Source organism: Carettochelys insculpta, chromosome 7, assembly GCF_033958435.1.
Source record: "Carettochelys insculpta isolate YL-2023 chromosome 7, ASM3395843v1, whole genome shotgun sequence".
NCBI lineage: Eukaryota > Metazoa > Chordata > Testudines > Carettochelyidae > Carettochelys > Carettochelys insculpta.
Genome location: NC_134143.1, coordinates 26,591,582 through 26,698,538, shown reverse-complemented (window position 1 = coordinate 26,698,538; position 106,957 = coordinate 26,591,582). Strand labels below are relative to the sequence as shown.

General features: G+C 44.3%; 1 protein-coding gene across 4 annotated transcripts; it reads right to left on the bottom strand.

Moving 5' to 3' along the window:
* Positions 1-41,142: 41,142 nt before the first annotated feature.
* On the bottom strand, positions 41,143-104,721 carry ZNF365 (zinc finger protein 365). Of its 4 annotated transcripts, XM_074999466.1 has the most exons (7): positions 90,553-90,659; positions 83,423-83,481; positions 73,649-73,910; positions 71,842-72,367; positions 61,037-61,217; positions 48,995-49,032; positions 41,143-45,012 (listed from the first exon to the last, which is right to left on the bottom strand). In XM_074999466.1, the coding sequence occupies exons 3-7, from the start codon at positions 73,755-73,757 to the stop codon at positions 44,790-44,792; spliced, it is 1,077 nt and encodes a 358-aa protein (XP_074855567.1). In that variant the 5' UTR covers positions 73,758-73,910; positions 83,423-83,481; positions 90,553-90,659; the 3' UTR covers positions 41,143-44,789. The 4 variants fall into 4 exon arrangements, with proteins under 4 accessions (XP_074855567.1, XP_074855568.1, XP_074855566.1 ...); XM_074999467.1 differs by lacking the exons at positions 83,423-83,481; positions 90,553-90,659 and adding an exon at positions 104,704-104,721; XM_074999465.1 differs by lacking the exons at positions 83,423-83,481; positions 90,553-90,659 and having other exon boundaries at positions 71,842-72,588; positions 73,649-73,745.
* Positions 104,722-106,957: the final 2,236 nt, after the last annotated feature.

Here is a 106,957-nt window from a genome sequence, read left to right as displayed (position 1 = left end):
GAGAACTCTTGCCTAATCCATTCATTCATCTTCTAGAGCCAGATATTGGCCCCTGGATTCAACAAATGTCTACTTCATCTCTGAAAAAACTCAGTCTGATTACAGGGATAGCAATACTTGTCATCCACCTCATTCGTCTTTTCTACTGGGGCAGACTAAAGTCCTAGAACTACTGAATTTCCTGGACTGTTCAGGATTCCAGACCTTCCAACAATGCCAATGCCACTGTCCCAACAAGTCTTTCCGCCCGTTTTGGTTAGAAAATGACACTTGATTTTGAAAGTAATTGCTTTGTATTACTCTCAGGTCTTTCATAAAGTAGGAAGCTCCAGAAGAGCTTATTTTGGCACAAGGTTTGGATGGTTACACAGCTTCAGATGGATTCTAGTTTGTCATAGATTTACAAATCACAGATTTACAGATTACTCCTCCACTGCCCGTATGTGTACCTGCCTTGACAATACACCGGTCCATCTGGGAGATTCCAAACAATCATGCTCTTGTTGATGTCATTTGTAGATGTGCCACCCTCTAGAAGGAGGCAGGCAGTGAACATCTCTGGGTGCATCTGAGCTGCACGCTTTCTTTGGTGGAGGCAGATCTTGCAGTGTCAGTCTCTTCATCCCACCTCTAAACAGATAAATCTAATTTGACTTTAATCTGAGTGAACCCTCTACTGAAAGTCATAACAGACGAGAAAGTTGATTGTGTACTATTAAAAAAACTAAAAAAAAAAGTATGTATATATTAAAAAATCCCATCCAGGCTATATAACTATTGTAGTATTGGAGGTCACCATGCTTGAAATGAGACAATAATGATGCCTTCCCACTCTCAAATGGTCTCTTTGTTGTATTAAGATTAGCAGGTAGACACTTCAGTGTGCCTAATGAAGGTGCACTGTTTTACATTCTTGTATCCTTTCATCTAATGGTGCATCTTGTAGGAGGATGGTTATTGCCATCAGTAGGAGTCAGAAGCAGCAGGCAATGGCAAAGTTCATCATTATGCTTCTACTTCAACAGGGTGCTTTGAAGTGCTGCTTAGTAATCCAACAGCCCACACCATCACTGTTCTTTAATAGTCACAATTATTGTCATCTTTGACACTTAAGGACAGGATATTATTCAGGAGCTGTGTACCTGAAATCACCGGGATTAGAGAGAATACAGCGGAGACTTCTGTAACTTTTTTTTCCCCACCCAATGGAAGTGAGACTAACAGAGTCTGCGTTAATGAGAAACTATGAGAGTGAGTGAGCAAGTGAGAAACACACACACACACCAAACCAGATTTGTTATATGCATTAGCCTTAAAATCCTTCAGATGGTGGAACCCAAATGTATGCTCAGCCTTGAGGAAAAAGCAACTTGTGAAGTTTTGTCTTGCCAATGCTGAAGTCTGTAAACATTCTAGGCATGACCTTATTTTGAAATTGGACCGATGTCTGCTAAGCAATACTCACTGGCACAGAGTCAGAGAAATTCACACACTTATTCAGTCTGAAGTTCAGCAGTGAAATGAAAAAGAGGCAGGGGCCAACCAGCAGCATACTTTAGTTTGACAGGATCTCAGCCACAGGTTTCATACATTCACAAGCACCTCTTTTCCAACAGGCTCAGGCAGACTGTGTTCTCCTGGTGCACCCTCCAATCACACTGTTAACATATACAGGGAACAAAATAAGTAAACTGCACTCATAGCGTCTTGGAGTATGTGCCATCCACATTCCTCATCTCTAGAGGTCTGGGCAGTTCACAAAACACCACTAGGAGATATTTGCCTGTATTTGGCAGATTTATTGGATTTTATCCAGTTTTCTTCCAACATAATCAACCCCTTTCACCACTCTAATGTGGTCTCTTTATTTTGGTGAACACATGACCCGATCAAGTTGAAGAGACTGCAGCAGGTTGTGTTTCTACTTTTACTTTCATTTTTACTTACTTTATCATTCATTCTTCATGAATATTTTTTTTGCTTTTCTCATTCTTTTTCCTCGTACAGTTATGCTCGAATACAACGTGGCCTTTTCCAGGATTATTGTTCTGTTGCTCATCCAAAAGGGAGCCAGAAAATGGGATAATGGCCCTCTTGGCTCATTATGATCACCCTCAGCAATCTGCCCTGTATGAGGTGGAAGAAAATGTGGCAGGTAGAGGCTGCGCGGATGAGCCACAACTTCTGGGCAGAGTTCTGTTCTTAGTGCACTAGGACATATGCAGCCCAGGATTAAAACAATCTGGGGGCCTTAATACCTCATGATACAAGGTGCACTGGGGCAGCCCCCATGTAACCCTGCTCCTCCACTGTACGCCCACTCTGCTAACAAGCGAGGGTAGAATTAGGCTACTACTGCCCTTAGAGAAGCAGGTGCAGCAGGAGTGTCTGCAATAAGGGTTCCTGCTCCTCTCAAAAAGGCAGGTGTTGGCTGCAGGATACTGTCCCCCTTTCATGTTTCCCAGTGCTCACCTCGGCACCTGGGTGTATCTGTTTCCAAGCAGATGGATGTGAAATGGGAGGTGTTTCTTTTGTTCACAATGGGAAAAAATGATATAGCAACAGGACTAGCTAAAAGAGGAAACAAAATAAGAGCAACTACACTGTTGGCTGTAATGGGCAAAGGCTGCCAGGTGCACCAGCAAAATCTATACAAAAGCAAATGTCCAAATACCGAGCAAGGGAGAGAAACAAAATGCAGAGCAGACCTCTGAGTATGCTAGAGAAAAATGTGAGAATTGAACAGCCTCCTCATATAGGGTCATCTGTAATAACTGTAGCTAGCTTTCAGACCAAAAAAAAAGAAAAAATAGAAGCACCATAATGAGGAAGCATGCAGTGACTCAGAGGATGAAAAATTGCACATAAATGGTACCAGTGTAGAGCAAAACAGCAAAAATGTACAGCTTTCAGAGCTCAGAGTTGCACGAAATGCAAAAATATGGCAGCAGCACACATACAAACAGGAAACTGAATGCTAAACAGACAGTGGCAGAATGGTGAATGTGCTAAGCTAAAGACTTCCTTAGCGTTATGCAAGAGAAGAAAGTGAACTTGCAATCAAGCAAAGACTGATTACAATTATACAGTGACACAGACCCAGGCAGTTTACGCATAGTACTAAAAAGAGTTCGCTACCAAATATGTACAATTGAAGAAATGGTATCTGACTTGACAACAGCAAAACCAAAACCAAAAAACCCCTCAACCGCTCTATATGTTGGATGTCAGCAGGTTGAAAGAGATGATTGAGGTGAGTTGGCTTCAAATCTGCAGTGGAAGAATATTTATGCTACCAGTGAGATACATTAACGGGACTTAAAGGTCAACATAACAGCTGAATACAATCTGGTGTATGGGGGCAGAAACTATGGCAGCTCTTGCCCATAATCTCATCTGTCTGCCAGAAAGATTCAGGAAAGTAAATTTAAAAGGGAATAAAAACAAGATGACTTATACAAACCATAGAGACAGCACTGGAGAAATATAAAGCATGGAAATGATTATCTCAACACAAAATCATTTCAATAGAAGGGACTTGAGAGGTCACGTAATCCAGCCCTCTATGCTGAAGCAAGACCAGGACCATCCCTGATAGATGTTTGTCTATCCAGGTCTTAAAAATGTCTAGTGATGGGGACTCTACAGCCTCCCCTGGAAGCCTATTTCCTGCTTGGTAATCCTTGTAGGTGATAAGGTTTACCTGCTGTCTAACCTGTATCTCCCTTGCTGCATCTAAAACCAGCTGCTTTCCATACTGCCTTCAGTGGACCTGAAGAATAACTCATTGCTGTCTTCTTTATAAAAGTGTTCAACATATCTGAAGGCTGTTATCGGGTTCTTTTCTGAAGACTAAACACGCCCATTTAAAAAGAAAAACTTTCCTCAGAAGCCACATTTTCTAAATCAGGGGTCAGCAGCAATCCGTGGCACACAAGCTGCTGATTTTCATCAGCATGCGAGGTAGAAGCTCAGCCTTACCCCTCTGCCCCCAGGGAATAACAAAAGACCAGCTAATGCTACCAACCACCAACTAAATGGTAAAGCTTGGCATCTTAATATATTTATTAATGAAACTGTTGTAAGCAGGACTATTAGTGACTTTTAAAAATATCACCGCACTTGGACAGTACAAAGAGGTCAAAAGGTCAAATTTTGGCACTTCATCTCAGAAAGGTTGCTGACCCCTGTTCTAAATCTTTTATTATTGTTATTCTCCTCTGGACGCTCTCCTATTTGTCCACTTTTTTTTTTTTTTAAAGAGCAGTAGCAAAACCGGAGACAAGTAAATCACCACTCATATCTTACATACAACACTCCTGTTAAAATGCCTCAGAATTATATTCGCCTTTTCTTTGCAACTGTGCACTGTTGACTCTTTCTCTGAGCAATTCCCACAGTACTGACTTGGTCAATGCTGGCCCTACCACTGGACATGGGGCTCAGTAGCCATCCTGCCTCTTAGCCCAACCACCTGCCCCACAGTCCCTGCCTAGTCAATGCCAGCCCCTCTGCTGCTACTGGCTGTGTGGCTGTACTCTTGGCCCCTGGCTGTGGAACTCCACAGCCACCCTGTCTCTTCCCCAGAGTGTTCCCACTCCTTCCTGATCCTCCCTCCCTCTTCCTGAGCTTGAGTGCTATAAATGAGCTCTTTGTGGTACTCTAGAAGTTCTGAGAGGGTGGTAGAGGAGTTGCTGAGCATGGGACTCCTGGTTTTTCCTGTGAATGTTCTAGCTGGGAGCAGTCATGGGGAGCCTGGACCACAGACGTTGCCAGAGGATGGAAGTTGGGAGTGTAGCGGTGCAACCTGTAGTACCAGATCCAGTCACCATGGCTACGTCTACACGTGAAGCCAACATCGAAATAGGCTATTTCGATGAATAACGTCTACACGTCCTCCAGGGCTGGCAACGTCGATGTTCAACTTCGACGTTGCGCGGCACCACATTGAAATAGGCGCTGTGAGGGTACGTCTACACGCCAAAGTAGCACACATCGAAATAAGGGTGCCAGGCACAGCTGCAGACAGGGTCACAGGGCGGACTCAACAGCAAGCCGCTCCCTTAAAGGGCCCCTCCCAGACACAGTTGCACTAAACAACACAAGATACACAGAGCCGACAACTGGTTGCAGACCCTGTGCCTGCAGCATGGATCCCCAGCTGCAGCAGCAGCAGCCAGAAGCCCTGGGCTAAGGGCTGCTGCCCACGGTGACCATAGAGCCCCGCAGGGGCTGGAGAGAGAACATCTCTCAACCCCCCAGCTGATGGCCGCCATGGACGACCCGGCAATTTCGACGTTGCGGGATGTGGATCGTCTACACGGTCCCTACTTCGACGTTGAACGTCGAAGTAGGGCGCTATTCCGATCCCCTCATGAGGTTAGCGACTTCAACGTCTCGCCGCCTAACGTCGAAGTTAACTTCGAAATAGCGCCTGACGCGTGTAGCCGCGACGGGCGCTATTTCGAAGTTAGTGCCGCTACTTCGAAGTAGCGTGCACGTGTAGACACAGCTCATATGTCTCAAGGAGTTGGTGGCCAACTATCTCATCCTGAAGGAACGTGAGGTGAACAAAGAAGCAAAGAGCAATGTGGTACCAGTGAGACAGGGTCTAGGGAAAGGGACAGGTAGTAGCTTTCATGGTAAGGTCACTATTGAAGGTACACCCAAATTGAAAAGGAATGTCATTGAAAGGGAATGTCATGAAATAATATTCCTATGTGAAAAGGTCAATCTGTATGTGCAAGGAAGAGAAACCATTCAGGTAGAAAAGCAACACGAACCACTAAAGAGAAATTTAAAAAAAAAAAGTCACTAATGGTGATGCCCAAATGCCTTCTTGTGAAACTGCCGTGCTACATCTTAGATGTACATTATGAGAAAGAGACTGAGAGGTACACAGATAGCATCTTATCCAGAGTAACCTTTCAGCGTGAAAATATGGCAAGAATAAGAGGTCACAACCTGAGAGAAATACAGATAGCACTGAGAGACATAGAAAGCATCAACCAGTTCAGTTTATATGCCAGTTCTCAAGGCAGAGACTAGAGAACCTCTGAGAATAAATTAGACAAGACGAACTTTATAAATGCTTTCATTGATTGTTCTCTCAGGATGACCAGACCTACCTGCCTCCCAGGAATACTGGAACTATCAAGCGAGTTGAGTATACAAAATATCATTGTAGATAAGGGGCATGTGTTGTCATAGCCAAATCACTGAGAACAGAAATTCTCAGTAATGTATTGGAGCAATTCTGGAGCACAAGTTTGTATCCAGAAAGCCAGAGGCACTGTACAGTAGCCAAATATGACCAAGGCTATTGATGAGTGGATGTGATCATGTGGGCAAAACCTGACCAACCAGCCAAAAGAGACAATAAAAAGCATAGCATCCCTAACAGACCTTGGAACACAAAGCATCTGGGTCTTTTCATGGCAAACCAGCCAAATAACTTCATTATTGTGGACTACCATTAAGATAGCTGGGAGCTGGATGAACTGCCAGATATTACTGCAATGACCATCACAGGCAACTCAACTAAGTACTTCCACAGGCACAGTGTGCAGTTTCATATAATGGACACAGGCAGATTTAAGCAACTTACAGAGGTTAGTGCTGTTCAACTTCTTCGTTAATAATCTTGAAAAGGGAGTAAATAGGGAGATGGTAAAATTTACAGATGATAGAAGCTTACTCAAAAGAGTTAAGTCTGCAAAGAGTCTGCTGGCTGCAAAGAGTTACAAAGGGATCTCACAAAACTGGATGATTGGGTAACACAAGGGCAGATGGAATTCAGTGTTTATAAATGCAAAGTGATGCACATGGAAAAATATAATCCCATACAATCACATGAAATCTTAATTAGCTGTTTTTATTCAAGAAAGAGATCTTGGAATAATTGTGGATAGTTCCCTGAAAACATCTGGTCAGTGTGCAATGGCAATCTAAAAATCTAACAGAATATTGAGAATCATTAGGAAAGGAATGTATAATAATGAAGAAAATATGATTTGGCCTCTATATAAAGTCCCAGTCTCCCACCTCTTGACAACTGTATGAACATCTGGTCACCTCATCTAAAAGATATATTAGATTTGGAAAAGATACAGAGAAGGATAACAGAAATAGGGGCAAGGAGCAGCTTCTATATGAGGAGAGATTAACAATACTGGGACTTTTCATCTTAGAAAAGAAATAACTAAAGCATGGTGGAATATGTCAGAGGACTAGAAAATCAGGAATAATGTGGCAATATGATTTATTCCTTTACTGACATAAAACAAGAAGGGAGTCCCATTATATATATAGGTAACAAATTTAAACACAGCAATCAAAGAACTCTTTGCCAGGGGATGGTGGAGAGGCCCAATCCATAGCAGGGTTCCCAATAAGTATGAAATAAGTTCAGGAAGGGTTGGTCCACCAATGGCTGCTAGTCAGCATGGGCAGGGATGGTGTCCCTATCCTCTCTTTGCCAGAAGCTCAGGATGGGTGACAGGATAGATCACTTGATGTTTACCTGTTCTGTTCATTCCTTCTGAAGCCACTGTTGGAAGACAGGATATTGGGCTAGATGAACCATTGGGTTGACCCAATATAGCCAGTCTGACGTCCTTACATAGAAATGAGATGTATCTACCCCCTGCTGTGCCCCACCAGATGCTACTCCCCTCTCAGAGCTGTGACAGAGCCTCGGGTTCCTGACAGTGTCTGTCCTCAGAGTCAGAATTTAAATTAATATTTTAAGCCTAACTACTGTCCCCTAAGTGACTTGCCACAAGATTTCAGAATGTTAGTATTGGAGCTGAGTGGATCTAATATTTATTTAATTTTTCTTTATTTATATAGGCATTAGATACAATGCTCCTATTAGCCAAGTGCTAAGTTATCTGCCTGAACGGTAGAGTTTTCAAGTGGCTTCATAATCCAGGGAAAGTGATGTGTGTGCAGGGGAAGGTGGACAGGATTGGGCCCCCCATTTGCGGCTCTGCATATATTGAGTGTGCGTAGTAACACTGCTGAACTGCTGTCCTCAATGTGTACCCCCTGTGCTCTCGATCTTCCCCCACCACTATCACGGCTTGCATGGGTCATACCACACTCAAATCTGAAATGGTTCCCCTGACTGAGACATGAAAGAACAAATCTTCCAAATCTAAAAAATCTTAGCTAATAAACAGGATTAGTTAATATCAATTTTTTGTAAGCCATATGTACAGATTTTACAGGGGAATTTAATATGATGCTAAGCAAGTTATGATATTCATGTTTAGCTTTGTTATTTGAATGTTATGACAAATAGCTTCCTAATAGTGGGTGTTTGGTTCTGATTTGTGCTTAGGTAACATACCTAGGAACTTAGAGAATTTCTTTTCTAGAAGTACTTGAGGATAGTGGATGATGTGTGAAGGAACGAAAAAACCCTGAATATTTCACTCTCTTAGTTTTGTCTTTACAATCACATGAAGAACACTAATGGTGATTTGAATAGTATGCCACTGCCGTCTGCCAAATTGTCTACAGGCAGAGGAGCTTGGCCAAAGCTTGGCCAATCCAGGCAAGAGGCACAACTGAAGGGGAGGTATTGGGCTGGGCACAGCCTCTCCTATTCAGCCGTGTTTCTTGTTCAGTGTTCCTATTCAGCCCAACAGGGATCCCTGCCCAATTTAATCCTGATTGATGCATGATTCAACTCGAATTTAACCACCCTGTTGATTTGTGTCATGTCAGAAGTTTGCAGCACAACAATAAAAAGGCTATCTCTTACTGGACTTTCTTAAATGTATAACTGTTTGTAGCTAGTGAGGGACTGTGATAGTGTTAATGTGGGTATATGGATGTTTATAAGTCACATGCACAGGATGAACCTCTCTAGTCTGGCACTCTTGGGACCTGACCAGTGCTGAATGAGAGAATTTGCCAAATCACAGGAGGTCAATATTGTCTAGCAGCATTACCAGTGCTTCCACTGCTTACTAGGCTCTTGGAAAACATTTGGGGTAAATTAGAGCTAAATAACAGCACAGAACACTGACAGCCAGGACTGGTGGCTGTAAACAATCTTTATGGGACCATGTGAACCATGGTCACAGCTATGAGAAGTGGACATCCAGCTAACTAAAATCACGCTGGATGATGTATGTTGCAGGATGACTGTGTGCCGGACTGGGGAAGCAGTTCAGCCTGTACAATGATATGGACTTCATAGGGGATATAAACTGGGCTACAAAGTGACCCAGAATATCTGGATATTTTCTTATGAACTTAGAAGAAAAAAAAAAGAAAATAACCGTTTTCATCCATCATTGTGTTTAAATCATATAAATGAGTTGTGAAGCCAGTCTTTTCTGTATCACAGATGTTTGTAATAAGTATGCAGTTCAGAAACATACAGTAAAGATGAATGAATCGTTAGTATGTTTAAGCTCATTTGTCAGATCAAGCTGAATTGCATTGTGTCTTTTCCAATTGCAAATGGTTTTCAATAAAGAAACAGCATTTCAAGAAGGTTGGGAAAATATCTTTACTTGTTGTAAATGCTCTAGTTCAGAATCTTTGCCCACTTGCCATACGTCTGAGCTTTGTAAACAGAGGCTTAGGTAAAAGAACTATTATTTCCAGTCCAAGATTCTGTTGTGTGTGAGGTTGCCAAATCTTCTCCTATCAAGGAAATCCTAGGAGCCATCACATCTATGACAAGGATCTCAAGTGACTTATTCCTCTATTTATTTTTAAGTTGCCCTTACACATATTTTGTTTGGTGCAATGCTTCATTCAAAAAGACAGGATGGTGGGGATTTTTTTAAACAAGAGAACATTTTGAAAGGTGGTGCCATGCCTCAGTGTTTTTGGCACACAGAATACATCTTGATGTGAAGTACAAGACAAAATGTGCCATGCTTTCTAAAAAGATCTTAACTAGAATGACTGAGTTCCAGAAACACACTGTAAATTAACCATTGTCCTTTGTCAGCATCAACTGTGCCCCATCGTGTCAAATAACCACAGTTAGTATTCAGTGTATGAACATGGGTCCATTCATTTCATCCAGCAGTGAATAATTCATATATCAAGTTTTACCCTGGGCAAAATACATTGACATCGAGTCATTAAACTGTAGCCATTCACTGAACAAAATAGCTATTGAAGCTTTAATGTGAACCATTATTTCCAGTTAAATTTAAGAATGAATCAACTTAATTCATTTGATATCTAAACTCACAATAACATTGTTGCACACCCGGTTTTCAAACTGTACCTGAAAACTGAATTGCTGTACAAAGTGGTTTTTAATCTGTTTTTAAAAGGAAAATTGTACAAGGAAGGTAATCCTTTGTAATTAATAATATAGTGCACCCAGATTAATGAAAGTTTTTAAAATCAAATTTAGTCATCTGGTAACATTAAATGTTAAAGTAACTATTGTCCCTATTAAACACAGCTGGAAGGGCATCAGCACTTGAAAAGCTCTGTCCCAGTACGCATTGAGCCCAGTATATAACCTTGAGATTCATGATTCTCAAACTGAGGTCCAAGGAGCACTTGCTGGTTCTCCATGGAGCTGGCTTCATTTTCCTCCTGCTCCTGTTTCCCCTCCTTCTCTTATTTAACATAATTCCACAAGCCTTCAGGTGCACCATTAGGAAGTAGAAATTATACATCTGTTAATACATCTAGGCATGGGAAGGTGGATACAACCTAGGTGTCAGCTGCACAGGAGAAGGAAGAAAGCAGTAGTTGCACTCATGGTCTATGGCTGGTGAGCACTGCTGTAGAAGAAGCCAGGAGCTCTCTAGTAGCAAGTACTGTCCAGGGGAGAAATGAACCAAACAGCTTATTCAAGTAATACAGGGGAGCAGAGGGTTTAGGTTGGTGGATGGCAGAAATGGGGGACCACAGGAGATGGAAACCGCTTAGCGGGTCTTTATGTTTCTTAGGAGGGGGGACTCTGTCAATACCTGCAGTGAAAGAGGAAAGCCACCCACAGAAGGTGTATGTTAAATGTAAACAAACCGTGCCTCAATAAAAAAAAAAAATCCTGTCTCACCATAATCCAGGTGCTTCTTGGTATACGCTGTAGCCACACAAGTTTGCCATCCATCAGTGAGGCTGTCAGGGCTAGGTCAGGAGTTAACATTGGTTTAGATCAGGTCCAGCAAGCCCTGTGAAGCAGAGGTTTGTCTTGTCTGTGTTGCTGTGAAGCAGGTACAGTATTACAATGGTGGGTGCTATTCAGTTGTAAAGACTAATAATCCTGATCATGTGGCAGAGAAGCACGTGCAGAGGGGACAGAGGATAGAACACACTGGAGGAGATTTAATGAAGGGTAACATTACAGTCAGTCATTAACTTTCTTTGCAAGAACATAACAGTTTCTATTTGCTGATACTAATTTATTTTCTTTTGATGTGGTTACTAAAGAGCTGTAGCAGATTTTAAATATGAGTGTCTGAGTAGCATGAGACTGTCTCTCAGCTACGGTGTCATTTGAGAACCCCCATTACAGATGTGGTCTGCTTTTTGGTTGGCCAGAGTCTGGAGGGACTCTTCTGTGGAAGTGACATTTTTAATGTTATTTCTAATTAGCAGTTTTTAAAAGGATGGTAAATCTAAAGGGAGCTTGATTTAGGCTTCAGTGGTGCTGCTGCAGCGTAGTCCACTGTTGTTGGATGTATGTTGCATTTAAATTACTTGATATTTGGATATATGTGTCTTAAAATATTGGAACAAAACAGTGAAGTGTTGAATAGAGGACTATAAACTTTAGCTTGCAGCACTCGGTAGCCATTCCCCTTTTAGCTTGAAACATTAACCAGTTGCTTTCTGATATTGGCAATTTCATCGGTGACTTGCATTTTGAACTGACAAATAGAAAAACAGCCCTGAAGTCAGAGAAGCCTTCAAGATCCACCATGGAGTAAAATTCCACCTGCAATGAGAAATTGACTTGGAACATTTTCAAAGTGTTAGCCTCTTCCTGGGTCTGAAATCTTTTGTATGGTCCATTGCATAACCTGGGTAGGCTACTTTGAAATTAGTGTTAAACAGCGGCGACTATACTACTGTATTACAGGATGTCCACTGTTATGTAGTAATTTGCTTCTAGGATGTGTTGTAGTTGGTTTTTGTGCAAAACAATGACACTTTTTGCTTATAATTTTTTCATTGTGTGATTTGCCATGCTCCTGCTATATGTTAGGGTGTAGCCAGGTATTTTTGAGATTTGATGAATACCATGCTGCCAACACTCATCCTGGCATGCAGAAAGTTCTAGAACAAATACAATGTTTTTGCTTCTTGATTTGGCATATTAGGAGGACTGATGCACTCACACTGAGCTGAAAAATCGTTGTTATGAAGTTACTGGCTTAAAGAATAGCACATAGTCTGATTTGTATGAACTCTAGATTTTGTTAGCTACTTAAAAAGCATGTCTGGGTTCATGTTACTTGAAGTAACTGACCTTAAAAGTATATTTTACATGTCCCCTAGACAATGAAATTAGATCATCTTCCACAACAGGTGTCACAGGCTTTAAAATCATGGTTTCTAGTCTGTGTAACCTAACACCAACAAATCCAGGCTGCTGGTTTTGTTATAATTAAGGATGCACGTGCTCACTCATTTCATCATTGCTTACAGTTGCTTCTGCCTCCTTCGTATTTGTAAAAGGGTCATGGAGGAGAGTGCGAGAGATTAATGTGGACAGAACTTTAAGGTCAGAGGAGAATACCTCAGGAAGTACCACAGGATGGTAGATGCCAGCTGATCTCAATTGACATAGCACCATTGACTGCAATAGAATTTTGTAGATTTGCTCCATCTGAAAATCTGCCCAGTAGCTTCTGGATAATTAGGTGATTGCTTTGGAAGGTTGTCTATCATTAGCAGAACAGTACACTGAGTTCAACTTTAGCGGTATGCACTGCAGTGCCTCAATGACACATTTATAAGCAGCTCCTCTCAGGTAAGGAATGTGAATGTAGCTAAGTAAAATCAAACACTTCTAAATCGAGATTTTCTTTTTGGTTTTGATTGTGGGGGTTTTAGTTGTATATCTATGGAGAGCATGATTATCTAATGGATGTAGTTAGGTTACGCCACACCTGTTTATGACCTGTTTTTAGAACGACATGTACTGCTCTCACTATCAAAGCAATGGGATTGTGTATCTGAGGACAGAACTCTCCCTCTATGTATTATTTCTCCCAGAAGTGGGAGAACCATAGTGATGTGAGATACATACCATTAAATCACCACAGAAAACATTAAATATTGTTTTCCTTCTGGACAAGGACGTGCAGTAAGAAAGTAGCCCCAATAATTTTAAATTCACATAACTTCACACTTACCTGCTTTACCCCAAGCAGTGGCACTTGAATGTATCAAATAATTTTCATTTACAGTATTTAGCTATTATTGATTCTCTAAAATGATGTGCAAGCTAAAGATTAAAGCCACGATTCCAAAAGTGACTAGCGACTTTGGGGGTTAAATTTTTGGGTGCCCACACTAAGATTCCTTGAAGGGGCTTGCTTTTCAGCTTGTTGGTACTTAGCTCAAAGTGCTTTCAGTTGGGCATCTCAGAACTGAAAATCTTGGCCTAACGCTTTCACTCACATCACCAACTTCTCATTTACTATAGTATTGGTTAAACTCCTTCAAACATCCTCTGTAGAATGAGTTGCTTATGTCACATAATCATTTATCCATTGATTGGTAACGAAGGAGATAGTTTTCTTTTCAAGGTGAGGAAATGCAGCCAATAATTATTTATCTTACTGAGTCATCATACTATGTGAAGTTCAAGTATTATCCTCTATGAAAACAAAACAAATTATTTTGTCTCTTGCATGATAAAATGAAACATTAATTCTGTAACATGCTTGAATAAAAATACAACAAGCTGGTGACAAAAGTGAGGTGGGAGGGCTCTCAGAACTACATACAAACATAAAAATCAAGCATTTGGTCTGAGCAGCTAGCAATACAGCCAGATACGCTCCGTTCTTCCAAAAAAAGAGAAGAAAGAAAGCAATAAAAAAGAAAAGGGCATTATTAACCTGTGCTGTATGTTAAGGATCCAGTCCTCAGGTCTGACAGAATGTGCTTGCTGCAAGACCTAGGGATCTGTAATAGAAAAAGGCGGCTGTATGTATCTTCCAGGTATCCTGTTCTTCTGTAACTTATCCCAGCTGCAGTAGTCTCCCCACCAGGCTGGCATGACAAATGAGGATTGCTAGAACCTGGAGTCACTCTCGGTGTACACCCTTCTTTGTAACACGTCCTATGCACTGAACGCTGCAAGGATTGGCCATGCCGTGCTAGTTCTGGATCTGAACCACTCAAGCATAGCCATTGCATTGAATGCAGCTTACTAGCTGAATCGTCATCTGGTCACCTAGGCCTTCTTTTAGTCTGCTCTGCACTGCCAGGGTTCACTATATGGGGAGCCTGGAAAGCCTTCTTATATACACTCTTACCATTTTCACAACACACACAGATGGGACATGTTGCTTATTCCAGAGACCCTATAGTCTAAACCAAGACAGAGGACAACTGTTCATGAGACGGAGAGTCTGGCAGATGCTAATATTAAAAAGGAGGAGAGGAGGAATTTCTGGCAGAGGCCACTTTTAGAAAGAAATTGAAGAGAAAAAATCCACTGTGAGAGAGCATATTTTAATAAAATTGTGCTCTGGCTATTTTCCTGGATTTAATGTCATATCCCACAGAAAATCATTCCAAGAGATAGTGGAAGATTCCTTTACTTCATCCAAGAGTATTCAGTGCAGCAGGTGAAGTGATAGAGAAGCTGCGGGACTGTTCTGTGCAGAGAGAACCTCTTGGAACTGAGATAGGGCAATGACCTTCAAAGAAACAGTGTGGCTTTTTAACCCCTTCACAGTCAAATATGGCTACTTAACCCTCCACGTGCTTTTACTTTAATAAAAAGAAAGTTTCTGGATCAAGTTCTTAGTTTTTTAGTAAAGTCAGCTCTTTAATCTATAAGAAAGAGGCAGCAGATACACTGCTTGGAAGCTGAAGCTACACATTCAGACTAGGAATAAACAGCATATTTTTAACAATGAAGCTAATGATTTAGCTAGGGATGCACTGGATTCTGTACTACTTGAAATCTTTAAATCAAGCTTGGCCATCTTTGTAAAATACATACTATAGCTTGAACAGAAGTAATGTGCTTCAGGCAGAAAATTGCTGGGTGACTTTCTCTGGCCTGCGTTGTGCGGAAGATCAAACTACATGATCATAAATGGTACCTTCTCAGGTTAAAAGCTATGAAAGTATTTTGACATTTGAGTTCAGAGTTTTATAATTAACACATTGATACAAATGGGTGAACACTACTATTCGAAAATACACATCTTCAGTAGCATTGGTAAAGGATTTTTTTTTGTTTTAGTAACTGTTTTTGTACTCAGGAAACACTAGAAAATGAACAAACTATATACTCTGTACTCTGAGTGCTATGAAGTAATCTCTCTAGTTGGTTCACACGAGGGAAAAAGTGTATAAACCCCATGTCTCGCTCATTTCTTTTGGACATTTTACTCAACTATCAAAAATTACATCTCCCATTTATCCATTTATGTGTGTACCCTTTTACTTTTTTATCTTACCTCATAATGATTGAGAATTGTGAAACGATCTTCCTTTTACAACAGTAATATGAAGCATTTATATCCAAAGTTTCACTGTAGGGAAGGAGAAGACTCTCATTGACTTCAGTGGACTTTGAATCGGTTCCTAAATTGTTACATTCACATGCAAACATGAAGTAGTTAGTCCTCATCATAGCTCTGTGAGGTGAGCAGGTATTGCCCCCATTCTGTAAAGGAAGGTTAGCAGCAAATTTATATTCTCATGGCCAGAATTAGAACTCAAGAGTTCCTGGCTCACAGTTCTATGATGATTAGACAATACCAGACCTCCTTCAGAGCCGTTTGTTCAACAGCAGAGAATTTAATGAAGCACTACAATAATCTAAAGTATTCTTTGCATTTCATTAACATTGCCAACATTTATTTTAATACAGTTAAATCAGGGTAGCATTTAATTTAATTTTAATAAGATAGTTATTATCTTAACTAAATATCAAGTGATTGATAAAGAAAGCTACTCTGTGAAACAAATATCTAAGAAATAAATCTTGTTGCCATGTAATTATTGTAAAATTACATAAATAGTAATTAGATCCTGTACAACAAAGAGCTCTACATATTTATTATTTGTCTAGATGACTGTTGCCTACATTTGTTAGATATTACATTGAGATAGTCCTGAATCCAATACCCTGGGTCTGATTCACGTGACATATGCAATTAGGGGAGGCTAAGAGCTGTATTTTTACCAGGACCACAACTTAACCCTTTCATTCCCATGCCAGATATAGCATAAAGAACTTTACAATGTTGCTTTCTATGGCAAGGCATCGGGGAGCACCAGTAAATGTTTATTATTAATAATAATTAATAAGCCTCTGTCCTTGTAGTTGGCTATTGCACCAAGCACCTCCCTTCTCATCTGTAATCATTTAGAGCTTATCTATGGGTCTGGCTGGCCCATCGTCCTCCCAGCCCTGGGAATCTCTGGTCCTGGAAGATCAGGACCACGGATGTTGCCTAGAGTGATCATATCTCCCTGTCCCTAATACGAGACAGGGAGATATGGGGGGTGGGGGGCTTCTCTAAGTCCTGGGGAGCTGGGAAGGAGGTGGCAGCTCCCAGCACTCCCCTGAAGTCCTGGGAAAGTGGAAGCTGCCAGCCCTCTCTCAGAGCCCTGGGGAAGCTTCAGCTGCCCACACTCCCCCCGCTTCCCCGCGGCTCAGGGAAGTGAGGCGGGTGGGACAGCCCAAATACTAGATAATTAGTCCCCTTTAAAACATCAGTTGTGACACCTTTTTGGCATCCCAAATGCGGGACTGTCCCGCCCAATACAGGACGGATGTTCACCCTAATGTTGCTGGACTGGGGAATGCTGGTTCTTCCTCGAGTGTCCCCGTGGGTGCTCCACGATAGGTGTCGGGCTCACCCCGGCGCTGCAGATTGGATCTTTCCAACAGTTTCTGCCGGACCGCGCATGCGCCGGCGCGCGCTGCTCCCTTGCGCGCTCCCGGCCACGTGCACGATCTGGTCCCCGCCAGTTCCTTCTTAACCACCATCGGGGGCTCTCAGGCACGCGGCCTGCAGGCGCTGGGGGGAGACCACCGCGTGGCACCGCAGTTAAGCGTGCCAAGCGCGGCGCCGACAGCGGGGCCGAGATCCCCGGCGCGGAAAGGGGCAGAGTTAGCCCCACAGGTGGCACCGCAGCCCTTCTCCAGACAGGGCTGCAGGGCTGCTCTCTCTAAGCCCTTCCCTTATGCTGCAAACTCCAACAAGGAGGCAGGGGTCTCCCCCAGTCTACCCTGAGCCTCCCTCCCCGTTCCTCCAGCCAGCATCACCATGGCTCGGGCCATCCTCACCTTTTCTGGGATTTGACCCCCTGGAGTACTACCACAAATCAGTTTCACCACTGTCTCAATCACCCAGACGATCTCGCTCCCCCAGACACCGGGGATATGCGCCTCGAGAGTGGTCCAGGTCTCCATCCCAGGAACCGTGCCCGCGTTGCCATGGTCGCCCCTATCACGCTGGGCATAGACAGCACACCCCCAGGGACAGGTCCCCCCAGACGGTTCACTATCCCCGAGGGCAATCACGGACAGGGACGGAATTGCAGCTATCTCAGGGGGAGTTGGTTCTGGAACCCCGAGATTTTCCCTTGCAAGCCTCCAGCGAGAGGATGTATCATCGTCAACAGGACCCCTTGGGCTCAAGGGAGGCTTACCCCAGTGGTTCCTCTCTGTCCTCCCCCGACGAGGCTACAGCCCCAGGGGATGTCCACCCCCCCGGATGATCTCAAACAGTTCCAAGAGCTGTTTAAAAGGGTGGCCTTTACGCAAGGCATCCAAACAGCAGAGGTGCAGGAGAAGGACCATAACCTCCTAAAAAATCTGAGACCTCCGGCCTCTTCTAAAATAGCTATTCCGCTCGACGAAGCAATTATGGAGTCCGCTACCACGAAATGGCAGACCCCAGTGTCTGCTCCACCTATAAACAAGAGAGTGGATAAGAAATACTTCATCCCGGTGAAGGGCATGGAGTTCCTGTTTAGTCACCCACAACCAAATTCACTGGTGGTGGAATCGTCTCAACAGAGGTCGAAAACTTCCCAGTACAAGGCAGGGGGAACGGACAAAGATGCCAAGAAGCTAGAGCTATTCGGCAGAAAGGTCTACTCCTCCTCTACCCTACTGTTGAGAATGGCAAATTATGCAGCACACCTAGCGAACCATAATTTTGACAATTACTCCAGACTGACTTCTCTCATGGACTCGCTTCCAGAGGATAAGAAGCCGGTGCTGAAGGCCATCATGCAGGAAGGCTATGCAGCCTCGAGAACAGGAGTTCAGATCGCCCTGGATGTAGCAGATGCGGCGGCACGCTTAATGGCTACAGCAGTGGTCATGCGCAGGGAATCCTGGCTTCAGACATCGGGTATCCTGAGGGATCTGCAGGCAAAGATTGTTGATCTCCCCTTTGACACGCAGAAGTTGTTTGCTGAATCAATTGATTCGGTCCTTCATTCCAGTAAAGACTCAAGGGCCACTCTCAGAACCTTGGGGATTTATACTCCTCCATACAGGAAGAAAAAGTATTACCCTCAGCAAAGACGATACCCATATCAACCCCAGCGTGCTCAGTACCAAAGGGGCTACAAACAAGGGCAGCATCAACAGCACCAACAGTATAGAACTCCCAGGCGACGTTCCCAACAGAGCCGTGCATCCTCGGGGCAGGGCCAAAGGCAACAAGTTTGACGGACAGATTGAGGGCTGCACTATCACTACCATCGCGCAATGTCATCCAAAGCTAATGTTCCATCATCGCCTCTGACCGTTCTATGCCCAGTGGCAAAAGATCACCACAGACAAATGGGTACTGGAGATCATAGCCACGGGTTACGCGATCCCCATCCAGTCGCTTCCACCACCATGACCTCCACCCACGCCCCATCTCAAGGACACCTCCCACGAAGTGAGACTCAAGCAGGAGGTGGACCATCTTATGTTTATAGGGGCAGTGGAAAGAGTGCCGGAGCAACTCCAAGGGAAAGGGTTTTATTCAAGCTACTTCCTCACAGAGAAAAAAACAGGAGGCTGGAGGCCCATCTTAGATCTTCGAGGCCTCAACCGGTACTTGCGCAAACAACGCTTTCGGATGATCACAGTCGCCTGTATTCTCACGGCACTGGACGATGGAGATTAGTTCGCAGCCCTGACTTACAAGACGTGTATTTCCATATGACAATCCACCTGGCTCACAGACTCTTTCTCCGGTTTATGGTCGGCAAAGAACATTTCCAATACAAGGTTCTGCTGTTTGGCCTCTCCTCAGCCCCCAGAGTCTTTACCAAGACCCTGGCAGTGGTGTCAGCCTACCTGCACAGACAGGGGGTGTTTATATTCCCATATCTGGACGACTGCCTACTGAAAGGGGCTTCGAATGAGGGGGTACTTCACATGATACACGTCACAGCAGACACGTTCTCTTCGCTGGGCCTGGTCATCAACCTGGCGAAGTCAAAGATCGACCCCACACAGGACATAGAGTTCATAGGGGCACGCATAAACTCCATCACAGCAAGGGTTTATCTATCAGATGCTCGCTTTCGCGCTATTGGTTCCCTCATACAAGTCATCACCTTCAGCCCCATGGTGCCGGTTCTAACGTGCTTACAGCTGCTAGGCCACATGGCAGCAGCAACGTTCGTAGTACAGAACGCCAGATTGCATTTGCGCAGCATGCAGCATTGGCTGGCGAGTGTCTACAAACCGGCAGCACACACCGTCCACAGGGTGGTGTCGCCCACGACAGAGGTGCGCAGATCCCTGCAATGGTGGGTGAACCCCAAGAACATGCTAACGGGTGCCCTTTCATCAACCACAAATCTCTATCTTCCTCACCACCGATGCCTCCCACATAGGGTGGGGAGTGCACATGGGCGAAAAGGTGACGCAGGGACTGTGGTCCCCTATGGAACAGTCGCTGCATATAAATATACTGGCGCTCAGAGCAGTGTTCAACGCCTGCAAACACTTTTGAGACTATATACAAGGTAAAGTAGTCGGGATCAATACAGACAATACCTCCACCATGTTTTATATAAATCGGCAAGGAGGAGCTCGGTCCCGTGCCTTATGTGCGGAAGCAGTCCGGCTGTGGAACTGGTGCATCGCCAACAATATAACCTTGAAAGCCTCGTATTTACCAGGCGCTCACAATGTGAAGGCAGACCAGCTGAGCAGGCGCTTCGCACTCACACACGAGTGGCAGATCCGTTCCGATCTGCTACGACCACTTTTTCACGCATGGGGGTTTCCCCAGATAGACCTGTTTGCCACTCAACACAACAAGAAGTGCCCTCAATACTGCTCCAGGGCAGGACTGGGACGGGGGTCCCTGGGGGACGCATTCGCGATCTCGTGGAAGGGCCCCCTGCTCTACGCATTTCCTCCCACAGTGCTCATCCACAAGGTCTTGCAGAAAGCCAGGAGAGAGAAAGCCCGCATGATCCTAGTAGTCCCAACTTGGGATCGACAGCAATGGTTCCCCTTACTTCTGTGCATGTCGGACCGCCCACCAATGCCCCTTCCGGTGGCGCCGGACCTGCTCATGCAAGCCCTGGGGTCCATAGTGCATCCACACCCCTGAGGCCTGTGACTGCAAGCATGGTTAATCCATGGTTCAGCTCCCTAGAGAGCACATGTACGGAGGGAGTGCAAGAAGTCCTAGAAAGTAGCCGAAGGACTTCTACCAGGAAGACCTACAAGCAGAAATGGACTCGATTCACTGCATGGTGCTCTACCAAGCAATTAGCTCCCCTTGATGTGCCTATATCTGTAATATTAGAATATTTACTGGACCTCAAGAGAGGTGGACTTTCCCTATCCTCGTTAAAGGTCCACCTTGCCGCTATATCGGCTTTCCGGCATGAAGAGGAAGGGCCCACGGTGTTTGCCCATCCCATGGTTGCCAGGTTCCTCAAGGGGCTGGTAAACCTGTACCCCCGTCGGAAACCGCTTCCACCTTCGTGAAGCTTGGACCTGGTGCTTAACGCGGTAATGGGACCACCCTTTGAACCCTTAGCCACAGTTTCCCTCCATCTCCTTATGATAAAAACAACCTTCCTTCTTGCAATCACGTCAGCTCACAGGGTGAGCGAGCTTGCGGCAGTTATGGCAACGCCACCCTGCACAGTATTTTCAAAGGAGGCGGTAACCTTACGGCTGCATTCAGCCTTTGTTCCTAAAGTTTCTTCTGAGTTTCATATTAACGAACCTATAGTCTTACCCTCGTTTTATCCAAAGCCTCATAACTCCAACAAAGAGGCGCGCCTACACCTCCTGGACGTGAGGAGGGCGCTGGCTTTCTATATAGACAGGACTAAGTCCTTCCGGAAAACGGATAGAGTCCTAGTCTCTCTTGCTCCCAGATCAAAAGGAGAAGGTCTCTCTTCGCAGAGAATCTCGAAGTACATAGTATCCTGTATAAAAATGTGCTACAAACTTAGAAAGACTCTTTTACTGGCCCCGCCTAGGGCTCACTCCACCAGGGCGGTGGCGGCATCAACAGCCTTTTTCAAGGGCATTGCGTTAAAAGACATCTGCAGAGCGGCGACCTGGTTATCCTACGACACCTTCGCCAAGCATTATGCCCTACACATGGTATTCCAAGAGGATACCCGTCTTTCGACAGTGGTCCTTTCGGGGGCAAGCTGCACATAACCCGATTACCCACCTCCTTTCTTGGGTTACTGCTGGGTAGTCACCTATCGTGGAGCACTCACGGGGACACGCGAGGAAGAAAGAGAAGTTACTCACCGTAGTAACGATGGTTCTTTGAGATGTGTCCCCGTGGGTGATCCACCACCCGCCCATCCTCCCCACTTCAGATCTCTGTTTAGTATTTTTCAGGAGCATCCGAGGCGGTTGGTCAATGAACTGGCGGGGACCAGATCGCACACGTGGCTGGGAGTGCGCAAGGGAGCGGCGCGCGCCGGCGCATGCGCAGTCCGGCAGAAACTGCTGGAAAGATCCGATCTGCGGCGCCGGGGTGAGCCCGACACCTATCGTGGAGCACCCACGGGGACACATCTCGAAGAACCATCATTACTACGGTGAGTAACTTCTCTATTTGGAAGTTTCAACCTGTACTGTTGTGTTTAGCACTGAATCATAAATATATTAATATCGTTGATTAACACAAGACATGATGTATTTATTCATTGGTTATTTGTTACATAGATGACTAATTCAGCACTCTTACCAAACCAATGTGGCAGATTTTGGAGTTAGTAGAAGTTTTTTTCTATATTTATAGGGAAGGAGAACTGAGATCTTGGCACTGTTTCCTGTTATGGTTTTTGCCTAAGTAAATATATTAACTTTCCTGGTGAAACTGCCCTTTGCGTAATTATGTTCTGCTTTTCAAACTCCCTTATGGTTAGGATCTTGTATGTTTCAATGCTTGGGGACAGTTCTTGCCATAAATTTAGTATAGCCTCATTAAAAAAGGTAAGAAATGCTAAATAGAGACTGGTGTTTGGCTTTGAAATACCAGCAGTATTTGCAAGTTTTTGATCCAGAGACTTGTCTATAAAATACTTTTTAAAAGATTGGAAGCATTCTGCCACTTGTTTCCACACAATCTGTTTTCTTACATGATTCCGTTGTGTGGGATTTTAATATCAGAAATAAAATGACAAAGATGAGGTGTGGGAGGAATTGTTTTTTGTTTTTGTTTTTTGTGGTAAGTAATAATTTAATAGTGTGAAAAATAACTGACAGTAAATAGAAAACAAAGATAGAGGAAATGAACATTAACTGGCTTGAGCAGCTGTTGGCATCTCCCCTTGTGGGAACAATGAATAATTTATGTAGAGTTAGCCATTTCCGATTATCAAGTGTCTACATTGAAGCTGGGAAACACCCCATGTTCAACTCTAATACACTAAGTGGGATTTTAAAATTCTTTGGTCTAGTCCTTTTATTTTATTCATTGCTATTAATTTTGCCCATGCAGGAGGGACTTGTAATGGATAAAATAAGGTTTCATATACTGTTTAGTTATACTTATATTGAATGACTCGGTGGTTTCTGGATTCCCTGGTACATCTACTGAAGACTTAAACTGCAATCCATGAAACTCAGAATAGGATGCCTGCCACTAGTGCTTTAGCAGGCTGCCCTCCCACATCATCTGAAGGATGCTCTGGGGACTCATGCCAACGAATCCAGGGAAGAAGGTATGTAAGATGCAGCATACTCATAGCGAAGGGCAAGATATCATTACAGAGTCTCACCAGGCCATCAACTGGCCTGTCACTGAGACAATACAGTTCTTCAGATCCCTCTGGCACCCAGCTGATCCCATCTGCCTCCAAGGGTAGATCATGAAAAGTTCTCCATCCTGACAAGAAAGATGTATTCTGGCCTCAAGACAGAGGAATATATAATATAATATTCATACCTTTGCCTTCCTCTCCAGCACATAAACCAGATCCAGAGTGGCTTGTAGTATGTATTGAGCCATAAATAGCTTGGGCTAGTTATGTGATTGTCATGAAATTTTGAGCTCACCTACAAACTTTGCCATCTGTGTGCACACTGAAGTCCTCTGAAACAGTCTTGGAGACTCCAATGCTGAGGTGTACAGGGGCAGCACATGTAGTAGTTGCTGCCTATATGCTCTCAGCTTCCTGCAAGAGGGTTTCCTGGTCTGTGTGGCTTTAAGAGCCACTGTGCACACAGAGCATAGTGCCCCACATGGGGCTGGGCAGCACGTGTCCGCTTAACAGCTGATCACCGCCACAGCGGACCCCGCTCTTTCTAAAAAGCAGGACGCGGAGCCTCTACACACGTCCTTTTTCACAAAAAGACGTCAAAAGTGCGGCCTCTTCCTATTTGCTGTTTGGAAGAGCGGTTTCGATTCCTGTGGCGCCTAATGTCGATTTCGTGTTCAAAAGAGCACATGGTGTGTGTAGATGCAGCGCGCACTACTTTGAACTGGGGCCCGCTCTGCCGAAAGGACTGCCTAGTGTAGACACAGCTACTGTGGTAACTTCGATGACTTCAGTGTCATTACTTCTGAGTCATATTAGAGCCCTTGAGAAGAGAATTAGGTCCCATGTCTCCGTGATGAAAGCCTCTTTCAAAGACAACAATCTACTTGCTGCCAATGGTGAGTTACTGGAATTAACATGTTTTTAAAGAAAATATTCCCAAAGATCAGTGACTAAATCTCATAGATGTCCACAGAGTTAGTGACTGGCTTGCAAAGGCAGCTGTAAACATGGATCCCCACACTTCCATGATTGGACCAGGCAGTTAAGAATGAGTCCTATATTATCTTTCCCCTTCTAACACTGACTTATTATGTAATTTTAAATGAACTCTTCTATGCATCAATTCATCCATCTGTAATTGGACATAACACTTTTCTGCAGCACTTTGCAGGAATGCAGTGAGGTTTTACTAGCTAATGTTTGTAGAATGCTTTTACATTCTCAGATGATTTCTTACATAAAACCAAATGTCTAGCAATCATTATAGAATAACTTCCATGTAGCTAAGGCTGCAATCTGGCAAAAGGTTATGCCTGTGCATAATGCAGTTGCTCAAATGCCACCCTCTCTCTCTCACCATATAAATCTATTTTTCTCTCCTTTTAAGAAGAATGCTCTTTCTGTCCAACAAAATAAAACCTAGAACACCTGCAGGTTAGCTTAAGCTCCTCTAGCAAAACATCTACATTTTTTTCTGGGAACTGCCTAACAGCTGATGTAAAATGATTCATGCTCTGAGCGAACACCTTTCCAAAAATTTAAATGCCAGTCCAGCCTGTTTTCCTTATGAAAAACTATAGATAATTCTTTCTTTGCCATAAAGTTGTGGTCACTCACACTCTTTTTTATATATCATCTGCTGAGGCTCAGACTGATAATAGTATTTATTTAAACCTACAGACTTGGGCAAGCACCCTATAGCCATTGTTCATGCTGAGAAACTATTAGTTACAGAATTATGATTTTAATACTCATAATAATACTGTATAGTATAACTCCATTTTATACCATAGTTCTTCTGTTGTTACCTTGGAACTGTCCACCTGGATTCCTACCCATAACATCTTTACAAGTCAGAGCTTATACACGCACAAAACAACAACACACCATTTTGCTAATACAAACACCATTGGTTCTCCTTGTGTATATCATTACAAATACAAGTTCTACTTACAGCAGAAGATGATCAAAGCCTTTTATTAGCATTTGGATTAATTCTTCGTTGTGAGTGAGAAAAGGGCAGCTTTATACCAGTGTATAATCCACACCCCATAAATATGGCTGAAGCTGGAGTTTTTGCAAGGGACAGCATTAGAGTGGGTAATAGCTTGTTGACTCAGACAATTGTTTGTTGGTGTATTGCAAGTTTGTGAACCCAATTTAGAGCTGAGATCAGAGATTGATTTTTGGCTTGAGTTTGGGACCCATTAGTTGGTTCAGGGTAGAAGTAAGGTTGTTGCTGAATGTAAGGTTGGGACCAGTTTGTGAGCCCAAGCTGTGAACATAAGAATGATCTGATCCAGTATGACCAACGATCCATTCCGTCCAGTATTCTGTCTTCCAGTAGTGGCCAGAGCCAGGCCCTTCAGAAGAAATGAACAGAGCAGGTAATAATCAGGAGAGCCATCCTCTCTTGCCCATTCCCAGATTCTGACAAACAGAGGCTAGGGATCCTATGCCTGCCCATCCCGGCTAATAGCACTTGATGGATTTTTCCTCCATGAATTTATCTAGCTCTTTTTTGAAACCTGTTATAGTTTTGGCCTTCAGAACATTCTCTGACAGAGTTTCACAGGTTAAATGTGCTTTGTGGGAAAAAATACTTGGTTTGATTAGAACCTTGTTGAAATGTGATTAGTTTTGCAGCTGGCTTCTGATTTCAAGGGAGGTTTTGGTTTGGTGTCATTTTATGGGATACGGTACCAGAAGCATTGAGGCAAGTTTGAGGGTTTGGTCTTGGACAAATTTACTGGAATGGGCCTTAATTAAAGTTGAGGTTGGAGTCAGTTCTTTGAAAGCATAATTCCAAGGACTGATTTGAAAGTCTAAAGGTTTTTGTTAGGTCCAGTTCATAGATCCAAGCTAGAATTACTGATTCCCAATTTATAAGAGTTTGTTACAGATACGTTCTAGACTTGTGAACCTGACCTAGGTTTAGTATCTGTATCGGTGTGTAAGTTTGGGGTTGGCATTTGTTTTTAGGCATGCACTAGGCTTAATGCTGAAACTGACGTGATTTCAGTGCCAATTCAGAGGACAGGGCTGTGGTAAAAGTTTTGACCAAATCAAAGTCTTGATCTAGATATAGTTGAGGTGTGGTGGGGTTTGGATTCTGGGCAAAGACAAGGTTTAAGCTTGGGTTGTCTTTGCTGACTTGGATTTAGGGGTGATTTGGGGCTAGTTGTCATGCTTGTCCAAGTTTGTGCCCTGCTTATGATGGGCATCTGGATTCTTCTTCCACTGGATTTGCAAGGTCCTAATAACATAATTCATAACTTTTCCATGAACAGGTATGTCTTTTGAAACACTGGGACGACTTACGTGTGCTTAACAGATATTCATAATAATGGGATAATTAATCATTCTCAAAATTGTTTTCAAAAATGTGTCCCTGAGTTCCAGTAATTTAGTAAACATCTGGGCTAATCAAGATAGAATTCATATATGGGATTCTTTGTTCTTTAGCCTTTGAAATGCTCACATTTTTAGCATAAGCCATTTTTCCCTTTCATTCTGCACCATGCTGTCTATATGTAAAAAGGGCTGTTGTCATGGGGAACAAGGTCGTCAAGTAGCTCTTGGTCAAACAGTGAGTTGCTACTCTTTGCTATTTAAAGGTTTCCCAACAAAGTGAGAAGTACTCTCCACACTTGTAGTGTAGTGCTCAAAGGACAGGTTCGAGTTATGAATGTCAACATATGTTCTTTCCATGAGAAACCAAAGTACAAACAACGTACACAGGTCATCTGAGAAAGGAGAAAAAAAAAGACTAAAATCTATCCAATTAAGAATAAAAAGCAAGACATCTTGTAGTTGTTTGAAAGAAGCCTTCATTCTAAGGTTGGTTTTGACATGACTTCCTCTGTCCCATGCTTTACCAAACTGAAATCAATCTGCATGAAATGTCATAGGCAAGATTTCATATCAGGTTTATAACTGAGCCAGCTATTCATAGCAAGTAATTCATTTATTTTGATTCACACTAATTTAAAGTTAGTTAACAATGTTTCATGCAAAAGAATTTCCACTTATATATTGCACGCAATGCATCAAACACTGCAGATGTATTTGCAGTTCATTTTTATTCATTACCTTAAGGGATTGGTTGTCTGAGTCAGATAGTACTGTTCCCATGCTAGATGAATGTAACCTTAAAAATAAGAGCAAGAGTAGGTTTTTTGTTTCCTATGAGGAGGAGTGGAAGCCATTTGTGCAGCTCAAAGCCAGGCCAATGGGACCAAGAAATTTATAGTATATTTAAAATATTTTGTTTTTTAAGCTACTTTCTTGCTTTTTCTCCTTCTTTTCCCTGAAAACTGCAACATTCCAATAAGGGTACTAACCCATATATGTTTGCAGCCATGTGTTTTAGCAAAGCGGGAGTAAATAGCTCCTGTTCAGGCTTGGTAGGCATTAAATTGATACAGTACATGGACATTAGCCACAACAAATCTTGTAATTAATACACACAATAACTCCCCCCCAATCTCTGATATTTATCACTTACTCAGATGGGAGTCGTCATAACATTATTCTTCATTTGCTACACTGCACATTGGAGAGAAGCAAGCTGGAGGATTACAGCTGGAGGAAACATAGCTGGGGGAAGAGAATTGGGAGTAATGTTATGAAAGAGCACACAATAATATGAGGGGGGCAAATCAACAATATTTCCCCAGGGATAAATCCCCAGTCTCAGCAAAGCTCATTTACTTCACTCTTATCCGTGAGAAGTGTCTGCAGAAGCAGTCCTCCAAACTGGACAGAGATGATTAGAGCTAGAGAAATGTTTGGCTTCCAGTCCAGATAGTCAGCTCAGTTGTGGCCAAAATTCTGCTCTTCAGCTGCTGCCAGATAAGCAGGTGAAACTGAAGAATTAGGAGGCACTGATCCCTTCCCACACACCTTGCAGAGCTATCCTGGGATGATGACCAGCATAGATGGAGAGATAGGAAGAAGAGAAGATTCTATCCACTGCCTTCTGACCCTTCTTTGGGGCACTGAGAACTCCTTCTCCCCCTTCTCAAAATTACTGGTGCAAATCAGAGCCTACGACTGCTATTTCTCCTTCACCCCCTCATCCACTGTATCCCACCCGCCTCCCACCACTGCTCCCTCTCATTCCAATCTCCTTTCATACATCAGTCCTCTCTTGGTTGTCTGGAACACTTGTTGGACTGGAGACTTCAGAAATCCCTTTTGGGATGACGCTTTTCTCTTGCAATCCGTATTTTAAAACTATTTTTACAAGCTGTCCCGAGTCATTCTTTAAAAGAGGCAAATGAGTTAAGATGTCACTAGGTAAACACTAAAAGCAAAATGCCATTTTCAGTTAGGTCTTTAAGTCTTCCCCAGAGAATTGGACCTTTCATGTTTTTACAAATTAGTCATTTCAGAAGAGAAAATTGCCTTCCATTTTCATGCAGGTGTATGTGTTGTAATGCTAACACCCCCCCTTTCACTGTGGTTAGGGAGGACTCCAATCTCCAGCAGAAGAGAAGTAACTGTTGGAACCATGGTTAGAGTGTGTGGAGGGAGGACGGAAGAGCTGTCAGGGGACTGGCTAGGCTGATCTATGCTGGCCCTGGCCCTGGCCCTGGCCCTGGCCCTGGCCCTGGCGTGAGTTAGAGCAGCCTAGGTGGACCTCTAAGTTAGGCCAGCTGATTGTGGGGCTTGGGCACAAGCGAGATGTCTGAGTGGCGGGAAGGAGGAGCTGGTCTATTCCATCTGCTGTGCTTTTATCCTGGAGTGTTAGGATGATAATAGCAAGTTACTGACACTCTATAGGCCTCATCTTCCAATGTTGTTACGGAGCACTCTGCTGCTTACAGACTATGTCCTTTAGCAAGCTGGTTCTCAGAGTGGTCTGTGGCTGCCTTGCATGTGGGCTGCAAGACTTGGGTCTTCTCCTCCCCTCTGCCTGCAGCAGAGCTCCAGCCCCATTGCACCTCCTCCCCCCGTCGTTCCATGAGCACCAGTTCACTGTCGTGGGCAGGGGGACAGCACTGAGCCCTGTAGCCTGACCGGTTTGCACAGGGGAACAGACAGGGGTCCATGCACTGCTGCTGCCCCCTCTCTCCCTGGCTGGGGGAATGCAGCACCGGAAACCCCTGCACTCCCAGATCCCTCCTGGCCAGACCTCCACCCCCAGCACCTTCCTGGCCAGATCCCCATCCCAGACCCTTTTGTCACTCTCCCTCCCAGCCAGATCCCAGAGCCTCAGACCTCTCCTCACAAGACCCTCCACCCCAAGTTCCTTCGTGCCCCAGCCAGATCCTGCATCTCCAGCCATATCCCATTCCATAGCAGCCTCCTCCCCCACACTGAACTCTGCATTTGTGCCCACACCATAGAGCCTAGGGGGTCTACAAAGTCTACTAGCCACAGGACCCCAAAGAGTCTTTCTGGCTTGTGTGAAGCCCTGAACTTTGGTTCTCCCTACCCCCCACCATGAAGTCTCTCAGTCTGGGGCCACATCAGTGAGGGTTCCACGGGGGGTGGGGGGTGGGTGTTGTTTTTTGCAAGGTCCAGCTCTGTATCAAGAAAAGAAATGTTAAACATTCCCATTCCATCTGTGAGTCTGAGCTTACTTAAACTACTGCTATTGAATTTTATTACTAGCGTCCTGTTGCCATGAATGACCAACAGTAGTACTGCAGTTGTTGCTTTCTTTCGTCTATTTAGCTCCTAATTCTTCTTTTGGCTGAGTGCCATTTCTAGTTGTTCAAGTAATCATAGAAATCCTATAATTAATTTTGACAAACTCAGATGTTTCTCCGCTGAAGCGGAAGGTAGATTTTACTAGGGGGCCGAGGACAGTGCTGAGGACATGTTTAAAAGGAGTGCATAATAAAACTAAAATAAAAGATGTATAAGTAGAGCAAAAATTCATAAGTCTTCTTAAATGAAGATTGATAGATTGATTGTCTAAATTCTGTATCAGTTCATTGTCAGCTATCACCATCTAGTGGCAAAGGGAGTCAAGCTACATAAATGTGCCAATCTCTATTTTTATATAGATTTTTAATAACACAAATATTCAGAAAAGGTCAATGGTGGATTTAATCTTTACCTGTGGTTACCAGTTTAGGCCTGATTCTGAATTCTCACTGGCTTTTACAATAATGTAACTAGATTGGTTTCAGTGGAGCAATTTCTGTTTTACAGCGGTATAAATAAAATCAAAATCAGGCCTATTATCTATTAGAAGACATGTAGTATATGCACTGATGAAACTTCAGTTTACCAGGGTTGATTTTATGCTTGTGCATATGCAGCATGTGATAAACAGCTTGAGAAAGAAATGGTCTTGAACCAAAATCCAGCTTCAGATGCAATCTACTCCTCTAGTCCATTACATTAACATATTCATAGTCCAAACTAAGATCCAAATGCTATGGCTTGGACTTTTCTCTGATTACATCACAAGCAGGTCACAAGACTGGTCCTAAAACAAGTGGGGCTCTAATATTTTATTTTTATATGGATTTTATGGCCTATAGCTCAGACACACTTTGAGAAATAACTCCCCTCTCTACCTTGTCAGCAAAGAAAGCATCTGACAAATTGATTTCCATCATTTTAGTCAGCCTGAGAGGCAACTCTTACTTAACTTCCGGGAAAGTAAATTGTTGGATAACATACACACATGTACAGAAATCTTTGGACTTTTTTCTCTTTCTTTTTTCAGCACTAGTCCTGAAATTCTGACTCAGAAAGGCCTAAGTAAGGTCCTGAGGAATTGTTCCATACTCAGAAATACAATATTTCGGGAGTGGATTTCTGTTCGATTCCTTCCTGTGCAATTCATCTCTTTGCCCTGGAAGGGTAGGGTTGCCAGACATCCTGCAATGTGTGGGACAATCCCGAATTTTCCTGACAAATCCTGAAGGACATTTTTGCATGAATGGGGGATGTGGGATTTGTCAGGGAACTTTCCCACCTCCCTGTCAGGGCTCCCATGGCTGGGGCTGCTGACTGGGAGCTTGGGGCCCCAGCCAGATCCCCCCTGCTCCCGCCAGCCTGGAGCCTGTCCCACATAAGTTTTCCAAAATCTGGCAGCACTACTGAAGGGTCACTGAGGTCTTTAATAAAATCGATTCATCATTATGTTCATAGACTACAATAGGCAGAATGCTGTATTAATCACTTCTATATGAATATACACTCTGCTGCTCTGTATTTGCTGCTTCTGTCTTTTCATCGCATTTTTATTAGGTGCAATTCAGAGAACTGAAAGTTCCACCTGTCTTTTAGCAGATTCCTTACTTAGCAGGGAGAAGTCCGTTGCATATTTTTGAGGTCCTGTCATTTTTAAAATCTAACCCTAAAATCAACTAACTCCATTCCTGCAGGACACATGAAAACAAAAGTTTTGAATTGTACTGACAACATTATAGAGGTTAGACCTCTTCCACGGAAGAAGTTAAAAATGCCATCTAATTTGTTTTAGAACATGTGCCCTTGAGGACTGAAAATAGGACTAGTTCAGACATAATTGATATGGCCATAAGCATGGAGAAAATTACTATATGGATTCTGCTCTTTTTGTCATGTTCACCCACATCAACATTATCAGTTTCAAATGTTTTGAGGTCATTTTGTGTACATATGCAACATATGGAGGTCGAAAAGAGACAGGTATTTATTACCCTTGTTCATACTTCAATTAGAGATAAAGTACCCAGAACTAGGTTAGCATAATCCCAGTTTGGGAACATTTTCAGATGATTAGTTCACTTTTCAAAACAAGATGATTTTATGGACTCATGGATTATAAATTAGGGCATATGTGCTTGTGCTTGTCATGCGATAACATCAGGGATATTTTGAAAATGCCTGAAGAATCTAGACCATTTAAATGGTAGAAACAGTGTCAACATTGAGGCGAGAGGCTGCTTGGTTGTGTGTCTTACATTAGGGTTTTTTCCTCTAAAATTTCAACTGTGGGAGCACTAGCACAAACAGGGTACAGGTCAGCAACCTGATCACACACTCCATGCAGCTGCCAGAGATGCCAATCAGAGAAACATGGAGCTTCAATCAATAGAGGAGACAAAGCCTGCTATACCAGGGGGAGCACAGAGAAAGAAACAGAGGCAGAATGGCCTGGGGTAGCGAAGAGGTGACATCATCAAGACCGGAGGAAGGGGCCCAACTGGGGCAAACTAAAAAGAGCCAATCAGGAGCAGCAAAGACCCCTCAAAAATACACCAGGAGCTGGTGACACCAGGTAATAGTGAATGCCACAGTTTTATAAACATCCAGATGCCAATTGAATTTATTACATGAACGGACTGTGAAAATGAACTTGGATCTGAATTCAGAGTAGTGTGAACCTGAGGTTTGATTCTGAACGATCATAGGAATAAGTGCTAACCATGGAATTCACTTCCATATCCAAAACTCATCAAAGTGTGGCGATATTTGGAGCTAGATTTTTTTTTTCATTGTGACCATTTTTGTGTGCTGGCTTTATTTCAGTTGAAACCTGTCATTAATTTGTGGGTGCCCTCTCAAAACAAAATCTATTTGATTTTTTTTTAAACAAAATCTTCAGCTGTCGTTGTGCTCTATGCATCATAAATTCTTGTAGCTCCTTTTTTCACCTCTGATTATCGTTTTTTTTATGTGTTAATGGATACAGTTTTTAAAAGCAGCTAAGTGACTTTGGAGTCCCATTTTCAAAAGTGACTTAGGCAATATGATTTAGATGCATAAGAACCAGATTTTTAGAAGGTATTTAGGCACATAAAAATACAGACAAGCACCTTATGAAATGCTCAGGTGCTTTTGAAAAATCACAGTAGGTGCTTATCTGTATTTTTTTGACATCTAAAACCTTTTAAAATATGGCCCTAGTGCCTGAAGGCTTGTCTATGCGACAGGAAAGATTGACCCCGAGAGGAGTCAATTTTGTGTGTCACTATTGTGAGGAGTAAGGGAGGTCGACAGGATGAACTCTCCTGTCAACCTCCCTCTGTGTAGACAGTCAGGTAAGTCGATTACAGATAAGTCATGTTAACATGAAACTCTTCAGTCTGTCTTACAGATATGTGCAGAAGAGGGAGAAATCAATCTTTTGGCTGCTCAACAAGATTTTAACTATTTAGTTGGGTAAGTTACAGGTGTGGGTTATCTGCAGTCCCTAATGACTAGACGTATTTATTCATCCCTGCCCTGATCCAAGGCTCACTGAAGTCAAAGACAAGACTTTCAAAGGCATCACTGGGTTTTCAATAAAGTCTACAAATGGCATTTGATGTGATTTTGAAGCCTTAGCTTCACTTTTCTGTTTCTAAATTACTGTGCTCCCCTGTAATGTTAAAGAGTAGCTTGTACAATAGCCTTGCTTTCTGTACTGTTTTTCATATTACCAAGTTATTTATTAATGGTGACTCCTCAGAGAAAGCTTTCCATACAAGTTTCATATGAGGACTGTTATTCTGATAAGCTGTAGAGTATGACTCTTTGAAGCCCATGAAAGATAGTGAAATGCCAATAAGGTATATTTCCAATGTAATTTATAGAGTTCTGTTTACTTTGTGTGTCAAAGCAGAAAGTGATGGAGAATTTTTCAGAGTAGCTGCGTTTAGGCAAAGGGTCTTCATATTGTTGCAGATCAGTTAAGGATGTCTATCTGTAATTTCATCTGAATAATAGCGGGCAGATGGGAAAGAAGTTTGTTTGCAATGACGGGAAGGGTTTTGTACATATTAGGAAGAGAACTTTTGTGGAGGGGCATTATAAGGAAATGAATCCATTGGATTATTTAAATATGTTTTATAAAATACATAGTGTTGCATGCAGGTTTACGTAAATGCTTCATAAGAGAGCAAATCCAGAACATAAGATTTTGAAACCTATTTATTGGCCTGACCCAAAGCTTGCTGAAGACTATGGCAGGGGTCTACAAAAATCATCACCTGTTTTACTCCTGCAAATGGTTGTACGGCACTCTTTAAAACTTTGGCCCCTCAAATCTACTTCTGTGAAATTAATTCTTAGCTTCCCTGTTGTATTTTCACACAGTGATTTAGGATATTAGCATGAGAGATTAGCTACCACTTGGTATTGTGTTTCGGGATGTAGACAACATAGAGCATGAGAGAGGACTAAGGAACACAGAGCATACAGTTAAAAACGATGAGGAGTCTTGTGCCTCCTTAAAGACTAACAATTTTATTTCATCATAAGCCTTTGTGGGCTGGAGCCCACTTCATCATATGCATGAAATGGAAACTTTGGTTTGGCAGGGATGTGTACATACATACAGGGATGGGAGTCTTACATTACTGTACGGAGGACCAGTGTTAAAGTGTCCACTTCAGTCAGGCTGGATGTGGCCCACTCCCAACAGCTGAAAAGAACTAAAAGGGGAAAATTGCTTTTGTAGTGAGCTAACCGCTTCCAGTCTCTGTTCAGGTCCTGTTTGGCAATGTCAAGTTTGCATATGAATTTCAGCTGTGCAGTTTTATGCTGCAGTCTGTTTTTGAAGTTTTTCTCCTCAAGTAGGGCAAGTTGCAGGTCTGTTACTGAGTGTCCAGGAAAGCTGAAGTGCTCTCCTACTGATTCTTGAATGTTACCATTTTTGATGTTTGATTTGTGTGGGTTTTTTGTTTGGTTTTGTTTCTGTTTTGTTTTTTGCAGAGACAGTCTGGTTGTCCAATTCACACAGCAGAGGGATCTTGCCATCACATTAGCAGATGTGCAGATGAACAAGTCCCTGATGGTGTGGCTGATGTAGTTAGGTCCTATGATGGTTCCGCTAGGGTAGATATGTGGACAGAGATGGCAACAGAGTTTATTGCAGGGATGGGTTCCTGGCTCAGTGTTTCTACAGGGTGGTGTGTAGTTGTGGTGAGTATTTGTTTCAAGTTGGGGTGCTGTCTGTGGGGGAGGACTGGCCTGCATCCCAAGGTCTGTGAGAAGGAGGGATCATCATCTAGGCTGGCATACAGTGAACTTATAATGCACTCCTTTCCTGCTGACATTGCTGCTTAAAATGAGACCTTAAAGTCATTGTCAAAAGATCAGTGACATTCTGGAATTTGGCTGAGGGTCTGTTACATTAGCTTTTTGAAAGTTACTCTTCAGAGAAGCTGAGTATTAATTTCCATTTGTCAACTATATATAGCATGTTCTACCTTTACATTCTAGTTTAATTGAAACAACACGTGTGTGTTTCTGATAATTATTTTATATAAAGTTTAAGCCAATGTTGTAACGATGCCTGCTGCATGTGGGTAACATCAGGAAAGATAAAATGAGTTTGCCAAACCACCAAATGCATATAAAAATAATTATTTGTTCATATCTCCCATCCTAGAGAGGAGAACCAGATTGCAAAACATTGTCTCTAAATAGAATGTGGCATTAGCAATTAAATGAGAATGGACATTTTGTTCACATCACCAGGTTCTATTTATAAAAGTCCATTCCATGTTTCATCCAGTAAGATCACTTCTGCCATAAAAAGAGCTATGGCTTGAGCACAAAATACTGAATTGTCTATTCCATGCACTTCAGACAGGATCTCTGGAAATAATCAACATTAAGATGATGCAAGAAGAAAGCAGCAACCATTTGGTGATGCAAAATAAACGGACAGGATTTCACTCAAGTAGATTCAAGGAGTTTTTGTACCATTGTAATTCATTATTAGGAACAACAGAAGAGGTAATTTGTGAGACATATTTGATTTTATTATTGATGCCTATTTCTTTGAATATGAATATTTCCAGTAACTCTTCTGGAAACAAAATGCATGTATTTAGAGTGCATCAAATACGCTGAAATTCTCTGTATTGTTGAGATAATGATGGGGTCAAATGCCTTAAAGTGCTTTAAAAACAGGCTGTTTCTTTAACTGGCAAGAGCACATCAAAATTGTAGTGGTGGTCCTCTGCCCTGTCAGTGTTTCCAGTAGCGTCTCCTATTTTCCTGCATCGAAAAGTTACCAGGCTGGTAGAACATTTAGTTTTAAATTAAAAGCTGGCCCATCAGGTCTAAATGAGCATAAATGGTTTTGAGATTTTGACATCTACTGAATCATTTTAAAGTGATATAAATGTGACCTGTCAAAACAGAGAAATCTTCTTGGTGTTATCCCCCAGTGTGCCGACTGAGCCTCTGGTGCCCATGTTTCTGGTTTCTGGGGTTCCCCATCATCCTGTCTGGCTTGGCCAGAAGCTCTGGTCTCCCACAGCATAGTCAGAGTGGGGGTAACTGCTCCCCTGCAGAGCAGCACAGCTCAGTGTAAGGACTCAGCACCCAGGACACCTACCTCCAATAGGAACCAAAACGCCAACTAAACCTGTCTTACGCTATGTTAAAGTTTTGCACAAAGAAAATGCATAAGGTCAGGTTGGCCCTCTTTAACAAGGGAAGACAGATATGCACAGAGGTTACTTTCTCATCCCCAGGTAACAATTATTTACACTGGGCTTGATAATAAATAAAAATGGTTTTATTATATATAAAAAGTCAGATTTAAGTGGTTGCAAGTGAGAACAGTCAGATCAAAGTAAATTACTAAATGAAAATAAACAAAAGAAATGCCAGCCAATCCTAATCCATTAAAAACTTTTTTCATGCAAATTCTTACTCTAAATAATTGTTCTAAATACCTCTTTCACAAGCTCCACAGCCTCCTACCTTGGGTCCTATCCTTCCTCATGTTTAGTCTTTAACTGTTTCCAGCAGGTATCTTAGGTAGTAAATGGGAAAGTCTCCTGGAGTCTGGTGACTCCCTTATTGTTTGGTTCCCCACCTTATATACCTTTTGCCCAAGGTGGGAATTCTTTGTGCTTCGTTCAGACTTTGTTCACTTCGAGTGGAAAAACTACCAGATTCAAAATGGGTTTCAGCATCCAGTGGCCTGACCACATGTCTTCGTAGGACCAACTAGTTTGGGCTTACAGGATAAAAAAGAGTATTCACACATTATTGGTTTGTCCACTGAGACATTATGTTCCTAAAATATCCTTTGATGGCTCTCAGTACATACACAAATAATTCAGTACACACACTTCGTAATTCTAAATTCATGTACAAAAATGATACCTACATAAAAATAGGATGTACAGATTCAGCAGATAGTAACATTAAAATTGATCTGTTACATCAGGGGAGCACAAAGTGGAGTCATGTCCACTTGGGGTGTGTGTGAAATTTTGGAAGTGGGGCATAGCGTATTCATGCCACCCCCTCCCCCTGCAGCCTCTATTGCCTTCCCTGTGGGGACTCTGCTCCTGTTATCCTGCAGAGAGAGCTGTTTTATGGCCTTTCCCCCGCCTCCACCAGAGGTAGCAGCTCATGCTGTGCATCTGTCGTGGGAGGAGGATGTGGCCTTGCTGCAGGACAGCAGCTTGATTAATAACTCTCCTGTAGGAAAGTGAGGGCAGCTGAGTGTTTTGGTGAACACCCGCAGAGCTTCGCACAAGCTGTCCCACACCTTACAGAAGGCTCTGCTTGCAGCTGCCAGCAGGAAAGGCCGGGGGCAGTGTGGTTAGAGAAGCAGGAAGGCATCACACTCTATGCAGACCTACCAGCTGCTCACTCCCTGCTCCTACTAGCCAGGGCCAACAGGAAAAGTCAGTCCCCCTTCAGTAGTGTGCTGAGATCTCCTGAGCCCTTGCTCTGTGTTCAAGCCCCACCAGGGGCTTTGCCTTACAAATGCTAGTTTTATTTTATGAGTCATGTTCAGACTTGATTCCTTGAGGCACTCTGGGCAGGCCTTGTTTCGAAGCTTCTGAAAGTTTCATGGCTGCTGAGAATCTCTTACAATAAGAAGCAGTGTAAATTACAAAACTAGCACAATTACTATCAACCTCTTTCAGGTTAGTGTCAGGGTCAGAGAAGTGATCCCATAGGTCCAGTCAATAAAAAAGGACATGTATAACAGCTTCCTCCATCCCTCCCCCTCACTGCAAATGTCTGAACCCAGATGTGGAAGAGAATTAGAGAGACAATCTCTTATTTTGTCCACACTACCCATGGCTTTTTCACCCCCCTCTGGGATTTCACCACAAGATTCATGCTTGCTGCTAACAGCTTCTGGGATGGATTCAGCAACCTCAAAATGGTACAAAATTCTATGACACCTTGTCTCCCCCACTCATGCTGCCTGTTGAAGATAGTGAAAGTCAAAATTTTAGGTACAATTTTTAAATGTGGCACAAAGCTCTTACCAATAGAATGAGTGGGTCTCTGTTGGACAATCACTGTAACTTTTGTTTTCCAAGGCCACTTTTGGCTACTTAAGGATGGCAATGAATCAACCTCTGGAGAACAGAAGCTATTTGTTATCCATACAATTTCATGGCAAACATGGTAAAATCTTGCTGGTTTAAGGATGGGGATGGGGTCAGGAGTTGGCAGCTTATGGCTCACTGGGGGCAGGGTGTTCACCCCTGCAAACTGTAAGCATGGCAAAAACTTTTTTGGCAGCTCATGGCTGGCTGGGAGATGTTCATCCCTGTAAATGGTAAAGTGCAGGAAAAAATCTTTGTCAGTGGATCCTTATAAATCCTGTGCAGGAAAAAAGCCATTTAAATTAGGGAAAGGCAGACTGGGACATACTGGTTTCTGGGAGCAAGGCCAGCACAGCCTGGCAGTTGCATGGTGGGAGTGGGGTTAGAGCACCCTGGTTGCATGGCTGGCTGGGAGGGTGGTGTGGTGAGGGTCAGCCCTGTAAACTGTAAAGTGCAGAAAAAATCTTTCTCATCGGAGCCTCATAATCCTGTGCAGGGAAAAGGCCAGCAGCATGGTGGGAGGGGAGAGAGCCAGGACAGTCCATGCAGGGCAGAGACAGAGAGCCTGCCAGCTACGTGGTGCAGCAGGGCAGTCCTGGAAAATTTAAATGGCTAGGAAGCAGTGTGATAATGTTAAGGGGACTAACTCCAGTGAAACTTCCTGTGCTGCTTCTACGTTGCAAAAGGTTGTGTCACTTTAAAAAAAAATATGCTCAGCACAAGTAAACCTCCACCCCAACCCAGCCACAGCTCACCTGTAGCATTGTAAGAATATATACTCACCAGAAGATCCCTCAAAAGCATTGCTAGACCACAGAGCAATAAGTGTCAATGAGGGTACTGGCTTCTGGGTGACAAAGAGCTCCTGGTTGGCATGATCATTTTCCTTGAGTGCCTGCTGACTGTCAGTGTTCCCCTCTTCATCTGCCTCCTGCTCCCTCTCTTGACTCTCACCAGAGACCTGAGAAAAGTCTCCTGAGGAGTCTGTCCTAGCCTCGGGGAACATGGTTGGGTACCTCCCAAGAATGGCATCAAGCTGTTCTTAGTAGCTACATGTCTTGGGAGATGACCCAGTTTGCCTGTTGGCTTCTCACACTTTGTGATAGTTCTGCCAGAACGCCTTTATTTTGACCAGGCATTGCTGAGTGTCACATGCATACCTTTATCAATCATACCCTTCAAAATCTTTGCAGAAATGTCCACATTTTATTCGCTGATTCGCAGTCTGCTCAGCACTGGTTCTTCACCCCGACACAGAAATGAGGTCCAGGATCTCATTATGGCTCCATGCTAGAGCTCTTTTGCAACCCTGAGAACTCAGATCTGAAGAATCCTGAGTATTCATGATGCCTAGATGCTATGCGATGGATGGCTCCTGAGGTATGCTCTACAGTACCCACACTGGTCAGAAAGACAGTGAATTCAAATTCCTGGGGTTCTTGTTACCTACTTCTTGCACACCTGGAGAGCAGTGGTGGTGAAATGGGCCAGAATGGACACCTGTGGGGCATTGTTGCCTCCTCTGGAGAGCAATTTAAAGTAACACTGTTTCCACACTATCATTAATTCAACCTTTTAAATTCGACCTTGGCGTTACACCGCGTTGGAAGGTCAATGCAGTAATGTCAAGAATGATTTTAGTGCCCCTTAAAATGGTATTTGCAATGAAGACAGTCATGTTGGCTGTGTCTATACGTGCCATGTCTTCTGGAAGGATCATGGTAATGAGCCATCTGGAAGATGCTAATCAGGCACAGATGTAAATTTTGAAGCAGGGAGCTCAACTGCGAAGTCCTTGCTCCATTCCCGGGAATGGAGTATTGCCCTGCTTCGATGTTTAACTTCAAAGTAGGGTGTGTGTGTGTAGATGATCTACTTCAAAGTTGCTTACTTCAACGTTGTACTTTGAAGTAAGCAACTTTGAAGTTATGTTTGTAGTGTAGACGCAGCCTTGTAGTTTTAAATGAACATTTTTACATTCCAAAGTGTAAAATATCAAAAAACTCACCAAAATAAAACAAATACATTAAATGTTCTGAATATATAGATTTTTTCCCAATTTTTAAAATGTACTTGTAATTAATATTAACTGTACCATAAAATAATGGATGTAATTGATACTTTATAGCACTGGTGGAGCAATTACATTCAGCAGATTATCAGGCATTCACTTAAAATCAAGTCTACAGAATTGCAAGATTTTGCCATTTAGGGATCCTTTTAACCTACAGTGTAAGTAATTAATAATCTTTGGTCTTGAAGATTTCTTTTAGAGGTTTTTCATTTTCTTTTACAATGTTTTAACACATGCTGCCATTTCTCAGCCCTAGCAGTGGTTCCCTGACCACCGCAGAGCTGACACTTCCCAGTCCCACTGGCAGTGGCTCCCCTGTCACTCCCTGCCCTGCCAGCCGCTCCCCTGCTACTGCTGGGCTGTTGCTCCCCAGCCCCCAGGGAAACTCCCTGGCCCCAGCTGTGACTCTCTAGTTGTGGCTGGGCTGTCATTCTCAACTAGTCCCTGCTGTGGGACAACTGGGCTCTCTGGCCTGGCAATGTCCATAGTCCTGCTGGATGTTGCCAGACAAGAGAGTATTGGATTTCAGAGGTGCAACCTGTATCACTTCTTTCCACAACTTTTATTTCTATAGAAGCTTTTTTCTTCAAAAAGACTTTAAACCTTTTTTAGGCATTTTATTTGCCAGATGTTTGTTTCAAATTCATTTGTACGTCCTGCAGAATTCAGCCACAAATCATTTACGGTTATGTCAACTGCGTTTAATGTAGTGGGGTGCCGTAGTTGTGCTTGCCTGAGGATGTGAGAGAAGTGAGGCAGGTGAGGAAATAGCATTTATTGGACCAGCATCTTCTGTTGGTGAAAGAGACAAGATTTTGAGCTCCTTAGAGCTCTCCTCTAAAGCTTCTCTCTCACACCACACAGCTGGGCCGGTAAAAGATATTACCTCACCCACCTGGTTTCACTTTATGTAACAAGCAACTAATTAATGAACAGTGCCCATAGGGGGATATTTTTCCTTCTGTACTCGTGCCACTGTCTGTGATCACAGCACAAACATGCCCTCTACTATTACCTAGTCCATTAACACCATAACTGAGAAATAGATCTTTATTAATAGACTGTTTATATTCTAAATGTTTTTTCTGGTGATTATAGTACATTTCAGCTTCTTTGCAACTTACTAGCTTGGCACTGATTCAGCAAATGGTGTCATTAATAGTTTAAAGATTTAGGAAACTAAAGAACATGACTTTTTAAAAAATGACAATTTGTAGTAAAGCTCTCAAGTGATGATAAATTAGAAGATAGGCCTCTCATGCATGAAACGTGAATTATTGTGCTTAACTTCGATGACTTGACATCCAAAAATTAGTCAAACTATTGGAAAAATATATCTACTACTTTCCATCGTGACTAAATACAGAAATGGGTTAAGATATTTTGCTTAAATTCTTTTTAGAGATCTCCCTTTTATTATCTTCCTAAAGAGAACTGCCTTTTTCTTTTAAAAAAAAAGAAAGTGGATATTGTGGGAAGTGGTAGAAAAATGTAAAGAATTTTGGCTATGTGGATTACAAAAGAAGGTTCTCATCAGGTACTATCTGACAAAAACCAGCATGCAGTGAAACTAACAAATCGTTTTTTTTTTTACCAACACATAACCTCTAGCATGGCATAATGTTAAATTTAACCAAGAGATATCAAAACAAATATTAAAATTTAAATAATGTAAATACATGACATTTTTAAACTGTCTTTCAGCTGAAACAGTTTTGTAAAAGTTTATACACACACATGGTAATTCCATATATATTATCTTAAATAAAAGTGAGAACTCAAACATTTCATTCTTCACTATGATACATTCTGGGAATTACATACAATGAAAAATGTGTGACATTTGTTGTGTCCTGCATTTTAGCATATTAGTTATCTTCTATTTTAAATATATTGCAAATCTAGAGTTTATTGCAGCAAAAGTCATGATGATATGTTTTCTTCTGCTTCTTCTCACTCAGGCTTACAGTCATCATTATAAAAACAATTAACATTTTCTGCACTTCTTTGTCTATGTACTTTAAAAACCAGCTTCCACAAAGACAATTTACATCTGTTAAGAGCATTTAAAAATAAATTAAGCAGAGACATTTTTCTCTTCTCCAGAAAACAATTCTTGACTGTAATCTGAACAGAATGCTAATATTTATAGTCTTGGCATAAGGATTAATACTACCAAAATATATACACAAAATTAATTCTGAAGAACATTGTGTTCCAGTAGAATCCATTTAATTGGCACAAACCAGTGGAATAGAGATATTCCACTTAACATTCCAGTCCTTGCTAACATCCTTACTCACACGTTTATTTGAAATCCATGGGAATATTAGCAGGTAAAAGGAGTATTCACACAGATAAAAATTTGCAGGATTGAGACATAGATCATAATCCCTGTTTAACAGAGGATCATGTACTACACACTACTGTCAAGTATTCATTAATTGCCTGGAACCAAATATTACAGTGGAACATGCTGGCATGTGGTGTAACTTGTCCTTCCATCTAGTGGCTGACCCAGAGAGGAAAATAAACTACTGCTATTATCAGTAATGGAGTTATTTGTCTTGAGCCCGTTAGCTCAAGGCTATGTGTACATGTCTACCTAGGCCAGCTGACCTGGGCTTAAGATAGGGCACGGGTGAGCAAACTTTTTTACACTGGGCCCCACTTTCTGTCCCTGCAATTAGCTGGGGCCCTCCAATTTGTCTAACGTAATCCAAACTGATGGGAATTTTGGTTATGTTCGTAGGAAAAGAAAACCCCCACAACCCTTTTGGCATGTGTAAGGAAATAAGTATGTAGAAGGTAAAGACTTTATTAATTGGTATATAAATGTGAATGCACATACATAAAAACAGTAACGTATCTCAATCTTTTTAATGTGATGGAATCGACACCTGAGACCCAGGCATCAGTTATAACTGCACCCCCCACTTATGAAATTTAAACACCCCCCCAAAGGGGGCTACCCCCCATACTTTGCTCACCCCTGGTATAAGGGACAGTTTAACTGCAGTGTACACATTTGTGCTGGGGCTGAAGCTTGTGCTCTGGGACCCTGCGAGGTGGGAGAGTTCCAGAGCTCAGGGTGTAGCCTGGACCCAGCTAGTTACATTTTAATAAAACAGCCCTTTAGACTGAACCCCAAAGTGAGCCTGAGTCAGCTGACATGGACCAGCTGCAAGTATCTAGCTAAAGACTAGGCATGGACGAAATGGCTTCTGATTGTAGGGCTGAGTTCCCCAGTTGAATTAGCAGCTGTAACAGTACTAAAAATACAAAGCATACAGCAGTTTCAAAGCAAACACTGAAGTTAATTGAGCTGTGTCAATTTATACGAGCTTAAAATTTAGCCCTAAGTAAAATCAATTTGTTAGCAGCTATAATAAAGCAGGGATGGAGCATGAAATGACCATGCAGGGCTGAACAGAGAAAATTCAAGATTGCATATACCATTCTGCTTCTATGAACAGTAGAATTATATTAAAATGCACTTTGCACAACTAAATGTGCTGGTATATGTAGTATTTAGTCACTGAACGTGTTTCCTGGCAACCATGCCAATGAAGTGCAAAGACTGAGTATCACGGTGCCAAGTAAATGGATTCTTCTGAACTGATGCAACAACACAGATGGAAATTAGATTAGTAAACCACATGCTGCCCCTAAAATTTCTGGTTATAAAACATATGGCCACGATAATATACAGCCAGATACTGGGCTCATTTTCAATAGGCTCTAGCATTAAATAATAGAAAAATCAAATGTAAACTGATTAAATAAATATATAAATAAGTATTACTTTGCTTATAGACTCCAAAATGAAGCAAAGTTACTAAATTACATAAATATTTTTCAAGCCATATCTATTACTGTATATTATATTTAATATGTAGCATGAATAAATTAATAGGAGAAAAAGTACAATGCTTTGCTAATAGACGTGATTCAACATGTGTTCTGTTAAAGCCTTGTGCCAGTAGCTCCTGCCTGTTGCTGTATACTATAATATGTTACCCTAGCTACTTGTTTTTTTTTTTTTTTTAATTCTACTTGGATTTTGAATTCACCTTTCGGGCAGCACTCACTGGTTCATGTCTTTTCTGTGGCATCCATAGCTCTCCTGAGCAGTCAACAGGTTCACAGAAGAACATAACTGGCTGGATGCTGTTCTTGTCAGTCTTGGTTTTCTTCAGGACCATTCTACCTTTTTGAAGGGAATGAGGTTTTGTATCAGGTATGTTAGATGAAGCATGATGACTTCCTTGGCTTCTGAAATTAAAAAAAAAGTCAGTCAGATTTTGTAAAGGTGGCAAATGGCCTGATTTTTAATGGTGTTGAGCACTTGCAGCTATGAGGGATATTTGCATGATAAAAATAGCATTTCTAGAATAACAACTGTAAATTGTTCTTTTGCACTGGGGAGTGTTATATAAGAGTTGAGCCTAGCATGTAGCAGTTTCTCTCTACTCCAAGGAAATACAGACTTTCACATTTGCTTCTAACTGGAGCACTCTATGTGCATCATTGGATTCACTTTTGGTGCATGTTCCTTTACAGTGAAATTTGCCCAGGTGCTGTGGGGGTTTGCACCAGGCGTATATGCTATAATTTGAAACTATGAAGGGATTTAAGGGGCTTAAGTGGTACACAGGACTTACACTAACCCTCTGTGAAAGGTGAATTTCACACTAATTTTTAAATGAGAATATTAACATACACCACACTGGAGAGAGGGAAGTGAGATTCTGGGGATTCCTCAGTGGTGAGAAGTTAGCTGGATCTTGGATTGCTGTGGTGCTGGCAGACCCTCCTCTGCGGCTGTAGGCCTTTTATTTGCAAGCCAAGTGACAGTCACTATTGCAAATTCAAGTCTGTGGCCTCTGATTGGCTGTCCAATTGAAGAGTTTCTGTTTTTAAATTGTGCTTGTTAATTTAATTCTGATTTTTTTGGTGTGTGTTTATCAGTAATAAGTAATTGGTGTGAGGGAAAATTAAGCCTAGAAACAGGCCAAAAACTGCTCTTGTGTTTGCCTTAGTTCATGCCTAGTGTGACTTTATTGAAGTAAAATGACTCGAACGGAGCTACTTCAGACTGGCACCTATGTGAGTCAGAACAGAACCAGGTGTTCTACTCTGAAATTTTAAATCGAACCCAACGTTTAAAAATGTTGTCAAGTTTATATTTAATAAACCTGTGACAATTCCATTTTACTTCATGTTGAACCATTTTTCAAAATATTTATACCTCTCTAGGGAAAGGCGCAATTGGTCATATACCTGCCATTCAAACCCCCAATTCACGGAATTCCAAGCTGTATTGCCAACGTAAACAGAGTTCCATGTCGCAAGCTATATTTTTTACTTTTGAACTTCAATTTTAAGAAAACTAGCCACAAACACTTTGAGACTGTAGCATGGCCTATTACAGGGGGGCCAGCCTGTGGCTCTTGAGCTGCATATGGCTCTTTGAGTAATTAACTGTGGCTGCTGCTTGGAGCCTCATGCCAGGAGTACCATCCGCCACTCTGAGCGCATGCCCCAGTCCTTGGTGGGAGAAACACATGGCGGCAGCTCCAGTGAGTCATTGGCATCGAGTTTGAGTGAAGGACTGGGGGTGCCTGGCTTTGGGGGAGGGTATTGAGCCACATGTTATATATTTATATTTTCACTCTATCCACATGGTTCTTTAGACTCTGTCCATGGCTCTTAGTCCCTAACTATCTGGCCACCCTGGCCTAATATTTTGTTTCATGTGAGAATTCAGATTAGCAAATGACTGGAGGATTGGATCCAATCTAAATGATTCATTAGTAGCAGGAAGAGACAGTCAAAGGGAATTATATGTTCACACCATATAGAAATTAAACAGGAGTGTGACACAGATCAGCCCTATGCCTCTGCTTCACCATTTATAACCACAGAAAAGAGGGGGTTAGCACTGAGGAAAATGTCAATCTGCCTGGTAGATAGTACAACACTGGAACTCATCCAGGTTGCTGTTAAGCATCATCAAATGCCTTTGAAGTTTTAATAGACTAATTAGTGGAGAAAGCAGTGAGCCAATCCCCACTGTGGCTACGTCTACATCACAGCGATCTGTCGACAGAAGTCACTGTTGGAAGAGAACTTCCGACAAACGTCTGTCGACAGAGTGTGGCCACACACAAAAGTGGATCAAAAAAGCAATCCGCTCTGTTGATAGAGAGTGGCCGGACTGCCTGTCCCTCTTTCAACAGAACAGCCAACCAGTGACACGGAAGCCCTGTCTGTTGGCAGAGGGCCCCCAGAGCATCCACACAGCTTTTTTGTTGACAGATTCTGTTGAGAAAAGCATTTTGTCTCATTGGGAAGTCATGGGGAAGAGGCATGGGAAAGAGGCAGAAGCCTGTCAACAAAAGTGCTGGGTTATGTTGACTCTACGTCAACAGAATGCATTTTTAGTGTGGACGCGCCAAAGGTTTTGTCGACAAAATGCCAGTTTTGTCAAAAATAAACAAAACCAAAACACCCTCTAACGTAGACATAACCTGTGTGTGCAGATAGATGAAGAAAACTGATTTAGAAAGCAGGGTACTGGGCTTGGATCAAAGGTGGCATGTCTAGGACACAGACAGACACAAAGAGATCCAGGCCTGAAAAGAGAGAAATTTCTGTTCACAGTGGAGAGCATTTTAATTAGCAAGGAAAGCTGGCAGGCTGACAGAAATAGTCAGAAAGAGGAGATGGCTTTCAAGTGATGTAAGTTCTCCATTTTTCTGCTTTCTCTGTTGTTATACTGAAAATGCCTTATGTAGTTTAAAGAGACAAGGTGAGTGAGGTAATGTCTTTTATTGAAGCCACACAGAGCTGTTTTTCAAGTCCAGGAAAGGTTCTTCAGTTTCCCAGCAAAATACAGGGTGGAAGAGGGCATAAATAGTTAGCAAATGTTTTAAGAAATCATGGAGAACCAACAACCCCTCAATTATATGTGTCACTTACCCACATCTGATTTCAGTGCATAAGTTTGACTGAACTTGGCCTGATACGTCTTATTTCTATAATGCCGACATAAGTGGGTACAACTCTACTGCACCAGTGGAGCTCTATCCACTTAGGTGAATTTGTCGTGTTTCATTTCACACATTCTCCTACTTCGTCTAATTGTATGAACAATAATTTAACTTAAAGTCAATCTCAGTTCAAGCACAGGCCACAGTTTAGATGTTTGGGAAAAAAAGCTTGTTTTTACTGACCTAAAAACAGTGGAGAAATATTTTGTGATTTAAACAAACAACAAACAAAACCACTTCTTGTGGAATAAGTGGTTAAAAAAACAAAACCAAAAGCAAAGAACCCCCAACTTCCGCACAGTTAATTAATAATTCCCACACAATCAATAAAAGTGACACTGATTCCAATTTTCTTTATGCAAACTAAGGAAGTTAAAAAGTTATATAGTGTAAAGTAAGTTGTGTTTTTGAATTTGGTTTTAAAAACTGAAAATATTTTAGTTACATACTGCAGGTCAGGACATATGTTTATAATATGGTATTTTTAAGTTGACAGTGCCCTTTTAAAAATAGGTGACATAGGAAATGGCAAGTATAAATCTCCCACATATGCTACTCAAAAATGCCCACAACAGGATGTTAGTCTTTTTTGGCTGAAATGTAGCATATGTTTATTTACTAGATTCAGATACTGGTGTATCAAACCTTGGCCAGGTCTACACTAGACCAAAAATTCAATTTAAGATATGTAATTCCAGCTACAACAATTACGTAACTGGAATCAATGTATCATTGATGGACTTTTCTGTCCATCCTCACTGTAGGGAGGTCAAAGGGAGAAACTCTCATGTCTACTTCCCTTACTCCTTGTGACAATGAGGAGTATGAGGGTCAAGTGTAGAGCCCTGATGGTTTGATTTGGCATGTCCCCACTAGGTGCACTAAATCAAACCCTGGAAGATCAACCCTGAATGAGTTGATCTTGTAAAATCCTCGTGGTCAAACAGGAAGCAGTGATTTTTTTGGCACAAAAGGATTCTAGTTTATCTTGAATAAAATATTTTATTTTTAATATAGCAAAGCAACTGTTTTTCCTTTATTATGCAAAATGCATGTGTGTCATCAAATACAGGACCTGCTACAAAGCCCTCAGAACCCAATATAATGGACTTAGGATCGGGGTTGTACAGCATACACAGCCATGTAAGCATGTTAAGATGCAAGCATTTTTAAATAATTGAAAAATGAAATGACATACATACAGGCATCTGGGTTTCTTATTTGATGAGATGTCTGTTAACTGGAAAAAAACCAGAAATGTTCATAATTATGAGCAAATAGATATGCTTCCCATGCCACTGTGATGGGAGGCTTAGGCTCCCTAATAAAAAACAGACTGGGCATAAAGGGGACAAATGATGGAGTTGGCACCTCCCTTTGGAGGCACACCAGCCTGCTGCCAGTGGGCCATGGAAGCAGGAGTACCAGAAGCTCCCTAGATGTGGGCAGCCACAGCTACTACGCTACTCTTTTCCACCCCAGCTGCACCTCTTCCCCTGAGGGCCTGCCTGCCATGCACTCCCCTCTCCTCCCCTGCCCCCTCACTGCTCAGCCATAAGGCAAGCAAAAGGATAAATGAAGATGATAGAAAAATGAAATGATGTACAAAAGCTTTCCTACTTCTTTCCTGCCTTAAGGATGAGCAATGGAAGGTGGGGCTGGGGAGGAGTGTGTGGCTTCTCTCCTCAGGGGGAAAAGCAGAGCAGGGAAGGGGCAGAGTGAGGAAATGGGGGTGCGCTGTCTAACTTGGGGCCCCCAACTTCTAAGGAGCTTCTGGGTTTAGCCTCCCCAAACAAACAGTTCACCTTTGTACAGTGGTTTTCTATCATTTAAATCATTTTATATCTACAAAAAACAATTTGTATCTAAAGCCCTGATGCGGTAAATAATGAAACGTGTTTAACTCAAGTCTCAGTCAGGAGCATCCCTAGATCTATGCAGATTTCAGGATATTGGTATGCTTGAGAGGTAGAATTCAGTGCCTGTTCTAGTGGTTGAGAGAAGGGAGAAAGATTAGGTTAGTTTTGTCCTCTGGATGAATTTGTTAATCTTGAGATGTAAACTAGCAGTGCTTCCTTAATGCCTAATGTGCTGAATTCCACATACTGGTAGCACGTAGCCTAATATTGTAGTGGAAGAAAAGAACTAGTAATTCAGATCCCAGAGACTTTGAAGACGTTTTTCATAGCTTATCAACTGTTTGTTTGGAAACAAAGCAATTTCTTTTTAAATGCAAAACTCATATTTTGGATCATGTGGAGAATTCTATTTCCATCTTTCCCTTTTACTAATAGGAACATTTAAAAAAAATCGTTGTCTTTAATCTCTTTTCCTGCTAACAATTCTTCAAACTTAATAACTAATCTTAAATCTTGTAATTATGCATGAGTTTTTAGTTCATTTACCAGCAGGTATTTACCATTTTTTAACTTGTAACTATAAGCAAAGTAAATTGCTAAAGAAGAATAGCAAGGGCTGAACGTAAGTAGTTCACATTTGATTATACTGTGTAGAATACAATGAGAAGTAATTATTGTGTTCAAGATAATGGATAAGCCATTGTTCTCCATTAAAGTGGATTAAGTAAATTTTCCCTCACAGCCTTTAATTTTGCCAAAATATATTTAGTGTACACGAACAACTAAAAATGTCTAAGCTAGAATCTCTGCTGTGCCCTGAGCAGAATTCACTGGAAAGGAGGGAGTGTACAACAGCGGCTTTATACCCCTTTTCCTCTCCCCACCCACAATCCCAGGACCAATCAAGGCCTGTCAGTCTCTGGCACTGCAAGAGCTGTCTGAGGCGTATTACAAATAGCTGGGCTGGAACTCCCCAGAGGTCCATTCAATAGTAGGATCTATCTAGAGCACACTGGAACTCCAAAATGCTAGGGATTAGGAGAGATGCATGGAACCAGTATGGACGGAGCTACATCAGAAACATCCCCAAGCAGCTGATTAAGTCCTCTCTAAGGCTGTATTGTGCCACCAGAGTGGCACCAGTAACTTTAACAGGCCAAGGATTGGGCCCTGTGCAGTGGCAATGACTTTCAGCAAAATCTAATAATGAACCAACTTTGGCTCTTAATGGGAGCTTCCAATTTCAAAATTGTCGTCTCTGTTGTTCTACATGGGACAATTAGGCTATGTCTACACTACAGCATAAATTGTATTTTAATGCACTTCGCTCGATTTTACAATGTGACTGTTCAAATTTAAAAGGTCAAATTAATGCTAGTGTGGAAACTGAATTACTTTAAATCACAGGTATCCCACATTGCCCCACAGGTGTCCATTCTGGCTGCTTTCACCTCCACTGCTTTCCAGGTGCACAGGAAGTAGGTAAGAGGAAGTCTGAGAATTTGAATTAATTTTCTTTCTGACCAATGTGGATAGCATGGAGTGCACCTCAGGAGCCATCCATTACATTGCATCTAGCCATCATGACTATTTAGGGGTCTTCTAATCTGAGTTCTCAGGGTTGCAAAAGAGCTCCAGCATGGAGCCATAATGAGATCCGGGATCTCATTTATGTGTGGGGTAAAGAATCAGTGCTGAGCAGACTGCAAATCAGTAAAGGAAAGGTGGACATTTCTTAGAAGATTTCACATGGTATGATCGATAATGCTATGCCTGGGTCACTCAGCAATGCTGGGTCAAAGTAAAGACGCTCCAGCAGATTTATTATAACGTGCGAGAAGCCATTGGGCGATCTGGGGCATCTCCCAACACATGTTGCTACTACAAGCAGCTTGACACCATTCTTGGGAGGGACTTAACCACGCTTCCAGTGGCTAGCACGGACTCTTCAGGAGACTTTCCTCAGGTCTCTGGTGAAAGTCTAGAGAGGGAGCAGGAGGCGGAGGCAGATAAAGAGGAGGACGCCGAGAGTCAGCAAGCATGAGGGGTGCGTCTACAATTGCATTCCTCTTTCAAAAGAGGTATGCAAATGAGGGAAATCAAAAATGCAAATTAGGTGCACATTTGGCTGCTCTTTCAAACGTAAACCCCATCTTCGAAAGAATCCTTCTTCCCATTAAATAAAGGGAAGGATTCTTTCAAAGATGAGGATTACTTTCGAAAGAGCAGCGTCTACGCTGGTTTTATTCTTTCAAAAGAAGCGCTTTTGAAATACGAACATGCAAATCAGATGCCCAATATGCAAATATGCACATCATTTGCATTTTCAATTTCCCTCATTTGCATACCTCTTTCGAAAGAGGAATGCAGTGTAGACACACCCTAGAGGAAAATGATCATGCCAGCCCACAGCTCTTCATCATACTGTCCCCAGTCGCCTCATCAACACCTGAAGCTCTGGGGTCCAGCAATGCTTTTGAAGACTCTTCTGTTGAGTATATATTTTTATAATGCTACAACTGGGTGGCAGCTGGGTTGGGTAGAGGTTTACTGCTGTTTAGCCTATTTTTTAAATTGCTACAAGTGTGGTACAGGTCAGGCGTGATGGATTTATGCCCCTTAGAACAGCTTTTAATATTTCTGGAGATGGAGTGCTTGTCCTTTCTGGAGACCTCCATAGAGGTCTTAGTCAGGTACACTTTCATTTTTTGCACAAGATTTTGGGGAGGCCTGCTTTAGTGCAGCTTCCATGATAGCACACCTTGCCATTCCAGGCAACCAGTAAGTAATCTGGTATCATGGCGCAACAAAGCATTCTGGTAAATTTTCCAGGCCTGTACTTACACAGTATGAACATATATTTTTTTTTCACTCTGTTATTCTTAGGTGACTGATGCCTCTTTTTGCAACCTAGAAGAAGCACGGGGTGTTTCATTGGAGTTTGTCCCCTTAACATTATTGCACTGCTCCCTGGCCATTTAAATTTCCCAGAATTGCCCTGCCGCACCACGTGGCTGGCAGGCTCTCCATCTCAACCCTCCACGGGCTTTCCTGGCTCTCTCCCATCTCAACATGCCACTGGCTTTTTCCCTGCACAGGATTTATGAGGATCTGCCCAGAAATTTTTTCTGTGCTTTTCAGTTTACAGGGCTGATCTCCCCCTGGCCTGCGATGAGCTGCCAGTGAATTTTTTTCTGCACTTTACAGTTTACAGGGATGAATGCCCTCCTCCCCCTAGCCTTCCATGAGCCACCAAAAAGTTTTTTTTCTGAGCTTTATAGTTTACTGGGGTTTGTTTCAAACCTTCTCCCCTGCCATCCTTAAGCCAGCAAGGTCTTACCATGTCCACAATGAAACGGTCTGGATAAATAATTTCTGTTCTTCAGAGGTTGATTCTTTGTCATCCTTAAGAAGCCAAAAGTGGCCTTGGAAAATAAAAGTCGCAGCAATGGTCAAGCGGAGAGCCATTCATTCTGTGGGTAAGAGCTTTGTGCCACATTTAAAAATGGTATCTAAAATTTTGACCTTCACGATCTTCAACAGGCAGTGTGAGCGGGGGAGACAAAGTTGTTGTGATGAGGTGAAAAAAGAGATCCAGAGAGGACATAATTGTGCAGTTGTTTGAGAAGGCAGACAAGGAACAATCCAAAGCCACTGCTGTCAGGTGGACCCAGCAGAAGAGACAAAGCATGCTCGAGTACAGGAGCAAGGACTTGGCAGAACTCCACATGGCTGTCAGGGAGTAAACCAACATCCTGCATTCCATGCTGGAGCTGCAGAGGGACACCCACTCAAGGACTCACTATGTGGCCTCCACACCCTGTTGCCCAGCCTCCCCTTGATGTGGCTCAACCCTGACCTCAGTGGGGTCCCTGAACATGGGAGGACAGGCAAGGACAGTCTCATGTTCCACCCCGATGGCCTCCCCCACTGCAAAAGGCTCACATTCCGCTGCTCCTGACGCCGGGATCCCCTTCTTTTTCCTACCTCTTAACCCTCCCCTCCCAAATAAAAATAATCTTTTTGTGAAAAAATCTTGTTGTGTCATTTATTTGTTCACATGGGGCAGGCTGCAGTTGAGATGCAGTTGGAGGTGCTTTCGTAAAGGTAAAGCACACATCATTGTGGCCATAACACGCTGTGCAACGACTCTATGCTATGCAGGATCCATGCTAGTCACCTGCAGCGATGTGAGCCTGTGGCAGGCTTCGGGAAAATGGCACGAAGAATGGCACAAAATTCCTCAGTCTGGCTGTTTGTTTTCCAACAGCAGGGAGAATGGGGGCATTGCACTCTGGGATGATGATATCGGACACCCACAAGTATTTGCGGCACATTTTTTCCCATAAGCCACAGGCACAAAACTCCAGAATGCAACAGGACAACAGGCACTGTGGGATAGGTACCCACAATGCATTGCTGATGCAGTCAAACCTAGGTAAGGCAATGGAGACATGCTGTCAACTTGCTGGACATTTGCAGATACTCATCTTCAATTTTATAAATTCTAGCGGTAAAAAGTTGATTTGAATAAATTCTACTTTATTTCGTAGTGTAGCCTCAGACACTCACTCTGAGCCATTCTTACAGTCCATACTCAGGTAAGATTGTCAATGGGAGTTTTGCTTGAGTAAAAACAGAAGTATGAGAGGACTGACGCATTGATTCACGAAGTAAGTCTTCCAATCCTGTTGAATGTCTTCAAATATTCTGACTCCCTTTAGCCCGCCAAATAGCAGGTAAAAAAGCAGTCTGCAAAATCCAAACTTTTGTATTGCACAGGTTTTGTGGCAAAACCAGAAGTAAATAATATTAGAAAAGAATAATGAAAAGAGTCACAATTTTTGCTGCTATTACCTGCCTTGAGCCCACAATTTAAACACTTTCCTTTCCACATATGAATGGGAATTTTAGTGCTTCTGAAACACAGTAGATCAGCAGCCCTAGAGATCTTTAACAGCAGACAGAAATGACAGCCCATGTTTCTCTATGATTTGTCTTACCAATGTGCTTGAAGCTCACTGATGCCTTGGGGAGTTCCATTTCCATGTTCATTTGTTCTTTGATCTTGCTACTGAAATTGCTAATGGGGAGTCAATTAGTGCCAAAGGTCAAGAGCGGTTTTTGTGTTTCTTACTGATCACTGTGGTTCACTCAGAAGGAGGCTGACACCAAATCAGCATTTCACATAGGACACCAGCCAACGGCAAAAGCCGTCCTATAGCAACAACTGTTGGACAATACACATTTCCAAAGGGAAAAAAATGCTCTTTGAATCAGGAGGACAAATGACTTTGAAGGCATTCACTGTTGACACACCTATAAGCTTCAACAAGAAATTCTGTGTCTCTTGGGCCGCGTCTACACGTGCCACCTACTTCGAAGTAGTGGCGCCAACTTCGAAATAGCGCCCGTCACGGCTACACGTGTTGGGCGCTATTTCGAAGTTAACATCGACGTTAGGCGGCAAGACGTCGAAGTCGCTAACCCCATGAGGGGATAGGAATAGCGCCCTACTTCGACGTTCAACGTCGAAGTAAGGAACGTGTAGTCGTTGCGCGTCCTGCAACATCGAAATAGCGGGGTCATCCATGGCAGCCATCAGCTGAGGGGTTGAGAGACACTCTCTCCAGCCCCTGAGCTGGATGGTGGCCGCGTGCAGCGGCCCCTTAAAGCTCCCCGCCCCCTGCCTTCCTGTGCAGGAAGCTGAGAGAGCGTGCACACAGCAGCATTGCCATGCAGCTAGCCTGCACGCTCCTCCGCAGCCACAGACACCCACACCCAACATGATGGCCACCCCCCAGCCCCCCAAGTGCCCCCTGGGGAACCCCCCCCAAGGGGAGCCAGGGCTCCCAGCCCAGCAGCCAGGCAGGGAAGCGGCAGCGGGGCCGCTCCTGGACGGAGGCCGAGCTTCGGGACCTGCTGGGGCTCTGGAGTGAGGAGGAGGTGCTCTAGGTAATGGGGAGCAAGAGGCGGAATGCGGACGCGTTTGCTCCGCTGGCCGAGGGCCTGGCCGCCTGGGGTCACCCTGCCCACACTCTGGATCATGTCCGGAGTAAAGTGAAGGAGCTGCGGCAGGGTTACGCCCGGGCCTGGGATGCAGCCGGCCGATCTGGGGCCGCCTCCGTCACTTGCCCCTTTTACAGGGAGCTCAGGGACATCAGCGATGCTGGCCTGAGGATCGTCCTGCCCTCGAGGAGCTCCAGCCGGGCGTCCGCCCACCGGGTGTCCCCCGACCATGGGAGTGGACCATCAGGTATGTACCCCCCCCCCGGTGCACACCCCCCGGGGTTGAGGGGTGGGGGTAATAGATATGACCAGGGCCCTCCACATGCCCAGATGACCATGGCCCAAGGACAGCAGTGGCATGTCCCTCAGAAGAGTGTATCAGCCCCTGCCCCCCCCAGCATGACAGTGCCATGCCCCATCCCCGGGGCTGGGGGGAGCGGCACCTCTAGGGTCCCCCGTGGGGAGGGGGTGGGACACCCAGCAGCAGCAGCAGCAGCATGTGATGGAGTGGGGGGAGTGCAAATGCAAGACTCAGGCTAGATATGAGAAACAAGCAGAATAGCTCCCAGTGGCTAAGGATGACCCTGGGGCTACAACTGGCAGGTTACACCTCTGCCCTGAACAAAGAGGAGGGAGGAGCTGAGCTGGGTTTGAATCGGGGGCGGCAGTTAGAGGCTAGGGGAAGGCAGAGCTAGAAGGCAGCCAGCCTGAGGAGGGGGAAAGCTACACCCCAGAGGGGCACCCTCGGGGTCTTCTCCCCAGGACGGGTTGGAAGGACTGTCTCTGACTGCTGTACTTTCACTTCTGTGAGAAACTGGGCATCTGTTGCCTAATAAACCTCCTGTTGTACCTGCTGAGTGAGAGTCACTCCTGCCAGCGGACGGGGTGCAGTGCAGGGGGACCCCTGAACCCCATCACAGCAGCATCTCCCGGGGACGGGGATGGGGAACCTGCAGCAGAGGGGTGGGGGGACAAGGGCCACGGCTCGGGGCCCACACTAACGGCTGTCTCCACTCTTCTTCCCCCCCTCCTGCATTCCGCAGCTGCACCATCGGAAGGACCGGAGAGCGCTGGCGAGGTGTCAATGGTCCCGGACAGCCCACCGGGGCCATCACTCCAGGCCAGCCCCTCGGCAGAGGACTGACCAGCCCCACGGCGGGGAAGACGGCGGACCCAGCACCACCGCCTGATGGCGATGGACCCCCACCTGCTGGCCATCCACCGTCGGCAGCTGGAGGTCGCTGAGCAGCGGCTGCGGGTGGAGGAGCGCCGCCTCCAGCTGCAGGAGCAGGCGCTGGCCTGGCACCAGGAGGCATGGGGGGCCTTCATGCGGACCTTCGATCGTATCGCCGACTACCTGGCCCCCCATGCTGCGCCGGCCGCTGCTGCACCCGCCCTGCCTGCTCCACCTGCTGCGCCACCCGCTGTGCCATCCGCCGTCACACCACCACCTGCCACCGAGGGCCCTTCCGCCGAGGGGGAGCTGGGGCCAGCTGACACCTGCCGGCCGTATCTACCGGTCCGCCCAGCCCCAGCCAGGGCTGAGGCCAAGGCGTGGGTCATGGCCACCCACCCCCAGCGCTGGACATTAGGGGGTGTATGGCCCAGGACGTGGCCCCCCCCTTTGTATGTATTCCCCCCAGTTTTATGTTATTTTGTAAATAGTTTTTATATTAGACCCCTGTTGCTATGCTGATCCTTGCCCCCCCATGTACATAGTTCTCCCCTTCCTTGTCTTCCCCTTTCATCTTATCCTTATTTATAATACATATATATATAAGTTTGATTTTGCCTGTAAATAGTTAGTCTTGATAATAATAATAAGAGCTCTACAGATATTTGATTTGACGAACAACTGTCTGCTTTTATTTACAAGAAAAGTCGGGGGGTGTGCTCTTGGGTGCTCTGTGGTGTGGGCATGGGGCAGGGAGTGTTGTGGAGGATGGGGGGGCAGTGGGGGGCCTGCCAGCATTCACCCCGTGGCCTCATCGAACTGGGCCCGCAGGGCCTCCCGGACCCGGGTCCCTTCGGGGTCCACCTGGCGACTGGGGGCAGCGGGTGGCTGCACATCAGCCCTGCCGGCCTCCTCAGCCCAGGCCTGAAAGAAGGCCTCCCCCTTGCTCTCCACGAGGTTGTGTAGGGCGCTGCATGCGCCCACAATCTGGGGGATGTTGGTGGGGCCCGCATCAGGGCGGGTGAGGAGACACCTCCAGCGCCCTTTGAAGAGCCCAAATGTGTGCTCCACCACCTGGCGCGTGTGGTTCAGGCGCAGGTTGAAGCGCTCCTGGCTGGCTGACAGATGGCCCGTGTAAGGGTGCATGAGCCAGGGCCGGAGTGGGTATGCCGCATCTGCGATGACGCAGAGGGGCATGGTGGTGTCCCCCACAGGGATCTCCCACTGGGGGATGTAGGTCCCCGCCTCCAGCTGGCGGCACAGGCTCGAGTTCCGGAATACCCGGGCGTTGTGGGTGCTGCCAGGCCAGCCCACATAAATGTCCAGGAAATGGCCCCGGCTGTCCACCAAGGCCTGGAGGACCACTGAGTGGTAGCCCTTCCTGTTTAAGTAGCGTCCTCCACTGTGTTCCGGGGCGCGGATGGGGATGTGAGTCCCATCCAGAGCCCCGAAGCAATTGGGGAAGCCCAGGGTGGCAAAGCCCGTGATGGCAGCATCTGGGTCCCCAAGCCTCACGAGCCTGTGGAGGAGCATGGCGTTGATGACGTGGACGACCTGCAGGGGAAGCACATGGGAGAGCACCAATGAGGGGTGTGCAGGGTGTGTGTGGCCCTCCCCTGCCACGACCCCCCTCCCCTCCCCTGCCAGGGCTGCCTCCCCCTCCCCCCGTGGGTCCTCTTACCTCCATGAGGACAGCCGCGACGGTGGCCTTGCCGACGCCAAACTGCTGGCCCACGGATCGGTAGCTGTCTGGAGTGGCCAGCTTCCAGACAGCGATGCCGACCCGTTTCTCGATGCTGAGGGCACGCCACATGGCGGTGTCCTGGTGCCTCAGTGCGGGGGTGAGCCACTGGCATAGCTCCAGAAATGTCTGCCGGCTCATGCGAAAGTTCTGGAGCCAGCAGTCGTCGTCCCACTCTCCGAGCACCAGCTGCTCCCACCAGTCAGTGCTCGTGGGGTAGCTCCACAGCTGGTGGCGTGTGCGGCGGGGGGGGGGAGGGGGTGGGGCTGGGTGCTGCAGGGTTGGGGGTTGCGTCCTCCTCCCTTGCGGGCAGCTCCTCCTCTGTGGCAAGGATGTGCTCAGCTGCCTCCTGAATGGCATGGAGCAGGGCAAGCACTGCTCCTACAGGGGCGGCTGTGTGGACCTCTGGCGGCTGCTGCTGCTGCTGCTGCTGCTGGGGGTCCATGACTGTGTCGCTCGAGGTGTGCGTGCCTATGGCTCTGCAGACCGCGTGCTGTGCAGGCTGCGTGTGTCTGGGAGGGGCCCTTTAAGGGAGCGGCTAGCTGTTGCCCCGGAACCGCTAGTCCGCCCTGTGACCCTGTCTGCAGCTGTTCCTGGCACCCTTATTTCGATGTGTGCTACTTTGGCATGTAGACGTTCCCTCGCAGCGCCTATTTCGATGTGGTGCTGCCCAATGTCGACGTTCAACGTCGACGTTGCCAGCCCTGGAGGACGTGTAGACGTTATTCATCGAAATAGCCTATTTCGATGTAGCGTGCATGTGTAGACGTAGCCTTGAGCAGCTGAGTATTAGCCTGGGTGTTCAGATTTCTAATTGGCTAATATACCTGTGGAAAAACTAGTGTTTCACAGCTGAAAGTTTGATCCTGAAATATGTTTGTTTCCCAACTTCAGCGTTTAAAAGTAATCATTGACCCAGTAAATCCTTCTCCACTCCTGTTCATTTTTTATATTTTCTGTTGGCCTTTTGATTGGACATCTGTTGTCTTTTAAGCCGACTAGCATGAGACAGCCTGGAGTCCCATTGTGCTGGTTTCTGTGATAACTTGGTGAGCTCAGGCTGGTCAGCATTTGGTGGTGCAGCTGGTTCAGTAGGCAGTGTCCTGCCATATGGGACAATACAGAGACAATGGCTCAGGGTGCTGTTAAAAGGTACTGTGCTCCTGGAAGTACACTTTAAAAGATGCAACCTAAAACAACAGTCTTTACCCAGAGTCCTCTTTCAAGACCTCACAGCACTTTCTGAAATAGCAGCCTTGGTTTCCATACTAAATTTTAACTCAATTGTTATGTCATTACCCATCCAAAGAGTCTGTTTCCATTTAAGGTGATCTTTGCTTTCTGTGCTTAAATTTCTGTTAAGCACTATGTGCAGTCAAGCAGTAGTTGCGTTTTTCACCTAACGTGTCTGTACTTCCATGATGGATGAAGTCAGTTCTAGGTACAGTTTGTACCCTGTGTCTACTCAAGCACGGAAAGGCCTTTGGAATTCTTGTGGATGACACTTGCCACCAAAATCTAATGCAGTAGAGGGAAATTACTGATTTGAAGTAATAACAACTGTGATTATTAATGGCAAAAATTATATCGGCTATTTGTCCAGAAGGAAAGACCTTTCAACAAAAGGGCACACAGACATTTCATTATTCCTCACTTTCTCCTCCTTATTTTGGCCACTGCGGTGTTCTCTCTTCTCTGAGGGCAGGTCTACCTCAGATAGCTTGATTATAGTGCATTGTTTTGACAAAAATTGCAGGATTTTGCAGAATTTTAAAACATTGTGAGCAAAATTTTTAATTTTTAAGTGCAGAATTACCCGTGGAGCAATTTGTGGCAGTTGATAAATGTACAAAGCAAAAGGTGCTTTTTCTGCTCAGAGTGCCTGTGCATATCTATTCAAGTTAGGTGTGTGTGTGCCACGTGCACAACTGTCAGAAAGTTTTACACTAGCTGCTACTTGCCAGGTCAGCTGTGGAGCTTCTTGGACTGGCATCAGTGCAGAGCCCTAAATATGACCCTGCCAACCCAACTGCCCTTTAGTTTCTTCTTACCACCAGTGTAGGCTGTCAGTTCTCTGGCTGAGTGCTTGTTGCTAAGTGGTCTCACTAGCATTTTACTGTGTAAATAGTTGTAAATAGCTCTCTTAGTGTAGTAAATTGTTCCTTGGTTAGTGGTGTTACGCAGTCAGCAGGTGGGGAAGGGTCTCCGTTCTCTCCCCATGTCCCCACCAGAGACTGGGGCCTGAAAAGTCCCAGGGCTTCAAGCAATTTGCTGTCCATGTAGGGTAACAGCTTAACAGAGTAAATAAAACCAAAGGCCATCGAAAGACAAACATTTTACAAGTTTAAATCTGATTGAATTCTAAATTATTCAGTCTTATTGAATCAAATCAAATCCAGGTATTTTTCCTGGTGTACTGAGCTACAGTATAATTCATTAGATGACAGTCGTGAATACTTACTGCAAGCTCACTGACATCATTGTAATTGCACAATATCTGCTGATTTTGATAATATTCGAGTTGTCTTTCTGCCAGATCAACCCGCTGCAACAGATTCTCAATGAAGAGTTGGAGCCTGGCTTTCCCATGGACCTCTTTCTCAGCTGCCTCTTCCAGGAAGTGGTTAAAAGTAACAACCTCTCTGAAAAACAAAAATGTTTGAAATTTAGCAATATCCAGGCATTGGAAAGAGTCCTATTTTTTTTTAAATAACTTGCTAAGAAATAGGAGGGGAAAGGGCATTCTCACCCGTATTGTAGAAATTTCCTACCAGTGTCTTTGTGCTTGTTGCCATAGTTCTATTTTCTCTGGTTATGTAAAGATGATTGAAAATAAGGGGAAGCAAATATGGTAGGCAACCAGCCTGGTGTACCAGGGAAATCCTTGGTGAGCTTAAACTCATAAAGGATGCATATAAAAAGTGGAAACTTGGACAGATGACCCCGGAGGAGTATAAATATATGGCTGGAGAACGCCGGGAGGTAAAGCAAAAGCACAGTTGGAATTGCAGCTGGCAAGGAATGTGAAGAGCAACAAGAAGGGCTTTACGGGTATGTTAACAATAAGAGGGCTATCAGGAGGGTCTGGGGGCTATTACTGGATGAGGGAGGTAACCTGGTGAGAGATGATGAGGGAAAGGCTGAAGTACTCAATGTTTTTTTTGCCTCAGTCTTCACGGACAAGGTCAGCTCCCCAACTACGGCACTAGGCAATGCAGTATGGAAAGGAGGTGTGCTGCCCTCAGTGGGGAAAGAACGGGTTAAGATCTATTTAGAAAAGCTAGATGCCCACAAATCCATGGGTCCAGATTTAATGCATCCAAGGGTACTGAGGGAATTGGCAAATGTCATTGCAGAGCCTTTAGCTATTATCTTTGAAAACTTGTGGAGATCAGGAGAGGTCTCAGATGATTGGAAAAGGGCAAATGTAGTGCCCATCATTAAAAAAGGAAAGAAGAACAATCCAAGGAACTATAGACCTGTCAGTCTTACCTCAGGGAATACAACCTGTTTTGAAACAGCTATTTCAAAATACGTGCTGTTAAAACAGGGAATAGAGCCTATTTTGAAAGAAGCCATAGTACATCCAATAGCTCTATTTCAAAACAGGCTCTGTGTGTGTAGACCAGGAGCTTTCTGCTCTGGAGCTCCATGCAGTTCTTTAAGGACTTCTTTATGGTTCCTGATGCTATAATTGCAAAGTAAAAAAACACAACAAAACTTCCTGATTATGTTCGAAAAATGGTGAACGTCTAAAAGCTCAAAAATGAACAACCCATAGCTAAATAGCAAATGATATGTGATCTGAAAACGTTGGACAACTCCCCCAGCATCCTCCAGAGAGAGAGAGAGGATTTGTGAGTGAAAGTCAATAAGATGTAAAGTGGGAAGAAATAATAGAATATGTAAAAGATTTGTGCAGTAAACGTATTGCATTACATGCATGTGTCTGTCAGACAGAGGAAAATTTTTACTTTGTTTGAAAAAAATCTGTCTTGTGGTGTTACTCCTCACAGAAATGATCTAACAGGTATACCTACCCATGTGTTATTGCATAATTATGACACAATTTGTTGCAACAAACTTTACAGAAAGGAACAGTGAACATGCATTAACATATAAGCCCCATGTCAAGTCATTCCCTACATGGCCTGCTGTAGGGACAGGAAACTCAAAGACATGGGAAGATGCAGTTTGCTATAAATGACTTTTTGAGGGGATGATGGGCAGATAGGTGGTTTACTCTTGCCAGAAGCAGCAGGAGGTTCAGCTACTGAGCCAACCAGCTTAGAACAATGAAAAGCTACTACTTTCTGAAGCACATAGACATCCTGGTGGGATTCAGAGCAAAAGCTTGATTGGCAGTTTCTGGTAGATGGGCTGAGTAATTTCATGAATACTAATGATATCCGTAGCTATTTCAGGGAAGATCATTAGAAGAAGACATAATCTCCTGTTTCAGGAAGTGAATGAATCACCTGCATAGAGGGTAGAAAGGAATTTCCCCTTCCCTAGTTAGCTAGATCAGTGGGCTGACAGATTCACCAGGCCCCTGAGCAAGGCAGAAGTTCTGGTGCTGTCTCTCTAAAAGGGGTAGGGCCTCAGGCAGAAGGGGTGGGATTGAGGCATGCCTCTCATAGGCAGACTTCAACGCTGCCTGGGGCACACCATGCAGGACTCCTGTGGCGATTGAAAGGGCCAAGATTCCAGCTGTGGCTGCTGCCATCACTGGGCCTGTGCTAGATATATTATGTAAAGCAGTGGTGGCCAAAAGAAATTGAATGGACCGCCACGTGCCCCACCATCCATCCAGTCATCGCCCCTCTTCCCAGCTAGACTCTCACAAGATTATTCACTGGAGACGCCGCCACGCGGCTGGAACTCCACCGCCACACGAGTGCCCTACGACTGGAGCACCACTGCTGCATGAGTGCCTGGTGGCTGGCGTTTCACTATGCAAGCCACCGCACCTCACCCCACCCCGCAGCTGGAGTCACCACTGTGTGGGGCCACAGGAGTCAGTGGCTTGAAGCCACCTCCACCACTGATGCCATACGCTTGTCCCACCATGTATGCGGCTCTCCTGCCCTGCATCTGCCACATCCTGCTGCCCCGTTCACCACAGGTGGCGAATGGGGAGCACATTGGACACTGTAGATATAAGGGATTGATTTTCTCTGGAAGACTGAAATCACTGTCAAAGGTGGGACACAAAGCTAGATGGGCAAATGATCTGAGTGATGATGGTAAAGCCTATGTTATTTTGTTTCATTTCCATATATTTTTAGTGCATATTCATCTAAGCAGTTTATTAATACACCTCAAATGATTCTACTTGCAATTGATTTCCTCCCTGCAGAAGTGAGCCTCCCCCCTCTATCACTCCCAGGGTGGCTTTTGCTCTCTTTTTAAAAATAGATACCACGGTAGCAACCATCGGATCATCAGGCACGGCTCCTGTTATGTAAAAGTGCATTATGCACTTGTTAGTAGCTCTGCTACCTTATAAGTAGTATTTTTTTTACTTTCCTTTAAAACTCTCAGAACAACATCAAGCCCTGAGGATTTGCTGCTATTAAACTGCTTTAGTTGTTCTAATCCTCCTCCTTAGAGACATCTTTCTCTCTGCCATTGCTGTGCCTTGATTACCTGGAAGATGTTCACCTGGGAATTTTCCCACTCATCATCCATTCTAAAGTTCAACAAACTCATTTAACTTCACCCCAGCCACTTTGTATTTTTAATTGCCTCCTTTGTGCCATACACTTTTCATGGACATACTTACAGGATTTATACGACCTTGTATCAGATCTGTTTTGAAGAGCTGTATAAGACTAATAACCGTAATAGAATAGCTATATGCTGTTTATTTTTGCGCTCTTTACTTCCCTTTTACACCTTATTACGCTAGCTAATGTTGATTCTGTTAATATTACTGACACTGGATTTCCACATTTTGCTACTTTTCACTCCTTTGCTTCACAGAAAAACTGAGACTCACTATGGCATGATCAGATGTTGCTTCTAATGAAGTCTGTGGCATCCTCTCCATTTTGGGGCCCTTTGTTTAGAGAGAAGGAATGGAGAACACACATAATACACAACACCAAAACAATTGGGAGCAATGTCCTCATGAGCTGTGTCAAGGTGAAGTGGGAAACTTTTAATAAGGGTTGCCTCAAAGCTGGGGTACTTCACCTTCAAAAATGAACTATTTTAGGCCATGCTAGCTGTACTACACCCTGTGTACTCCTGATACTTATAAACAGGCTTTCTTAAATTCACCTGAACCCCTACTTTTTCAGCATTATCTCTTTTTTCACTCCCCCCAAATGTAATCTGTTGGTCCTCCTTTCAATAGTCATTCAGCCTGAAAATTCTGACTCTGTTTCTTCCAAAAATATCTCATTTATCTTCCATCACTTAAAAGAATGTCTCAAAATAAGTATCATCACAAGATCCTGAGACCTGCTGGGCACCTTCCAAGCAAGGATAGCTTTACTCAGTGGTACCCAGGACCTCTGTTGTATTTACGCAGAGGCTAGTCTTTCCAAACCAGCATAATGTCCGGTAAGAAAGGAGCTACCAAATATAGACTGGAATAGGTAAGAGTCAGTCTTTTAACTGTGTTTTGCCTTTGGATTTCGTGCTGATCCTGCAAGAGTATTTGAACCAAAACTTTGGTTTCTTGTTTCCTTGAGCCCTCTTATTTTTAAGACTGGGGATGTTGTAGATACCTTAAGTATCTAAAATATTTTCAATTAATAAGTAATTTTATGCTTGTTAGAGAGACAGGTTGGATTTAGGTGTAACTCTAAGGGTAAAGGTATTTCTCATTACTTAAATTAATCATTGGAAGGGATAACAGATTCTGTCAGTCATCTAAATGGAACTTTCCAACAGATAACACTATATTCTGAGAATTATATGCAGTCAAACTGCAACACTACCTTCTCTTCCTGCAAACTTTAAAATACTAATACAGTGACTAAGATTATGGATCAAAACTCTACATTCCTTTAATTATGTTTTTGAACAATTTTGTCCAAAGCAACTTAAGGGGGAGGTTTATTTTAAGATATGGAATGTTGCTATTTTATAATACCATATAGCAAGCTTGCTTTTAGGGTGTATTTTTTTAAGTATAACATGCCACGTATTCAGTTAGTGAAGAATCACATAAATATTGAGTATCAGAGGGATAGCCGTGTTAGTCTGGATCTGTAACAGCAACGAAGGGTCCTGTGGCACCTTATAGACTAACAGAAAAGTTTTGAGCATGAGCTTTCATGAGCACAGACTCACTTCATCGGATGCTGGTCTTGGAAATCTGCAGGGCCAGGTATAAATAAGCCAGAGCAAGGGCGGGGATAACAAGGTTAGCTCAGTCAGCAAGGGTGAGGCTTACTACCAGCAGTTGATCTGGAGGTGTGAACACCAAGGGAGGGGAAGCTGCTTCTGTACTTAGCCAGCCATTCAGTCTTTGTTTAAGCCAGAGCTGAGGGCATCGAATTTGCAGATGAATTGTAGCTGAGAAATTTCTCTTTGGAGTCTGGTCCTGAAATTTCTTTGCTGTAGGATAGCTACTTTTAAGCCTGCTACTGTGTGGCCTGGGAGATTGAAGTGCTCTCCTACGGGTTTTTGTATATTGCCATTTCTGATGTCTGATTTGTGTGCGTTTATTCTTTTACATAGAGACTGTCCAGTTTGTCCGATGTATATAGCAGAGGGGCATTGCTGGCACATGATGGCATAAATTATATTGGTAGATGTGCAGCTGAATGAACCCACGATGGTGTGGCTGATCTGGTTAGGTTCTGTAATGGTGTTGCTGGTGTAGATATGTGGGCAGAGCTGGCAATGAGGTTTGTTGCATTTGCTGCCCGCATATCTACACCAGCAACACCATTACAGGACCTAACCAGATCAGCCACACCATCGTGGGTTCATTCAGCTGCACATCTACCAATATAATTTATGCCATCATGTGCCAGCAATGCCCCTCTGCTATATACATCGGACAAACTGGACAGTCTCTATGTAAAAGAATAAACGCACACAAATCAGACATCAGAAATGGCAATATACAAAAACCCGTAGGAGAGCACTTCAATCTCCCAGGCCACACAGTAGCAGGCTTAAAAGTAGCTATCCTACAGCAAAGAAATTTCAGGACCAGACTCCAAAGAGAAATTTCTCAGCTACAATTCATCTGCAAATTCGATGCCCTCAGCTCTGGCTTAAACAAAGACTGAATGGCTGGCTAAGTACAGAAGCAGCTTCCCCTCCCTTGGTGTTCACACCTCCAGATCAACTGCTGGTAGTAAGCCTCACCCTTGCTGACTGAGCTAACCTTGTTATCCCCGCCCTTGCTCTGGCTTATTTATACCTGGCCCTGCAGATTTCCAAGACCAGCATCCGATGAAGTGAGTCTGTGCTCATGAAAGCTCATGCTCAAAACTTTTCTGTTAGTCTATAAGGTGCCACAGGACCTTTCGTTGCTGTTATAAATATTGAGGTCTGTTTAGAAATAAAGGTTGCTGTCTTGATGGTGTTTCATCAGCCAAGTAAGTATTATACCTTCAGGCTGGTTGCTCCTACTAATTACTATGTTTACAGGTAATGCAAAGGTTCTGTTTCCATTTTTGTCACAGCTGGAAATAATCAGAAGCTCCTTTCACTGTGTACTTTAAAAAAGCATGAGCTGGTCTTCAAGAGCTAGACTGGACTGGAAGGGACCTTCAGAAGTCATTGAGTCCAGTCCCCTGCACTCGCAGAAGAACCTATCACCATCTCTGACAGACTTTTTTTTTTTAATAATTCATTTCCCCAAAATCCTTAAATAGCCTCCTCAAGGATTGAACTCACAAGATTGTGGCCCTCTTTCTCCCACTGATGAATAGTTATTTGCCTGGGGAGCGGGGTGTTTGAAGAATACTAAGAGTGGGGGCCCAGAGAGCTATTTAACAAAACTGTAAGCCCTGTATATAATGGAAATCACTGCAAGCTCGAGGGTGCAGCAGCATTGTTTGTGCCAGCAACTGTGATTAGTTCCACTGTGAGTCAGATGGGTCTTTATCTGGCCTTAAATTGTTACCAATCCCCCCGCAAAAACCCTCTTCTGTGACCCTAAATGTACACCCCTGAGAATCATTAAGCAGCTGACATTTTCAAAGAAAATTCCCCTTGTTCCTTTGATGAGCTCTCCCTAATGCTGGGGGAGAGTGCTGGATGTTTTGTTGTAGTGTCACAGAATGTATTGCCAGTTCAGGCAATCTTTTGCTCCTCCAGTTTCAAGTTTCTGGGACATTTAACATACATGGCTTGAGTTGAAGACATCCCCTATTCTGAAGGTCCTTTCTGTTCTCTGTGCAAGTGACAGCGGCTGTGGCTTTTGCGCGTTCTCTTTCCCCTTTGGTCATCTCACAAAGTGCACAGAAGAAATAGCATATATGCTCCTGAGAGTGTACTGATCACAACTGTGTCAGTTTGCTACTTACAGGCACGAGGGAAAGGCTCTGTGAACTGTCACAGAAAAGCAAGTCACAGTCTGATCTTCAGGCCTAGTCTCCATGAGGAATCTGACTAGCATCACTATTGTGCAATAAGCTATTCTACAACAGCTCCCTACTTGCACACTCTTCCAGAATTAAAGTGACTTTTATTCCACAATTACTCCACTGTGAGAGTAAGAGATTAGCAATATGGAAAGTGAGCAATAGAGGGAAGCCAACTGAATTTTTGTGGAAGTATAGAAAGTCTGGTACGCCCACATCTCGAGTACTGCGTGCAGATGTGGTCTCCTCACCTCAAAAAAGATATATTGGCATTAGAAAAGGTTCAGAAAAGGGCGACTAAGATGATTAGGGGCTTGGAAAGGGTCCCATATGGGGAGAGGCTAGAGAGACTGGGACTTTTCAGTTTGGAAAAAAGGCGATTGAGGGGCGATATGATAGAGGTATATAAAATCATGAATGGTGTGGAGAAAGTGAATATAGAAAAATTATTTACCTTTTCCCATAATACAAGAACTAGGGGACACCAAATGAAATTGATGGGTAGTAGGTTCAAAACTAATAAAAGGAAATTTTTCTTCACACAGCGCACAGTCAACCTGTGGAACTCCTTGCCCGAGGAGGCTGTGAAGGCCAGGACTCTATTAGGGTTTAAAAAAGAGCTTGATAAATTTTTGCAGGTTAGGTCCATAAATGGCTATTAGCCAGGGATAAAGTATGGTGCCCCAGCCTTCATAACAAGGGCAGGAGATGGATGGCAGGAGATAAATCACTTGATCATTGTCTTCTGTTCTCCTTCTCTGGGGCACCTGGCATTGGCCACCGTCGGCAGATGGGATGCTGGGCTTGATGGACCTTTGGTCTGACCCAGTATGGCCATTCTTATGTTCTTATGTTCTTATGTTCTTAAGTGTCCTTGCAGCTCATGTTCTCTGGCTTTAATATAAGAATGAGACCTCCTCGAAGATAAAACATAAAGAAATTGCCAATAGAAATTCCAGGTTTTGGACTAGAATCAGGATTTTTTTCCCCAAAAGAGAGAATTCTTACTCATTACCAATTGCCCTTAGTCACAAAAATGATCAAGACAGAGAGAACTATTTTGGCCAATTCTCTAATATTTGAAATGCTTCTCACATACGAAAATTTAGGGATTCACAAGTGTCTCTGGGCCTTATATGCGTACTCTGTTTATTACGATCAAACCCCATTTGCTTGATTTTTTTTTTCACCATATGATTTAATCCCCTTATTTTCCAGAAACAAACTTCTGGGTGCCCTCTTGAACTCATAATTGCTCTTAGCTTCAGTGATCTAATTGGTAGCATAAAATGTAGTTCCCTTTTGCAGGTTTCCATGGTATTCTGAAGTGCATGGTACTCATGCTAACTCTTGTGCTCCTTCCTTTCTGCCCACATTTTCTAATTAACTCAGAAATGTACTCCAGGGCATCACTCATAGTTTAATACTATAGTCTTTACTCATTTGGGTAGTCTCAGTCGTGGGTCAGACTGAGGTGGCTGAGTGATCTGAGTTCCCTGGGGTGACTGGATCTACTGTCTGAGAGTACCAAACTTTCTTTTGCAAAATAGAGAAATTTCTGGCCCTTTTCACTTTCCAAATATAAAGAGTGTAGCTGATGCATTGATATCTGTCTTAGAGGACACACACACACACACACACACGAGCCACTTTAACTGTATCAGTACAGTTCAAGCATTCCAAGTTTACAGAATAGTAACAGAGAGTTTCAAGTTTACAGACTGTTATAGCAGTACAAGGATGCTTTATACTGTCATGGTTATTCCAGTAAGGCAGTGGCACCAATTCAGATATTGCTGGGGCAGGGGCTGAGGGAGAATTCTAATTTTGGTTCCCTCTTGCCCCATAGCTGCTGCAGGGTCCCCAGGTTTCCTAGGCTGGGGAGCATCCCTTTTCTCCTATTCAAACAAGGCATGAGCTTCCGCTGCAAGGAGTCAAGTTCTTGGTGGACTCCCCTGTGCTGCGCTATGCAGGAGCAGACTTCCAGTGTGATAGGTCACAACATCATTTGTTCAGGGTCACTCATGTCTCTGGACAGGCTACAGTGCAACGCCATGCACCAAGTTGAGAGCCCATGCACTGAGACATGTCTGAATCAAATTTCAGTGGCACTGTGACCACACAGATGAGTGATGCTACTGCGTTGGTATGGGACCACTAAGAACTGGTCAACCCATAAACCCCAGGGTCTCCAGCGTATGGCACCTGAAGCAAGTGCAAAACCACAAACCTGTACCACAAAAATTTGTATCCGCACATCTATGTGTGTACCAGGCCTCTGTCTGCCAACAGCCTAAACAAATATTTCGGAGGTGTGAACTGCTCTCATGGACTACAGTGGGATGGTAACTCTGAAGCCTAAAAATGTTGTCATTCAAAGTATTACTGCTGATCAAAACAGTCTGACAAAAAGTATGTGGGCTCTTATTACTAAGATTTACACAATCATTGCTTGCACAAACATAGCATCTTACTTTGACCTTGCATCTGGGCATAGCTTTGGAGAGTAGCACCATCTTTCCTCCCCTGTCTGATCACTGCTAAGACTGGCATTAGTAATGCTTCTCATGTAACTGAAAGATTGCAAAATGAAGTTCATGGCAATACTCCCTTTGGAGCTGAAGCTGGCTCATGTGAATAAAAGCTGCAGGATTGGATCCATTATTTTAGAACCTTTATGTCTATTTAAAATCACGGTTGTGGCTACTAGCTTTCTTTAGTTCCTTTTGGTAACTAATGAACCAGTTTAGGAGCATCACATTTTAAAGAACGTGCATTTTACTAAAAATAAGTCTGAAAGGGCTTTTGAGAATGCTAAATAAGTAGTTCATCTATAAATAATGCAACAAACATTGCAATTTAATAGGTACATCATGCACATATTTTTAGATGGACTAGATTTGCCAAGATGGATCTGGAATATGCTTGTGGTTCCAGTGATACACACAATTCTTCTGTTATAGATCTGTTTCTTCCTCCCACACCCTCCAACCCCTTCCCAGGTTTTTCTAGAAGTGCGCTCATGAGCACGAGCTTGCAACCCTCCTTTGCTTCTTCACAGGAGGAAAAAAATCTCCTTTTACCACTTCCTCGCACCCCACCCATTCACCCAGCACAGGGCAGGGATTGGCCATCTGCTAGAACCAGAACATGATACTTTTGTTCACAAGGAGACCATCTCCCTTTACAAGTAGCACCACTGCTTTTGATAGGACCGCTTGGAATCAGCTACTATTCAAAGAAAAATGGGCAACACAGTCTGGCCCTTATTAAAAAACGTTATGTGGAATGTGTGTCAATTTGGTTATCAAGTCAAAATTCAGTCTCAGTGACATCTGTGAGACTCCATAGACATCAAAGGAATTACATTGGCATCATGGGGAGTAGAATATAGTGTCATGCTCCCTAGCTGCCATTGCTCTGGGTAGTGGTGACCTAGGGGTTCTCAGGAGAGAGGGGCACTGCTTATGTGAAATCCATGCTAAGATTTGGGTGACAGGTGCAATCCAACAGTGCAGTGTAGGGTTACTACTCTGGAAACAAAATACAGAAGCAAAAGAACACCAGGCATACCAATAATTGCCCTCATATTCGGTTAGCAGTCATACCCATGATAGTTTTTCCTGTATACATCTATTCTAATATTGCATATATTCTCAAAGCACATGCAAAGCAATCAATACTGTGCTCCTATTGCCCTTCCACTTACTCTTCCTTCCTGTGAAGTTCTTCCTCAGACTCTGTAAGACGTTGCTTCAGCATAGCAATCATCTCGACTGCAACATCCACCTGTCTGTTCAAGGCCCTCTCTCGCCTCTGAACTTCCTGTTTCTTCTGGGACAGCTGCACAAAAGCTGCCCGAACTTCCAACAGCTCAGCAGTCTTTTGGGTCAGCTCTTTGGTAAGCTTGTCAATTCTCTTCTCTATTGTTCTATCCACAGCTTCGACCATCCTGTTAAACTTTTCTCGTACGTGCACCTCAAAAGAGGCTTTGGAGTCTGTATTTGGAACCCCAGGTTTAGAAATCGGCTCATCTGTGAAATCTGCTGACCCATAATGCGCCATAAAAGAGACAGGCCTTTCAGCTTCTACTACCTCCAGCGATTTTCTGTTCTTTGGATTCTCATGTGATGTGTCACAAAAATGGATGTAGGATGGTTTTTGTATTATTGCACTGCTGGTGTTTCCCAGTTTTCCTTGAGTCATGGTCTCTGCAGAAGAGAGCAGGTCTGCACCTTTGAGGGAAGAAAATAGGTTGCATTTTGTCAGAAGACTTCTTTCATCATAGCGATGACTATACTCCAAATGTGCCCTCAGAGAAGAAAGGCTTCGGAATCTAGTGTGGTCGCCACATCGTGGGCAGCGAAATGGCATGCAGATACTGACATTTTCTAATGACTCCTGCCAAGGGTGTAGGCTTTCTTCAAAGGTGTTCTGTTGCATTACTCTCTGAATCCTGGCAGGAAAGAAAAGACCAACTCATTTTCAGGTGTGCTCAAGAAGCTGCTCTTGTCGCATACAGAGGAAAGGAGTGCATATTTGGCTAATGCAAACCAAGTAGGAAGAACAAACTTCCAGAATGATTTTTTTTCAAACCAGTTCTGGAAAAAGCAAGTAGAACCATGCGGTATGAATGGAAGCACTTTGCACCGCAGAATGAAGACAGCAAATTGATTTGTAACTTTTTTTAGCTGCCACAAAGCCCCCATTAGGTATGCTGAAACACCATGATATTGAGAGCAACTGACCCCGAATCACTTGATTAAGAGTCGGACTACAGATAAAAAGCTAGCCATTTGCCCCATGTTAGTGTACAGTGTAGCTTGCTCAGAAAGTATATAGCTTACTGTGCTTTTTCATACATGCATTATTATTCCTGTTACTCGCAGATGAAGGCCAGTAACAAGATTTTTGTATCTGTTGAGAAATAAGCAAAAAGCCTTTAACTGTTCCCAACAATATAACAAATTTAAAATTGTACCTGGGTACATATATGCCTATAGTTGTGCATGGAGTTAAGTACAAGGGCTGGTGGTGACATGCACCTGACAGATGGGAACAAATGGGGACTGGATCACTTATATAAAGCTGAAGGAGGGTGACAGAGGACTTCAAGCAGAAGAGGACAAGGAGAGGTTACTTACATGCAAAGGAGTGCAAAAGAGGGAGGCCGTGCAACATACATGCAGTGGCCACAGAGATGTTTCAAATACAGTTAATTAAATAAAACAAGGACACTGTTTCTTAATACCTGGGAAAGGTTAGGCAGTGCTACAGCCTCCCTCTAGTGCCTGTGTGTAGTAGGAGACTCCTCTGCTCCGGTGTGTATGGTGTCTGATGTTGCCTCCCTCAGATTTCCTACACTCAGTTCTCCGAGGGCTCTGAGCTCAGTCCCGTTCTCCCATTCACACCCTTAAACCCATCCCTCCTTGCACCGGCAAACATGCACTGACTGTAGCAAGCACGTCTTTTTCTGCCCTGCCTCCAGACTGTGTGGTGCAGACAGCAGCACTTACCTGACTTGTTGCTGCTGCTGGTGCTGAAGCTGCAGGGAAAGCCGTTTTCAGCAGAGCCGTAAATCACGCTGAGCCCAGCACAGTCACACTTATTCACACCCCCTCTCATTCATTCACACCAACGCACAGAGCTGAGCAGTGAGCAGGGCGGAGCATCTGGGGGAAGAAGGAGGCTGGGCTAAGGCTGAGAGCTCAGGCAGAGCACAAAGCAGAATCCTCTTCAGGCCAGCACAGGAGGAGCAGAACGGCTGCAGAAAGGCACCTGGAAACAGAGAGGGAAAGCAGAGAAATCAGTCCCTAAAGCTGTGCATGTCACCTGGTCATTTACTATAGAGGCAAACACAAACTGTTTAATGACAGGCGCGAATTAAGCATTTACAGCACAAGAACAATATTGAGCCATTAGGACATATTGGCTAAAATCCTGGTCCCCCTGCAGTTGATGGGACTTTTGCCACTGTAAACACAGACCACTGTTGCTGACAAGTTGACTATATGGCAGCGTAAGCAGATGTAAGTGTCATAGGGTTTGCAAGTTTACATTCTGAGTTATCTGCACTACAAGTGCTACGGCAGCACAGTTGCAATAAGTATAATGTAGCTAATTGCTTACAGAAGGCAGTTTTCCCTTACTGTAGTAAATCCCCTGTCTCAAAAGGAGGTAGCTAGTATGAGGGAAGAATTTGTCCACTCACCTAGCCATGTCTCCAGGGTGGGTGGGGATCTTACACTGACCTATCTGTATCACACAGCTTTCACAGTCCTGAGCAAGGGGTAGACTAGGGCTAAGGAGCAAGTAACAGAGATAAGGGTTTTTACAGTAACTAAGCCCCACTCTAAGTAGGTAGGGGCCTTTGTTTGCAGGAACAGGGCATGGCTACGCTCAAGAGTTTAGTGCGTGGGGAAAGCCATTTTCAGCAGAGCCATAAATCACACTGGGCCCAGCACAGTCACGTATTCACACCCTCCCTCTCGTAGATTCACACCAACGCACAGAGCTGAGCAGGGAGTGGGGCAGAGCAGGTGAGGGAAGGAGGGGGCTGTAGGCTTTCTAATGTAGCCCCTCCGAGCTGATGGAAGCGAGCTCTCCCAATGGCTTTATTTCATTCCCGTGTGTGGTGGTAATTACCTCTCCCTAATAAACAAATGCCGGTGTATGATGTAGTGCAGACACAGACGAGCAGATTCCACCTAGCACCTGCCGGGGTGTGAGCCTGCACAGAAGAGCTCGGCTTATGACAAACTACATGCAGAGGTGGAAGTAACGTGTGTTTTTTTACAGGTACTGTTGTATTGCAGTTGCTGGGGGGCCTGCAAGGCAGGGGTCTGGGAGCGGTTGTAATCCGAAAGTACAGTAAACCCTCACGGGAATGGACCCCAATTTATCAGCTTTCAGAAATAATAGACACTGTCCACTTGTACCCTTGAACTAAATGCAGGTGACTGACCAGAGCCACCCGAGCAGCTGGGGCCATCATGGCCAGAGGACCCACTGGAGCCACCAGGGCCAGAGAAGCCACAGAGTCAATCTTGTTGAGAACCGCGGGAGGTGGCAGGATCAGGCTGGAGTGCAGCTTCTCTCCCGCTAATTGGGAGAGGGACGTGGAGGTGTAAGGGAATGAATGGAGAAGGAGAGGGGAAGGGAAGAGGAAGGGCAGAGGACAGGAGTGAGTGATGGGCTGGGCAGGTCAGTGCATTGTCACACAGTATAACCGTTTGGATATAATAGACTTTTGGTGTTAATGAACAACCTTCCCCCCATTAGTCCATTAAATTGAGGGTCTGCTGTACCTATAAGAAATTTAAGTGTGCGGTGGAGTGTGGGGGGCTGAGGGCTGGGGGCTGTAGTGGAGCTCAGGGTAGGAGGAGAGATGTGGGGGGCACAGGAGTCAGGGCAGGAGCTTTGGGGCATGGGGTCTCAGGGCAAGGGACTGGGTGTCTTTAGGGATTTGGATTCAGGGCTAAGGTTGTGTGAGGCAGGCTCAGGGCAGGAAGCTGGGGTAATAGGATGGGCTCATGGCAGGGGACTCAGGACAGAGGGCTGTATGTGTGGGGAGGGGCTCAGGCAGGGGGCTGGGATAAGAGTGGGTGCAGAGAGGGCAGGGAGGCGAGGGTGTTATTTACAGAGGATAGGGAGGCTCGACAGCCCCCACCCCAGATTCATACCAGAAGGCTGCTTGCTATTCCCTTTCTTCACACTCAGGGAGCAAGAGGGAAGCTCACAGAGTGGGTCACTCTCTACCTCCTCCCCTCACTTCCCCAAATCCTGTGGGGGGTCAGGGAGTCCAGCCCTTTCCCCTTCCTGAATGGCACTCTGGGGGTGCTGGGGGGCAGTTCGGGATCATGGGGGGGTGCTCCTCGTGGGGCCCTTTAACCCACCTACTTGCTGCTTAGCCTGAAACCTCAGGAGCTCAGCTGGGAGCACTCCACACCTCCTGGAGCAGCTGGGTGCCCGAATCGGCCAATTCTTTCTTGCCGGAGCACTGCACTGGGGTGCACCAGCTTCCTTGCACTTCTGACTACATTACCTGTTCCAGATGAATAAATGGATCCTGGTTAAGTCACAGCACCGCTCTAGGTAGGATTCCTGCTGAGACGTTTTTTTTCCACTTGGCTTCCCAAGAACACAGTTCCAGCTTTCGTCACACAAGTGTTTGTATTTGGCATACAGCAGTGCTATGCTGAGTTAATTAGACTCAATTACAGCAGGGAGATGAATATCTGATACATCACAACTCCAAAGTTACATAGAAACTCTCTTCCTTTATGTACATTACATATACGATTGCATTAATAATACATTGCATCATTTTTGATTGGATTGTTTTACTTTGTAGGAACCAATCCCCGTGCAGCATATGCTACCTGTGCACTGTCCATGCTTTGACTTCTACATTCCTAAGTACTTTGTTATCTGTTTCACAGTAGATAGTTCCCTGGGTGTTCTCCCTCTTCTCTTAGTTGGCTCAGAATTCTGTCATCTTAGCTTACTAACATATTTACCTATCTTATTTAGCATAAACCTGATGGTTTCAACCTGCTGATTGACATGCATCCCCAATTCATTTACATCTCTAATTCCAAGAAATGAACATAGGTGGGCCACTTTGCAATAATGACCAGTGAAGATGTGAGAGAGACTTCCCAAACTTAAACAGTTCTTTTTAGGTGACAAATATGAGGAACTGTCCCAGATTGAGGTGTCATTAGAGGAGGTTTTGGAACAAATTGATAAAGTAAACAGTAGTAATTCACTAGGACCAGAAGACATTCACCCAAGAGTTCTGAATGAACTCAGAAGTAAAATTGCGGAACTTTGAACTGTGGTTTCTAAACTATCTGTTAACTCATCTTCTGTCACGAATGACTGGAGGACAGCTAATGTGATTCCAATTTTTCAAAAGGGCTTCAGAGGTGATCTTAGGAATTACAGAATGGTAAATCTAACCTCAGTACCAGGCAAACTGATTGAAACAAGAACAATTCTGAAGAACATAACTGTCAGACACATAGAGGAATATAATTTGTTGGGGGAAAAGTCAACTGGGTTTTACCAATCTCGTAAAATTCTTTGAGAGGGACAAGAAGCATGCAGACAAGAGGGCTGCAGTGGATAAAGTGTACATAGTGTAGCGGGTCAGTATGGCCTCCCGCAGACCCGGAGGCCGGGGAAGCTATGCAGAGGCCCTGGTGGGCAGGGCCGGAGTCAGGAGACCAGAGGCCCGCCCCTCAGAGGGCGGGGCCAAGGGCTAGAAGAGCCAAAGGCGGGGCTCGGGAACCATTCAGTGCTGGGCCTCCGGGCAGGGAGGACGTGCCTGCCCGAGCTCCCCGGGGACAAAGGGAGAGGGCCTGCGGCCGCCCGGCCAGGCCAAAGGAGCAGGCCCCCAGAGGCTCCACGCAACCCTGGGTCCGTATGCCCCAGGGAGACTACCCGGACTTCCCGGACCTACCAGGACCTTCCCGCCGGTGGAGACCCCCTGCCGTGGAAAAGGCCCCGGGAGCAGGCTGCCCCAGAGCCCCGGCGGACCCCTACAACACTGAGACCCAGGACCGCCCTGCATCTCCTGTATTACCACCGCCTGACTACCCTAACGACGTGGTCATGGACGATTGGCCGGAGCCCCCACAGGCGGATAACCCAGAGGAGACTGACCTAGGAGGACCCCTCGACCAGATGGACTGGGACCTGCCGCCAACAGAGGGTGAGGTAGGAAGTGGCCCGGGGAACGTCGCTCACGAACCAATGGCAGTGTGTTGCGGTCTGGATCCCCACTGCCGGGGTTGCATGTGAGCGACCCCCAGGGCCCCGGGCCGGGTCGCAGTGGAGTGGGAGGGCCTGCGACCCCCTACCCCCCTCCCTGACAGGGCCAGCCCCCGCTGAGCCTGTCTGTAGACCTTGTGTTGCTGCCCCGCCCCAAACTGAGGGCTGGGCTGGTGTTTTCCCTTGTGTTGCTGCCCCGCCCCAAACTGAGGGCTGGGCCGGTGTTTATCCTTGTGAACTGCTGCCCCGCCCTGGACTGAGGGCTGGGCCCAGAACTATATAACTCCTGTGAACTGCTGCCCCGCCCTGGACGGAGGGCTGGGGCCTGTACGGGGGTAGCGGTGACTGCCCGAACTGAGTGCGGGCTGGTGCCCTAACCCCCTCTTTTGTTGCCGCCCGCCCTAGACCAAGGGGCTGGGCGTCACGGGACTTGTTACACATAGATTTCCAGAAACCCTTTGACAATGTTCCTCACCAAAGGCTCTTAAGTAAAGTAAGCTGTCATGGTAGAAGAGGGAAGGTCCTCGTAAGTGGTTAAAAGATAGCAAACAAAGGGTCTGAATAAATGGTTAATTTTTCAGAATGGAGAGAATTTATTAGTGCTGTCCCCCAGGGGTATATACTATGGTGCCAATCCTATGAATAAATTATCTGGAAAAGAGGAGTAAGCGGTGCATTGGCAAAATTTGCAGATGATACAAAATTGCTCAAGATTGTTAGGTCCAAAGCAGACTGAAGAGCTTCAATAGGATCTCACAAAACTGGGTGCGTGAGTAACAAAATGTCAGATGAAACTCAATGTTCATACAGGTTGACCCTTGTCTGGCACTATTGGGACCTGACCGGTGCCAGATGAGAGAATTTGACAGATGATGGGTGGTTAATATTTTCTAGCACGTTACCAACATTTCCTCTGCTCCCTGGGCTTTTAGAAGGCCTTTAGGGGTAAATTACAGCTAACAGCAGCACAGAACACGACAGCCAGGACTAGTGTCTGTAAACAAATTTTATGGGACCATGGGAAACTTGGCCACACCCATCATAAGTGGTCGTTCAGCTAGCTAAAATCGTGCTGTATTATGGATGTTGCTGGAAAAGAGAATTCCGGATTAGAGAGGTTCAGCTAGTACGTGCAAAGTAATGCACATTAGAAAACATAATCCCACCACTACATATCGATTAATGGGATCTAAAGTAGCTATTACCACTCAAGAGAGAGATCTTGGAGTCATTATGGTAATAGCTACTTTAGACCCCATTATTCTATACATATAGTTGGGATTATGCTTTCCAATGTGCTTTACTTTGCCATTTTGTTGCCCACTCACCCCGTTTTGCGAGATCCTTTGGAAACTCTTCCATGTGTTAATTACTCACGACAGGCCAGCCTTCAGCTACACTAATATATTAGACATTGACCCCTGAAGTAGAAAATAAATGTGTAAACATTTACAATATTTGAACATTTTTGCAAATTTTAGGTGACTATATTAATTTTGAATAGTCAGTGTAAGTCTCCTGGAATGATCATGAAACATCACTGTTTTAAAATATAGGCCATTATTGTCAAATGTTATGGGTTGTGAGATAATATCTTTTACTGGTGAAAACTTCTGTTGGTGAAAGAAACCATTTTAAGCTTATACGGAGGTTGTCGTCACAGCTAAATACAGATTGGATGGATCAGATTGTTTAGCACAAGGAGTTAACACGTATTCTAAGCAGGGCAGCCAACAGACTTCGCTGGGCCCTGATCAAGATGGAAGGAAAATGTCTGGATCTCTAGAAGGGGTGGAGCCTCAAGTGGAAGGGGCATGTGTGGGGCTAGCCTCCCCCAACCAGCCCTTCAGCACTGCCCAGGGCTTGGCAGCTGCCATTGTTACTGTAGTGGCAGCTGGGAGGCCTGGGCCCTTCTAAATTGCTGGTCCCCGGCACAGCTGCTCCCTTCCCTACACCCTCCTGTCAGCACACCTGATTCTAAGAGACTAGTCAAAGATAAGTATCTCATTAACATCTCTGCAGAGTATGAAAATGGGTGGGGGGTGTCTAGTGGATTATTGTAGTAAATCCTTAATCCACATATGTTAGGTATGTTTAGGAGCCATGACTCTTGAAAAGTGTGTTGTAGGGCGCACTGGTCCTGATAGCAGTGGAGCTACTTTGAGTTTGTGGGTCTAGGTACATGGGGAGCTTTGTTTCTGATGATGAGCTTGGTGAGACTGGGGGATTGTCTGAAGGCCTCAAGAGGGGACTCAAGAAGGATTTCTTTCGCAATGAGGATGGGTTTTAAGTGTTTAATGATACCCTATGTTTTGTGCTATAGACTGTGTTTTAATGTGGGATAAAGAAATGCTGAGAAGTTTAGCTTTGTTATTGTATGTTTCTTTAATATGTGAAATATATTGACACAGTTCTAAATGCTGGAAGATAGTGAGCTCAAACACTGGTCAATGGACCTACCCAGATGTCCCACCATTTTAATACTGGTGTAGCTCCGCTGAATTCAGTAGCTATACCTAATTAACACCAACATAAGTGAACCAAGAGTCTGGCCATATATTTACTGTGTGCCACTTACATATGGATGTATGCACGCCTCAGTCAGCAATGGTGTATTATTTTCAGCTAGAGCATGAACAGGTAAGAGCAGTATTTTTGTAATTTTAATGCACATGATCATTTATAGCACTGCTCTCTATCTGTTACTGATATCGGGCCAAATCCTCAGCTCATTACTGAGTCTGTCTTTAGCATGTGGAATGGGCATTTTTCCTGAGTATTGATGAACTAAAATCCAAATAAAGGTGTAAGTGTCTTGCCATGGAATTTTAGCAGTTATAAATTGCATTACAGTAGCACATAGAATCAGTTCCCCATGCTAGCTTCACATAAATAAAATGAACTGATGTGCATATATACAAACTGGAAAGGATAAAGAATTTTTCCAATGTTTTCCTGTTATGATAGTTTAGGAAAAGGTTGTCCTGTGTCTGGAGAACTGAACATGAGAAAATATTACTGCACATGCTGGATCCGCCTTGCTATTTAGCTGTTTAATATGAAGCGGTCTCAGATAGGTAGCTGTGTTAGTTTGCATCGTCTCAAAACAAGGTGCTGTAGGACTGCTTGCTTTGTTTAACCTGAAGAAGTGGGTCTTGCCCACAAAAACTAATAAATTTGTCAGTCTTTAAGGTGCTGCAGGATTCTCAGAAGGTAGTCCCCTCCTGGAGCTGACCGTGACTAAACTTTCCTCTTCTGAGCAATTATTGTTTCATGCTTTTCTGACTACAAAAAGGAGTGAACCATTTTCTTACTAGATCTTATGAGCAGTGTGTAGTGTCCCGTTGTGTCATCTCCCCCAGCCTCCGCACACTAGTAGAGAAAGGATTAAAAACAGCCCTGAGAGCCAATCAGGGAAAGGATTGTGGCAACCAATCAGAGCCCAGGATGGCTGTATAAAAGAGATGGATGGCCAGGGTGAAAACACTCTTGCTTCAGCCCTAAAGGGAGATAGACTTAGCTCCTTGCTAGACTAGTATACCATGGGTGGAACCATGATGGGGAAAAGCAGGGTGAGACAGGGGAACACTGGCCAGGCAAACCCCAGGCTGCAGGTCCTGAGACAAGGCCTGAGAGTACTAGGGTGGCAGAGAGGCAGCCAGAACAGCAGAAGGCACAAGAAGAGTAGCTATTTCAGATTGTAGTTTGCCCTGATGTAGAGGATTAGATGAAGACTAGCAGTGGACCACTGAAGCAAGATGGGTATAGGGGCATTGGGGTTTTCTGGAAGGGGAGGACCCAGAGTGTGAGGCACTGTGGCTGGGCAGTACCCTGAGGGAAGGGCTTTGTGGTCAGGTAGGGACGTGGGCCCTGATATAAGGAGGAGAGGAAACAGACAGGCAATAGCAGGTGAGATGCCAGCCAGAAGAGAGTATGCCAGAGGCTGGAAGAGTTATTTCCCACATGACCAGCAGGAGGTGCTGCAGTGGTGAGTCTTGTCTGTTACAGTACCATAATGGATGACTTTCAAGAAGCCTAGTATTGAGGTAAGGCTGTGGAATTATGTACAAGAGATAAAATATGAATAAGAAGGAGAAAAGATGTATCAGTAATGACTGGGGTTTGCATTTTCTGGGTCTTGATTCTTCTCAAATGACTTAGTGCTGGGGCAAATTGGTCAAACATGGCAGGGGGAAAACCCTGCCCACTGAACACCTTTCATTCAGGACACAGAAAATCCCTGGGAGAGAACTTTATCAAGAAAAGCCAGAGAGATGCTTCCCCCTATCTTGTTCAGGTATCAAAAGTAAACAAAGGGAGAGCATAACTGTATTATTTTACACTTTGCTGAATCTAAGGGGAAGTAGGCACAAATGCGGCCCAAGCATGGTGCAAACACCTGTAGTCCAGTGGACTGAGTGCAGTACTAGGAGATCAGGATTCCATTCCACTTGCTGGCTGACTCCCTGCCAGATCTTGAGCTAGTTACTTTAATTTGTGCCTCAGTTTCCCCAGTAAAATGGAGCTAATACTTAGCTATATTCATTATTACTGCTTGAAGTGCTTTACAAAGGTGATTAGTAGTATTCTTCCCATTTCTCAGATGGGAAAACTCAGCTACAGGAAGGAAAATGGCCCAAGTTTACTTAGCAGCAGAGCCAGGGTATAAAACCACATTGTCTAAAAATGCATCTACTAAGCTATACTAACTAATTTTTGAAGTTCTTTAGAATATTCTCTGAAGTGCTTCTCATCCATACAAAAGTGTGTGGGAAAACACATTTTAAACCAGTTAAAAATGTTTGGAATAGACAGCGCTTTTGAAGGCCTGGAACTGGTTCAATCTAAACAATTTCAGTACAATTGTGTAGATGAAAAGGCCTAAACAGGTCACCTTGTCATCCTCCTACTGTCCTCCAGTGCACTGATGGCTTTTTGAAATCTCCTGCATTAGGGAGCTCTGGGATATTGTGACAGACTACACTGGGGTACTGTGACGGAACACACCCCTGTATCTATAACCTACACACTACTGTAATCTTTGCAGAAGGAATGCCTCGTAAGATGACACTTGAAAATTCATAATTTGTTGGTCAATATTGTCCTAATAAAAAACGTGGCAAGATTGCTTGTGAAGTTATATGATTTCCCTCTATGATGCTACACATGCTTCAAACCCAAAAGCTCTATTCAGGCAGAAGTAGCCAGTCCTAAATAAATTAAAAAAAAAAAAAAAAAAGTTTGACCTTTAAGTTGTATGTAAGCAGTAATCAAAGTCATCAAGCAGGAAAGGAAAAATGAAGAGAGCTCAAAACAGGTGAAAGACAGCAGAGTCCTTCCACATAAGCTGTTTCCTTGCTCACAGATGGAGCTCTCTTTTCAAAGAGGAAGATCAGACTATAAAGAGAAGCAAATATCCCAAGAGACTCCCTTTCTCACCACACCCACTGCATCTACTGTGCCTGAGAAAACAAAAGGAACCAGCCACTGGAGTTTGGGGGAAGGGTCTTTACCTGAAGAGTTAGGTCAGGTCAATCTTGCTGGAAGCATGTGGTGATGAATTTGCTTGAATCTAGAAGAGTAAAATGAGGCACTAGTAAGCCATTTCTGACTTTTATTTCTTTGTCATTAATAAACTTGTTTTATTGTTGTATCTAATAGTGTGCTAAAGTTGAAGTGGCTGGGTAACTATTTAAGATACTGTAATAAGTTTGAATATTATTCCCTTAAAGGAACAACGTTCTTGAACTTTGTGCTGTCCAGGCTGGGTGGAACAGGACATACATTTTTGGGGTTAAATCCAAGGATGGAGGTGCGCTGTACCCTGCTGTAAAACCAAGTTTGGTGATAGCCAACGTTTTAACTGGCAGACTCCAAGGTGTGGCTTGTATGCTGTATGGCTGTTTGTGAGCCACCAAGGTGGGAGCTACTTCCGAGGCATTGGAAGACAGCCCAGGTTGCAGAGCAGAAGTGACACAGCTCCCACCCCACCACCACTGGTCTGAATTGGACCCCAGTATGTCCCAGAGACATGCTATTGGATAACATGGAAAGGTTAGAATAGTTCGTTTAAGGCTGTAGGACAAAACTGTAATTGTTCTTAAGCTGAAGCAGTATGAATATGTAGCCCTTCCTGTTCACTAGCCCCGTGTGAGGTAATTCAGCATAGGGAACGCCTTGTGATTTCTTACACAACTGGGGGGAGACTAGGCCTGAGGCTCCTTGGTGTGCTTTGCATTGTGTATTAATGTGTGCATACCGCAAAGCAGATCCCCTCAGACAAACCACCAGGGACAGTCGTGTGTGTGTGTGTGTGTGTGTGTGTGTGTGTGTGGTTTTAAAATACAAAACAGGATAACAGTTCAGCAGCCCCTCTTCTCTGCCTGGGTACAGCATAACCCTCTTACAAACATGTTCTAATTTCCACAGTAACTAAGCCCCCCCACCACTAAAGTCCATGGCCTCTGTGTCAGTTAAACTCTTCTCTGGGTGCCCAAGAAGCCATTTTTCTGACCTGGAAAAAAAACACACAAAACAGGATCACAGTTTAGCAGCCCCTCTTCTCTGCCTGCATGCTCATTCCCTGCTTTGACCCTGGTAGGGCCAGAGAACGTATCCTGGCAGAAACTCAGGAGTTCTCGCAGCATGCTGCAGTTTGTAGTCAACAACTTGTAGTTGCCAGTGCTGCTGCTGAAATGCACTGGTCCTTAGGCTACAAACAGAGTGGATGAAACAAATAGATTTTGTTTAAATCAGTAGCAAGCAGAATTACAAACAATTGTTACTTATTGTACTACTAACTAAAGGTATGTGTGTCCCAAAAGATGAAAGAGCAAAGCAGAGGTGTGTAATTCGTTATAGGTAGCCATTGCTGCAAGAGTTTTCAAAATACAGTGAAAGGAAATCTGTGTTACAGAATAGGAGCTCTTTTGAAAAGTCTAGCCAGTGCAGAAAAGGGAATGAAAGAAAGCAATGAGACTTTTCACAATATTTTTAAATAAATAGTTCTCCCTGTTGAGCAAAAGGTTTTCCTCAATGGGACTAATTAAAATATAGACACTTTCTGCAAAAGCAAAACACGCACAAAGCACACCATCAAAGCAGAATCCTGAGCAGTTTAATTTTGATAGTGCTCCCCTCTAATTGAGATTGGATGGAGAGGAACACATCCCTTTAAAGGTCTCTTACCAAGTGTCTTCTGCTTATACAGGAATTAATTTTCAATACATCACACAGATTTTCCTCCTAAAAGAAACCAGGCTCTTATTTTCAAGGCTGTGTGAAAAAGAGCAGAGTTATCTGCAACTGATTAGTTTGTGCTGGTATCTAGCTCACAGAAACCAAGTTTCTAAAATTAGACATGCAAAAGACCATGTCCCAAAAAACTCTGGTGACTGTCCACCTTCATGCCATGAAATGTAGTGTACTCTCCACTGAGCATGATGTAAATTGTACGAGTCTGTTTCCCCTGTTCCCCATCCCACCTCTCTGAGATATGATTTGTATGCAGAGGAGGTCCTCCTTTTCACTCTTGAATGGATGTGGGAACCAGCTGCCTCCACAGAATCATAGTTCCCTCCTTTGGATATTGTACATGACTGGCTGTAGGTCCAAACAGTAAGGAAGAGGATATAAGCAGTAGGTAGGATCTGGGACAGCTGGCTGACAACCTCACCAGGTCCCTGAGAGATGGGGGTGGGAAGGCTCCATGCTTAGGGATGGAGTGAAGCTGGGGGCAGCCAGCCCTAAGTGCCACCTGGAGCACACTGCCATACCACACCTCCCCTAGCATGGAGGGTGCTGCAGACAGATTTAAAGGGCACCGGAGTTGTGGCCACCACATTAGCAGCAGCTGGAGTTCCCAGCCCCTTTGAATCCCTGGGCCCTGGTGCAATTATCCCTTTTATCTCTCTCCCATAGTTTGTGGGCCTGATCTGGAGTGAACACAATTTGTGCTTCCACCAACCCCACTGAAGTTTCTGGCTTTCAGGCTACGTCTAGATTGCAGAGAACTGTTGGCAAAGATATGCAGATTATGCAATGCATTTGCCTATCTCATGCAGACAGTTCTGTCAGGAGAGGCTTTCCCGGTATTTGGCCTGTCCCAGGCGGTGTAGGAAACCCGGGATTGTACAAGATACTTGCTCGAGAAGCAGCTGGTCAGATGTAAGATCCCTCCTCTCCTTTTGCACCACAGGAAGCCCCCCATGCTGGTTCTTGGGAGGGGTTGGGGGGGGATTGTGAGGGGGCGGCGCCAATCATATCACGCCCTCCTTTTCCCCTCTCTCCAGCCCCTGCTCATAGGCACAGCAGCCAGGACTCACCTGCTGTGAGCCCACTGCCTTGTTTGTGGGTCATTTGCCTCTTTGCAGAAAGCAGCTTTCAAACTGCTGGAGAGGGAATAGTAACAGACAGGTAGCTGTGTTAGTCTCTACTCCAGCAAAACAAACAGCAGAAATGTAGCACTTCAAAGGCTAACAAAATGATTTATTCAGTGATGAGCTTTCATGGGATAGAGTGGAGAGGGAGGCAGCGGTAGCAGCCCGGGTGTGTGGGGTGGGGGCAGACAGAGCTATGTCTCCAAGCATTGCTGGAGCTTCAACAGCCCCACACCCCCAGCCAGGAATATTCATGGTGTTTGGGCACATGGAGCCCATATAACTTGCTGCCTATGGCAGCATAACAGACAGGTAGCCATGTTAGCCTGTATCTTCAAAAACAACAAGAAGTCCTGTAGCAAAAACAAGAAGTCCTGTTAGTCTATAATGTGCCGCAGGACTTGTTGTTTTTAAAGACTAACAGACATCAGGAATCTCAATACACAAGTTGTTCAGTGAACACTTCAGTGGAGTGGGCCATTCTGTTAAAGACCTGAGAATTTGTTTTATAAGAGAGACTTTAAAAACAGATTGCATAAAGTTGTGAATTGGAATTCATATTCAAATTCAACAAGAAGCCCTGTGGCACCTTAGAGACTAACAGATATTTTGGAGCATACGCTTTCATGGGCAAAGACCTGATGCATCCGATGAAGCAGGTCTTTGCCCACGAAAGCTTATGCTCCAAAATATTTGTTAGTCGCTAAGGTGCCACAGAACTTCTTGTTGTTCTCGAAGATACAGACTAAACATGGTTATCTTTCTGATATTCAAATTTGACACATTAACACATGGTATGAACAAAGTACAAGGACTGCTTCCCTTCTTTTGATGCTTCTAATTATCTCAGGCAAGAAACTTAACAACCCGCAACCCCACCCGCTCCTTTAGTCCTGTGTACTTGATTGGTCAGTTTTTATTGTTTTTTTTTTTTTTTGGACCTCTGTACCTATAGATGTCAGTCTCTACTGGAAATGCTGTTGATCTGATAAAGTGGGTCTGTCCCATCAAAGCTCATCACCGAATAAATAATTTTGCTGAAGTGTTACATTTCTGCTGTGTTGGTTGCTTTTTTTTTTTTATGGCAGGATAAGATAATGAAGACTATGATTAGCCACATCTGGGTAAACCTTGAGATTGAAAATTGGAAGAATGTGGCTTTTCAAAACGGGGTAAAAAACCCTGATGGTTTAACACTTTGTAGCTTTGTTTCATATTTTGTTGCATACGCATGCCTGTTAGCTCAATATAATTTGGAACTTTAGGACAACAACAAATTGTCCACATCAAAATATGCTTTGCAACTGTGTCCATCTCCAAATTAAGTTACCAATTCTTTTCTAGAACACATTTCCTGTTCTGGAAAAAAGTAATTATAAACATGAAGTATTCCTCCATTTTTCAAATTTAAAACATACATATATATATAGTCATTAAAAAGAGGGGGAAAGAGCAACTAAAACATTTCTTAATTGAAAGCTTTTTTTTTTTTTGAGGTTGAAATAGTGGATGGGAAGAGCAAAGATGGTGCTTCAGAATGCTAGTTTGTTTTTAAAAATTTATTTACATTATCATGATGAATATACTCATTCCAGAAAATCTGTGCACCCAAATATCTAAACAAGTTGAACTTCTCTAGTCTGGTACACTCTCATCTGGCAGCATCTGTAATCTGGCATGATTTTAGTTAGCTGGACAACCACTTATCATGGGTATGGCCAAGTTTGCCATAATTCCATAAAGTTTTACAGCTTCCAGTCCTGCCTGTCAGTGTTCCGTGCTTTTATTTAGCTGTAATTTGCCCCTAAATGTCTTCTAAAGTCCAGTAAGCAGTGAAAGTGTTGATAGTGTTGCTAGACAATATTGACTTCCCATGGTCTCGCAAACTTTCGTTTGGCATGGGTCAAGTCCTGAGGGTGCCAGACTAGAGATTCAAGCTGTAGAGACTTCTCTCTCTCACACACAGTATGCTTTATTTTTCAGGATAAAATAAGCTATAAAAGTATAAGCTACTATTTATTATTGCTATTATTTATAATTGAAACACTAAAAGTGAAATAGGGTGATGTCACTTCTCATATAGCAGGTCATGAAACACTCAGGACTGCAGAAATATTAGACAACCAAACCTCAACCTCACCATTAAATCTTAGCTTTATAATTATGGGAAAAAAGTTCTTCCTCAGAAGCAAAAATAGTATAATTAGCACCTTGCACTAAGCAGAGAATATACCCATCTTGGATCGAGTGGAAACTTGTCTTCTTCCTGAGGGTTGCCCTCAAAGTCAAATTAAGCAACAGCAAACAATAGCTTGGTTGTTCCTTGCATGAAATCCTGGCTCTTTATTGTCCTGTTTATTTATTATTAGAATAGTACCCAGGAGCCCTGGTCATGGACCAGACATCATGGTGCTAGTTGCTGTACAAACACAGAACAAAAAAAAAAAAATTGGTCTTGCCCCCAAGCTGCTTACAATCTATGTGTAAAACAAGAAGGATACAGACATGGAAAAGTAAAAGGAAACAATATTGTGCAGCATAATAGGCAAAGGTCTCAGCACGTTAACAGTCTACCTCTTGCAGAGCCAGAATTTCATCACAGAATTTTCTTGGCTGGATCTCACTATCCTAGATGTGCCTGCCTCCGAGAGAAACATTCCAATCGTTGATCTAACAGAGCAGATAAAGTTGAAGTATCCATGGACTGAGGTAGCAAAAATATAAACTTCATCTCTATTCATGCGTCTGTTGTGTTTGCTTTTTCCTCTCTTCTCTCCCCAATGTTCTGAGGAGGTGGGAGATGAGCTGTTTGAGAAACAAATGTTCCCTTTTTGGCCAGTGCTGGCAGCCGCGGTGTGCCTGGTGGGCAGTTGGAGACATGGGCATGTGGTGCTGCGTGAGGCTGTAGGCAAGCCTGGCAGATAGCTGAGCAAAGAGACGGTCCAGAGGCAGTGGTGTGTGGGCATTGGGTAAACTTTTTTTTTTTTTTTTTTGTGAGTGAGGGATAGCTCAGTGGCTTGAGCATTGGCTTGCTAAACCCAGGACTGTGAGCTCAATCCTTGAGGATGCCCTTTTAGGGGTCTGGGGCAAATAAATTAAAAAAAATCTGCCTGGGATGGTGCTTGTTCCTGCCAAGCCAACAGGGACTGGACTTGATGACCTCTTAAGGTCCCATCCAGCTGTATGAGGTGCCTATGTCCATATATTCATTTTATAGCATGCTCAGGCATTTGATATCAACGTGACTAGATTTGTATGAATGTAATTTATATAAATACAGCAGGTATCTTTCTTTTAAAGCATTTTTTTCTATGTAAGTTTCTAGAGTTGGGAGAAATTCTGAGTTAAGCTTTTTTTTTTTTCTTAAATCATAGAAGGGGAGAAATGTGGCGGGGGGAACAATTATTTAATGATGGTAGATGCTAAGATTCAAAAAGTTGAAATTCTTATTACCATTAGTCACAACAATATCATTCAAGCACATCCTAATGCGTTTCAAGTTTCTTGTTTTGACGATCTGAGCTTTTGACTATCATCAAAGGAAATAGTGGTTTGGTTTGTGAGTGTGCATACAGTTCAATCAATAGTTTCCAATATTTACCCATAAAAAATCTAATCTTTTCAAGCATAAAGATGATTTGCCAGACCAGTCTTGAATTAGGGATATTAAAATGGTAAACTAGTTAAAAGTTAGTTCTTAACCTGGTAACCATTTTAACTTAGGGCCTGGTCCCTGGCCCAGTCACACCATGGTCATGACTGTGAGGTCCACCACCAGTCCCACGGAGACTGTGAGGGCCCACTGTGGCTGTAGGGTCCTACTGGCCAGCCCACTGGCCCCTCTGCCTAATAGGAATTCAAAGATTGCCACACTTTTATGGTTGTCATTCTGTATTTGCCACATTTGCCTCCCCACCTCAGTAAATGTCCTCCCTCTCCCCACAGCCAGGCACTCCCAGACCCTCCCTCCCTCCCCCCCCACCCCCCGACAGCATCAATGCCCTCATCAGAGCCAGGCACTCCCAGCCCCTGCCCCTGCGCGCGCGCGCGCACACACACACACACACACACACACACACACATATATATATATATATATATATATATATATATATATCTATATATCATCAATGGCCTCATCAGAGCCAGGCACTCCCAACCCCACCACCACTCATGCACTCCCTCTTCTCAGAGCCAGGCACTCCCAGCACGTTCCCCCCCACCCCCAACTTTCCTGTGTCAAGGCATCAAGATCTGACACTCACTTTGGCAGGGCTGTGCTGCAATCATTCTGTAAATAGCCTCTGAGCATCCACTGTCTAAAAGGTCACTGAGTCTGACTCACTGGATGTGGAATACCTATTGACAATCACTGGAAAAAGAGAAAAATGTTGGGTATCCCATTGTAACAGGTTATTTGAGATCTGTTCCATATGCATTCCGTAACTCCCCCCTTTCTGACTGCTTATATTCTGACACCCTTATATCCTGTATTGGCAAAGGAACTGAGGGACAGTTGACCCTGCTTTACCCTCTGTGTCTTCAGATGGGGGTGGGGACAGGACATGAAAGCATTTAGGGCACTGCACAGAGCTGTCCTAGCAGGCACTACTGCCCAAAATCTTTGATCCCCTGTGCACAGGGCACATGTGGAATCTGTGTACACAATTCTTCTAAGAAAACCCCACAGTAACAACAGAGTAAGAAAGTTTGTATGAGCGATTTTAGTACCTAAAGCCTTGTCAAACTGAATATTTCAGGACTAGAGATGTAGCTGGTATGATTATGAATGTAATTGTTAGACCAGCTGAACACTGCTTCACAAATTTACATGGGAAGATTTTTTTGTTACTGTATATGAACTATAGTCTGACAGCAGTTATCCAAAATATAGCCATTTGCAAGAGGCTGAGCTGTGCATCCAGCAAAGCATGTAAGCATGTTTCTTAACATTGTACATGCTGAGTGTTCCCACCATATGTTCTATATCATAGCAGAAAAAACACATGCTAATAATTATTGGCTGTATACTGTTTAGATCATTTAATATTTCTGCTAAAAATATTACAACCTGCAGATACTAATAACATGTTTTATTGATCTGGTAAATTTCTGATCTTGCCATAAATACTGTAGGAAAATGCTTTCTCAGTTTAAAGAATTAATTTAATTTTCATTGCCATCTGAAATGCCAGAAGCCACTGGAGGAGCATTCCAGAATTATAAAATTCTTAAACAAAAGGCCCACCCACCAAATCTCAATGCCCTTTCTTCATTCTTCTTGTTTGGATTAAATTTCAGCCAGGTATCTCTCATCTGAAGAGTGATGTTCACCCCCATATAAAGGATATTCATCCAGGTTGAGACTGAGGCACACTCATGTGAGGAAGCTTTCTATATTCAGCCTGTTTCATGGACAAAAAACTTGATCCACTGCCCATTTAGGTCAATGGAAGGACTCTTACTGACTTCAGTTGTTGTTGTCTCAGGCTCAAATAAAAGATGTTGGTCAGTAGGACTATTGGATCATTGGCAGCATCATTTGCCGCTTTAAGGCTACGTCTACATGTGAAGCCTACATCGAAGTAGCCTATTTCGATGTGGCGACATCGAAATAGGCTATTTCGATGAATAACGTCTACACGTCCTCCAGGGCTGGCAACGTCGATGTTGAACATCGACGTTGCGCAGCACCACATCGAAATAGGCGCTGCGAGGGAACGTCTACACGCCACAGTAGCACACATCAAAATAAGGGTGCCAGGCACAGCTGCAGACAGGGTCACAGGGCGGACTCAACAGCAAGCCGCTCCCTTAAAGGGCCCCTCCCAGACACACTTGCACTAAACAGCACAAGATCCACAGAGCCGACAATGAGTTGCAGACCCTGTGCCTGCAGCATGAATCCCCCGCTGCAGCAGCAGCAGCCAGAAGCCCTGGGCTAAAGGCTGCTGCACACGGTGACCATAGAGCCCCGCACGGGCTGGAGAGACAGCGTCTCTCAACCCCGCAGCTGATGGCCGCCATGGAGGACCCGGCAATTTCGACGTTGCGGGACGCGGATCGTCTACACGGTCCCTACTTCGACGCTGAACGTCGAAGTAGGGCGCTATTCCTATCTCCTCATGAGGTTAGCGACTTCGACGTCTCGCCGCCTAACGTCGAAGTTAACTTCAAAATAGCGCCCGACGCGTGTAGACGTGACGGGCGCTATTTCGAAGTTGGTGCCGCTACTTCCAAGTAGCGTGCACGTGTAGACGCAGCCTAAATTAGCAATAACTTTAATAAGTGGCTGGAGAAGATCAACTTTGAACTAAATTCCTGTAGTGATAAATCTATGCCATTAGCTGTATCTAAAACGATGGTGTGCAATGATAATTCATGGTAACACTTCCCTTTTCAGTTTAATTTTAAACTCAGAGAAGTCAAATGATGTAAAGTCTTGCAAATAGTTGCCTATACAAAGATTTGTATCTGACATATTTCCACTACAGAGACTATCTAAATACCGTACAGTGTGCATTGAACACATTTGAAATGTTTGATATTCAAGAATAGGTGCAACAAGCTGTGGGAACCAAGAAAGAAAAATATTGCAATTCTGTTAAGAGCAACTGTAGACATTTTATACCTGCTAAACTAAAAAGAAAGGCTTTATATTTAGAATAATTTGATGCCACAACACTCAAGTAGAGCAGTAATTTAGATATATACTGATGTTACTGCTACTACTCAACTTTTCTTCTGCTAAATCTGTAATCATTTAGCTGTTGTGATCTTAAACAAGTGGGCTGCGTCTACACTAGCACGCTGCGTCGAAGTAGCCTATTTTGAAGTATTGTGTACACATCCTCTGGGGTTGGTGCCATCAATGTTCAATGTCGAAAAAGCGACGGGGAATGACGAAAGGAGCTGCCCTGAAAGAAAATGTGGAGTTTCTACACAACACAAGTGCTCCCCGTCGAAATAAGGGGCCAGCAAAGCCTGCAGACAGGGTCACAGGCTGAACTAGCCCTTCCGGGGCAACAGCAAGACACTCCCTTAAAGGGGCCCTCCCAGACAGACTTGGCCTGCACAGCACGAGGTCCACAGAGCTGACAACAAATTGCAGACCCTGTGCACACAGTATGGATCCCCAGCAGCAGCAGCAGCCAGAAGCCCTGGGCTAAAGGCTGCTGCACATGGCGCCCACAGAGCCCTGCAGGGGCTGGACAGAGCGTCTCTCAATCCCTTAGTTGATGGCCGCCATGGAGGACCCCGCTATTTCAACGTAGCAGGATGCGGATCGTCTACACATGCCCTACTTTGACGTTGAACATCGAAGTAGGGCACTATTCCCATCTTCCGCCTAATGTCGATTTCAACATCAAAATAGTGCACGGCATGTGTAGATGTGACACGTGCTATTTTGATGTTGTGCCAGCTACTTTGAAGCAGCCAGCTAGTGTAGATGCATCTGTGGTGAATAAAAGGATGGTCTGAGGGGTTGATTCTTCTGAAAAAATCTTTTGCCTGAGCACTGTCAGAGCCACAGTATGGATCCTGGGCCTAATTCTGGCCTCCTCCTGTTGCTTTGTGCTCCTCCATATGCAGCAGAGTAAAGGAGCAAGAGGCCTGTAATACTGACTACCTAGGAACTCCACTTGTGGTAAATGGCCAGTATAGCAGATTGAGGCCACTCAGTCACAAAGGTGGCATAAAGCTCATCCCCTGTTGAGCCTATCTACCTGTATTTCCACACCAGGCCAACTTAGGCTGCATCTAAACTACAAGCTAAAATTGAATTTATTAAAATGGATTTAATGCTGGGTTTTATCAATTCAATTTTGAGCATCCTCACCCTCCCACATGCTCCCCACAAAATCAACTTTTTGCTGCCACATGCAAGTAGCTCAAATCAAGTGCTGAAGCAGTGTATTGTGGGAACCTAGCCCATAGTTCCCTGATCCTATTAGCATTCTGGCTATTTTCACTGGTGCAGCATGGGGAAAAAATGTCCTGCAAGTAGATGTGGGTATTTGACAACATCTTCCCACATTTCATTCCCCTCTTTCCCCTGCTGTGTTAAACAAACACCCCTTTTTCCAGATGGGGGCTGGCTTGCCTTTATAAGAGATGTGCTTTTTATAACTGAGGGGAGGGGTGGTAAACCTGTCCCAACTGAAAGGTTTTTGAAAACAAGATGCAAAAGCACTCGATCTTTGCAGGCTTGGATCTGGATTTAGACCTCCTGGCAAAGAAGACTCTCAGAAGAGGAATATGTTTAAGTAGACACAGCTGCTGCACTGAAACTGTCAGTTAATCAAACCTGGCCACTGCATAAACAATACCTCATTGGCTCACTCCTTATAAAAATGCAATTTAAAATATCAATCTCTCTTATTTAAGAGAAAAGGAATAACACTTTTATTGGGTATGCTCTTTCATGTTTTATGTTTAAACTGGAGCATCTTTCAGGACAAATGAATAATAAACCCCAATTTTTATAGCAAAAATAGGGGCTTAGTAAATAAACACAAATTACAACCAAAGCAAACAGAGATGCAACTGAATGAAAGACTAAATTTTGAATTAAAATGGTGCTAATAGAATAAAATAAAATGATGTTTGAACCAGCTGGGAAAAAATGTCTCAAGGAGAGTAATAAATATTCACATTCATTAGGACACAGTCACACTGATTGTACACACACAACTCCCATTGATTTCTTTTTGGTTCCAGTTCAAGTCGATGTCAGTTTAAATGAGTAAGGGATGCAGACATGACCTCCTTTATGCTATTGATAGAATCACATTGCATGGATCTGACAAACAAAAATGTGCCTCAAAGGCTTTCTCATTAGCAATTTAAAATGTTAAGAAGGCTTGCACAGAATTCTGTTGATTATCTACACTATGTGGGGGAAAAAGACTTTCAGAGATGTTAAACAGTATGTATAAGTGAATGATCTGACTTGTCCTTGAAAGGATTTATTACCTCCCGCCCCCCCCGCCCGCCCAACCCACATTATTTTTGGCAGAAGCCATTTGGCGTGCCCTTGAGACATCCACTCTGTAGTATTTCTAGAAGCAAGTACTCCTAGAAAACTTGAGTATAGGTTGATTTGTTCTAGAGGATGGATTGGAAGAACTGGCTAAATCAAGGGATGTGAAATGTAGTAACTATTGGGTTGCAGATGCATGGTCCTGTATCTACATTGCTAGTCTGAAGTGGTCCAGTAAATGGTTTTGTTTTGTACTGCATGGTCTTTTGTACATGTAGACAGAATCCAGTGAGTCACAGCTTGGGACTTTGTTATATGTTTATATAGGTAGTACCTACCACAGCAGGCACAAGGCCTCTACATGCTACCAAACTGAAAATAAGTAATTATTGTCATGTTATAGGTTATGCAATATCTTAATATACTCTAACAAATTGGGATGGGATTAAGAACCCCTTGCCATGTGGGTCAATTTTCAAAGGAATTCTTAGAAGTTATGCATATTTTGTAAATGCTCTCCAAAGGATTCTGCCAAGTCTGTGGTTTAGAATTAAAATGTGTAAGAGATGCAAGTTTAGTAAATGGATCTTTTTTACCTAGGCCTTTCTAGTGCTCTGACATGCTGCAAGAAAGATGATTTTAAATTTAGGGAAGAAAGAGGCGGCCTCTCACAGTGGATGTACTCAATCCAGCATAGGGCCCTCTTGCTCTAAATAAACTTCGAAGCTAGGCTGTATAAAGGTGCTATGCTGTGAATTAACATAGGATCCTCTGCATACTGAGTAGATTTCTCTAGTGACTCCAGATATGCCAGCACACTATACTAGTTCCAGTACTAGTTCACAAATGTGATTTTTGGGGCTTGAGCAGTGCCATCTGTGGCTATCTAATCTAGGGCTGTCAACCCCCTCAAAGAATGCACAGTCAGTAGTCTAGCTCATCAATGGGATATCAGCAATAGAGGAGCTATGTTGTAGCTGAGAATCTGTTATACGTATGGGGGCTTACTACCATATTTTCTGCTTCCTCTTTGTTCCCAGTTATGTGGCCTTCTTCTGAAGTAGAGTGAATTCCATCCCAAATGGACTCTGACAGGTTGGACCACTTAGGTCTCCCTGAGAATGTCACCCAATGTGGTGAGCATGCCACTGAGCCTGCCTACCTACCCTCTGGGGCACTCCAGTACCCTGTCCTGCTGGTGAGAAGCTCTGGTCCCCCCCAGCAAAGGCACAGAGCTGAGGTGACAGCCTCCAGTAGAGTAGTGCAGAAGCTGATAACAGCTCTGGGAGGGCTCAGCTACAGGGTTTGACAGCACCCAGAAGCATAGCACCAAATAGGAACAAACCCCCAGATAAATCAATCTGACTCTATATAAAAGGTTTACACAGAGAAAGCTCATGAAGTTCACCCCATTTATCAATGAAAGAGGATATGTACAATGGTTGCTCCCCCAGGTAACAATTATTTATACTGGATTTGAAAATAAACAAGTGCTTTTATTAAGTTTAAAAGGCTGGATTTAAGTGATTGCAGTGAAAACAGACAGATCAAAGCAAGTTACTAATCTAAAATAAACAAAACATACCAGCTAAGCCTAATACGCAAAGGGCTTGTCTACACTACCACCCTCCTTCGAAGGGAGGATGGTAAGTAGGGTGTTGGGAGTTTACTAATGAAGTGCTGCACTGCATATGCAGCACTTCATTAAGCAAATTCCCCCCGTGGATACTTCAAAGTACTGGCTTCCGTCTAGCCATGGCTCACCCACTGGTACTTCAAAGTACCAGGGAAACTTCAAAGTCCCTTTACTCCTCAAAATTTAAAAAGTTTAAAACTTTGAAGTTGCCCCAGGGAGGAATTTGCTTAATGAAGTGCTGCATATGCAGCACAGCACTTCATTAGTCATCTCCCAACACCCTACTTACCATCCTCCCTTCAAAGGAGAGTGGCAGTGTAGACACAGCCTAAGAGAAATTGTTACAAATCATAGTTCTGACCCTCATCCTTATTTCAGGCAAAATCCTTCAAGCGAGAGCTGATCTCTTCTCTGGCTTGGGTCCAAGAGTTTCTTGTGTAGCCTCTGAGGGTGGGGAGGCAGTTTCAAAGGGCAGCTGAAGATGATCACTCATTGCATTCCATCTCTTAAACCAAATTTCTCCAAGGTAGGAAGTCTTTGTCTCCTTCTCCACAGGCCAATGGAAACATATCAAATTCAAGACAGATTCTATCACTAGGTGGCATACCACATGCCTTTGTAGGGCCAACCACTGTTTGGGCTTACAGGAAAAAAACAAAAGCATTTACAGATCATTGTCTTGAGCACCAGGCTATTTAACTTCCTTAAGTACCATTAATGGCTATGATTAGACTTAGAATTAATAAAATAGACTTATACTTCATATTTCTAACTTCACATACAAGAATGATATGTACACTCCAGGGAACCTGATAAGCTACTTGTTGTCTTTTGTATAAAGCATGTTTGAAGTATGCATATTTATTTTCAAAAAGCATACTTCCATAAAAATACAGGGGTAAAAATCAGACTGTTCATGCTAGTTGGCTCAGAGTTGTGTTACCTGTGGTGCAGAAAACAAGCATTGTGCACTTCTGCTTAGACTATACATGCAATGGGACTGATTTTACTCTCAAACATGTATGGGGTTTTAGATTCTCTAAATTCCAACTTCTGTAGTTTCTATTAAGATGATATCCCATCCATCAGAGTTCCATTTTTCTCTATAAAGCCATGCCCTTTGCTACTAACAACTGTATTTATCTCACTCCAGCCAATAGCATTCATTTGCCACAAATACTAACTTCTATTTTCTGAAGCAATGTGGTTTCATGAGTGTAAACAAGATGTTGTCCTCATGACTGTTATTATCTAAGGAAAACCTTATAGGGAAAAATTAAATCTAACAAATGAGAGGAAGAGGTAGCGCTTAAAATCCCAACCAACCAAGCTTTTTATCAAGGTCAGAGGTGGCAAAGGAAACCCACCCCTGCGAAACCACAGATGACAAAGCTGGTTGCCAATCTCATTATGTTAAATGTGATATATAATTCTTCACAAGACACATAACTAGCAGAATTAACACAATTACTGAAGCATCATCACATTAATTAGCATAATTAAAAGGAAAATCAACATCCCAAAAATATTGTTAAAAATTGATGTATTACTTCAATTTGAACACTGACTACAACTCCTACCCTTAAAAGATAAGGAACAGTTGTCTGTTTTCAGTCTGTTAAAAGAATTATTAATCTGAAAGAACTGGTATTGACCTAATTTTTTTTAAATAACATAATGAATAGTAAAGAAAATGAGAGTCAGGGAAATTAATCTCTTTAAATAGATCATTCTTCAACTTTGATTAACAGTCCAGCTTAAACACTACAAAATTATAAATGAATGATTCAGTAATTTTATCCAAGTATTCACAATAATGTATTTTAATACTGCATGATTAAATTTGTAATATATTTGCTAATACAGGATGAACCTCCTACCCGTCCAGCATCTTTGGTGGGCCCAAGAGCAATGAGTTCAGATTATGGGAGGGGGACTCCAGGCTAGGGCAGAAGGTTAGGGTGTGAGATGGTGGTGGGGGGAGTGTACTCTGTCAAAGTTTGCAGGCTTTGAAGTAGAGCCTGGGATGGAGGGTTTGGGGTGCACCAGGAGGGGGTTCCAGTCTGGGGCCCAGGGGTTTGGAATGGGTGATGTGACTCAGCCTTGACCACTGATGGTTGGGGGGCAAGTGCCTAGTGACCCAAGCCATTTAAAGGGGCCTGGAATTCCCAGAATATTTTAAATTGCTGAAGAAAGTATGGCACCTTTAAGGGTGGCTCGCCCTTAGCTCCAGTCTTTCTTCTCATGCCTCCCCACAAAGGCCAGAGCCTCAGCCCCCTACTCTTGGAGACGAGGTGGAAAAAAGGTGAGGTGATGGGAGAAATAGGGTGGGGGCAGGAAATCTGATGTTAATGATTTATAAGAGAGAGAATTCTTTCAACAACATAATTCTTTTGGAGTTTTGTAGTTATCTGAAAACTGATTAATAGTTTAAAAAAATACTCGTTATTTTACTGATTAATACATGCTACGTTAAAAACTGCAAGAACTTTGCCATAGATCCTGTTTGTTTGACTTTTTAATTGGCGTTGGATTTCCAGACAAGTGATTGCCATCAGCATTTGGTTGGGAAGTTGTATTTGAACCATTAGGCTGCAGTCCATCTCTTAATCTACCCTTGAGGAATGGGGGAGCTAACTGGGACAGGACTGCATGGGTGTGGCCCACAGGCAGCAACTAGAAAACAAATAGGCACCATGTGGCCTGGGCCTGGGCATTTCTGGGGCAGAGAAGGGCAGCTGGACCCAGTGGTTAGATAGGTCAAGCTTAGAGTTACCATATTTAAACTTTCAAAAAAGAGGACTCCCCTGATTGGGAGTATCTGTATTAACACATATCACACATTAAAGTAAACCCTCGATTTACTGGACTAATGGGGGGAGGGGTGTCCATTAAACCTGAAAGTCTGTTTAAATCGGAGTGTTTACCGCCCATCCCCCACCAGTTCCTCCCTCCGTCCCTCCCTCCCAAAATGCCTACAATTCACTGCCGCTGGAGCTGAAACCACCGCCGGGGCTTGGGGGCTCTGCTGCGGTTCTGCCATGGCTGGGGGCTCTGCCTTTGGCTGGGAGACTCTGCTGTGGCTGGAGGTCCCACCACAGCAGCCGGGGCCGTTGTGGCTGGAGGCTCCACTGGGGCCTGGAGGAGCTGCCACGCATTCCTCCCACCAGGGTAGGGTGCATACATGAGTGCCATCTGCTTGCATATGCAGCCCACCCCCAGTAGGAGGAGGGCATGGCAGCTCTGGCAGCTGGAAACAACAGCCCCTCCAGAGGTCGCAGCGGTAAGTCACTATACATACTGTGTTTTTGGGGGGGCGGGGGGGATTTAGGATTTTACGGACTCCGGTTAAGCTGACTTTGGGAACAATGGGGGTTTGGCAGATGTCCATTGTTCCCAAAGTCTGCCAAATTGGGGTATGCAAAATCAAGGGTTTACTGTAATACAACATCAACAAGTCCTGTTGTACCTTAAAGATATCTTCAGAAACAGCAAGAAGTCCTGTGGCACCTTATAGCCTAACAGATATTTTGGAGCGTAAGCTTTCAAGGGCAAAGACCTGCTTCATCAGATTCACGCACAAAGCGGGTCTTTGCCTATGAAAGCTTATGTTCCAAAATATCTGTTAGTCTATAAGGTGTCACAGCACTTCTTGCTGTTTCTGAAGATACAGACTAACTCGGCTACCCCTCTGATACTTGTAATACAACATGAGATGGTAGATACTGATAATGGGGTGTCAAGTTACTGTTTGAGGGTGGGGATAAATCCATGATGAGGGATTTCAGCGGAAGACTTGGAAGAATTAGGGCAAGGAGTGAGAATTTCCAAGCCTGTCAATGCTGTACCTCTCATGGAAGCTTATAAGTTACAAGCTCTGAAAATCCTTCTTACAGAGTGGGATATTAGAATGCAGGTATGTTGTATACAGACTCGTGGCAGGTTGCACGATTTGGCAATGGGCTTGGCATAGTGTGTATGGCTATTAGAAGGAATGCTATACTGTACTGAATACAAACCAAACCAGCAGTCATGTAGCACTTTAAAGACTAACAGAATAATTTTAAGTGATGAACTTTCGTGGGACAAACCCCCTTCTTCATCACCTAATAAATTATTTTGTTAGTCTTTAAAGTGCTACATGACTGGTGGTTTGGTTTGTTAGAATACAGGCTAACACTGCTACCTCTCTGCACTGAATACAGTAAGGTATTGAAAGGTATCAAGTATGGAATAATATATTGTTTCACTTTGAAGGCTGGGGTATAATTTGTCTATTGTAAGTACATTGACTCAAGTGAAATTAAATGGGAGTGGAGGGGACAGGTAAAATTTGCCTAGTAAATTTCATTCTTTTTATCCTACTGCAAAAAAATCAAGTGGCTTACATTGTTCCAAAAATTCTCAGCATCATGCAGTTAGTTGCTTTTGTCCCTGCATTCTAGTGCAACAAAAACAAAAATGCAAAGAAAAATGTAAGGCTAAGCAAGAGCACATGAAGCAGCATTTCAGCTCTCCCCTCAAGCAGAGTTTGCTAATGCACATGATTCCCGCCCTTCTGCATTCTCTGCTGTTCCAGTGGGGAGCCATGGTGCAGCTTTTGTGAGCCTGACTGCATACCTCTTGTTGTCTCTGCCTCCTCTTTGCAATGCTGACTTCTGTTCGTACGAGAGACACTTTCAGAGAAATGGCCTGAGACCTGTAAACCCCTTTTAATGTTTGCCCAAGCTGTTGGGCCAGTGTCCCTGAGCCTCTGACATGCAGGATTAAAATCTTTTCTCAAGTTTCAGAGTCGTCAATGTACGAATTGGTCTTAATTTTAGCAATATAGTAGGATGACTTAGGATTTTTAATGTATGTAAACAAGATACAGTTTTACATACAATCATATGTAGCTCTCCCTTTTTATTAGTCTCCATCTGCTATTACTTAGTATCATAAAAACATAACATCAAAAAGTGTTAGAAACCAAAACCCCTTTTTCTCATGAGTACCTGCTTTGACTCCTGCTGCATATCACCATAACCCTTTAATTGTGCATCCTCACTCTTAGCAGTTACCAGTCACCATTGGCCTGGCAAAAAGCCAGGGGTCTCTTACACCGCTGTAGTTTCCCAGCAGCAGTACCTCCCCTGTGGAAAGCACACAGCTCCCTTGTGGCAGCAGGTATATTAGGTAACCAGGCCTCAGGGCTCCTCCCCACTCCAACTCCTGTACTGCCTCCTGCACACACATCCAGCCCTGATTCCTGCAGATCACCCATACACCCTAGCCCTCCCCCACATAGACTCAAGCCCCGCTCTAGCTCCTGCACCTGTCTCTCACACTACCAGGCTATGCTCTGGAATATTGCTATTGAAGGGTACAGCCTCCTTAGGAAGGATAGACAGGGAAGAAAGCGGGGGGGTGTTGCCTTATATATTAAAAATGTACACACTTGGACTGAGGTGGAGATGGGCATAGGAGACGGATGTGTTGAGAGTCTCTGGGTTAGACTAAGAGGGGTAAAAAACAAGGGTGATGTCCTGCTAGGAGTCTGACAGGCCGCCTACCCAGGTGGAAGAGGTGGATGAGGCTTTTTTTAAACAACGAACGAGTCATGCAGGAGTCTGGATTTGGTGGTGATGGGGGACTTCAACTATCCAGATATATGTTGGGAAACTAATACAGCAGGGCACAGACTATCCAGTAAGTTCTTGGATTGCATTGGTGACAATTTTTTATTCCAAAAAGTTGAAAAAGCTACTGGGGGAGGTTTAGATTGGACATTAGGAAAAAGTTCCTAACTGTCAGGGTGGTCAAACAGTGGAACAAATTGCCAAGGGAGGTTGTGGAATCTCCAGTGCTGGAGATATTTAAGAACAGGTTACATAGATGTCTATCAGGGATGGTTTAGACAGTACTAGGTCCTGCCATTGGGGCAGGGGGCTGGACTCGATGGCCTCTCGAGGTCCCTTCCAGTCCTAGTATTCTATGATTCTGAGGACAAGGCAGGCACTTCTAAAGAGCTGTAACCACATACAAAGAATTAATGGCATAAAACAAACATAAAAACACTCCTGATCCGCAAACTGGTGAGTCACCACTTTAATGGTGTGGGCCATTCTGTTCATGACCTGAAAGTTTGCATCTTACTGAAGAGGAATTTTCACAACATTTTGGAAAGAGGCTGCTGAACGCTCTTTTATATTCAAATTCAACACATTAACGTGGTTTGAACCAGGATGGGAATTTTTTAGGTCATTATAGGGGCTCTTTAAGCCAAGTATGCAAATATAATTATTGACCCCCCGCCTTCTGCCCCTCTACTTTCTGATTTGCTCACCTTGATAATATTTTTCTGATTTGTCAACCTTGGTTACTATTTTTGGTTCTCTGTGCCTTAAATATTGAGTCTGTTCTGGTTTGGCTATGATCTGAAGAAGTGGGTCTGTCCTACAAAAGCTCATCACCTAATAAATTATTTTGTTAGTCTTTAAAGTGCTACTGGACTGCTTTTTAGTTTTGATAGTATATAGACTAGCATGGCTTTCTGTTACTTGTAATTTATGTATTTTAAACATTTACCTATTTCCATGCTAATACACAATGCAGTAAACCCTCCAAACACAAGGCATCAAGTTGTGCATAAATGGCTTTAATGCAAGCTAAGCACAATTAGAAGCTGCACTGTGGCTGTCAGCCTGCCTAGCTACCTGCAGCTGCAGGCAGCTAGGCAGACTAAAAGCCTTCTCCCTGTCTTCCCCCAGCAGTGCAGCTCTCAGAATGACAACCATACATCGGGGGAAAGGCAAGGTTAAGCAGCCAGGAAACTGACCAGACCTGGTGGACTGTTCAATTTCATGGGTCCTACAAGCTGAGGGGTGCTGGGAATCAAGCTTCAGCTGGGCTCCCTGCTCTCCTCTGTTTGCAGAGCCAGGAAACTGACCAGGGCTCCTGCTCTGGTCAGTTTCCTTGCTCCAAGGAGTGGAGGGGAGCAGGGAGCCAGGCTGCCCCTGGTTCCCAGCTCCCCTCTCCTCCAAATGGCTGGTCAGTTTCCTGGCTCCTGCAAGAGGTGGGGAGACAGGAACCAAGCTGTCTCCTTCCTGGCTGCCCACCATTCTGGAAGCCCATGGTATACAGGAGCCAGGCTGCCTTGTTCCCATTTTCCCCCAACCCCTGACTTGCATGAAAATTTGAGTTACACAGGGGGTTGCAGGAACACCCCACCCATAACTCCAAGTTTTACTGTGTGTCTTTATAGTGGGCGCTCAGTCAATTTAAGGTCATCTCAAGTCTTTGTACTGCAGGGTTCTGATTGATTGCCCTTGAACTCACTTAACTCCAAGCATTTTTACCAGATGCCTGTACGTGGCATAGGGAAATATGGTCACCCTCTGCTGGCGCACGCAGCCCCAACCCCTCCAACGTCGCTTTGAAAGCGCCAGTGTCCCAGGCTGCGGCCAGCAGCAGATCCTGACAGCGGTGCGTCAGCTGCTTTGGTGCTCTGTCGTGGTCTGGAGCCTGGCTTTCGCCAGCCTAGCCCCTAGCAAAGGGTGGCAGAGGGGGACGCTGCCCAGCCGCCCCAGCAGCGCAGCGGGGGGAACAGCTGCTGTGAGGCGGCACCGCAGCTCTACCAGCGCAGCCCTGGGAGTGGTACCGTCCCGCCCGGGGGGTGGGGATAAAAGTCCCTATCCCCGACCTTTCGCAGCGCGCGCACGAGGCTCAGCCCCCCCGGGTAACTGTCACCCGGCCGCGGGCGGAGGCTGGTCAGCCCCTGTACGGAGCATGCTCAGTTCTAGCACAGTAGCAACTTACAGAGTCCGGCGGGGCGCCACTCGCGCAACCGGCTACGTAAGGACTGGAGCCGCGCTGGGGGCGGGGCCGGAGGGGGGGCGCGGTGGCCGTTGGGCCGGCTGGGCGGAGCGGGAGTTTTGAAAGCTGCAGCCGGCGGCTGGAAGATGCAGCGCTGCCGAGGGCGCTGGGCCACTGGCCCGGAGCAGGAGGAACCGGTGAGCAGCTTCCCCTCCCCTCTCCTCGCCCGGCCACCCCATGCTTGGAGCTGATCCCGGCCTGCTTCCCTCGGCAAGGGCGCGAGGAGTGTGGGCGCCCCCGGGCGAAGCCCGGCGGGGGAGCGAGGCGGGCAGGCGGGGGCCGGCTTGTTGTTGAACATGCGGGGTAGCGTCAGCTCGAGCCCCCTGACGCGTCTGCTCTCCGTGGGAGTTGCAGCGGGGCAGCGGACTGGCTGCCGGGGGAGGGATGATCGGGCCGCAAGGGGGTGGTCTGGAAGAGCCGGGGGGGAGAGCAGGCTGGCTGCGGGGGGGAGGGGGTGATCTGGCTGCAGCGGGGCGGGCAGGCTGGCTGCGGGGGGGAGGGGGTGATCTGGCTGCAGCGGGGGAGAGGGGGTGATCTGGCTGCAGCGGGGCGGGCAGGCTGGCTGCGCGGAAGGAACACGCAGGGGGAGCGGGGACTGAGGACTCACGGTTGGGGGTAGGGGCAGGGGCGCTGCCATATGGGGCCAGAAGGGGTGTCAGTTATCCAGCCGGGCTGAGCCTTTTGTTACCAACTGCTTCCATAACAATTTGCTACCAGCAACAGATACAGACATTGGTTGGTGTAGCAGTTACCCAGCCGGCCACAAAATGCGGGGGGGGGGGGGGGGGAGGGAGGGAGGAAGGGGCTCTTCCCCCCGGGCGGGACGGGGCTACTCCGCACACTGTTCCCAGGGCTGCGCTGTTAGAACCCTGTTGCCTGCACGCAGCAGCTCTTCCCCCGCTGCACTACTGAGGCGGCTGGGAAGCGTCTCCATCTGTCACCGTTTGCTATCCCGGGCTATAGGATGCCGAGACACAGTGGCTCTTCCCTTGCCTGATGCTTTGAGCTGCGAGAGCAGACTGGATTCAGAGAAATACTCAAGGTGCCCTCTTCCAAAGTTACAATTGCTTTACTTATTTTTAGTTCTTAAAATTCCTTACACACTTATATCTGCATAAAGCCTTATAGTAAAGGAAAAAAAGTCTTAGCTGCTGTTTTCAGTGCCTGGATTGCACTGCCTTTTTCTTGCAATCCACTAAAGATGCAAAGCTCTGCTCCTTTTAGCACCGAGAATATTGGAGGCAGCAAAATTCTGACATGTGTTTCCCCCATCCATGGCTAATTTTCAACCCTTAGACTAGAGCATGGGAAAGGTGAGTGGTAGCACACTGTGACAAGGATGCAACAAAAGGAGCACCAACCAATGCCTGCATCTGTTACTGGTAGCAAATTATTATGGAAGCAGTTTGTAGCACTAGACCCCAGCACAGCCTATTTTATTGAAAACTTCTATAGAAGTGAGATACTGTAGTGTATGAAAAACCATTGCAGTGAACTTAGTGTTGTTTTGACAATTTGCTTCTAAATTATGGAACGTAGGAATGAAAGTATCTGAGAATGTGGCTGGTCTTATCTTAGGTCTTGTTGTGATCTTACCTCCCTGCCTGTGGTAATTTGCCTATCTGGCAGGAGGATACAGTCATGTGCTTGTACTTATCCTGTGACAGCTGGGAGGTGGTTGGGGTCCTTCAGTCCTCAGCAGGATGTGTGTGTGGTGTGGAAAATCACCTCTGCCTCTGTTCAGCCCAAGGAAGCCACTCTGCAGTGCTAGTCTGTTAATTCCCCACTGTAGTGACAATTTCCATAATGAGATTAATCTTTGCACGCTGAAACAAGAACAATGGTTAGGCCACTGGTTTACTAAGACCATGGACTTTCAAGCTGTCCAATGCTGTCTCATTGTTCCTGGTAGCCCATTAGTGTCTCTGTATCCAGCTGTTGTCTATTGTATTTTATTAAGCATGTAGTTTGCAGTTGTGTAGCTGTATTGGTCCCAGGATTTCCCCCTTCAGTTGAAATGGTTAGCCCTTTATGCTTAACAGTTTGCCTTACCTTGCATTGAACTGTGATGATCTCTTTACTTTTCCCAGGCCTTAAGAAGAGATCTTTGAAGCTCAAAAGTTTCTCTCTTCCCTCACCAGAATTTGATCTCAGTATAAGATAATAAATCATCTACTCTGCATCTCTCGCTGCACTT

Excerpts from the sequence above, each read along its gene's own strand:
- ZNF365 (XM_074999465.1), bottom strand. The coding sequence starts at position 72,575 with ATGCAACAGAACACCTTTGAAGAAAGCCTACACCCTTGGCAGGAGTCA. Across the intron at positions 61,218-71,841 it reads GAACTTCACAGGAAGGAAGA|AGAGGTTGTTACTTTTAACC; the intron begins GTAAGTGGAAGG and ends TTTGTTTTTCAG. Across the intron at positions 45,013-48,994 it reads AATAAGAAACCCAGATGCCT|AAGCCAAGGAAGTCATCATG; the intron begins GTATGTATGTCA and ends TTTTAATTTCAG.